The sequence below is a fragment of the Haemaphysalis longicornis genome, unplaced genomic scaffold (genome assembly GCF_048455015.1).
Source record: "Haemaphysalis longicornis isolate Haplotype H1 unplaced genomic scaffold, Haemaphysalis longicornis Haplotype H1 scaffold_5, whole genome shotgun sequence".
In the NCBI taxonomy this organism is placed as follows: domain Eukaryota; kingdom Metazoa; phylum Arthropoda; class Arachnida; order Ixodida; family Ixodidae; genus Haemaphysalis; species Haemaphysalis longicornis.
In genome coordinates, this window is record NW_027526385.1 from 142,955,503 (window position 1) to 143,060,799 (window position 105,297).

General features: G+C 47.2%; 1 long non-coding RNA gene across 1 annotated transcript; it reads right to left on the reverse strand.

Annotated features, from left to right (window-relative positions):
- Positions 1 to 27,125: 27,125 nt before the first annotated feature.
- LOC144139419 (uncharacterized) lies at positions 27,126 to 81,956 on the reverse strand. Its single transcript, XR_013316202.1, has 4 exons — positions 81,846 to 81,956; positions 71,188 to 71,240; positions 54,643 to 54,658; positions 27,126 to 27,289 (listed from the first exon to the last, which is right to left on the reverse strand). It is a non-coding gene; the product is annotated as an uncharacterized LOC144139419 (long non-coding RNA).
- Positions 81,957 to 105,297: the final 23,341 nt, after the last annotated feature.

The window sequence follows — 105,297 nt, forward strand, 5'->3', positions numbered from 1 at the left end:
CACATCTTCTGACGATGACAATCGATAAACTTGATAATTACCACCCCTTCTTGGTAATTGAATCTCTTGTACAAGCCAGGCCTATTGCTTCAGTCAGTGTTCTTGAGTTCTATGTTGTTAAAAAGAATTATAGGGGTATCCTATTAAGCTAAGAAGTGAAGAACCGGCGGGATCTTGGTCGAGGTACAGAGTCTACAGCATGCTTCAAAACTCCTGAAGCAGACCCGAATTGCCGATCTTGACATGAAGGTCACGCCCCAACACAGCCTCAACAGCTTGCAGGACGTGATCTCGGAGCCAGATCTAGAAAAGGAGACAGGGGCCGATCTTCTTGAAGGCTTCAAAAGTCCAAATGTGACGGCTGTCAAACGCATAACCACAAAAAGAGACGACAAGGTAATACCCACTAGACATATCATCTTGCCATTTGAACGGTTAATCCTTCAGACATCATGGATGCTGGTTTCATCCGGTGCTCCGTCCGAGAATACGTCCCGAAACCGCGCGGCTGTTGCAAGTGCCAGCGCTTCGGGTGTCGTATTAACTCGTGTCGCGGCCAAATAACCTGTGGCAAGTGCGCCCAACATGAGCATCCCACAGATAACTGTAGCTCACAACAACTTCTCTGCATTAACTGTCAGGACCCACACGCGGCCTACTCAAGTAAATGTGAAAAGTTCCAACATGAACAGAAAATAATAAACATCAAGGTCACAGAAAACATCACCTTCCCGGAGCCGCGAAAGTGGTTCGCCTGTTTCCCCCTGGGGAGGTAAGCCGACACAGATCGCTGGGGGACGGAGCGGCGTGTCGTTTCGGCAGGAACCTACTACCGCGAGTCGGACCTGGTTCCATCCTGCCCCCATCGGGTCGCCTCAGGCAGCTGAACCCGTCACCACAGTGCTGGATGAGCCAGCAGTGGCTATGGTAGTAACAGTCATCGTCGGTACCGATGCCTCTCCGGCCGCCTCATTCCTCGCCCTCCTTCCTTCCACTGGAGCCTGTGGCGGCGATGGACACCCGGGGGTGCTGCATCGCTTCCTACTTCTGCCACACCGTATGTGCCACCTGTGGTGCTCCCGATAACTTCGGCGGTAGCGGCTCAAAAAACAAAAGGCACCCGAATATGTGCCAAGTCAAGGGGGCCTGGTCAATCTGGCACCCTCAGGAAATCCGAGTATAAGATGGACGTCGGACCTTTCCTCTCTTTGTCGCAGCAGAAAGAATAGGTCCCTGCATCCAAACCTGTAGAGAAGCCGAAAGAGCCCCCTCCGAGAGTCCAAGCCCCGAAAGACGATACATAAACAACACACTCCAGTAGCTTCGAACACTTCATAAAGGGAAGAGAAAAAATATTTCAAGGGAACTGTAGAGGCCTTTTAAAAACTCTTGACGATGTATACGAAGTATACTGCATGCGAATCAACCAAGTGTAATGTGTGTTCAGGAAACACATTTGAATTCCAATCACACTAATTTCTTGAATAGTTACGTGGTATTCAGAAAGGACAGGGACGGCTGCACACAATCTTCTGGCGTTGCGGCCATAATCATCTAGAAATCCTTAGCATGAAACCCTGTCACTTTCGACACTCTCCTTGAGGCTGTGGCAATTCCCACAATAATATTTGATAGGTCGGTAATTGTATGCTCCGTATACATTCCTCCCGATCTTTCCCTTTCGAGCTCCGACTTCGAGGCGCTGGTTGAGCAGTTGCCCTAGGCATAAATCCTAACAGGCGTTCTCAACGCACACAATTCTTTTTGGGGCTCTCCTCGCAGGGATACCAAAGGTAGCCTGATAGAGACGTTTTTACCTTCCTTCGGAGCATATCTTTTCAACAAGAAACAACCTACACACCATAACTTAGGACGCAACCCAAACTCGCATCTTGACTGGCCATTGGTTCAGCAATTCTCTTTTGATGTCTTGAGTGGAGTGTGGGCACAGACCCATATGGTAGTGACCACTTCCCCACTTCTTTAACATGTATACGTAAAAAGGCTCAAGCCATCCATCTTCACAAAACAGGTTCAACGAAGGAGGAGCATTCTCCAATTCATTTTCAGACACATCCAAACTACACCACACATCCGTAAGACACCTACGCACGGAAGAAGCGACCCAACTCCTCACCACGCACATTCTCGACGCTGCCGAAATGTCCATTCCCCACGCATCTGCTGCCCCGCGCAATCATAGGAGGCAGTTGTGGAATAAGGAGTGTAGGTGGGCGCCAGAGGCCCAGAACAAGGCGTGGGGTATCCTTCGTCGATACCATACGTCGGGTAACCTCCTGTTGTAAAAACGGGCAAAAGCGAGGGGAAATCTGGTGCACCGTGAAGCAAAACGAGATAGTTGGCGATCATTCATATCATCAATAAACTCATACACAGACACGCAAGGTGTGGAGACGAATACGCAATTTCAGATACAACAAACACACACAGCCTGCCTCTCGACAGCACAACAGGGAATACACTAGAAGGCCAGCCTGACACTTGCACAACACTTCCACCACGTGTCGAGTTCAGCACATTACGCAGACTTTCGTGAAACACAAACTCCCGGCCGAAAAGAAGCATTTTCACGAGAACGACAAATCAACCACGTCATATATCTCCTAGTTTTTGCTTCATGAGTTGATGGGTGCTCTGAGTACCTGCAAACCCTCAGCTCCAGGCCCAAACATCATCACATATACAATAATACAACACCTACCACAGACACACTTGAAACAATTCTACATCTATATAATTCCAATGTCTTGGAAGGAGGCCATAGTTGTAGTAATATTGTCATGTTCGAACCTCTCAGTCACTCACACACATCCAACCCACACAGATTCCACCGAACGACTCCTTTATTCCGTCCGCCTCTCCCGGGCTCTCCCCACACTCTACTTCCCTCTCTTCTCTTCCCTCAGTTCAGGTGATGATGATGGCGCAGTCGCGTAGCGCCCTCTCTCGGTGTCCACTGGCACCACCCTCACAGGTCTCCCCCCCCCCCTGAAACGTGAAGCCACCACTAAACATTTTCAGCGTCGTGGTACGGCGTCAGCTGATCTGCGTGTGCGAGGCCACGGCGACGCCCCGTCTTGGGGTCCACTAGGACGAAGTCATTCTGTCCAACACCCCTAGCGGCACGGAAGGGCCCTGAACGTCGTGGTGCAAGCTTTGAGGAGAATTCCATGGCAGCGTCGCTGAGGAAGTGGCTTTCAAGCAGAACGAGATCACCCTCCTGTATTGTCCGCGGCCGCCTGTGCCGATCGTAGGCAGCCTTTTGGGTGCGCCACATTTTGTCCTGATGTTGCCTGGAGAATTCCAGCACTTCCTGCAGGCACTTGGAGACTTCAGCTGCGAATGCACGGTAGGCCGTCGCCTGAGGCTTCACGTCGTCTTTAAGTTCTTCCTGCGTCCATGGGGTTCTCAGCTCCCGGCCATAACAAAGGAAGGCGGGCGTGTAGCCGTGACCACGCTTTCAGCCGTCCGCATGGCGAGGCCAATTTCTGGGATGTTCTGGTCCCAGTCTTTATGGTTGGAGCAGTAGGCCCTAAGGCACTGTTTGATCGTGCCGTTATGCCGCTCCACCATTTGCCCGGCAGGACGGTATGACACTGTGTGCCGGTCTTGAATGCCCCAGTGTTCAAGGAGGCCCTTCCACACACTGCTTACAAAGGGCTTCCCATTGTCGCTTGAAATAGCGACGGGTGTGCCGTGCCTGCAAAACACCTGGACCATGCAGTCCACCCCACTCTTGCTGGTTGCTGACCGTAACGGGAAGAGTTCGATGTACTTGGTGAACTTGTCGATCACCACGAGTAGGTACTTGTGGCGTCAAGGTATCATTGGTAAGGGACCGACGATGTCAACACTGAGCTGCTCCATAGGAGCAGTGGCCCATTGGCTGCTCATTAGCCCTTCTGGTTTCTGCCGGTGCGCTTTGGTGCGTTGATAAACCTGGCAGTATCGCACATACTTGGCTATGTCAGAGCGTAGACCCAGCCACACGAAATGTTGGGAGATGCATTTGAAGGTCTTGAAGAAGCCAAAGTCGCCGCTAGTTGGGTGGTCGTGCGACAATCGTAGGATCGACTTGCGGAGATGGTCTGGAATCCAAGTTACCTTCCTATTCCCTCGATGCTGTACAAGCAACCCACTGTCCTCCAGCTCTGTCGTCACCGCCAGGTCCCTGATTAAACGTTCGTCGCTGTCACCGGGCGGCAGCTTCCCTCCCTTCATAACCGTTCGCAGCCTGCACAACATGGGGTCTTGGTCTTGTTCTTGCGCCAGCAGCTTTGGGTCGTTCAAGACAGTCGTGTTCAAGACAGTTCAAGACAGGCTGGCACATTTGCTAGACCCGGCCTGTGCTTGATTTTGCAGTTGAACCCCAGCAGACGTAAGACCCAACGCCTGACACGTGGCGATGTCTGGTCTGTGGTGAACATCCAAGATAATGAGGAGTGATCGCAGTGGACCTCAAATTCCGTAAACTCGAGGTATGGTCGGAACTTGTCCACCGCCCACACCACAGCGAGACACTCCCATTCCTGAACTGTGTAGCGCTGCTCTGCCTCAGTGAGGACCCTGCTAATGAAGCAGATTGGTCGGAGCTGGGCATTATCATCTGCTGCTTGCAGAAGCACTGCTGCGATGCCGACTCCGCTGGCATCTGTCTCCACCACAAATGGTCTGTTGAGGTCTGGCAGGCTCACAACACCATCCTGGGCCAGGGACTGCTTAAGTGCCCTTAAGGCTTCATCTTGCTGCGGATCCCAATGCCAGCGTCGCTTTTTCTTGAGTAGTTCCATGAGTGGCCGTGCAGTGATGGAGAACTCTGGTATGAACCCTCTGTAATAACCAGCCAGTCCCAAGAAGGCTTGCAGCTGTTTGACTGTGGTTGGTTGGGGATATTTTAGTATTGCAAGCACTTTTTCCTTGTCTGGCCTACATTGTCCTGGGGAGATTTCATGACCGAGAAACTTCAGGGATTGGCAGCACACGTGCACCTTCTCTGGGTTTATGGTCATCTGTGCTGAGCTTATCCGCCTCAAAACCTCCCGCACATGCTCGACGTGGTCTTCCAAAAACTCCGAATATACCAGAACATCATCAAGGACCGCCATGGCATACTGGTGGTTTATTCCTTCAAGCACTCGGTCCATTAGGGTATGGAATGTGGCAGGGCCGCCAGCAACTCCGAAAGGCATTCTCATCAAATCGAAGGTTCCTTGATGACAAATGAATGCTGTCTTGGGAATATCCTGCTCCCTAACGGGAATCTGAAAAAAACCCTGCGAAAGGCCGAAACTAGAAACCCACCTGGCTCGGCCAAGCTGTGCAAGCAACCAATCAGTCCTAGGCATGGGGTAGACTGGCACCTTAGTGCGTGCATTAAGCTGGCGATAATCCACGGCCTGGCGGTAGCCACCAGACTTCTTCTCGACCAGAACTGGGGCGCTGGCATGCTGGCTGCGGCTAGGACGGATTAAGTTCTCTGCCAGCAAGTCATGAATGCAGTCGTCCATGATAGCCTGCATTTTGGCGTTTACTGGTCTTAGCTTGCATCGAACCGGTGGGTTGTCACCTGTGTCAATGTGATGTTCTGCCAGGGTTGTACAGCCTGGAATGGTCGTAAAGATACCACGGAACTCATCCAAAAAAGTTTCATGCGCGGGTCTAGGTTCGGTGAGTGGCTGGGCATGTCTTGGCTGCAAGCTGCGGTCGTGATGAAGGCACTGGCACGCACATTGGCAGTAGCATCATCCTCAGCAAAAATGCAACGCAAACACTCCGCGCAATCCTCCACTGCTTCGGTCCGTTCCTTGTCTGCCTTAACAAAGGACCTGATTCTTTGTGGTTCTGTACCGACTGTCCAGCCCCCAAGTGCCACGTTCAGGGAAACACCTGCCCCTCCGCCAGGTCCTGCAGCTGAGGGTGCATCTGGCGGTGCACGCGCTGCACCTTCTCCGCTTCGGAAACCTCCTCCCCGATGCGGTCGTAAAACGTGGCGATCGCGTAGATAAACTCTTTGAGGTTTTCCTCGGGGTGCTGCGTGTGCTGTTCGAGCTCCGCCTTCAGGCGGCGCTTCGTGTCGATCGACGCGAACTCGGCACGAAACGCGGCCGTGAACTCTTCCCACGAGTAAAGCCGCGCACAAAACGCCACTACAACTTCGCGCCCCCATCGAGGGCGGCCGGCACAACCTGCGTCAGCCACTTGTCGGCGGCGACTCCAGCCACGAGGCAAAAGTTTTCAAGGCGCTCCAGGAATTCCTCCGGAGACTGTAAATCTCGGACACCCGAGTAGCGTGGAAGGGGCGCCGCAACGAGCCGAGGCGCAGCGTCGTCGGTGACACGATGAGGCACATTCACGCTCGCGGCACCCGCTCCCACGGCCGCCATGACGGTCGCGGCGGTCGGCAACGGAGCCGTCATTACGCGGTCGCGCACGTACGCCGCTATACCCTCGCGTTCCAGCGCGGAACCGTCAGTCTGCAACAGGAGCTCGTTGACGACGACTTCAAGCCCACGTGCGTTTTCGAACGCTGCTGCGGAAATCCCAGACGAGCCCCCACTTGTCATGTTCAAACCTCTCAGTCACTCACACACATCCAACCCACACAGATTCCACCGAACGACTCCTTTATTCCGTCCGCCTCTCCCGGGCTCTCCCCACACTCTATTCCCCTCTCTTCTCTTCCCTCAGTTCAGATGATGATGATGGCGCAGTCGCGTAGCGCCCTCTCTCGGTGTCCACTGGCACCACCCTAACAATATTAAAAAACAAGGGAAGGACGATTTCTCTCCCGCGAACTATCGACCCATCGCCCTCACAATCTGCCTGTGCCAGCTTTTCGAGAAGGTGATCCACACAAGCCTTCTGTCCTTGGTGTACAACGGCCTTCTCGGGAGCCCCATCCTACCAAGCTGCACTTTATCTGGCCGACGCAATACGACCCGCAGTGTCGATTCTGCAAAGCACCCTGCATTCTGTACCACATGGTGTGAAAGTGCCAGCTCAAGCCCCAACTTTCCGCGATTTCTAACCCCTCGTTTGAGCAGTGGGAGAGAGAACTGGCCAGCTCGAGCGCCAAAGAACAGCTTCTGCTGATTCACCGGTCTGAGACAGCTGGACGCTCTGACGGGGTCCTGGACTGCGGAAACCAAACACTTGGCTCTTTTTCTTTAATAAAGTTTACTCTCTCTCTGCCAGGTAGGCTTCAGGGTTTGGCGATCTACGAATGACCAGCTTGTCGGTCTTGAATTATATATCAAGGATGCCTTAGTGGATAGCCAGTTTTCCCTTAGGGTATTTTTGAACATCGAGAAATCCTATGACCCTGCTTGGTGGCACGCCATCCTTAGTGACCCGAAGTAAATCGGTGTTTCGGGCAATATGTTGAACATTCTTTGTAGTTATATGTGTTCGATAACTTTTAGTGTGAGAGTTGGTTCTGCACTATAAAATGTTCATGTGGAAGAAAATGGTGTGCCACAAGGTGTAGTGTTGAGCTGCGCTCTTTTCATAGTTAAGATGAACTCTCTTGGAAAGGCATTGCCACCTGCAATATCTTATTCCATGTGTGTATATGACGTCGAGATATCCTTTATATCATTTATTATGTCAATCGGCCAAAGAGTCCCACTTCGCGTCAAGAAACTTTCCGGCTGGACAAACAAGAATGGCTTTTATCTTAATCCTGCAAAGAGCTTTTTGTGTTGTGCTCTCCATGAAGCGTGGGTTCCAGCCAGACCCAGGAATCACTCTTAATGGCGTGTCAATTTCTGTGAAAAAGAAGCACGAGTTTTTATATATTTTATTCGACGAAAAGCTTACATCCATTCTGCATATCAAACAGCTTAAATTCAAATGCCTAAAAACAATGAGCATTCTTAAGGTCCTCTCACACCAACTTTATGGGGCCGGCAAAGAACTCCTGCTGCCCCTTTACACAGCCTTAGTAGGGTCTCGGCTTGACTACGGCAGTGTCGTGTATGGGACGGCGACAAAAACAGCAGTAAAAATGCTCGACCCACTGCTGCATCTTGGCCTTTGCCTCTCATGCGGCGCTTTCCGCACTAACCCCGTCAAGAGTCTGTATGTCCATTGTGCAAATGGTGCCTAGGGCATCAGCGGGAGTATGTTGAATCGCTTTAGGCATCTAAGGTCGTGTCTCTCACCAACCATCCTTTTAATCTTATCATGAACGATACATCACTCCTGCAAATCCTTTACACAGGCCATTTCCTCACCTTTCTGTCGCAGAGAGAAAGAGGAAGCTTCTGCACACAATGTCCCCCTTTCAGACACGCACAAGACACCCATCCGCATTATCACTCCGCCATCGCATCTTTGTCTATATCATTCGTCCTGTCATTCACGCAAGTAAAAAAATAGGGCACCCAGGAGTGCGATTCTCCAGCACTTCCTGTTCCTGCAGGACAAGTACAGGTGCGAAGAATTTGTCAGCGACGCAGTGAAAAGTCATTCTGCTGTCTCTTGTTCAGCGCACAGACCAAATTTTAGCGTTACTAAAACAATAATTTTCGTAACAGTATTTACACGGCAGATCGTATGGAATCTTACTCGTTTCAAACCACATCATCAAACAAAATCCCCAAGTCCATCGTGTACACAGATTCTCTAAGCGTTGTGCAGGCACTGTCATCAAGAAGGTCGTCTAAAAACTATGTGATCAATAGTATTTAAAAGGTTTTAATGACTGTATATGCTTCAAATTTAGATATACTATATACTGGGTATCAGGGCACTGTGGGATCCCTGGCAATGAGACAGCTGGTGCTGCTGGTGGTGCTGCTCTCATGACCAGAGTTGACATAACAACAGTACCGTACACCCACCTAAAGGCACATCCAATGACAGCTTCGTAACACGTGGCAACTACACTGGAGTCAACAAACAGACAACAAACTGCAAGTGATAAAACCACAACTGGGACGCTACCCAACTGACCCACATCAGATCCACTGAAGTCGCCCTGGCTAGGCTGCGGATAGGCCACACATATGTAACGCACTCCCACCTGGTCACTTTATCTTTGCGGCCCATGTGTAGCAGGTGTTGAAGAGACCTATTCGTAGCCCACGTACTAATCACATGCAAGGCATTTAATACAACACGACACTAACATTTCCCTGAATTATAAGGACGACACATTCTACGCCACCCATCATACGTTTTAGCCGACGAACCAATCTTTTCTAGTCAAACTGTTCTTAAGTTTTTAGCGGAGGTAAAATTTCTCCAGCTCTTGCTATGTAAAGTGTAATCATCCTGGCTCTATACACCAGACATCTCCATTGTATTTTGTTTTGCGTCGCTCCTACTTCTACTCACAGGTTTTAGTACTTAAGGTCTCATCAACCATTAAATAACTTCTCTGGCGCACTTTGCGCTTTTCGTCCTTGCACCATTAAAATCCAACCATCATAATCAACCAGTGCCTACGGCTGGTTATGAAATAAGGAGCTCAAAATTGGCGCCCTACTATGCAACTAGAAAACAAACTTAGGTCAGCTCAACGGGTTATGGAACGAATAATGTTAGGAGTAACACTCAAGGACAGAAAACGAGCTACCGGGATCCGGGATCAAACTAAAGTAAAAAATAACGTAGTTCAAATAAAGAGCGAGAAACGGGCCTGTGCTGGCCATGATGTGAGACGAACAGACACCCGGTGGAAAATTACGGTCACCGATTATACACCAAGAGGTGAGTGTAGAAAGGGAAAGGGATGAAGGGATTAATACGATGGAGTGATGAAATAAAAAATAGGGGTAAACAGTGGACTCGAACAGCGTAGGACATGAGCGTTGGGAGGTCAATGAAAGGGCTCTTGGTCGTGCAGTCATAACAATGGTGATGAGGATGATGATAAGATAACACATGGTATTATAACGCTTATTGCTCAAATAAGCAGCGTGCTTTCCGATATTCTTGTTTTGTGGAGCCAAACTTCACCGGGGGCAGTTTCGTCTTTGTGTGCGAAGCGAGTTCTGGATTCTTTCCTTGGCCTCCCAAATACAAAATAGGCGCTATACTTCTTGTTCGAGATTTGTTTCTTCAGTAAGGGTTCTAGTGGCCAAGTCCATATGTTGATGCATGGTGTTTTACCCATTCATCGGTGTTTTCAATGTTAGGGCAGACTTCTGATTGTGTGGTTTTTTTTGGAAGAGGTCCCACAGATTTGCTATGTGAGTGCGGCGCGCATATTTGGTCGTCGCTGGCATGACGAGTGTTTTCACAATATAATGACCGCTACCTTGTTTGGTTAGGATGCTTGGCCACTTCGGGCCGTTCACATTATGCACTATATTCTTCTTTGCCATGGTATTGCGCTGGACGCTGTTGCCCTTTCTGGTTGCGTGCGCCGGATCGGTTAAGATGCTAAGATTCAGCTACGCAAAAGTATCCATACCTGCTGAGCTATTTTGTAGTTCCGGAATATCGCCAAGCTTTTTGTAGTCTATTAGAATACCGAACAATAAATAAAGAGTCGCATGGGACATAAGGGCAGCCAACTGGAGGAAAAAAGTGACATTACGTGATAGCTTCGGGGCCCTATATACATTGAGATTACGCTCATTTTTGTTGTTCTAAGCGGTAGTTGGCGCGATTTTAGAAGAAACGTATGTAGTCCTCTGCGAGTGACGCCAGCTTCCCTTTGGGGAATGCCTTTCCATACGGGCGGGTAGTGATCGCTCTTGGCGAGGGTCCACATGGAGAGTTAAGCTGTGACTTTTGTCTTTTATAATGCAACCAAATCTAAGTTTCTGGAGGTCTTGCCGTATGTGGTTTATTTGCTGTTGCTGAAGCGCCCTTTGGATCGTTATACGTTATGCTGTAAGAATGGTTATCGTTGTGTTTGCCTTGTTCTTGCGGCATGTTGGTGAGAGGCTGGTTGGGTGGCAGCGAATTGCACTGATTAAGGGTATGAGCTGCACCGTGTCCTCGTGGAGGGGTGAATAAGTCCGACTTGGGGGTGATGAAGTACGCGCTGAAGGGGGAAGCTACGCCAAATTAGAGACCGGTGACGTTGCCATCAGTATTCTCCCTGAAACATGCGAATGCGTTGGCTAGGGCATTGACTGAGCTTTGAATTTTTTTGAAACCCCTGCTTGAAGCACTACTCGAATTGTTGCAGTTGATGGCTGTCTTGGGATCGCCATCTGCCACCTCGCCAGCTCATACGTTATTGGACTGGGACGGGGGGTGGGGTGCTGTTCTCTGTGTAGGAACAAAAAAACAACTTTCAAAGATAGCACAGCTTGTAACGCACTGAGCTAATTTCGTATAGAGCCGGGTTCAAATCTCATGGGATCAAACATGAAGGCTCAGCCGCCAATACACGCAAGAATGGCCTACCTACGTAAGTGCGGGCTTAGTTTAGAGCCGTCTAGTCGCCAGTTTTAAGGTCACGTAAATAAACAAGTGTGTATTCTGAAAACAAAAATCGTCTGCAGTTTTTTTTTTTCAAATTTTTGCAATGCCAAATACCTCATGTGCAAATAAGAATAGTGGTTAATGAGGCATGCATTTCAGGGCCCTTTACTCCTTAGCAAGCACTGTTATTATATGGGCCACTGCTCGTATTATCATTTTTTGCGGGATCGTTCTATCCCAGCAAAATATGTTCACTTTCCTATCCGGCTTCTTGTCCTGCGTGAGTGGAATATAGCTGCTTGCTAAGAGGACCGTTATTATGACAAGCTTCCAATCAATCTCATCAAGTGCAGCAAAAAAGAAACTTTATTTGAAAATTATTCTCCCACACACCCTCGTAACAAGCCATGACAGGGTTGCTATTTTATTGACAGAGCAATTGTTGTGTGTAATTTCCATTCACTGTATATCTCAGAGCCGTATCGTTTATTTTAAAAAGCTTCTTCTCGGGATTGTGTAATTTCCCAACCGCTATAGTTTCGAAGTCACCAAAAATCGGGTCCCACATGGGGCTGTCGTCTTTGTGGTAAGCGAACCATCCTCGGAAGATCACCTCAGCACTAAAATTACAAGTCTGAAAAACAGGACAATTTTACCACGTTGAGCAATAAATTCTCAATAACATCAAGAACAACACCGCCTGATGTGTTCCCGGCCGTACAAAACCTATATTGCGTCCGCCATTCTTGCCGCAGCATTATAAACCAATGACTACTAATCAAAATACAATATTCGAGAACACCAAGTTCAGACAATACCCCCGCTTTCCTTCCGTCCCAGATACCTTGTTCCCTAGTACCACTTTTCAGACACCCTCAATCATACCTCGGCACCAGGTCCTTTTTAATCATACTATATGTATCTATTTACCTCTTTTTGTTGCTTGCTTGTTAAGCTCAATTTTTTTTGTTGGCATTAAAAATTATGTAAGCAGGTGATGGTGCTCAGCTATCTGCTTTAAATTGTCTTTTTTAACATACCTATGCTTGTTAATTATTGCTCATGCTGTGTCATTTCTTTAATACGTACGCAGCAGCTTTGCAAACTATGCAGTGGGCCGGGTTCTATAACGTTTTTGGATATCTGGTTCTGCAGGTAGCCCAACCGAGCACTTTTGTAAAATATGTTTTCTAGTATCTAGCAAAATGCTAAGAAAAGGTGTAGTTGAAAATATCGACGCTCTTGCAAAGTTCTCTCACAAATTTGCTAATTGACAAAAATGCCTAAACCTAAAGTGCTTCGTGCATAACCTATCCTTTCCAGCTTTGTGTAAAAGTATACATGTCAACTTTCAAAATGCGCATACAAAATACATACCCATCGAGTTAGAGCCAACTGCCAAGTTTCGCGGAATGAAAACGTTTCTTTTTTTATTTCCTTTCTTGACAAATCGAGTTGTACGGTTTTGTTGTCCCGATTATTTCCAATCATTGGAATTTTAACATGAGTTTTCATATTGAAAGGGCTATACACGCCTTCCTTAACCTCCCACGTCAGCAAAAAAGTGCAAGTTCTCCTCCGCTGCTTTTCCAGTCTCATCTCAAGATTCTTTGGGTGCCTACAGCGTACATCTCCTACAGTTGCGTAAATTGGGTACCTATATCAACAGAAAAAAAACATTGGTATTTTTATTATGTTACCGTCATTTATTTCATAAATTGGCACAGTTCTCAATAGGGTGCTGTGTAATTTCAAAGGTAAAAATGAAATTAATGTCAAGAATATGCTGCGTAAAAAACGTATTTTTGTTGTCTTCAAAAGATACCAATGTCCGGAGCCGGTGCTTCTACTTGTTCCGAAACATGAAGTAGATCGCACGTGCCGCAAAAAAAAACATGCATTTTATACAAAACATATAAATATATCACAATTAACAAAGGGAGCACTAATAACGTATTCGGTAATCAAATTTTTGCATCCATTGCGAGTACCAGAGGAGCGATAAAATCACGTGGATCTCGTATACCCACGAGTGTCTTGAGCACACTAGAAGCCGGCCGCTGCTTATGTGCTTGCCAACACCACTTAATGCGGAAGAATTTATAAATTAGTTTACTAGTTTGCCTTAGGAAACTTTACAGATTTTTGAAAGTCTATTGGGTGTTCATACTTTCGACAAAAACATTTGCGTACGATTCTGCTGAGGCCAGGGGGGAAATTATGGGGTACTTTTCCTATGAAATGGCTCTTGGATTCATTTGACCTACAGTCTTTCTATACAAACAAATATGACCCCAGCTTGTAGGTATTTATATTCATTTATTTATTTATTTATTTATAAAATTCTGACATTCCGTCTGACATTCAGAGCCGGACATAATTTTACGCCCTCCTTCCCCTCCCTAGCAGCCTTACAGCCCTCTGAGCCAGGCCTTTTCGTAATGAAGTTGCATCTCTACATTTATTTATTTATTTATTTATTTATTTATTTATTTATTTATTTATTTATTTATTTATTTATTTATTTATTTATTTATTTATTTATTTATTTATTTATTTATTTCGCTTACTCTCAATCCCTGAAGCATCGTAGAGATGAGTGCTTTACAGAGTACGCAAAAAAAGGAAAAATGCGGGAACACATACGACATCTCATAAATTGGGCACCTATACTTTGTCGCGATATAAATAACATAATAAAGAACAATTACTAAGACAAAATATATGCACGCAAAAAAGGCATAAAGCAAAATATATGCACATCGATGAGGGAAAAAGAAACGGAAGGTGGCATATATTGCACATCACCGATACTATCTATCATTGGCACAGGTTGGCATATACTGAACAATAGTTGCAAAGATAAAGTTGCAAAGATAAACTCCATTGATGTAACACTGCATGCCCGTTGATAGTGGGACGATATTAAACGCACGGTGTTGTTTCGCACTTGCCCTAGATGCTGAATTAGGTTACCTTGGCTCGGATTCCAAAACAGATACAGCATATTCTAATTTCTAGCGTATTAAATTTCGGTAGGGAGTTAAGTTTATGGAAACTAGAGCTCGGGTGAACCTTCATCGTAGATAGCCCAGCATGCCATTACCATTTGATGTGACTGAGGCAATGCGCAATTTTTAGGTTACGTCTGATGATAGTATGACGCCGAAATATAGGTAGGAATACTTTCCTGTGGCGCATCACATAGTGCATAAAATGCTGAACACATGCCACACAGAAAAACGCGCCCAGCGGTGGTTAGCTCCATTTTTCGTGTTTCACAACGCGTTGCAAAGTTATTCAAGTCAGGCTGCAGCTCGTGATTGTCGTTCTAACTCCCAATTTAAAAAGAAAAGGCATAATCGTCTGCGATTTGGTGTGTTGAGGAAGACACAAGATTAGGTAGAATAATAACATATATTAAAAAGAGTAAGGGACCTCGAAATAAAACTTGAGGCACACCCGATGAGGCACACCACATTACGTTTTGAGTGAAAACCATTCAGTGTGACATATAGAAAACGGTTGTTGAGAAAATGTTCTAACCATAGCAGTAACTGGGGATCGAGGTTGAGAGTGCAAACTTAGTCATTAGCAAAACGTGGTGCACCTTATTACAGGTTTTGGAGAATTCCAGGAAAATACAGTCAACCAAAGAATTGCTATCAAGATAAGCATAGAGTGAGTCAATAAAGTGCAGGAACTGTATTTCGAATGAGAAGAAACGCCTAAATCCATGTTGGGCGGAATCGAAAAAGCAAATAAATGGAAGAAAATTACAAGTGTGCAAATACAGGACGAACTCCATTAGTTTACAGGGAATGCTCGTCAGTAAAATTGCCCTGTAGTTTAGAAATGAAAGTCTGTTTATTGATTTATGAAGCGGGACAACCTTCCCAATCATCCAGTCTCGTGGTAAAATTCCGCTATTTATGGACGGCTGAAATATCATTGCACAAAAAACGGATGAGGAGTTGTTAGTTTGCTTCAGCAACTTTTAGTTGATGCCGTCTCTTCCACGTCAAGATGTCAGTTTCAATGAATCAATCTTTTTACTATTCCACCAGTTTCAAAAACAACAGGAAAAATGGTGCAAAATTAAGCGGAACAACATTTCGTATGGCCCTAGGAATATCTGAACGAACATTATGACAGAAAACGTTGTTTAATACGGACACACAATCCGCTGAAAGGACAGGCTCGCCTGTGTCATTGACAAGTACAGTGTATTTGTGTTCTTTACTATTCACAATGCTCGAAAGCCTTTTCGGCAGGGTGTGGGAACGAAAGGGTTTTCGTTCCGGTTTATGTTTCGCTCCATAAATAAAAGTTTTGTTCTGTTTCAGCTCCGGAACGAAACCAATAATGTTTCGTAACGGTTCATAACGGTTCGTGTTTGCGCGAAAAAAATTTAGATTTGTGAAATTGTTGAAAAGATAGAGAAATATGAAATTTCATTAAAAAGGTGAAGCCATCCCTAATATGTTATTGAAAACTATAATTTCTGAGGAATTCAAATAGTTGCGATGTTATTGTTAATAGTTTAAAACGGTCTGTCTCAAGGAACACTGTAAAACTGTTTTTAACCTTAAAAGAGATTGTATGAGAATAGCTAGCAATGGATTAACATCAGTACCTTCAGAAGCCCCCCCCCCCCCCCCGATATATATCGAGACAAAGGGGCATAACAGCACAAAAATATGTGTGTATAATGGCGCACATCCGCATTGGAAGTGTATTTTTCAGAAAACTAGTAGATATAATACCGCCCTGCCCGAAACTGCCGCTTCCGCTGCTTATGAAATGTTTTCCGCTGCACTCCTGGATCACTTGCGTACAAGTGCAGCATGAGTTGTATCTGTTTGTGTTGAGTGCGGCTGTGTTCTGCTGTTCTGCTGGTAGTGGTGTATGTTCACACCAAAGGTTTATTTTTTCCTCGTTGTGTTTATGCGTTGTTTTAGAATATTAGTGTTTATTTCACATGTATCACACCCCCTAAATAATGTAGGGCTAATGCAGGTATTTTATTAAACAAATCAAATAAATAAATAAATAAGGCCGTGACGTCTGCATCACCGCCAGATGACCGCGGAAATCACGTGTGCACCTAAGCACTGCCCCTATCGGAAAAAACGGAGAGACTATGGGAGCAGGCAGCAAGCCTTTCTTAAAAGGAAAGACGATTTTATGGCAGAGAATCAACGCAATGTTCCACCTCGCTGAATTGAAATTTAAATTCTCCGTGAAATACCTGAAATTGCCCCTCAAACCAAAAAACGAAACAATTTTTTTCGGTTTCGCTCCTGAACAAAATAATTCATATTATTACGTTTTTGTTTTCGTACCAGCCAAACATACGTTTTTTTTTTCGTTTATCGTTTCCGCTTTTCGTTTCGTTCCGACACCCTGCTTTTCGGGTTAGTACAAAGATCCTTCAAAGTATAGTTCAAGAAGTGCCCTTTGGCGTCGTGTACTGAGCTGGTGTTTCCTGTCTCAGCAGAAAAATTTGACGCCGAGCGGTCACTAGTGTTGTGACATTTTGCTTTCCGAGATAGCCGCTTTTTTGTTCCACAAACAAGTAAGTGTCCTATTTTACCACGGGGAATTGGCATCAGAGTGAATACACCTCAAGGAAACGTGTGCTTTGGTAAGCTGGGTTATTTTTTCTTGCATGCTACTGTCATCAAATCATTCTGGGAACGCATCTAGATAGCAACCGAAATTTAAATTAATGACATCAAATTCAGTCCTAATATAATCACGAGTCAGTTTAAGCTTTTGGTTAATGCGTTTGAAGTAAAACTTAAGATTAAAAGCAATACTTAGTGAACACTAATATTTAGAAGATGACTAACGCTCCATACAAAATCAGGGTTAGCCGGCAGGAATATATCAAGTGTTGGCGATATTGCCACTAAGTCTAGTTGGCTGTTTAAAAAGTTGAGTAAAACTAAAGCACACAAAGAGGGAGGTCTAAGAAAGTCTGAGAGTGGGAAGAAAATGGTTTAAGGGTAGGGAAAAAATTTGACAAGTCCATGTCGGGACAGTTAAAATCTTCTAGCAAAATTATAGATAAGGAAGGGTATAGGCAGATGATAACATATAGTACGTCGTGCATTCCGTCCGCAAAAGTAAAGGGATTTGATGGGGGTTGATAGCAGGCGGCCACAATTATTCTTCTATTGTCGAACGTGGTGCGTAGGCAGACAATCTCGAGATCGGTAAAAAGAGCTATGGGGAAATAACGAATATACTGCGACACTGCAATCAGAGTTCCACCTCCACGCTGGCATCTTGGTCTCAGCGGTTAAGGTTGTATCGTTTATCCACTTCAAAAGTTTCTGCAGACGTATTTTTGCGTTAAGCCATGTCTCCGGTAATATTAATAAATCAGCAGCTCTAGAGATGATATTAGGGCATTCAGCTGATAACATTTCTTCATGACGCTTCTTTCATTACAGAAAATCACTGTATTTGGAAACTTAAGATTGAAAAATTCTCTCGCTAATTGTTATTCGTTTCGTCGATAGGTGTTTTCACGCAATGCCAGCTGACTTACACGTGCACGTGTGGTAGTGTCTGGAGACATCAAGGGCTGATATTTTTGTTCTCAGCCGAACCGCTTTGCCGAGGACTGCTACGTGAAATCTACTGTACGTACTTCGTCAGTTCGCCACCGTAAATGTAAGTGGTGTTATTCACGTGCAGGTTGTCGTATCGTTGTTTATAAGGGATGGACTATGAAACGGACTTCGCAAATTCTGTTAACTTTTTCCAAGCGTGCCTTTGGGCTAAGTAAAAATCTTCAACGATTGAGATGCACGTAGATGTTGGTTTCGCCCTTTGCACAGGTATCGCTTGTTTCGTCTCAAATCCTCTAAACTGGCCGATTACAGGACAACAACTGCCTTCCTGATGAGTACCTGCTAAACAATAAGCGCGCTCGATTTCACGGCTTGTTAAGTTAAGATCAAGGTAGTGTGCATGAGCAGCCATAACCTTTTCTTCTGTTTCGCTCCATTTTCAATTACTATCTGTTAGGCCGTGAAATACCAGATTCTTCCGGCGACTCGTATCTTCTATGTCGTGCAGACATACCCCCAGCGTATTATCAGCATTAGCAATGCCCCTGATCGATTCTTCTGTGGCTTGTAATGTAATTTCAATGTTACCAATAGATTCAGTTCTGGCCTCACGTGCGCCGAGTCTTTTCGTGATTCCTACCACTTTTCATTTACAAGACTGCTGGCACCCCTCACTGCATTTACAGCTTTCAGCAAGTGAGCTTGCCCACCTGTAAGAACGCCAGAATGGCGTTTTAAATCACGCAAATGCTGCAGGATTTCGTTTTTTTATTCTGCGTTGCTGGTTACGAAGTTGGCTGGTTGTTTAAAGGTTACTTCAACGGTGTCCTTACAGCATTGTGTAGACTCTTTTGAAGGGCCTAGACTAGGCTCGGCATCATCGGAAAACAAAAGCAACATGCCGTGCAGTCATCATGGAGTCATTAAACATCTAAATCAACGCAGTCATCGAACAATTTGAAAACAACGTGTTTTCATGGAAACAGCAAAAAGTTACTGCTACTCGAACTCTCAGCGTACAGTAAGTAACTCCTCGACACCTGAACAAATTGGACGAACGGAGCGTTAGTTATTGGATGCAAAGCGCCGCTTCCGTGCCCACTGAAATAGCGCCGGTCATTGATGCTCTTTACATTAGGCACGGCTCATGATGCTGCCTGTGATGTGACTGTGCGCCAGCTGAAAGAGAGTCCAATGGTGTCGTTTCAATCTTCGTAGGGGGAGCGCATCCGAGGCCAGAGTGACTCCTTTCGTGCAAGCACGGGACAGCATGGCTCCGCGCCGGGATGCTGGTAGATGCAGAGCACAACACCAACCTGAACAAATGACAGGAACGGAGTGCGTCATTAGGTGCGCAGTGCCGCTTCTGTGCCAATTTGCACAGTTATGTATACAGTAAGGGTGTCACCGCTATCAATATCCAAGCTATTAAAAACAGCATATGATACTAGCATACATTGGTCGAATATCATTCAACATAGTGTTTCAAGAGCCGCACCATGGCTCTTCACGAGACGTATTGTGTTTTAATATTTTCAAGGTTCTCGATTAACGATTTGGTAAAGACGGGAAATAAAAATAACTAAGGATTTTTACTCCGTGATAAAGTTGATCGATGTTGGTCACCTGTCTGGGATGATACTAGCAACAACGCATTCTGATGGAGGCGAAAAGCAAAAACGACCGTGTGTACGATATTACGGCGCACGTTAAAGATCCCCAGGAAGTGAAAATTAGTCCGGACCATACAGTATGGTGCGCCTCATCGCCAGCGTTGCATCGGTGCGGCAAACCTTACAATCAATAAATCAATCAATCAATCAACATGTTACAGAACATGTGAGGTACAAAAAGGTCTTGTAAGGTATGAAATATTTTAATCAAAGTCTGACCCCAAGGAGCAAGCCGGTTATCGCGCACCATGTAAAGAAAACAAGCTGTAGGGAAGGAAGATAGGACAAGTGATTTGAGGAAAGCCGACGCTCCACGTGCCGGGAAAGAAAAACAGCCGTGTCCAAAAGGGTAAACCGCCTCCCCACCTGCAAAACAGTCCACATCGAGATGGGAAAGTACATAACGGGACGAACAGGTAGATTCTGCGATGGCGAGAGTAAGGAAACAACTGCTCAATATGCGGTAGATGGAGCTAGCCAGGATGTTATGGGTGTGGTCTCGTAGTTCAATATAAAGTTTACAGCACATCAACACATGCTTTCAAGGTTGAAAGAATCCCCGTTGTCTTTTGATGCAGTTGTGCTTTTATGTTGCGTATTTATTTTATATTTTAACATTACTTGCAGTATCCCACCTTCAAAGGTGAATAACAGCAGCTTTGTGATCAATACTTTGACAAAAGAGCGCGGAGAGTGAGAACGAATACGGAATAGGGGCGCAGCATAGAGCTGCCATCTCATACACCACAAAATATTTTCCGCAAACGCTAAGTACTTGATGAGTTCGGACCATTTTCCCAGTGTTCTTGGGCAGTTGGATGACATTCAAATATCATCACAAATGGCCAAAGTATTCAATATACCCTCCTCAAAACAAGTACGAACCGCCAAAGGCCTGTTCATGATGTCACTGCGTTTGTGTGAACATACAACATACGAAGCTTAGAAGTGGGCTACTTGGTGGTGTTTCACTCCCTTGAAGTACAGAGGTCGCTGCGTGACACCAAAACCGGAGACCTGAAAGACCTGAGAAGCGGCCAGTTTTCTTGACCATAGATATAGTGTTTCGCAATGGAAAAAAGTGGGTGCCCTTTACCATATCCCGGTGATGTTCACACGAAAGGGATTGTTGAAGACTGAAAATAAAATTGTGCTAAAGGGGCGGGACGAACAGAAGAAGACACACCACGCAGCGCAGTGTGGTGTTTCTCCTTGTGTTCATCCTGTCATTTTAGCGCAATTTTATTTCCATCCTGTAAAACCAACTAGCCCGTCAGATTTTTTTGCTGAAGACTGCCAATAAAAATATGAAAAATATTTTGCACATGGTGCACGGCACAGGCGCAAGTTTGTCAACTGAGCAAAGCCATTTTCTACAAGGTCTCTCTCACTTGTGTTAGTTCACGTGGGTCAATGAGGCCTCAACACGCTTGTGCGCAACTTCCAATCAAAGGAAATTTGGCCCCGCATGTTAATGGTTGTGCTAAAGGTTGCTTACCACACTTTGAGAGGAAAACTATCTTGCTCCGCTGTAAAGACAAGATTACCCGTGAACTATTTGAAGCTTCAGCAATGTTGCAGGAGCGTAGTGAGATTGCGTTAGCGCCATTTCAAAACGACTTTCGACGCGTGAAATAGGTTCCAGGCATTAAGAAAGTTTTATTTTCTGAATATGTGTCCTTTAGGTGTTTCATATAAACCCCTGCTTATGGTAATAAGCAGAAGTTTCCACCTCACCTCATCGGTTCCTGTGTGTTTTGAACCTGTTTGTCGCATGGTTTCGTCCATGGCAACACTCCAAGATGTTGAGAAAAAAATGCATATAGGTTTCATCAAGTGAATTCATGAAGAATTTAATGTATACTTTTACAAGGAAACGTAGGAGAAAAATATTTTGTCCAAGTATCTGAGGCACGTTTCGTCTAGTGAAAATACTAGCATTTGGGACATCCCGCAAGCTAAATATTTTGCTAATAGACTTGTTTCTTGTTTTTAACCAATAGCGCCTTGGTGTTTTGGTTAGTAAAGTTTTTAAAAAGCAAGCAAGCGCAAGAGTATTTTATTTGTGCAAGACAGCATGGCACAAGATAAGTAACTGCCACAGCTGAAGAGCCGACATTACTGGCCCTCGAATGTTCTCGAAAACTCCCAGAGACCACCAAACTTATACATATCGACCCTAGATTCAGATTTGCTATGTCAAATGTTTACTCAAAAATAGAGGTACCCTATAAATTTTCTATGCGTTGCAAAGTGCCGGTATCGATTCGATCCGATGGGTATTTATTGTTCACACAAAAAAGCATACATTGTTCCTACGCAGGAGCAGATTTGGATATCAAAGACTGCCTGGGGACGTTCTATACTGCCAGCATGAACAAATAAATGTTTTTTTCCAAACAGTGGTTACAATAATTTGTTGAATCTGACAAACGGAGATATTGCTCAATTGAGATGGCACAATTACATAAAAAGCAAACAAAAAGAGATGAAAGCTAAGAACTTGAAATCAAATACACTGAAGGTGTGCGCGTAAGCTGTTCTTGAAAGAATAAATATTCGAAGCACTTTTTGTGATGTGAGGCCAACAATTCCGCTCGTAAGCAGCATAAAAATGTACTGTTTATTTACCGTAATTAGTTGAGCTTTAGAAAGTAACAGATTCCTATGTAAAGTAAAAGCAGTGCAGCTGTGAAGTGGGAGCTGGTTAGCAGTAATCATTACAATATGAAGCCTCCCGCTGAAGAATTTTAATGAAATGGTTCAAACAGAATACTTGACCAAATGAGAAACAGACAAAATATTATGCGCACGAAGCAGCGGTAAGGACCTACAATGGAAACGACTACCACTAATGATCCGCAAGGCTTGATTTTGGGTATGTTGCTTGGGGAACAAGTGCACTGGGTATGTATTGGCCTAGACAATATGCAATAACTAATGCAACTATAAATGAAAGCATAGTACTATGAAGTCAGAGGCTTCACCCTAAAATAAGGACAAACATTAATTATCATTCTCATCCGGTATGCTGCTTTTTTAGTTAACAAAGAGATCTTTTTTCGGCATTTATGATGTTTATCAAGCTCAACGGCTAAAAACTGTGCCGTCGTCCCAGCATAAAAGCTGAATCCGACTTTGGCGAATAGCGGAGTTTTCCAGGAATGTTCTGTGTTTTTATCAAAAAATAATAAATCTAGATTTGCATGTGTTAACGGTTAACACGTTGTCCAACATCATGTAGGTAAACTATTATTATCAGCATTGCTTCACAATTAGCAATTTTAATTTTGTAACAGTCGTAACAATTGGCTATCATAAGCATAAAATACACCGGTTATAAATTTAGGTCATTGTGGAAGGTCATTGATAGAGATTAAAAATAAAAAGGGCCGATGAGAGGTCCCTTTCTTTTGCCGACACTAGTTATTTTGAGTTCATAGTAACTACCAGAAATTTATACAGTTTGTTGTCTGTCCGATAGCCTTGTATTATTTTTAAGCAGTGCCAGTCTCTCTTAGTGCATTTATTTATTTAAACAATACCTGACGGTTAATAGAGTCCAAAGCCTTAGACAGGTCAATAAACAGCGCACAAACCAAATAACCTGCATCAATAGCTTCGTTACCTCTATCAGTTAGAAATTTTAAAGCATGGTCAGTGGAATACCTAACCCTGGACTCAAACTATTCGGCGATAGTACGTTAAATTTTGATATAGAACTTGTGAGCCGCAAAACAAGTAGCTTTTTGAATAACTTAGCGAAAAGAAAGATAATAAAGATAAAGATAGTATGAGGCGGTATTTTGATGTACGAAATCTATCCCTCTACTTGAACACAGGTGCTAGCCTGGCGTTTTTTTTTTTAAAGAGTGGAAACACACCACTCTAACCATACGATTCATAATGTGGACGAATGCTCCAAAAACGAGATCCGCAATGAATTTGACATATGATGGCTTAACGTTGTGTAATCGAGGACCCGTGTCATTCACGTTTTGAAAAACCCTATGCAATTCGACAGGCGTAGTTTGCAAAATAAAAAAAAACCTTCAGGCAATCGTTTAAAAGTCGCGTTAAGTGATTCACGCAGAACCTGCTGGATCGGTGTGAAGTAATCCAGAAAATCACTTCCGATTTCCGAAGGGTTGTGAAATGTACGGTCGTATGAAATTATTTTTGTTTTGAAAGTATCCGTCGATGTCGTAGTTAGGAAGACGTTTTAAGTTTCCATTGCTCTCTGACGTTATCCCCGCACTAGTGATTTCGCTTTCATAGTAGCTTTTTAACGTCATTAAGCAATTTACATAATATTTTAGAGTATTTTTTGTGGCGAGCTAGCAGACGGGAGGTAAATGGTTGTTATTGGTTTTCCATAAAGATTGTTACTTTCTTAGGAATTTCGAAAGGTTACGTATCAGCACCTCGATGATTTAGATTCGATTTTTTGCGTTTTACAGTGGTACATGATATTGTAAGAGCTTTATACAAGGTAGAGGTGAATAGATCAAACGATTTTTTCGCATCGTCCTGGAACAGAAATCCTGACCAGTAAGTTTGCACAAGTTCTCCAAGAAATTTGGGTTCGTTTAGACTTTGGTGACCAGCACATCGTCATTGAGAGCGGAAATACCCGTTTGAAAAAATACCGGGTAATGGTTTGTGATTTCTACTTCAATCACTCCAGAGGAGGGTACGGGAACAATGTTTCATCAGGCGTGGTCGATCAACGTGCTCGGTCCGGTGATATCACGCGGCGTTGGAAGTGTAATCATGCATTCAATACCATAGCCACTTAGCATATTAGTGTATTCAATGTAAAGAGTGGTACAGTCAAGTAGGTTAACGTATATGTCAACCAATCTAACGGCGTTTTTCATTTCCGATGATAAAAAGTGCAGGATACTGTTTAAGGCTTTACAGAAATCTGTAAGACATGGTGAGGGAGAACGATAAATACAACCGTTAGCTAATAGCTTAGTGTCTTTTGGAAGGAATGCATTAGGAACTTCTCACTCAGCACGTGCTTAAGATTCGTACTTCAGCACTTCTGGTGACAAGCCCAAGGCGGGAGATAAGATAAAGAGGAAGAGATACAAACTGCCACCCCACCATAACCACTATTATCACGATGACAGTATTTCGAGTTGTACCCAGCCAACGAGAATAAATTTCTATCATTCGGTGCCAACCACGATTCACTCAAGCGGGTAATCAAAATGCAGGGGTGGATGGATAACAACAGACCTGGCATTTCTTCAAAGTGTATTGTTAAATCACGCATGAGGAGGTGGATTGTGAAAGTACAAGGGAAAGATAAGCGATTTGCAAGTTCAGAACAGCGAAAGCATTTGGCCATGAGCAGCGAAAGTAGTTGGTAGTCAATCAGGAAAAGTGGCAGAAATCAAAAGCAGATAGCCAGGTTTGATTCAGCAGAGATACGGAAGGATACGCTGTCTTCAGTTTGGCGGGATTTTCATTCGTAGTTTTCGGCCCAAGAGAACAGCCCCCCCCCCCTTTTTTTGCCAGTATCGGGGCATGCACGAAGAGCCATTTATCTCAATGGTTATATGCTCGTTCGCAAAAGCGGCTTGCTTGTCTACCCCCGAATAAGGTAAGCTGCCAGTGTTCAGCCGAGCCTTCTGGTCCTTCATAAAGTCATTCTCTTGGGTTCGATAGCAGAACCGCGCAATTATGCTCTTTTGACCACGGGCGGTATTCTCGTAACTGTCGCTTTTGAAATCGTCCCTTTTGAGTCCCTTTCATCGTGACGTACTTTCGGTTAAGCAGTAAGCGTTGGCAGTAGGTTTGCCCCACTTGCTGTACGTCCCTTCCGTTGTTTGCTTCTAGCCAATCAGGGCTCGCCAAAAGGGACACTTTTGAAAGGGACGCAAAAGGGACAAAAATCGAGAATACCGCCCCAGACCTGGCTTGTACCCTGTGCATAATTTCTAGATCTTTAAAAGAGGCATGGCATTTTGCTTGTTCACCAATAAGGAAATGATAGGGACACGATCATATTGTTGATCGGCAGGTACACCTTTCACTTCGATATTGTTATTTCTTGGATACTTCTCTAGGGTATAAATCTTGGCTTACAAGACGGCGTTCTCAAGTTTCAGAGCGTTCATGGAGTGCACATACCATTTCGGTCAGTAAAAATGACATGAGCGACATCTGTGACATAGATGGGAAGCGCGCTGGGTTACGCCGCCGTGTTGTCGAGTACTATAACTATCCTAGTTCAAATAAAATAAAGTGTGAGTTGTGGGTGATTATGCGTCCGAAGAAGAAATGCGCCGAATAAAATAATTGTTATTCCTATTTGGCAGGAGTGACTTTTTCTTCAGAAAACTGATTTCATTACACTCCCGGACGCGTTCAATAACCTCTTCTCCGCATGTAGTACGTTGTTTCGCTGATACCATGAAATGTGTACCTATAATATTATAGCGCATATTTCAATACACCATCGTAAACGGTGTTCTTTTCATGGATAGCATAGCTGCTGAACTATATTTCTATATTTTATTGCAATCAAAGTTTATTAGATACAATTTAAACAAACAAAACTCCCACCAATTATACTAAAATGCGTTAATTTACGGTGAACTTTAGAGTTGCTGAAGCATGCATTCAACTGAAAAACCTTGCTACAACTACGCCTATGCCACGGTCTGTTATTAGAAAATTTAGAAACATCTTTATAAACATTGTTACGCTAGCTCTTTAAACACATCAAGAGGGAAAAGGACGACGCCCCAGTTCAAGTGTAATTACTCTGACTATACTCGGTTGGGCGAGTATAGGTTGACCCTGTAACAGACACGAAATAGACTTTTAATTTTGTTGCCCTAGAAATCGCGAAGAATGTTATTGTGTGTTGACAATCCCTTGTATATACTCAAAACATAGCGCACACAGACATCTCTTGTTGAAACAAAATGAAAAATGTGCTGCTTTTTCTAGAATTTGCACACTCTGTTTCCTTACACTACGTATAAAACTTCATCCGCCAAAGTACTCTTTTGTAGTGTAACAACAATTAAATTGTGCATTTCCTGTTTTTTTTTTGCTTTTCAAATAGCCGAACAAACATAATTCCGAATAAAGGTGATTCATTGCGGCTCGTACTCAGTGAAGTGTCACAAATAGGTTGGTATTCAAATAAATCAAAACAAAGAAAATCTTCAGAATGAAACAGCGAAAATACGCCGACGCCAAAATAGGCAATACTTCGCACCCTAATTGTAGAGGAACTACTATCTATTAGCTAGAATTTCTTACAAAAACATTTCAAGAATGACGGTACCTTGAAACACTTGAAAAAGCCCTCACTCCTAAAAGTTCACCAGGATGCACCGCGATAATACTTGTTACATGCTGTTGCAAGCTTTTCTTTCAAACCGAAGTTTGTGAATTTATAGTTTAGGAAGTGTAACAATGCATTTTTAGTAATGGTTATGAAAACTGTAGAATTTTTATACTCGTCGGCTGGTTTCAGATAAGACGTCCAGAATGGGTATTCACTTGTCAAACCCCACTCGTCAATAGGGTGATTTGAGCGGTTGACTTTTCGAAGGTAATTTAGAGCTTCATCTGTAAAATTTGTCCAGGAGCAGACACCTGTAATTACGGCAGAGCCAGAAAGAAGTTTTTTCAGACCAAAACAGCTGAACCAATGCGTGATATTTGAAACTATGTCAAAATATGTTTTTTTTTTTGGAGCGTGGCACAGTTAGGCGCAAACACTATCCACATGCGGTGTGACAGAGTAAATAAGTGTACTAATAAAGTGACCAATTTTACTTCAAAAAAGACTGCGCACATCACGACGCTTTGTAAAGTATGAACCGGCCTAAACGTTTTGGTACCCGTACCACAAGACGTATTCCAATTTTGTCTTTATTAGGTTTCTTTTCCCTGTTAAAACCGGAAGAAGCCTGGAGATATTCATACGGGATGCAGAAGTATACACTGTACGGAAACCACGCCGACGACGATGAAGCACTGGGTGGCACGAACTCAGCTCGAGCTCTCATGGTCGCATTGTAAATAGATTCCTTCTTTTCGTAAATATATCGCTTCACCAGTAACCAACCATAGCTCGTGTTATTATTTCTGCAGCCAAGTATGAATACTTTTGTTCCTATCAGCCCCCAGAATTGAAAACGAGGCATCTACAAGCTAAGCAGCTATGCTGTGAAACGTTTTTGGCGAAGTTCTGCTTAACCAGCACTGTGATAATCCTTACCGTATTTTGTTTTCAGCAGATTGAAGCTCATCCTTTCCAAAAATGGTTCTTAAGATTGATCGTCCGAGACCACATTTCTCCTTCCTTGTAGGGTGATTCTCTTTCTCATTTTTGTAGATCTGTCTTTTTCTGAATCTGTTTTCCAGCATTAGTGTTACCTGGATAATGCACCTTTTGTCACCCTCATGGTGCAGGTCCAGCCTAATTGCCCTTCTTTCTATAATTCTTGCAAAAAGCCGTTGTTTAAAGCTTGGTCTCTAACTGAATACGCCTGGTTTTATCGGTAAGCCTTGTTACAAATCATCGTCCTGGTCGTCTTGTTGAGCCAACCTTAGTATTTGGTGGGTGTGAGAGTCCCCTCGTTTTTCAGAACAGGAGCACTAATATTGACAAGATATGTCAGCGACAGGCGTTGCGAATTGTGGCCGGGGGAGATAAGTACTGCAGCGAATTTATAACGTTTTTTACGTGAGCAGAAAAAGAGGAGGATAACTATATGTTTTTTACAGGTGTTAAACTTGTTTGGGTAGACCGTAATCCCGAAGAGGCCGTTTCGCCGTTTTCCGCCACACCACGGCACGCGGAGCCGATGGTTGAAACGAAAGGCGTGTATGCTGCAGAGCTCCTCGAAATGGCGTTTCGTTAGATTTCGCGCTTTGTATCGGAATAAAAACAAAGCATACCTGATGTCATGGATGCAAAGCGACTCATAGAAACTGATAATGCATCTATTTTAGCTAGGATTGCAGCTATACGACTTCTTTATATGTGCCGCATGACGCCCTCGACACACGTACAGTATTCGCTGCTGCTAATAGAAAATGTCTGGCGCTTAAATAACGTACAGTTCGCTTTATAACGTACGCAAAGCGTTATAACGTATAACGTACTTTATGTAATCTGCATGGCCAATGCAGTTCATTAGAGCGTCATACCCGTGACGAATGGCTGAAATAATGGCTGTTGGGTAGAAGGACCCATCCTATTTTTAGGATTACAACGTTTAAGGAGTGTTACCCTGAGCGATAGCCTCAAGGATGCGGCAATCTTTTTTACACTTGCGCGTTAAAGGGAAGGTGAAGGGGTTTTAGAATCAAAAGAAAAGTTGACTAGCAGCAAGTACACATTGAATAGTTCATGTGTACGAAATATTTTCGCAATACATGCAATAGAAGCGGCGCAATGAGCAAACAAAAGTGGCCCGATGCCCCGCCCCCATCTCGCCGCGCGATGCCGGAAGACCGAAGAGCGCGGGCGAAAACCGGCTGAAAAACGTCATACCTGGACTTCCGGCCGGATCGACCGCCTCGGCCATGCTATTTTCGCCGCGTTTCCTTGTGAATGATACTTGTTGTTTTTGTGGTTGATAGCACTCATTTGTACAATTTTCGTGTTCAAAAAGTATGCACGAACGCCAAACGAGGCATACGTTATCATGCCGTATTCCTAAGCAGAATAATGCCACGCCGGGATGCTTGATAACATACGGAAGCGACATCCGAGATGGCTGTGCTTGATGACAGAGAATATACTACACTACGTTAAATACTTTGTAAACCGCTCCAACGCGTTTTTTTTTATGCGACGGGCGTGAATGTTCACATTAGATTCTAGATTTAGGAAGGATGGAGAATACTGCTGTACGTTGGCTGGGGATGTTTCGTTCCATTCCAGAAACCAAGTCACATTTGTTCAGGAAATAGTTGTTTCGTTAAACGCGTCGGTTTTCTTTCCCTCAGGCTCAGGCTCAGGCTCAGTTTTCAGGCTCAGGCTCAGTCGGTTTTCTTTCCCTCAGGCTCAGGACAGTGTGCAAAAAAACAATTTTTTGGCGAAACTGAAACAAGGGGCCAATTCTGATAGAAGTTCTCTCCCGGCTAAGAGGTAAACAGTATTCCTACAAAGTAAAAGAACCAAGACAACCAGATTACTTATTTTGCAAGTATACATGTCATCATAAGGTGATGTTTGTCGAATTAAAAAAAAACACCACTCCGAACCACCACCGTGCCATAATTTGTGTTGACTGCGGGGGCCTAATTTTTTGCCCAAGATTCCGTGTGGCTGCATATTATAACCTGGCAAGCACTTTTTGTCACTGAACCTCAAGTGTGCTCCAGTGACAGTCGGTGATATATATAATGATGATAGTAAAAAAACTAGGAGCGAAGAGTAAATATACGGCCTCTGTCCGACTAGCCCGGTAAATACTTAAATCTAGAAATGCTGAAACAGGCCAACGATTCATTATCACAAACGTTTGGTGATTGTTACCTAAATTTAATAACGTAACTACAACGTAACTGCCTTGTCCGACTGGTCTATTAATTATAACGAGGTGGCCGTAATATTGTAGCAGAATACGCAACGCACAAGCGAAAATCAAGCCCTACTACAGCCAATAATGCTGAGCAGGCACTAGTATACTGCAGTGTTTTCAGAATAAATGCATGTGAAGCAGTAAGATGCCACTCATCGAAGTGCAGCTAGCAATCGCAAAGGCGCCGGAGCGCCGCTGCCGAAATGGCGCGCGCGTGTGGGTCTGTGTACGGGGATGAGTAACGGGGCTGGGGTGGGCGACAACGAACAAAGGAAATGCGGAAGCAGAGTTTGCTTGTTGGTTTATGCGTGTACCGGCAAGATGTGTCTCGCATATACGTTTACAGCGCATGAACGCTATTTTTTCGCGCAGTGCACGTACGTGCTTTTCGCTGGTAGATTGTTTATAAAACGCCCATTAATCTTCGGCATAAATAGTTTTGTGTGTAATAAGAAGCAGTTAAGGCAGTACCTAATATTAACATAAGGTATAAAATCCCTCTATGCTGGTTGCCTAATTCAAAAATATTTTGATGGAACCCACTAGTCAACGTCACAGTCAGTCTTTGGGGCTCTCTGTCGTGTAAAGCAAATTTCAGCTCCAAGATAATTGAACCAACAGCACGGGAAATTATAAAACAAACTTCCAGTCATGTGCGAAAATTAAACTGCAAGCTAAATTTCCGCAATGGCAACCGTTCGATCGTTCGCAATGCTTCCGACAACCCGCGCGGCCGACGGGTGTCCTCCTTTGACGTCATGACGGGCGCAACCAATCAGGGGCGTCAAAAGACGAAAAGCGGGCGTCTTTCAAACGGGGCCGCGCTTTTTGCAAGATAAATGCCACTTGGACTCATGTACGATAAATTTCAATGTGATATTCGGAATCAGCGCGTAAGAAACTATGTAACTGTTAATCTAACTCAATTTTTTTGGAAAGCGCTTCAGCTTCTCTTTAAGCAAGTTACGGTTTCAATATCAGTCGCAACAAATAACAAAATTGAAGTCAGATGTACCCCGATTTCATTGTATTCTTAAACGTAATTCGGTGGCCACAGGCAAGCCCAATTTTGCCTATTTTGGAGTGAATAGCCAAGACATTTACATTTTCAATAACTGATTTTGAACCACATGTCAATGTGTTAAGCAATGATGACAGCTTTCATGTTTGCTTCGGACAATATCCTCTTATATGTACACACTAAAAGTAGGGAACCAAATCTGTAATTAACGATCGTCCAAGAGCTGCATAGTTTATTGAACGTCTATTTACAAACTACACTGCACTTATATTCACAAATGTACGCTTTCAAGACATCGATGCATTGAAAGCGTACATTTCTGATCTGCTTGTCTTGACAAACAGAATAATTCAGACATGAATACAGCGTTGTTCGTGACAGTTGCACCAACATTGGCAAGCAGTGACCCCACAATCACTATGGACAGAGTGGTGGTAGCATATGTTCATCATCCCTTGCTGTGCACGTGAACAGAGGACAACGTTTTAGATGAGGCAAAATCATTGCTTTGTACGCACAAGCAGCCCGCGCTTTATTAGTATTTAGGATAAAAAGAAGCTGCAGCTGATTTCAAAGAGGCCTGTTCTTCCTCCATGACAATATCGTAGACTTGTCCGTATTAAAAAAATGCTGGCGACAACAGTGTTCGCAAAATCATTTTAGTTTGACAGCACAACCTACATAAAACTCCTCATAAGATTTTCTGCGTTGAGGGGTGCAACCGAATGCCTATAAGCTGCTTTCTTTGGATAGTGAAAGTGCTCCCTTTATTTAGAGAAAACTGAAGAAAGAATTATGAGTCATACCATCGTAAACAGCGGCTAATTGTCTTAGCTGAGTTGCATGCCGTAAGAAAACGAATAAAAATAAAATCTTGTAGTAAATTCAAAAAAGCATGAGCGCAAGAACATGATCAGTAGGCTGCATAGCCGGTGTACCCTGAACGAGGTATCAAACAAAAATATAGAAATGGTCAATTTCTAAAAATAACTGGCAAAAATCAAACACGGCGTCAATGTAAAAATGCAATGACTGCTCTCGATTGTTCTCCATAACCCACGCTATGCGGAAAAAAATATAATGGCTGTTCCAACAAGCAAGCACCCGATAAATCTGTCGCCGAAACGTTTCCGCACCCAAACGTCCGCGCACCGGAATGTCCGCACCGAAACGTCCTGCTCCGAAATGTCCTGCACCGATCAAATCAAGCAAAACGCGATTAACTTTTCGCCGTACAGTGACATATCTTCGTTTCCGTGCTATTCCTCGAAGCTTCTGAGACAAGTGGACTTCATGACCTGATCGTTTCGTTGGTTACGCGAATTCCGGCAGCGAAGACACGCAGCAACACAGGCCCCGCAAAGTCGCGTAGAGGAGTGGGTGCAAGCTGCCGAACCATCGGCTAATACCGCCACCTCGCGGCGCGGTGCGGAGTTAGCCAAATTACAGGTTTTTGCTTTGGGACGCGCCGAATTGGACGGCCGAAGCAACGGCGCGCCGCCGGCAGCCGATCACGGAGGCCATCCTGAGGCTGTCAGTAGGTCACCATGTCTTCGTAAGACATCCACATATGTGGAGGCGGAGAGGTTCTTTTTCACAAGAGGAAATAGGCCGTGATATTGGGGTATTTTCTGGGTAATCTAGCGTGTTGGACTCATGCAAGGTGCAATCCCACAACGAGACGCCCGGTGTGTGAGGTCGGGCTTAGGCATGAGCCGCGTGTTCTCTTTCCAGGAATGGGTGCGCAGCTGTCGATATAATAATAATGTCAGGTTGATGAGATTGGCCACATAGTGTTATTGTAGCTGTTGGGGATAACCGACAGTTTTTAATTTTTACCATGGACAGCGGGAGATATGACGGCGACATGTTTTTCGCCCCTGGTTGCTGCAAGGGCATTGGCAACGGCGTCGATGTACTTGCGGATATGAAGGCAGTGCCGGCCTCCCGTAAAGTATTCATGGACATTTTCAGAAGCCATAACATGCTTAATATTTGCGCTGGCTTAAAGCAGCAAGTTGTAACATTTTCCGCTGTGGAAAATGGAGCTGCTGTTGCGAACAATTTTTTAAAGGGGTTCATTTTTTTTAGAACAAAAATGTTTCGCAAATTGGAATTTTTGGTGTCCGCAGGTAAATATACCACGAAATTTCTGTGCGCGCCCATGACAGCGCGGGCCTCCCGACCGCGGCCCTGCAGTTAACAAAACCAAGAACATTCCTAGCGCTTGTGCGTGCGTACCTCGGGAGTACCGCCCAGCGTCCTCCGCCCGTTTTTCAAGCTAAGCGTGCCGACTGACAGAGATTCGCCAATAATGCGACACCTGTCCGGAAGTTCGAAAAAAAAACAAGAAAATGCCGATCGCTCGTGTGGGGGTGCATTGGGGCGACGGCCCAGCATCCCCTACGAACGTTTGGCAAGACAACAATCTCCACTTAGAAAGATAGCCAAGGCTGGCCGAAAAAATTCAAATGTTCGCCGTGATCGTTGCATCATTTACTCTGAACGGGATAGACTTAAACGTTTGCCTTAATCGTGGCGACGCTTGCTGGGAACCAAAAAGACACGTCATAGGGTACGCCCCTCCAAGGTGATGTCCAATAATTAACACTTCCCAAAAATGAGAGAAGCTAACACGTAAAGCAACAAAGATGGAGAAAATCGGCTGCAATCGTGGACTGTCGTGGTTGTCGCGAATGTGGCGTACAGCTTTCTACCTTACAGACCTACGGGTTGGTGCAAGTTTCCTCCATTTGTTTATAAATTAAAGAAAATTGTGAACAAAACAAGGTTTGCAGGGATCCCACGCTGATTCGAAACTGCACCCAATATCAAAATTGTGTTCGGAACATTCCTGAAATTTGAATTTTATGATTGCATACACGCGGGCATAATTCTTCTTAATCCGGTAGATTCATCGTTCCCCCTTCGGAACGTTTTAAGTTTCGACAACGAAACTGCTTAAAGTGGCGCTTTTTGTGTCATGGCTGAATGGTTTGAAACCAAAACGTAACCAGAACCGACCCGACCGCCGTACTCTTTTCGCTGAGCTATCACATGGAACATCAAACTTTTATATCTGAGCCAACCGCACGCCGGAGTACTCAGAAAATTGGCCTTCATTTACTCCGAAAGTATCACCTATATAAGAACTATTGATTTGCGGGTCTTCTTGATCTCAGTATTGAGTTCGTCACTTATACAGCATGCGGCAAGTAAAAAGAGCACACAACTGGCGCAGGATGAAACGGCACGTTTTTTTTTCTTTTTATAAGGCCACTTTCACGGTCATGGCTTGCTCACGTAGTTCGGTTATGCAGGTTTATTTCGTATCTGTACACAATTGCAGCAAAACAGCTTCGACTGAGTAAGGCTACGTGCGGATGTTCTGGTTGCATTTATACACGTTCACAAAGCACTTTCGCTGAGATAGAATTGGCTGAATTTATGAATGCGTAACAATTTTTGCCCAGGACACCAATGGACCAACTATACAAAGCTGTGCATCTGCGTTGGATACATAATTAGCAAGGTTACCCCATTTCACTGTTTGGCTCCATTTGTCCGATCTTGAAAGTGCAAGACAATAGGGTTATTTGGCTCATTTTACAGCGAAGCACAATAGTTTTAACACTCCCGGTTTTCAATCCAGTCAAGCTTCGTTACTCGGCACCACTCCACCACTCCTGCTCGCTATAGCGGACCCCTTTTTATGCTGTTATTCCTCTTGCCACCACTTATACCTCTTTCCCAAGTTGTTCAATCAGCGGACAACATTTCTGGCACCGTTATCAGGTGATTGCGAAGAATGAAGAAAGCGCACATGTGCCTAAAACCAACTGAAAGCTGCCGTCGCTGTTGGTGCCTCAAATTCTAGCTCGCCAAGTAACTGCATATCACCCCCCCCCTCTTGAAGAGCAACTTGCCCGGTTTTAACGCTGGCGTGAGCCATTACTTTTTGTTTCGCGTGAAAAACTTTATGGGCCACCTATTCGACGGTGTATGTCACACCTAAGTATTCGTCCATAACCATTCGCCTGTTTATGCATGCACGGGTCGGGGTGGAAGCAAGGACGTGCGGCACAGCTGGGCTTCATTGCACAGCCGATGACAGGCCTGTTTGGCTGGCGGGAGTTTTAAACGTAGAACGCTCAGGGCTCAATGCGCCCTTTAAGCTGTGCTTCGTAATCAAGCGGTTTGGGTCTGGGTTGATGTTTTACATAGACTGTAAGAGGCTTGCGACGTTGGAAGGAAACGGACAGCTATGAGTTTGTCCACTGGAATAAAGATCGAGGCTTCCTAGGTTTCAAGCCGCTATGGGATGAACTCATGTCATTCCCTTGGTTGAACAAGAGCCAAATTGAAGAAGTATCTACCTGAACAGGAGCCCCAATGGGCACAAAACAATGGAAAGCCGCCTCTGGCGCCGTTCCCGCCTCAAGTTCTTCTCCTCAACTACATGCCAATCCCGCGGTGATTAACAGCAACTTGCTAGCTTGGAACGTCGCTTTGAGCTAATATTACCTGTACAGATGGGCTTTCAGGGCGATATTTTCGACAGTGTCTTACACCAGTTGCCGCTTTATAAGTGCCCCTGTTTCGATTGGAGGAACGGTGGGAGGCGTGCACGAACAGCTATAACTTTTGTATCCTTACGGTGTTGATGAAATGTACGTTGTGCTGCCGGGAGGTTTAAACGTGACCGCAAGCGTCCAGTGTCATCTGTAGTCCAGTGTCATCAGTAGTCGATCGGATTAGGTTGGTGTGTTACACAAACAGCAAGTTGCCTCTGACATGGGAGGGAAACAGACAGCTCCATGTCTGTCCGCAGAAATGAAACTTGTGCCTTTCCAAGTTTCATTGTGATAATTGCCTAATAAGCATACCTATTCGCATATTCCAACAAACGTCTTTTATTTTGATGCACTTCCTGGACTGCGTCGAGCTTCGCAGGTAATGCCTCTTCACAGAGTAGAAGGACAGACGTATTTGCATTTTAGATGCGACGCATCTCATTCACTCGCCTTGTCCCTGCATACGGCGTTGTCGTTGTCCGTCCACACCCCTCCCCCATTCTCCTCGCTGCGCGAGCTGCGCTCTCCGCCGCTCACCCCCTCTCCTCTTCGATAACGAACACTCTCTCGCGAGGGGCATTGGATTGGATTGCATTGGATTGGCTTGGCTTTGCTTGGATTGGATTTGATTGAATTTGGATTGGATTGGATTAAATTGGATTGTGTGGGATTGTGTTGCGTCATAATTGCGCCATGTTGCGTCATAGCCGCGGCAGGGGGTTCACGGCACATTTCACGCGATGGGAGAATCAACCTAACGAAAACAACGGAACCCCCTATGCGTCGCATTTACACAGGGGTTCCCGCGAGGGTAGGTGGGAGAAATTTTTTTTCTCGTTCCCGCGAATCCCCCGCCATCAGCCGTTCTAATCAAGTGTCCGCGGAAAAAGGTCATCACTGCCATCCAGAAGTTACGACTGAAACAGGCAGACGCGACGGCTCGCCTGAATCTGCAATACGCGAAGCAGGACCTCAAATGGGAAAAAAGGACCATGATAGTACGAACGAGAAAAAAGAAAACGTAGGGGAATTCAGCAGGCTCTGCGCCTGCGCAGTGCAGTAATTATACGCTCGGCATACCGTCGCCAGCGGGTCTCCAACCGTAAGTAATCCTGGCAGCAACGTTGTGTCACATAACAAAAGATTGGCAGAAGATAATCGGCAGTCTCTGAAACAGGCTCTAGGACTCCCCATATACTAATCAACAAAGCGCTTGTATGAGATGGGGGTCCACAACACCATCGACGAACTTGTGGAGGCCCACCTTTCTAGTCACTGAGTACGGCTTAGTCAGACCGAGCACGGAAGACAGGTACTCCAGAAGTTGGGATGGACAGTCGAACCCACACTAACTACGAGTAAACTACCAGAAAAAGAGAATTCAGTTTGATCATATGCAAATGTCGTTTCAAATCGCGTGCCATCAGCCGCAAAGGGTTCGCACAACATCCGACAGATGGCGACGAGTGTACTGGCCAGTAGGAAGACGCATTGAAACATCCCCCTCCCGAGGGGCACGATCAAATTCAGAGAATTTCCGGGGGCGCACGACGTTAAGTAGTTTGCGTTACGTTAATGCTGTTGCACTTGTGGCAACTGCTGACGAGAGAGCGCTCGTCAGCAGTAATTTGAATGAGTCAAGGATATAAGGCGCGTCCGTAGCCTCCAATTCTGTGTTGGCTTTGTGGCGCAGTGGTTAGAGCACAATGTACATTGCGTTCTGCCCGCAGGGTTGAGGGATCGAAACCTGGCGTCGGATAGTAGTTCTTTTTTTTATATAGTAGGGAGGGGTGCGGTGCGGACTACGGACGCCAACGCGGGTGACATCGTGAGTTACTGAAATGCTGTGCATTTAAAACAAAGAGAGGTTTTTATTGATTGTAGGGTTTAACGTGGCCGACGCAGCAAAGGTGATGAGGCGCGCCGTAGGGGAGGGCTCCGAACTAATTTTCACCACATGGGGATCTTTAACGTGTGCCGATATTACTTACACACGGGCGTTTCTGATTTTCGTCTCCATCAGAAAAGCGGCCGCCGGGGCCGGGAATCGAACACGCTACCTTGGGATTAGCAGTGCAACGACTACAGAGAAAGGTGTAGATTATGATCAGAACGAACTCAGATGTTTCATAGTGCGAACTCGAACCCCGCGAATAGCCCTTATTGCACTAATTTAAATTTACTTTTGAAATTTCCCTGGTTTCTATCACCACTGCAAGTGTGTTGGGCAAAGAAATGATGGCCCCACGTGACGATGAGAAAACCAGCCTCCCAAAATATTGAAGAATGTCTTAACAGAGAACACAACAGCAATAACCCACTGCATGGCTCTACTTTGAAGAGGCCGAGCTAGTTTCACAAGCGCCAAAAAACAAACAACCTACCGAAGATTGCCCCGCACAAGGCTTTAAACACAGCGAAACTGCACGATTCCTTCCTACGTGAGCACCTAAGGAGTCAACGCATTTGGACAAAGTTTCAGATTGTTGATTTACATGTTAGGTCATCGCTTGGCACTGTCCTAATTGTAGTCTTCGTCATATGCATCGATATCGCCGTGTTTCTTACGCCAAGCACTGCATCCGCGGTAGCGCTTGTCAACAGCGGGGGCGCAGCGGCTTTGCGCAGGTGCACGACCCATGCGCGGCGTTCCTGAAGTCACGTCGAAGTTACGCGGAGCAAGTGTTGCGCTAGCTGTGGCATTGTTTTTTAAGTGCGAATGCACTTTATAAGCGACCCCAAACCTTCCACCGCCGGCGGCGGCGGCGGCGTCCGCAGTCCTCCTCTCTCTACCAACGGCGTGGAGCGGAGAGGAGCGTCGGTAGCAACGGCGCGGTGACGTCACTTCACCACGTGACCGCGCTCGCTCCGCCTCCTCGCCGTGGCTGCGCGGATGCGCGCCGCTCCCCGCACCGCTCCTCGCGCCGTGACGTCATGGTATGACGTCACAGCGCGCCTCCTCTCCCCAGCAGCTGCCGCGCGCCTCTCTCTCCACCGTGACGTCACACTCTCTCCTCTCCCCCTCGCTCGGCTGCAGCTGCTGTGCGCCGCTGTCCCTCTCCCCTTGCGCTCGCCTCCTCTCTCAGCCACCTGGCTCGGCGCGCTCGACGCGGCATACCCCCCTATATGTGCAGCGATAAACTGCCAGACCTCCGTGGGTCGACTCGCGCGCGCTCACGGGCGAATGCCAACGGATTTTAACTTTACTCCCCCTCATAGCATCACCCCGTGCATTCGCACTTAACCATGTTCACCCTCGGGGAAATGCTTGGGAGTTTTGCTAAACAACGCGAGGCGCTCTTCGGGGATTTGGTCAGTTTTTTTTTCCTAACGCCACTGCTCGTTCCGGGGCGCTCGGCGGTAACCGCGAGGCACGAGCTCACCAGTGCTCGGTGTTTTCTTGGTATTTTAATGCCTTACACGCACACATTAAGGCCAACTACAAAAGCTCCGCTGTTGAACGTCGTACCCTAATAAGGCCGCACTGTAAACGGAAAACCAGGCGAACCGCAACAGTGAAACAGGAAACGATGAGAATGATGTGTTCTCTGAATGTGAACCAGATATCGTTCTTCCTACCGTACCGGAAACTTGCCGTCCCTAGAGAAAACCGAATAACGCCTTCACCAGGACAGCATACAGCGCAGCCCTCGACATCCTAATGTACATGGTCGCCTAACTTGCACTGAAACCGGTTCTTTATAACTTTTTGGAGACGTAGGGAACCAACAAACCTAGCGCAGGAGAAGCTTCTTGAAAACAAAAATGGCTCCAATGCACCCTGTGAAGCTGCTTCGATAGCAAAGCCTTAAAGGAGTACTGACACCAAATTTTGACGCCTAAAAAATACATTGGCTTCAGTAGTTTGTACAGATGCCTCACAGAAATGTTCGCAGCGGTCCGAGGCCGCAATCACATCTAAAATTGATTTTGATTGTCCAGGCCGCGAGCTTCGACAAATCGGCAGCACTAGCGAAATCGCTTTCGGCGTGACGAAACATTGGCCTGCGTGTCTGGCCGGTTCAGGGTGACGTCATATAGTCGTTTTCGGAACCGGAGACGATATCCTGCACTGCTGTTCTCGGTGGTATTCGTTTGGCCAGGAGACGTGGGCGTAGCTGTGTGAGCAATGCTTGTAAACTTTGCGTGTTTGACGTCTTTGCTCTTCAGTTCGTGGCCGGCGCGTGGTGTTCCCTTGTACTGGTGCCGAAAACTGCGCAATGTCGACGGGCACTGCGGCGACGCGGCGGTGGGCGTTGCCGAGCTCGCCCAAGTTGTGCTATGGCAAGCTCGCGGAATGCGAAGTACTGCTCGTGGAAGCCTGTTCGAGCAAATCGACGACGACGCCAAGATGCATTATTCTCCACGCGACGACATGCAGCGCTAAACGTGGACTGAGTTCGTGCACGGCGGCGGCCGCAAGAACTGTCGCCCAAGCCAGGGGGTCGCGCAGGTGGCGCCATCTTTCGGCCACTCGCCGCACCGCGGTGCCGGCAGTGCTGGATCGGAGAGCCGAAGCTCCGCTGCCGGTCAGCTAGGCTTACCATCGCGGCACATATCTGAACGCCACTTTTAAATTAAGCGCTGATAACAACCCCTAGCACAATTTTTCAACACACTAACATCTACTTTCTCGCATGTGGAACTTTTGCGCAATCAGATTGATTAGAAGAGTGGCGACAAGCCGTTGCTATCACGGTCTGCGCCGGTTCGAGCCGCAGTGATATTAAAAAAACGAACGACGGCGAAGACATCGCCGGCCTAATCGCCTGGCCACATAAAGTGGTTCTGTCTGTCGGGTGGCAGCGACTCATCCGAGTCTGACGATTCAGGCGACATGTCGACTGCGCGGGCGAGTGCTGACCATGTGCAATCTTAGCAGACGCTGCGGCGAACGTCCCTGACGTCACGGGTAAGACCATGACGTAAGGCTGGCACGCTTGCAGGCTGGCCTTCGAACAGCCATTTTCCCGCGCGGCGACCAAATTTGAAACTGGTTGCAATAAACGTGCTATAATTAATTCTGCGTTGGTGGTTGACGGCTTTCGGTTCAATTTTCGTAATTACTGGGCCAATAGGTATTGTTTACAGCATAAAAACTGAAAGCGAGAAATTTCGTGTCAGTACTACTTTAAAGGAGCCATGAGGACAAAACACAAGCTCGGTTCATTCGAAAGATTGCTTCGACAGAGTCATACTGACGCCTCCGTTCACGCACACTTCCCTCAAATAAGCTACATAACTACGAAAAAACGGAATGGCCATGCGACCCACTAGATCATTTCCCGAAACAGGAGCTATGATGTCACATGAGCAAAGTTGTTTGATTGGCTGAGGACGGAAAATGTAAACGCAAATTAGGCACGGCTTATAGGGTTTCCGAATGAACTACTTGCGCTTAAGTGCAATGCATAATCATTTTACAGCAGTAAGAATGGTACTGGAAACAATGAAAGTTACAAAAACGTATGTAAGCATAGAAGTACCAATGCGCACTGCTGTTGGTACTGGGTGCACTATGCTTCGTTTTAGCTGCATAGCACTCCGCCGCTTTGAAGTTGTTTTACAGGACACTGGCCATTGGCGTAAGAGCCCTAGTCTTACCTGACCTTGTTCTCCGAGGATACCCCAGATTTCATGAGACGACCACTTTTTACAATAACAAAAACACGGCAGGTGCAAATACGCTTAAAAACGAAGCAGCGGCGGACAACGGTTCGGGGATGACTATAGCAGCGCCATCTGGGAGGGCTCACGGACAGCAAGGCCGGAAACCCGAATGACGCAGTAGAATATGGTTTGAATACACGCGCTTCTGACGTCATTTGTGACTACGAAAAGCTACGATTTGGTGGGAGAATCAAAATTTTAACCTAAATTATTCAATTTCTCATTGAATACGACATCATTTTCTACCGGACAAGCGCTGGGGGCGCTGTAAAACGCGAAATCTTTCCAATAAAACAAACTTGTATTCTGTCTTCACGGCTCTTTTAAACGACACCCGCAACAATTGCCCATACGACGTCCCTAGAATGTACACACGTGGCTCTAGAAACAGTGAAACCAGAGATTGCGCCAGCTGTTACTTGCCATTCGTGGGGTTCGGGAGGGGGCAGGGTCCCGAACGCAGCACCGTCGGGCGCGACCTGGCTAGAGCGGCTTACGCCGCCACTGTAACCCATCAGCGCGTTGGCAGGAAGGCACTGAAGAGGAGTGTCGTTGCAAGGGTGAAACAGAGGTACCAAGCTATCCTTATGTGCTAGCTGGGGTCTACACCACCGCGCGACAGAACCGATGGCACCGAAACAATTTGGCCTGTCAGCTTAGTGATTCCCATTTACTCCGTGTGTACGAGATTTCGGCGCACGATAAAGATCCCCTGGTGGTCAAAATTAATCCGTAGCCCTCCACTACGGCGCGCCTCATCGCCTGCGTTTCGTCGGCGCGTTAGACCCTACAATCAATCAAAGTAGTTTGTTTAGTGATCTTGACAATTACGAGAAAGCTGAAAGAACTTTTACAATCGCCATTTATGAGAACCAGGTGCTTCTTTTGCCTTTTATAATACCCGTTAAAACACAACCGAATGAGTATTCACTAATTTATAAAACGGTGTCCCATTCGTGGCGAGCATTGCGCAAAAGGCAGCGTTTGTTTGCCTACCACATCTCTGTATGGTGTCTATACATTTCGTTTTTCTGCCCTGCAAACCAATTCTTACTGTATCTTTTCCGTACGACCACCTATTCCCGTCGCGTCGGGATTACCGAGGAGGTTCTGTCGAATAAGTTAATCAAGCGGCGCGAAGAAAGCCCGCAATGGACGCTAAGCTGCGACAAAACCGGCCCAAACAACCACCGCTAAATCTGACGACAAAGCGGTCCCACGGACGTGCCCGTTGGTGTGAGCATACACCTGCGGGTTACGGACGCTCGTCAAGCATTCGCCGTGCTGTCTACATTGTGCTCCGTGAGTGAAAAGCGCCCTCCTCTTCGCCAGATGCGTTTGGAGTTTCTTGTCGTGCACGCCACGAAGGATCCCCGGGGCTGGTAGAGGAAAAAAGCTTTGCTTTAAAAAGTCGGGAAGGCTGCCGTATGTCAGTCACTCCTCCCCCCCCCTACGTTCATGATGAACATGTTAGCTGTCAAGAAAGTCGCCATGAGAACTTCCCAACCGAACTAATTGTGTCGAAACCTAAACAAGGGCGTGTGAGATCAAATTCCGTCCGTTAAAGTCCCATGACTATGCAAACTTAGTATACACCCAACTCGAATGTACTGAAGTACTCCGGAAGCAATCCTCGCGGGGGACTACTTTGCCATCTGTGCGACTGCATGACATTTTCCCACATACAGGAGCGAAAGAACCTGAGATTGGAGTCATCCTCTTTGCTACCGGACTAACGTAATTATCGAATAGAAGCACAAATATTATTAGATACCATCATTACAGCATTTCAAATACTATTAGAGACAGATTACATAAATTACATTATACATTACGTGAAATACATTCTACAAACTATATCGAGTACATTCTCTATTCTCCAATGAGAGCTCCCAATTACATGGACACTCAAACGCGAGGGTTTCTAATGAACCAAGGTTGCTGACAGGAAGCACCCGAACAAACGTACGACGATCCTTGCGACCGCGTCTCCGACACTACCTTTCCTAAAAATATGAAGCGAAAATATTGCCTCTTTCAATACCTACGAATACCATCCTTCGCATACCCCACAGGGCTTCAAAGCTGAATAATAGCAATTTATGCTGGATACAAACCAGTCTACATATTCACCAATCTATTTGAGTGAAGATGCATTGCAGGAAACATCAGACGGGCAATAAAAACTGTGCTAAATGCGGTAAGTATGCATCACCTTCCATACAACCCTCCTCTTCAAGGTCATGCTCATGGGAGAACAACGCAGACTTTGCCCAATGAATTTCAGCGAAAAATGGGAGGCAGCGTGGACGAGCTCATCACCTCAAGATCAGCCTTTGTATAAACAAGCTGCTGCTCCCAGTGCTCTAGACTTCGGGTCCCCCTCTGCACACGCTCTCAGTATTTCTTACTGAACAAAAGTATTCTTTCAATCTCTCTCTAAGCAAAATCTAGAATGTTCAGTCCTGCCCCGACATAAAGGAATAAGCACTTTGAACCACTGAAAGTGTCGCTTTTTCTCTGGAATTGATCAACACCAAGAAACCAGAACCTTTCACGCGCGCATTTTAAGCCATGAGGACTGTACAGAAGTTCGGACTTCTGCGGAGAATAACACATCACACCGCGTTCTTCAGCGTAAGCTTCCATTATGTTGAGAGCTTCTTGTAAGCGGTCTTTCAAGTGCGCGTCGCTGCCTCCAGCCGTCTATATCATCATGTCATCAGCGTGTAAACTGTGATGCACACGGGGGGGAAGAAGATGAGTTAGTATTATAACTGCTACATTGAAAAAAATGGCCATGGGACCGATACCTGAGGGATGCCACGATTACGAAGAGATGGTAGCTGATTCCATGCTCCCACCCACAAGTTCCGCCGTGCGGTTAGTAAGAAAGGCCTTAATGTATTCGTAAGTTATAGGGCCCACATGGAGGTCTATCAGATTGTTCAAGATCGCATCGTTCAAAGATTTGCTGCGTAGCCCTTGTGCTGCCGCGCGCACTTCGCAGACGGTGACAGGGCTGTCCAGTTCCCGATTACAGGTACCGGTGTACTTGGGTAGGGGCTGAGCACGCACATACCGGCGCTGTTTTCCAGCGAACTTTTCTCATGGGAGTCGTCACAACTGTGCGGCAGGTCTTTAAGATTGTTCAGCAGTGTACTGTTGCGACCATCTCTGTCTAATAAACAGTGGAGGGCCTTTCATATCCGGCCCACTCCCATACTATGTTTCATGGGATCGCAAACCTTGTCCCAATGTTTTCTGGGTTAGCCGAGTTGCATGTACTTGCTTCTTTTCTGAGCCGAGGCAGTCGTCGCCTGAGAGACCGATTGTGTTTTTGGCGTTGTAGTCGTCTCGGTATGCTTGTCTGGGCTTCTGAGCTTCCCACCACTATCTACATCAGTCAGCCCAGCCTCCTCTGGTATGATTTTGGATGCCAGCTTGACGTGTTCCTGAGGTTCTGCTACCCGTTACTTGATATCCCTGAAGAAGGTACTGGTAGGGGGGACCGCGGACCGCAAAATTTGGAACGTATCGCAGTACGTGATGTGGAGCTTTCTACCACACTGGAGGCGTGGGTGGTCGGCCACTATTGAATTCTCAACGATGTCAGGGTCACTGCTTACGTTTTGGTAACTATTATTCCGGGTGGATTTTGTGGCATTTTGGTGAAAGTACGATCTCGGGTAGTATCTCGCGTGACGAAATTTCCAAGACGAGTAGCATATGTTGGAACAGTGAGGAGCGTAAGACCGATGTCTTGTCATTACACGCGTCCTTTTTTAATGTCCTTAACATGACCCCGGGCTGTATGAGGAGAGTTGAAGTCCGTAACAATAATCAGTATGTTACGCTGTGCAATACCAAGGGACTGTGGAAATTCGCAAAAAAAATGTTGACAGCTTGGGCTACTGTAAAGTTTAAGAATAAAGAACCTCTGTCCTCCTTGTTTCTTGTGAGATATGACTTTGGGGAGGACGCATTCAATATTCTCTTTAGTAAGGGTATGATGGATGACCGGTATGTTACGTTTTACGAGCGTGGTTACCCAATGATGAACTTTATAGAATGGACGGTAACTATATGCGACATATCCCCATAATTTCTCAGGATTAGCCGCCTCTTGCAAAGCAATTACATCTGTTTGGTTAGGTGCGGTGGCATTCAGATGCTGTTGTAAGACACCGCGTTTAGGTTTGTACCCTCCACAATCCTATCGCCAGATTTGTACTGAATTTAGGATGTTCTCCGCTGCATTCTTGGTGCCGGGGTATCCTGTGGTTTCTGATTGTGACTTGCGGATGGCCCGTGGTATGGCTTGGTTTTATTCCGGCCGCCGCCTGATGCGCAGCCCCTAATCACGTGGCTGTTTCTTGGGCGAGAATCTTCGTGTTAAGGTTAATATGTTGCTTCGTGGGCGTCTTGGGAAGTGTGTTCATCATGGCTTCGAGCTTATACAAGTGGTTATCCGAATCGTCAGCCAAGTGTACCAGAGATTCGGCTTGCTAAAGGGTAGCAACAGGTGCTGCGGCTTTGAGTTTGGCACGCGAGGCGGCCTCGCATGTGGATGCCATTGCTATTACCATAGGCTGAGAAAGAGCAGGTGTGGTGACTGGTGTGGAGGTGGCTGTCACGTCTATGAGGGAGGCGTCTGGTGTCCTGGCGCAAAGGCGAGCGTTTTCTTGTCTGAGTTGATTGTCTTGAGACAATGTCTCTAGCATTTGGCTTAGTTGCGGGAGTTCAGCTTTGATCGTAGTGAGCTGTTTATGTACTATGTGGCTAGACGGGGGCTGCTTCATGGAAGATTGGGGGACCTGATTTGCACAGCTTACGTTAGCATTCTACTTGCTTCCGTTCGCCTAAGGGGACCTTCTGGGCAATTTTTCCTGTGCTTGTAGAGTGTATCTTAGAGCAGGATCGTCGTCCATTGAACGAGGCCACATTAGACGAGGCATCTTCCTTTATCTTCCTGCACTTTAGACGTTGAATTCTCCCGAACGGGTAGGCAGGGGAATTGGACGTCCCTCACTAGAAATCCGGCGCCTGGTGGTGCCATAGTACAGTCGCGAGTACTTTCACTGGAATGCACGGACACGTGGCGACGGTTAGCCCACTAGCAATGGCGTTGTATGAAGGAGGTCATGTAGCGTTGGCGCCACGGTCGGTCCCCGGTTAAGTGGTCCGTGCAACACAGAGCACAGCTGGGTGAGCAGGCATGATCGGGGGCGCATTGCTTGTAATGCACATTTTACAGTACTCACTGGAGGGATGCGGGCCGACGTCCGCCAGGTTTCCGTCCTTGCCGAAGGCCTTGCACACTTCGTGCTCGTTTTTTCGTGAATGAAGCAGCCCTATTAAGCACCGCTGTAATATACATAGAAAGAATTCGTGGGCCGACAAAAACGATGAAGGCTGAGTTTCGTCTTCCGCATGCGTCGAGCTTGAAGGACTGTAAGGTTCTTGGAGTGGACCAGGCTGCGGGTGATGTTGTTTGCTGTATCGTAGAAGCGAATGTTTTAATCACCCATTTAATGGTGTTGTCCCTGGGGGAGTGTGCTGCGGCAGTGTGGCAAACGTCTCGACATTGCAAACTGCGAATGCGGTTGTACAGTTCTGCGTGAGTTCGACAAGGGGTACTGATTATGACGAGGTCACATTAGACAAGGACACAACGAGGTCACATTAGACATTACTGATCATGCTAAGGGAAGGAACGAAGAATATGGTCTATCCCGGTACTTTCTGTTATCCCTGCCGCCCTAAGTACAGTGTCTCGAAAGAGGCCCTCACTAATTTTCTATACGTCGAGCCCGTTGCGGGAGCGAAGAACAACCTTGATGTCTTCCTGCGGCAAGCGTGGCTGTCTCGGTTGTTGGCCGGTCCGGCACTGTCGGGGAACCTCGGGCAAGTGGTTCTCTAGCGCAGGCGCCTCTTCTTTGGTGCATACTGTGTGGCTAGGCCCAACTGCGTCAACGCGCGCTCTCTCCGCTGCCGGTGACTGGGTAGCCAACCGGCATCATTGTCGTAGTCCTCCGGTGAAATGTCTCCCCTTAGCACTGCAACACCCATCGCGGTGTCCAGTGGGTGGGCGAGTTTAAGTTGTAGATCAGATGTTCCGGGAGAAAAGGGGCTTCGGTGAAGGCTGACGAGCCGGGTGCAGCCATTCGCGTACGCTCTCGGCCTGCGCAAAGTCGCTGACGGTCTGTTAGGCTTAACCTCTACTTATCGGATAAGAGGGAGGTATGCCACCTCGGGAGACCCGTAGCGCTCGTGATGGTCGACCGTAGTCCTCGCCGGTGGTAGGCGATATGCTCAATCCGACGGTGATGGTCCCAATTATTCGGTGAATGAATTTACGGCTCTGCAAAGTTGTACAGACAGAGTGCTTAGAAGGGGTGTTCGCTCGTCTGCATCTCGTCCTCCTAGCGCCAGTGGTGCCCATTCAAACCACGCCTCCAAAACGCATGCCCGAACTTGCTTCGTCCTCGTTGTCACATGCAGCGAGAGGTTCTGCTCAACTGAACTGTAATATGACGCCCTCTTCTGGGTTGCACACCACGAAACAGTGCACGTGGATTTAAATCGACACAGTTCGCAAGAACACCCACCATATTGTAAATACCTCCACCACTCAATGTGTTTTAACCACTCGGTGATGTCGGGGATAGGCAATACTTCACTCGAAATCTTCACATACAAAAAGTGGTGAGCCCGATTTTCTGAGGAAATCCTGCATTTGAAGGGATCCTCGAGAATGCGGTGATCGCTATTTCGAAAAGGAGCGAAAGCCATTTAAAGGCGAGGTTATTGCAATTTTTGTTCGAAAATAAAGCTTCGCCTAAAAGGTACGTTTTAATAACTTTATTTTTGGTTAACGAATTATACGGGCATTTTAAGCGAGTCTAATTTCTGTTATTAAGCGTTGCACAAGAATGGCACAATCGGGGCAGGGGGGCACAACTACACAGAACTGTTTCCTGGTCTGGCCACACTGCACACAACCTCTGACAGCAGACGATAAGTCTCTTTTCTTTAGTGTATGTTGCTCAGCGCGTAACATCACGTCCCCTTTTTTGTTTATCTTATTGATTACCAAGAGTTCTTGCGTCCCCTTCCGAACGAGCGCCAAGACTGGAAAGGAGTTAAGGCGTGCGGCGTTTTTTTTTTTCACGTGGGACAAGCGCAAATCATCTGCTGCCATCACCGACACAATGAGCACTTATTTGTTTTCTACAGCTCGCACCACTATCAACAGCTCAATTGCGGCATAATCTTCTAATTACGAAATGTTGAGCGCGTAATATAATGCAATCACGGCAAACCTGGGCAAAATGTCCCCAGTTAGCCGTACTCAAGCGAAAGTTAGCAGGGCAGCTGGACGAAACAAGCACTTGGAGAGGGCTGGGGCCTTGCAGCGCAGTCGGATTGAAAAAAAAATGAAGAAAAGAAAACAGATCTTTAACGTGCGCCAAAATCTCGAATACACAGCCATTTTTGCTTTCGTCTTCATCGGAAAAGCCACCGCGGTGTCCGGAATCGAACAAGCGTCCCTGTGCTCACCAGCACAGCGCCTTAGCCACGGAGATAACGCGGTGGGTTCGATCCGACAGAAGTTCGCACAGACATCCTAGAACTCATCCGCCGTCCCAAGAAACATAAGGAGTATTTGAAATACGCGCGAGGTTACGAGCCCCCGCACTAGGCTCCGCCACAAGGCTCCGACAAAACGTATGAACTGAAAGAGCTCCAGCACAGTCGCTTAAGTAAAGCGGTACCGGGACAGAAAATCCCCCTCGCTCACGTTCTCGAGGAAATTCAGCCGGTCCCTCCTGCGCGGAAATCCTCTAATTCTTTATGTGGCTCCTAAAAACGGAATAGATGCTCCACAAACTGGGCAAGAGAGGTGCGTAAGCTGATCCACTCTAGTTGAGAGGAGCGTAGGCAGCCATTTTGAAGTAGTACTGGGGGGCTGTCTCAATGTAGCACAGGCGATACTTTCTTGGGTCTCGACTGTAGGCTTAATTTGAGGAGGGACTCAGCATACGGCGGTAATATTTTACTTCACATTTTTCTTTAAAAACTGTGATGTGCTTGATTTGATCTTATTTCTCTATTCTTTCCTGCGCTGCATAAGGCGAAAACACCTCATGTGAAGGCAGAGGGTGCGTTTCTTTGGTCCTGGGCCATAGATATGACATTTGGTCCGTGCACGGACCTGATTTTAAGGCCCGCCTTCGCCCGAGTTTGTTTATGAAGCCCTTTCCGACTCCGCAACTGCAAGACAAGAAGCTCGGGAGCACCGGCACACCGCAAGGGTCCGTGATTTCGCCGCTACTGTTCAACTTGGTAATGATAGGAGTGGCCGACAGGCTCGCGAAAGTGGGGGTCCGGCACACCATCTACGCCGACGGCATAACGATCTGGACGACCGGCGACAGCGAATTCCAGATCGAAGCCAAGCTGCAGGAGGCCATCAACGCCATCCAAGACCATCTCGACGGCTTCGGCCTCGTCTGCTTGTCAAGCAAGTCTGAGCTCCTGATAATACCACCACGAAGAGGCAACACCAAAAACAGTCAGCGGCGAGAGGACGAGAAGATGAAGATGGTAACGTGATCCGGGCAGACGATCCCCGAGGTCAGCAAGATCAGAGTCCTGGGCATGGTCATCGAGAAGCACAAAAAAAAAACGGCGAAACCGCCGAACGCCTCACCGCCAAGGCGGCCGACGCGATGCGTCTCGTCAGGAGAATCACGTCCCGCAAAGCCGGCATGAAAGAGGACAGCCTGATCAGGCTCGTCCTCTCCTTCGTCGTTAGCCACATCGCGTACGTAGCGGCCTACCACAACTGGCTGCAACACAAACGGAACAAGATCAACGCCATCATCCGAAAAGCATACAAGTCGGTGCTCGGCTTCTTCGAGTCCACAAACATTCCCCGATTATTGAAGCTAGGAGTACACAATACGCTTGAAGAGATTGCGGAGGCGCAACGAACGGCTCAGCTCGAGCGCCGGTCAACAACAAAGGCCTGGAGGAAGATACTCGAAGACTTGGGTCTTGGACGTCAGGACGAGGAGAATGCCAATACTCTCCATCCACGACGACATCCGGAGCAAGATCAGGGTAGACCCCTTACCGAAAAACATGAACCCGGAATACAACAAGGGAAAAAGAAATGCGAGAGCCAAGGCCCTCATCGACCTACACGCCAATGACGGACACGCGCGGTATGTGGACGCGGCCGAATATCAACGAAAGGCTTTCGCCACAGCTGTCATCGAAGCGTCCACGGGTGCCGTAAGGACGGCGCAAGTGGTTCCCGGCGCATGCGGGCGAGTGCGCGTCGGCGAGAAACGCGATCCACAACGAGATGGCACACGTGGTGGCACGAGCTCTAACCAACCGCGCCCCCGCGTGGTTCGGGGCCAAAGACCTTATGACGGACTACGGCAAGATCACGAAGTCCTACCGTCTGGCTCGCACAGCTCTCCCACCCCCGCACCCGGGGCTGAGCCGGGCTGAGGCCGTACTTCTAAGACAGCTACAGACCGGGTCGCTACCCACCCCGGCCTTGATGCATCGAATGTATCCAGAAGCGTACCCGACCGACAGGTGCAAGGTGCGCCGTAGGGAGACGGCCGACCACCACCATATCCAGTGGGACTGCTCAAAACAATCGGAGGAAGCGGAATCGAGAACCATCCCGCCGCGGCTGGAAGAAGCCGCGAAGAGCTACGACCGCGTACATCAACTCTGGGCCGTCCAACAGGTCCTGAGGGCGCTCGAAAGGCACGAGACTCGCGAGCCGTCAACGGCGAGCGGATGGCTCGGACAGAGCAACGGCTTACGCCTAAGACGACGGCGGGCCCGCGTCAGGGCGCACAAAAATGCCTATCTGCAGGCACAAGTAAAGTTTGCTCTGATAAAATCCAATCCTAATGTGAGTCCATCGCGTACATGTCCGGTGCCCGCCGTTCAATCGCAGGTCCGGCACCGGTGAATAAATATATTTTGATTCCTATGAATGACCCGCATGAGCGTGACCGGACCACAGCGCAAACAATCAAGGAAATTTGTTTGTTTTATCTATTTGCTATAAAAGAGTTTTAGCATAGTGGCTACTACAGTACACACGACGTTAGGGTCGTCGGGTACCGTGACCCGACAGCGCATGCGCTTGCGGGTTAGGCGAGGGGGGCCACCCCACAGTTGAATGAATGCGCAGACTCGGGTAAGTTAGCAGCCCGTGAGCCGTAATGAACGCGCGCATGCCCCGTCGCATGGCGGTGCCCTCCGACCCTCGCATAGCTAACGGTAGGTGCTATGCTAAAACTATCTATTAAAGACATCCTTGCCAATGATGTCCCATGCGGAAATTTTCTCCTATCGGTGAAAATTTCTGACTGTAACTTAGGCAAAAAAAAACAAAATCTCTAATTGATAGAGAAAATTTTTTAAATATGGGGTAAACAGGAAAGATATAGTGTGTAAAGTGAACCTCGCATCATTTATTAGTGCTTTCCTAAAAAAACAGTTATTAAAGGCATATATGAAGTCATGTTCTCGCAATCCACTGGCATCAAAGACGGCCTCAAATCTAGTTCATAAAACAGGAGGGAGCATACAGGAAAGAATACCCGATGTGAAAAAAAAACTACTACGCGTGTAGCGGCGGCGACAGAACACCTGAAGCCTATTCGCATTTATTCCTCCACAATGTACAAACAATTATTTCGGCTGCGCCTTAGTCCGCGTGCTGTCAACAGGAGATGGCGCCAGCAGTACCCGCGCTGAGCAAAAACATCCTCAATTACCAACAATGTCGTGTTCTTTTCATGCAGGCAATTTGAACTCAGGGCTTTAGCATGCAAAGTAAGCAAAATGCAAAATACATAGTTTAAGGCTGCTGAGCGGCAGATGTAGTGTTATTAGTTCACGCTGAAAATCTCATTCTCTGAAGTGCGCCTGTGGCCAGAAGGCTAGTTTCGAAAATCAAGAAGCGTGAAGGGGGTCATGATACCAAGATAGACTTTCGGTAATTCAATTCTATGCATGAAGTTAGAGGATATGGGTTGGCCCTCCTTCGAGGCAACGGAGGCGAAGAGCAACATAAAATTTCAGGATAGACTGCGTAACATGGACGAGGAAAAATGAACCGCAAGAGTGCTTAGGAAACTGCATAGAAGAGCATGGACACGCGGTGGAGACGGAGTACAGCTGACCAAGCGGTGCGGAAATTCGGTAGGTGAAGGTCGGTATGCACAACAGTTAAAAAGCAGTTAAAGCAGCAGAGACGACAAATTGGGTACAGAGAATGGAAGTGGAAAAAGCTGGAGACCTATAGAACAGAGAAATTGGAAATCAGGAATGAGGGTTTCTATGGCAATACGCGAGGCAGTGCATTGCTCTTTGAAGCATGGGCTCGGTGCCTGGTAACATGGGCATACGCGCATAAACTGTGGACGAAACGAAATGCTGTGGCTGTGATCGGGAAACCGTACAGCATATCATACTCTGCACAGAGATAAGACCACGGCACGACGATGAGGAAACGATGTAGATGAAGGTTTTGGGATTTGTTGTGAGGGGGAGCGTCAACTTCAGTGCAAGAGAGTCGAGGAAGAGGCGGCTGTAGTGGTGGTGGAACAAAAGTAGAGAAAATGGTGGCGCGTGGGAAGAGTAATATCTCGAATTAGAATTTAGAACAAAGGTGAGGAAGTAAACAGGTGTGCAAGAGCAGAAAGGGGGGGGGGCAGCGAGGGAAGTTTAAAACCAGGTGGGCAAACCCATTAGGTTAGTTAAAGGCAGGGCAAAAAAGTAGAATAACGCAGGTAAAACAGTTGGTTACAACCGACATCCCGATACAAAGCAAAGACTTCTAATCATATCATCAACTGAACAGGAAACCAAGCAACGATTTACCAGCTGAATATGGGGCTGCCGTGAAATTTGTTGGGAATTCTTTAAAACCTTCGGGGGAAATTCTAAAAATCAGGAATTTCTGACCACAGAAATTGGACTTTTCACCTCAGTACAAAACAGCACTGACCCTTGTGTTACCGCTGGTATGATAATGTATCATTTGCGGTGATAATTGTCGAACAGCCGTGAGAGAGGAATGGCTTGAAGAGCACTTTTTACGCCGTTTATTTTTACTGAGGCGAAAGAAACTGATTGTTTTTGTGGAAACAAAAAACTTAAGGCCTACTCCTTTTGGCTAAGATATAGGAGGAGGCTGCGTTTTGCCGTTGCACCGGTAACTTGAGCTTGCATAAAAAGCCGCGGCGCATTTATTCCATCACGTTCGCGTGTGCTACAAGCTAGGCCTTAGGCGCTCTAAGGCATGGTTCTGAGTTCCGCCGAGGCCCATGGCTTCAAGCCCGAGTCCGCCATGGACCCGTGCCCGCGGCTTTGAACCCGCCCCCAGGCAAATACCCACGCAGAAACGCTGCGACCACGCTTTTGGTTCAGTCTGGGCTCATTCAGTGCTCTACTGTGACAGGCGCCAAGCTACCGGCGCTATGTCTTTAGTTCAAATTATGCGAGCAGAACACATCCTCGCGTTCGTAGTCACTGGCTTTGTTATACATTGAATTCCGTGAGACATGGCCGTACCAAATTTAACAGTTCGAATTATCGGTAACTGTGTACTGTATGTTCAAATTAACGAACTTTCACTGTATCTACTTGAACAAATCGGTAATTTTTTATTATTCAGCTTGTTATTCTCTTATATTTGAAATATACGCCATTGTAGTGAACTATCAACACTGCATTTTCAAACGCTACATTTTATACATTTTCACATCTCAGCGGATGAATGCGCTATTCCGGTGTATGTATAATCAACGCGGCTCAGAATCTTTACATAAAAAGAAGGAAATACACACTCAAACCTTACCAGAATATTCAGTATTTCAACACTCATAAGAGCGTAGTGCACCACAAGCAGAGAATGCCAAGCCTTGCTTTCGAAGATTGAGCGCAACCAAAGAAGATTCGGCTTCAATACGCGCGTTTTTAATAGGCAAGATAAAATGTGTCGGTTCTTTGACACTTAAACTGGAGTCACCTTTTGTACACTGAAGGAAGTGCACTCACAAATTCGCATACTGAATATATCTATACAACACTTACCTTCCCTTAAGACAGCCTGCAAAAACAACAAACGACAAAAATGAACATCACGTACACAATGGTTGCCTTTCAATGAAATTCACTGCTTTCAGAACATCGTAAAACCCCCAACTGACAAAAAAATGTATTTTGCCGAATACCTTTTGAAATGTGTCTGAATCCTAACATCCACCCACTCGATTAAAGCAATTTCCCTCACACGCCGGGTCAACCACAAGGTCCAATTCAAAGAAGCAGTAATTGACGCTATTTAATGTTGCTATGATCAGTCTACCAAATCAGGTTTCACAGGCTCAGAACTTTTATTTTGCGATCTACGCTGAGGGTATTGCGTGTGGTCGACCGAATGTTCCCAGAAGGGACAAGCGCGCACAATGCAGACTGGCTTCCCCACTGCCCTCAGAAACATGCCATAAAATTTCCACGTTCTGAGCACTGCACTGGAGCCGAAAGTCAAGTTGAAAGCGCCTGCATGGTTCCAACTGAACATTTGTGCTCACCAAAAACAGCTAAGGTAGAACGCAAACATTTTCGTTTTTCATATAAACAGACCATCAGTTGCACCATATGGTGCGGGAATGTACGATTAGAAAAGCCCGTTCAAAATTGACATTAAGGCATTCGTTACGTGTCAGAATAAGTTCACCGTGGAATGATACACACTCGGAAATGTTCCTGTACTGCTAATAAATATTATCCTACAGGAGGCGCTTGGTTACAGGAAACGGCTCGAACTCATGCAGGATTGATACTACCACCAAACAATTGTGAGACGTTGGTCTACAAAGTAGGTTACGTACCATTGACCAGTTGTATCTCATAAGCTGTCAGAAATAGCCATCACTCGCACTTTCGCACACAATCAGACTATGTCGCTCATTCCACGCAATTCAATCGAAACCTAAAAAGCATGTAAACGAGAAAGAACCAGGTTTGTACGCGAGAATCATCCGGTTTTCATTGAAATGCTCTGTAATTATACTCCATTAGTTTTGTGATGGCCAAACACAACGCGTTGTAATAGGCACCTCAGACGCACAGTCCCAGCAGATGTCACAGAGGATATAAGACGGCGTCAATGCGTAATTAAACAGAACAAACATTCGGTGCATTCAACATGTGGCATGTGAAAAAGGAGGGCAACAATCTAAGAGTTTGCAGATGGAAAAAGTAGTAACGTTGGAGGGTGAGGCTGGAAACAATCCTCTTTTGATATTTTCAAAAAAGTAACCGGATACGTCGCACTTTTCACTCCTGCATCCCAGAAAAAAAATTCTAAATGCGCACCTGTACATGCTAAAATTAACTTTCGAAATTTTCTATTCCTATGTCTATCTGTTCGAGGTGGGCGTTGATGTGACAACTCCGCCATTTTTACTTCGTAAAGGATGCACTTTCCAAAATTACTTCGTTTCTTTAAAGGAACGTTAATACAAAATATCCAATCGGTTTTTCGACGTTCTGACCGTAGAATTTGTAACCAAATGTTATTATATATGTCAACCCGCTAAATGTATTTAATGAATCCGTAAAAGAGGAAAGTCACCCCGAGAGCTGCTTTCTCTTGTCTGAAGTTTGTTAAAGGAACATATTGTTAGCATGTGTGTAGGTCCCGCTGAACTCATTCAATAAGAATCTTGTCAGTGATTCCTGCTGCAAGTTTGTGAATACTCTGGGGCAGCACAGGGCCACAACTAACTGTAATAAGCGGACTCCTTGAATAGCATCCGTGCGAACTACTATGCATGCCCCGGGCTGTTATGATATTCCCGTTATAGCAAGCAGAGCCTCTATAATGGCTACAAGTTCCGCGCAGAACGTTTATGGAGGTTCTGGCACCCTAAATCTGGATGCCTTGCTGAGGGCTGGATTGCTAGTACAATGGATTGCAGTGATAATTACAGTATCTTGAATACTGGCGTCGGGATTTACATGGCAGAGCAAGGTGGAATGTGGCTATCCATCTCGGCAATGCGTTGATGAAGGGTCGACACCGAAATGTTGTAATCTGGGCGACGAAGGTTAATTGGAGTATTACCACTCAATTGCAGGAACTTCCACGAGCGAAGTACTCGCTGTGGTAGGGCTGGTGGAGTATGAGAGACTAAGTCAACCATTATGCTCACGTAGAACCACACAGTGCAGCCTTCAATTTCTGATATTCACGATGTTGATGAACAATTTCATCCAACGTGTTCAGTTGCGCTTTTTTCTGGAGAGAAACTATCGGGGTGATGCGTACGGCCACAGTAATTGCTCTAATTGCCTCCCCGTTAATTGCTTCCAGTCGATACCACGGTGTTGACTTCAAACGCTGGAACTGAGCAGAGTTCAACAAGCGCTGTTGTAAAACTTTTCTCAGTATTTGTCATGCCACGCATCAGCTCGCACCACCAGCTTTTGGGGAAACACGGAATTCTAGTGATAGCGTTTGAGCAGCTTGGTGTTTATCCTGTGCAAGCCAAGGTGGCGCCATTTCGGACTCGTTATAATCAACCCCAGTACTTTGCCTGTGGGGCTCTCTTACACTGGTTTTCCATCCAGTTGAAGGCGGATAGGACAAGCAGCAAGCTTTTGCCGGCCCCAGCGGTTGGCAACGGATGTGTATGTTGTTTCACTCGTTGAAAGCTGAAGGCCCAGTGAAAGACAAAGGCTGCGGGGACATTTAGGGCTGATATCAGGAAAATCGATTGAGTTTCCTTGTCATGGTGAGTGCTGCACACAGTAATGTTTCGGCATAAATAAGAAATTTCACATCCGGTATAATATTAAGGCGCCTTGCTAGTGCAATCAGCGCCATAAAAAACAAGGTCCGAACTAATACCGATCCTTGGGGCACACCACGTGCAGGAAGAAAGAACACAACTTCTCTGGGAAGGTGTATGGCAAATGTCTTGTCTGGATAGAATGACTGGGTAAATTGCCGTACCTGCACTGGAAGTTGGAGCATATCAATTGAGTCCAAGATGGTAACGTGACTGATGTCGTACGCTTTTTGGGGGCGCATTGCTAGGAAGGTCCGATCCCCAAGACTGCAGGTTGACGACATGATTGATGCTGCTAAACCGCTAAGCCCATCCCCCGTGCCAAGTGTTGGGCGAAAGCCGATTTATGTGGGGTGGTAATACCCACAGGTTAATACCCATGCTTTAATACCACGACCAACGAGTGGCTAGCATTTTCTCTACAACCTTCCAAACCGTAGCCGTAAGTGATATTGGGCGAAGGTTTCCTAGTACCATCGCTGGCTTCCCAGGTTTTGGTGTAGGAACGAAATGTGCTGCTTTCCCGCTGCCAGGGACAACTCTGAGAAGCTATACTTCATTCATTGAATCGAGGAGCTGCGCGAGCACATCATTGCTTAAATTCTTGAAGGCTTTGTAAGGAACAGCGTCTGGCTCAGTTCTAGTGTTTTTATCACAGTCTATTCCCGAAATAAATTCCGCCATCGCAAAAGCCATGCCAATACCTTCGATGTCAGAAGGCAATGGAGGCTTCTCCACATGGGCATCGAAGAATCTTGGGCAAGGCAAGAAATTTCGGACACGTGTCGCATCATAGCATGAAAAACAACGCTCTGGCTGCTTCCTTACGAAATTTTCGATACATTCCCTAGGGGCACATCAAGCAAGGGCAGCCGGATCCGGAGGGCGCTGTCAAGGTTCCATCGCCCGGAATATTCGCCAGAGAGAGGCATTGGAGATCTAACAGGAAAACCCTTCCCGCCATCTGCATCATACACGGCGTGATAGGTCCTTTTCGTTTCGGCGTGAGTTTACTGTTTGGAACTGCAAGCGCTCGTGGGCGTGTGGGCATGGAGGGTCACGAGTGGTTGCCAGGTCGGCGTGCCTGCCAGCAGGCTGCAAAGTAAGGAGGCCGCAATCACGCGCTGGCTAATTGACGTCACGCATGTGGTAGTAGTGACACCATTCAGTGCACTTCGTATCCTGTAGAAAAAGGTAAGTGGCTGCGTCCACAGACGGGGCACCCAGCTTAGACGGGAAACTGTCCCAACTCACTTTACAGCATTGGCGACGCAGCTGGCGGGCCCGCGATGAATGTATTCGTGTTATGATTGGGTGGTGATCACTCCCCCACCAATCCGATTCCTGGTGCCATAAAGGAGTGCCTGGCCCAAACACCCTGTGAAGTCCGGTGCATAAGACCCCACGCGAGAACTGCACCGCACGTGTCGCTGCACCGGGCTGGTTGAACACCACAAAGGACGCACCCGCAAACGTATCCCGCGCACCACTGCCGCGGGGACTTGATATGGGTTAACCTTACTCCGATTCAGGGGCATTAAAGTCCCTACTCACCAACATTCGGCCCATTTGGAATTGCTGACGAATAGGCCATGGAGATTAGAAAGTATTGCGTGAGGATACGCCACCTGCTCGCCTCACGCAGTAAGAAACGACCCCCACTGTTGCCCTTGTAATTGGAAATGCAACTCCCACGACTTCCCGACATGAGTTGCACCACCGTTCAACAGAGAGTTGAATAAGGGGGTACCACGCCGCCTCATACACGGCCGGTTTTCCGGCAGGCAAATCAGCATGCACACGATGATCATCCATAGATGGTGACATATGACCATTAAAATCCAAAATAGCAAGCAGAGCGGTTGTTTATTGAAGAAGCAGAGCCCAGACGTGCAGCTTGTTGTCGAGAATACGAGTCCTTTGGTCACAAATCTCCCATTACCAGCCATTGTAGTTCCACTGAAAGACGCCGGTAACAGGTAAAGTCCCCAGTGTGATTATGAGTCCAAGCGGTTAGGGGTAGTGATGTAAGGTGGTATATCTGGTTAACCACAAAACGTAACAGAGGCGAGGTCGAGTTGTCGGGAATCGCGGACGTATTTTCGGGTCAGGAATAGGCGGGGGGATTGCGCATCGCAGACGAGGTTGTTGCGTACTGGTCTGGCAGTGGTCAGGTAACTCTCGGTGCCGCCGGAGTTCGGTGTCTTCTGCTAAGAGGTGAGCAATTACCCCATCAGCAGTCGCCGTGTCGACGTCATCGGGTTCCGGCATAGGTGCATGCTGCGCGGAATTATTTTGGTGGCGCGGCGACCTCCTCGGCGCGCAGCATCACAGTACAATACTGGTTGTTGAGGTGCAGAACACAAATCAGGGAAATCTGGCCAGTCTTCGTCATTCCACTGTAGGGCTGCAAAACAGTTGGTTTCCGGTATGGCGAATGTGTTTGTGTTGACTGCGGGGAGCCTGTGGTTTTGACGCCGAAGTAATTTCCCGGTTGCCCATTGCTTCGTTGGGCCCGTAGGCGATGTGATGGGGTGATCATTACTTTTGCCGATGCCACACTCATAAGACACTTGCCTCTAAGTCATTCGTCATCCTGACTTGAGGAAGGGCAGTGGTTGTGCATATGGCCTGGTCGAAAGCATTTGTAGCAGTACACCACACTCGGCTTGTAGGCTTGCGGTCACAAGGTGCACCCGTAGTAGCACAAGAAGGCGGGAGTGTAGGCGGTCCTTGCAGCTTTACGACGCAGGAGCCCTTTTTTTCAATGTAGCGCGCTCCTATGATACTGTCTGTAGGGCAGTAAAGCTCACACTGAAGCACCGCCTGATCTTTGTTGCAGTGGACACCGTAAACAACGTTGTATTCTAAGCCAATCCCTTGACCTAGATACAGCTGCTGGGAAACCACGTCTTTAGGTGCGATTGCTATGCACTTGAGCACTTCCAGGCGGTCCACTACAGCCAAAGTCAGGAACCACACATCAATGGTGGTTCACTTTTGGCGAGCAGCGAAGCTGCGACAGCCTTTCGTCCCAACTCGGGAGTCTAAGTTTGCTTGTGTGATTCAGTTCGGGAAGGTTGCATGGCTTTTAGGTGTTGAAGCCAGAATCGTGACCTTGTACTGGACTGATCCAGGTGTAAAACTTACCGGGTGGTTCAAGGTCAGGCAATGATGCTTCACTTGGAAACCATGAGGGGGTGATTTCTTTTCCGAATCTCGTGTGGACTACTTATGGCAGCGTGATTGGTTGTTGACGTGAATGGTGACGCGGATGTACACAAGACAGGTCGTGCGTCTTGATCACTGACCTATTCTGGTTTGTAACCTGGAGGTGCGATGCGGTTTGTGTTTTATCCCGGTTTGCTTGTTGAGTCTTCATCGGCACGTGAGGCTCGTAAACCCAACCATTGATCGATTGTGTGCTTCGCATGTTATCGTGCCGACAGCATCGCAGCCGTATCCGGGTGCTCCCGGAGCATCAGTAGCTGGTGGGGTCGCCATCGTGAGTTCGCAGTGGAGGCGGAGATGGCCCCACCGAATCCGCGCCGGGCAAGCTAGGCCTACCCACTGCTTGATGATTGTGGTCTTCTGCGACGCCGAGAAAATCGACAGATGGCAGACACTGGTAGCGGGCATGTATCCATTACATATTCTGACAAAGTAAACACGATTCTCTTGGCGTAAGGGAAGTATTTTTGTGGTCTCCAAGCCAATTCTGCGGCCTTCATCCTCTTTTTTGATCCGCGTCTAATTTTTTGCGGCGTTAGGTAGGCCTCTACGAACTCTGATGATGATGATGATTGGATGTTTATGGCGCAAGGCCAGCTCTGGCAAAGAGCACCAAACAATGGTTATGTATGACGCATGAAGATGTAAACTCGAAGATTGCTCAACAAAAGCACAGATTAAAATAGCGAAATCAGTAAGGCAATGAGGATGGCAGGTGGAAGAGGCCAGGTTGTGATAGGGCAGGGCATGAAATTGTGTGCAAGAACTACGCGTGATAGAAAATGAGCTGTAAAAATTTGATTTCGCTAAGAAACGTAAAAGTGCGTTGTACAGGGATCATGGGATCATCTGCTAAAACAGTGCTGGGTGTAGTGAGATGTGTTGCTTGTATAGTTGTGGGAAATGTTTGCGTCTTGTTCTGAGGAGTGCTCTGCATGTAATGAGAATGGAAAGTATGAATAGGCCCTCCCCACACTTGATACAGAAGGGTCTTGGAGCCAGTGAGCACATGGGAGTGTGTAGCGTGTGTGTGGCCTCTCCGCAATCTAGCTAGGGCAACTTCGATGAATCTGTACTGCGAGTCCGTAGAGTATAGTCCTAGGTGTGGTTTTATTAGGTTAACTTGTCTGTCTGTGTATTCCAGTCGACGTGCCATGTTCTGCGAAGGTGCGGTCTTATGTATGGCTTGAGGTATTTTGTAATCACCACTGTTTTCGTGGGTACCCCATCGGCGGCCATTTGGTCCGCGGTCTCATTTCCTGCAATCCCACAGTGACCCGGTACCCAACAAATAATCACTTCGTGATTTTAAATGCGAATGCATTTATTAGCGAGGGGTTGTCTTGCTCCGTTGGCCGGCGTGCGCCTGAATTCCTCCAGCGCGAGCGCACGTGAGCGCGCGCACGTGCTCTCGCACCTCGTAGTTTTTCCTTCGTCGTCGTCGTCGTCGTCGTCGTAAATGCGAATGCATTTCTTTCGCGGTCGTCGTCGTCGTCGCACGTGCGATCGCGCCTCATAGTTCTGCCTTCGTCGTCGTCGTCGTAAATGCGAATGCATTTCTGGACGCGGCTATGGAAAGTGTGCGCGTGCGCTCCAAATCCTCTGACCCCATAGTCTTGGTTGGCGACTTCAACGTTGACGTGCGCAAGAAGAGTGGCGAGTGGCTGGTCGAGTACATGCAGACCACGCACTCTATGCATTGTCTCTCTGCCGGCTTCGACACGTGCCCCACTACCATTCACGGGAGTTCCATTGATCTGGTCTTTACGCGAAACTGTGACGCGCGTATGCTTCTCAAAGACCCTTTGACCGTGCACTTTAGCGATCACAAGGCAGTGATTGTGGCCGTCAGGTACAACGATAACACAAACAGGGGCTGATGAATAAATGATTACGTTCACACTCTCGTCATTAATTACGCCATTAATCGCAACACACTCATCGGTGCACCCAATGCATTCGCATTTCTGCACGATTCCCTTCGGGGAGGTGCGGGGGAATTTTTTTTCGCATACGCTGGCCAACCCATAGACAACACTTCCGTAATCCAAGACAGACCCTACCAAAGCGGTAAAGAGGCACAGCCGGAGTTGTTGGTCGGCACCATAGTATTGGTAGGAAAGGACCTTGAAAATGTTTAGTGTTTTGAGGCATTTATGTTGAAGTTGTTTGTTGTGTGGGACGAACGGCAGTTTTTCTTCAAATATGACACCTATAAACTTGTGCTCCTTTTTTACAGGAATAAATGCACGATGAAGGGTAATCTCATGGTCCACCTTAATGCCGCGTTTGCGGGAGAACACAGCACAAGTACTTTGTCTGGGTTTAGTTTAAACCCATTAAGGTACGCCCAGCCAGCAAGTTTCTTGACACCGAGCTGAAGTTGGCGTTCGCACATTGACAGGTTACTGGATTTAAAAGATATTTCTACATAGTCTACCTATATGGAACAGGAAATGGGTGGCGGCAGTGTCTTTCAGAGGGAGATTATCTGAACTACAAACAATCATTCATTGATTGATTGTAGGGTTTAACGTGCCGACGTAATGCGGGCGATGAGGTGCCCCGTAGTGGAGGGCACCAGAATAATTTCCACCACTTGGGGATCTTTAACTTGCGCCGAAATCTCGCACACACGGGCGTTTTTGCTTTTCGCCTTCATCAGAAAAGCGGCCGCCACGGTCGGAAACTCAGGCCGTAGCCTCTTGTTTAGCAGAGCAACACCTTAGCCACTGAGCCAGCGCGGCGGGTCTATAAACAATGTCAATGTGCAGATTACACCTCCGTCGTGCGGCACACCATTTTCCTGCGCATGTATTCTGGTCAGAGATGACCCAACCTTGACACGAATTGTCCCCATGGACATGTAACTATAAATGGTGTTTAACATGTTACCTGACACTACAAAGGACTTAAGGTCGCTAAGGATGCCATTACGCCGAGCTGTGTAGTAAGCCTTTTTGAGATCAAAAAATACCATGAGGCTCAACTGCTTATGTACACATGCATCTTTTATGAATGATTCCAACGCAACAAGTTGATCGTTGGTAGATCGCCTCACCCTGAAGCATCCCTGGCAGCTCTCCAGAACACCATTGTACTCCAGAAAGTACACAAGCCTCCGGTTTATCATCTTCTCGAGAAGCTTGCACAGAAAGCTGGTCAAGGCAATGGGTCGATAGCTAGCGCGAGAGAAAGGGTCCCTCCCCTCTTTCACGAAAGCTACAACTTATAGGCTCCCTTCTAGAGTTTTGAATGCGCACCGAGATCGATATCTTGTTATATACGTGCAGGAGTGTTAGAAAAGTAACTGAGTGTAGGTGCTGTGTCATTGTATATGTGATGTTGTCTGGGCCTGGAGTGGAGAGTTTAGAAGTGCTCAAAGGGGCCCTTAGTTAATAACGTGAAAACTCGGAGGTATGAGATGTTTACCTTCTTTTATCTAGTATAGGCCTCTTATCGGCCGATTCTTGGTGTTTCATGAAAGTGTTAGTGCAGTGTGCTGAAGTTGACACATGTTAGAAGTATTGTGCAAGTGCGTTAGCCTGGTTATCCAGTGTATACGCTGTTGTACTAACCAGGGGCACGCTCTATTGAGTTTCCGTATTCTTGTCCATACCTTGTGTGCGTCTGTGAATGAGTTTGTGAATGTGACGAAGCCCCGCTAACTCTCCCTTTTTGCATCACGGCGAACGCGCTTCCCAAGGGCCTTTTCCCGTTTAAAGGAGATGAGGTTCTGCGATGTGGGGTACTGACGAAGGACACCCCACGCCCTGTTCTGGGCCTTTCGCACTCTCCTACAGTTGTCATTCCACCAGGGACTTCTCGGGTTGTACGGTGCCTTAGTAGCCTGGGCAATGGTCGTTTCGGTTGCGTCGAAAACGTGCACCGAGAGTATTTGGGCGGCTTCCTCCACCTGTGCGCGTGCTATGGCTGCGTGTTTTAGTATAGATGTCTCTGTAAATGTACTCCAGTTTGCTCTTGCTTCATTGGACATGATTTGGGAGGATGGACTACATGAGCCTTTACTATATATGTTAGAGAAGTGGTGAAGTGGTCCCTACGGTATGGGTCCATGCCCACACCCCACTCGAGACATGGAAAGGGAACTGCGGAACCATTCGCCAAATCAAAATGTGAGTATGTATTGTGTCCTAAATCATGGTATGTAGGCTGCTTTTGTTGAAAGGGCATGCTCCAGAGGGTGTAAGAAACTTTTCCATCAGGCGACCTCGGGAATCTGTTCGGGAGGAGACCCAAAGAGAGTTGTGCGCATTAAGGTCGCCTGTCAGAATGTATGGTTCGTGTAGCTGGTTAACCAGTGCCTCAAAATCATACCTCAGAAGTGTACAATCAGGAGGAATGTAAATAGAGCATACCGTTATCCACCCATTAAATTTTATTGTACGGTTTGCTAAAGCCTCAAGGACAGTGTGTAAAGAGAGAGGTTGGCATAGCAAAGATTTCTGGGCAACAATGGCCTCACCACCAAGATAGTGTGTGCAGCCAACCCTGTCGTTTCTGAATACCGTGTACCTATTTCTTGTAGATACAGGACACTTGGCTGATTGGAATGCAGTATCTCGTACACATCGTCAAGATTTTTAAGAAGGTCTCAACAATTCCATTGAATTGTGTTTTTTCTCGTCCTTATTTAGTGTGAGAGCTACTGGATTGTTTATGTTTATGTGTCGTTTTGAGGGCTGTGACTGTGGGATTGGAATTTTTGTGCCTTTCTGTAGGCTTGGAAGTCCGAGGCCGCTCCTTCCGCTGCATTCCACGCTAAAACGGCTCGACATCCATCTCTTCGTCAGATGTCACAGGGGTGCCCGAGGGAGCGGGCCCCCTAGCCTTGGCCATCCTTCTGGGGCCCTTCGTTTGACCCGCCACCGCCGAGGTCGTCGGGGGCGCCAGAGGTGGCACGGGTGGTGTGGTGTTGGTGGGAACCGATGCGGGGCCCCCAGTGTCCATCCCCTCGGCACCCTCCAACACACAGGTGGACGGGAGGCAGAGGCGGGACCGGCATCGGTATCAAGAAAGACGGTTGGCACAACATCGCTGCTACCTCAGCATGCGGTGTGGTGATGGGTTTGGGCTACTTGAGGCAACCCGGGCGGGGGGGAAGGGGGACGGGACCAATTCCGACTCGCAGTACTCGGTCCCCGCCGAAACCAGACGTCGCTCCGCCCCCTGGCGAGCTGCGTCGGCGTACCTTCCCAGGTGGAAAGAGGCGAACCTCTTTCGCACCTCTCAGAAGGTGATGTTTTCAGTTACCTTTACACTTATGATCTCCTCCTCCTGCTTAAACTTCTCACATTTTCGAGAGTAGGCGGCATGCGGTCCCTGGCAGTTGCCGCAGATGAGGGTTCATGATGGAAAATTGTCAGATGGGTGATCATGCTGGGCGCACTTTCCGCAGGTCAGACGGCCATGGCAGGAGTTGGTTCCGTTCCCGAACCACTGGCACTTAAAGCAGCGGCGCGGGTTTGGAATGTAAAGACCAATGGAGCATCGAATGAAGCCTGCGTTGAAATGTTCAGGTAGCGAGGAGCGCTGGAAGGTCAGGATTATGTTTCGTGGGGATTATCTTATCATCCCGGCGCATCGTAATGCGGCGCACGGCTGTGACGCCCTGATACTTTAAACCTTCAAGAAGGTCGGCATCTGTCTCCTTAAGAAGATCTGGCTCAGAGATCACACCCTGCGAGTTATTCAGGCTGCGGTGGGGTGTGACCCCGACCTCCAGATCGACCATTTTGGTCTTACCAAGGAGTGTGGTTGCCTGCTGCTGGTTTGTTACTTCAACAAGGACTTCACCTGTACGTTGTTTTGGCATTGTATGTTTTCCCAATTATTCCGTCAAGGTTTTTTGTAATCAAAAATACTGATTGCGAAGCAAATGGGCCGGCTGTGTCAAGAGGTTTGATAACAAGAAAACGAGAATAGTGGTTCATAGTTGCCGAAAAGACCGTTGTTGAAAGGGTGGGAATGAAACTTCGGTGCACCCGTTTTCAGGGACCGATCACGTTTGGGGGTTTAGAAAATACCATATGGCATAGTATAAAATCAGGGAGACGGGGTACTTGCTTCCTCGGCCTTACCCTGTTAGCTGAAGATGTCCCGGGGCTCCCTGCCGGGTAAACAGACAGTGAGCCGATCCGTCGGAGCTTGACCTGGGCTCCGATGACCACCGTTTCAGGTTTCTACCCTTCACCTTAAAACTCATTACCACGGCCGGTTACAGCGTCACTATGGGGGCTCGGGGTCCGCGGTGTCACCAATACCGTCACCATAATTTTTCAAGGCACCCCGTGAGGGGCCTCTCATCAATGGTGTTATGCAGTCCCAAAGCCGTCTGCCGAACCGTAGAGGTACTCGTAGGAAGTTCCAGGGCTTGTTTCTATGCCTTTCTAAGCAGCACGTCTAGCTTGTCTCGCTTCGAAGCTCCAAGAACCGCCTAAAGAGCCCCGCAAACAACTCTGGAGGCGAAGAATGCCTGCACAAGACACACCACGTCATTTTCTTTCAGTCCATGGCTGCTCTTCGCTATCGTACACAGCATCCGAAAAATTTGAGCCCTGTTTGTTGAAGCCTTTTGAGGAGCAGGGGGTTTTGCTGGTTTTCTGGCATGTCGTTTATATCGTGATCGAGGATGTCAGTTCAATGTGTATGCCATCAAACCGAAATTTGATGTTACTTGAAGGGTCCCGGTGGCATTTTCGTACTGTGATGACTTCTGACTTCTGCGGGGCTCAAGCTAAAGCACATCGGCTAGTGTTGGTATAGCCGACGTGCACTGCTGCTTGTAAGCTGTCTTACATAACGCTGGGAGAAGCTTTGGCAATCGAGATCGTTACATCCTCCGCATACAAGGTAGTCGTAATGTGGGGTATTTTTTAATTGCCTGGGAAGGACTTACTTGCCTTTGTTGAAAAGTATGGGCAATAGCTCTACCCCTTGTGGTGAACCATGCCTGCCGCATTGTATGGGATAACACTGGATGTTGACAATTTTATGATGGGAGTTTTATGGGACATGGAACTCTTGATGTATGGGTACGACGTTTTCACGTGGCCCAGGTTTGCAAACTTTCATAGGATTGATTCGTGTGGTACATTGTCCAACGCACCCTTCAAGTATACACCAAGATCTCAATGGGTGTGGTGCGACTGGCTACCTCAAATATGTCCTTTCTCAGCTGCAGTAGTATGTCCAGAGCTGAGAGGTGAGGGCGGAACCCGAACATTCAAAAAGGGTTTTGGTTCGTCGTTTCAAGAAGGCTTTGTACACGGTAAAGAAAGACGCGTTCTATAAGCTTTCCCTGCATGAAGTGAGGGCGTCTCGAACTTACGCTCATCGCACACGCCCCAAACACCAACTGGAGAAATACGGGGGGCAATCTCAGAATGATCACATGATACTACAGACCAACGTCATAGGGCCTTAGCTCAGAATGCTCATCGGGGCAGCAAAAACCGCTGGCTGGCAAGCACTACGCTTTCATAGAACAGGTTAAACAGAAAAAAAGATAGAAGACATCAGTCAGTGGGCAAAGGTACTCGTGAACGAAATCACGCATCACACGAAGAAACTCAGCCTCTCCGAGTGCATTGCAGCGGTCGACCCACACCTCCTTCATTTATGGGAGGGAAGGGGCAGCCTTCTTCGCAGATGGAAAGTGCAAAGCCCACCAAGAGGCTCCGAACACGAATGCCCTTTCTCGATACAGAAGCTTTAGCGTACGCAGCCGTGCTCTGCAGGCAGAACTCGCTTCAGACGTGTGGTGCTCTTCCAGGAAGACTACGTACATCTAATACGTGGAACATTCTCTGCTATGTAATCGACCGTACTAAAAGTCGGAGTGCACAAGAAAGACGATGCAAGCCATCATTCACCAATCGCCTGGCATGCAGGAAGGCCTCATACGCAGCTAGAGGTAAGATATCTTCCGTCTACGCTAAGAGGGCAGCCGCGAGAGTAGAGGGATGTCCCAGTGCAGATCTCGATAGTCCAATAACATCAACCTAAGTTCGGGCTGCTTTGCTTAAGGGCCGCCGGAACACGTACCCTGGCATCAACTGCGTGTAGAACAAGGCCCTAACAAACCTGGACGAAAGCTCCGTGGAGGCTTTCACCACCTACGTGAACGAGTGTAAGGAGAAAGAAACGGTGCCACCGTCCTGCAAAAGAGAGTAATCTCCTCCAAGAAGCAGGCAAAACACCTTGCACGAGACGACTTCAGCGTCCAAAACTGCGTCACTGGCGTCTGTGGGAATGTCTATTTGTGTGTTCTCATCTAAATGTGCGAGCGCAAGCTTACGCTGTATGCGATTTTGCAGTTCGCAGAAACCATTGTGATGCTTTTACTCTCAGCAGAAATGAACGCTGTCTTAAGTAGTGTGCGGATGGCGTTCGGCGTGTTTAACTAATTTTTAGACGAAAAATCGGTAGTAAGCGCAGAGTCTTTATTTTTTCAGTAAGCGCAGAGTCTCGCAAGACGCACCGACTTCTCAAGGTGTTACTACCGAAGCCTCCGACTTTTAGGTCTTTAAGAGAACCCCTGCGGCCTCAATGCATCGCACAGATAATATGCGCAAGGACCTTCATGAGGGGATAAATGTGACGCTACATGAAGATGGGCTAAGCGAAATAGTTGAGCTTAGTTCTACGAACGATAACCGAGATTCGCTACTACGAATCAAGCCTGACCGTGTGACCGATATGTTTGGCTGCACCGGAGGCGCGTATGGCACAAGACGTAAACACAGCCTACTCACGAATTCACTGAGCAAATTTTCAGAGATCCCAAAGGAAACCACTCTCACGCCCCAAGATGTGCTTGCAGCTACGACAGAGGTAGGAAAAGGGCACCAGCTTTACCTTTATGAAGGAACGGCCGCAAAAAAAACGGTCTGGTTAATATAGCTGCCAATAAAAGCGCGGGTCATTCAGCAGGAACTGCAGAACTTCCCATTGGCCGAAAACCTATTTTAAAACACGGCGCATCGCCAGAAAAGGGATCAAAGAAGAATTCTGCACCGATCTTGATGAAATCGACAATTAACCAGGCCACTGTACTGGTTCAGAGATCAAGAAGAAACGCAAGAGCGGGTTCCCTGGCAGTTTTCGCAGCACACAACGTGAATATAGGTGTTTCGAACCTTGGTGGTAGGTGCAAACACCGGAACTGGATGAAACCATCTCCGAAAACTACGCGCACACAGAACTATGCAGAAAAATATGACCATGGGTCATTGCCTGGCTGGATGATCAGGAAGAAACATAAGGCGAAAGTAAGGAGAAAGGCGAGGTCGAGGAGATTGAGAAGGCCGAAAATAAGAAAAAAATAGATTAGACACGGACTGGACACGAACGGCAAACTGACTATAGGCACTCACTGGTCATATCAATTGTTTGGGGCGGGAAGATGTTGAAAGTTTTCCAGAAGACGAAGATGAAGTTAGCATCGAGCTCAGCAGAAGCGTAGACAAGGAAGACGAAGACGACCAGGCGCGGCTACAAAATGGACGCTTTATTGACGGTTCTCTGTAAATTGTGTAAATATATTTGCTTTCTACAGACGACCACCTCCTCCGTTCCCTCCCTTGACGTTTTCCCCAAAGAACAAGGAGCTATTTTCCTGTGTACTGCAATAAGCGTTTCAAAAATACAAAATATATTTATCTGTCGTCTGGTGTCTTGAGACTGCGTTTTTTTAAGCGTGTCTTGGTGCACTGTGGCGTTGAGCCGGGGTGTGTCTGTCTTTGAAAACGTGGCGTAGTTTTCACTAGCACTTCTCTATCCGCATTCAAAAGCCCATTATCATGCTACTATGCACGTTTTTTGCAGACAGAAACCTTGCAACGGCAAAATATTGCTTCTGCAATAGACCAACTTATCAACAAAAATACGTACTCTGAACCACGGCGGAAAACATCGAAATCACGTTATGCAGCAGGTGCCAGTTCTTGAGCACAAGGCCTCAGCTTCTGCAATATTCAGCTCTACTCAACTGCAATGATTGTGAGATCCAGCGTGCGACGCTGGGCGAGCCGGTATTTATCTATGAAATAAAACAGCCCAAAGAATAAGAGAGCAAACACAGACAGCACCTGTTCTTTTCTGTTTTTTTTTAATTGTGAAACTTTTTGTTTGTCGAACTAAAGTATTTCACCTTTATTTCGTTGTTTTGTTTATATATTTTCGTATCGCAGTCTTTTTACCGGAATGGTGCCATTAGGCCGTTTATGAAATGTTGAAGGAGGTAACCTTGGTTTGTACCTTAAAAATTCGAGGACAATAGGCCCCTTTTATATTTCGGTATTGTATTTGTTTCAGTCCTTCAGAGTGGTAAAAGACCTACAAATGCCCTGAATAATATATTCCGTGCCAGTTTAGAGTGGAACCAAGTCCCCACAAAGTAGAAGAGGGTCATTTTAAAAAAAATGCCTTGGCTATAACGTCCAGGACCACTTTTTTTTAGAAATAGATCTATTGTCTGCAGGTATGACATACAACTCAATAATAGAAAGAAACTGAAAACACTTACCATAATAAAAACCCATTGCAGAACTTGTTTGAAGGGCATGTTGTCTGGGACACCTAAAGTTAAAAAAGCAATTGTTTATCGCTTGCAGATAATTATAGATTGCATCATGGGTTAAAATAAACCACTGTCTCAACCGGACGTGAAACCGTAAAGCAGCTAAGCAGGCAAATCAGCCAACTGCACAGCATTCCGAGCTACCGGTGCGGAGGGATTCCATAATTCAGAAGGGTTTCTAAAATGCACAAGTCTAAGAACTTGCCGTCACTTTCCGTAAAGATGTCTTAGTTCTGAAGAGGTGACAACTCTTCAAATACTTCCTTAACCCGACCTCGTCAACCAAAGAATCACCTTCCCAACGTGACAAGAAACTCGGGGAAGCTAGTAACAAGTATCTGGACACCATCAAACCTTGTTACCGGTGCACAAGGTGGGTCCCACACCGTCGCTTCGCTGAGCCTAAGCGAGGCGCTGCCGCTGCCGGCTTCGGCATGCCGGAGCAAGCACGTGCGCCAGCAGCTGCAGCAGGGGAACATGGCGGCGCGGAAGTCACATCGGCAGTGGTGGCCAGCGCGCCGGGCGATGCTTTCACATTGCAGCAACTCATTGGCGCAGCTCTAACTAAGGGTGGTAACCACGGTCACCGGTGAATCTATCTCAGAAGAAGAATATGAAGACAACACGTTCTGGTTCCAATGTTACGGGCGCAAGCATGGCCGCACCTCACCACGTCATGCCATGGATGCATCGGACGCGCCGTCCTCAGATCACAGAAACGCACACTGCGCTACGTAACCAAGCCACGAGGCAAAGGCAGAGCACCAAAATCGCCCCATTCAATTCCCGCTATTCCCACGCCTACCCAAGGACCACATCAAAGTCGTGATTCGGCCGCGGGATGGTCTCAATGTTGTGCGCATCAGCGAAGCTACCTTGAGAGACAGCATCCTACGGGCTGCCGGCCTTGAGCAAGAACTGGCCTCAACAAACATTTTCCGAGTGAACCAGACTTAAAACATTGTGGTTATCAGCACAGCGCTTCTCGAAAGAGCTGTGAGATACACTCGCATTGAACAAATCAAGATCGGAGAAACAACTTACGCTACCCGAGCCTACGTGACTCCTTCAGAATATTTCGTAAGCGGGGTCATCCACAACATTCCCCCTTGCGACTCACCTGAAGACATAGCAAGAAATGTTGTGTATTCCCGAAACCCCACAGCCTCCCACGCCAGAAGGATGGGACAGAAAACTCGGCCATTAGAACATTCTCTGGGGGCAACGTGCCCTACTCCGCATATTACCGCGGAGCGGAGTACCGCTGCTACATCCATTAGAAAAAGCATGAGGTCTGCTCTTTCTTCGGTAAGTTGGGGCATCGGAAAAACGTGTGCCCTTGGCAGGAACACGCATTTTGCAGCGTGTGTGGCCTCGCTGACCCCATGGAAGAGGAGCACAAATGCGTGGTAAAATGCGCTCTATGTGGAAAGGACCACCCTACCCGAGACAAGCAGTGCAAACAGCGCTATCGCACCCCCTTCGTCCTATGCAGCAACAATGGCGCCGCCAACGATCCCGCAGCCAGAAACGAGACTCTTCCAGACGGCGGAGGGACCGTTCGGTTTCATTCTCACGGCTATCTCCGGTGGGTTCGCCGTCTGAGAAGAATAACGAGAAGTCCTGCAAGCCTTAACGACACTCCCGCTCTAAGTCCAAGAACCGGAACCCTGATTCAGCGGAGACAGTCCCACTATGACAGCCCTCCAGCACCGGAACACCAGACTGCACCGCGCAGGTGAGCTGGCTAGCAAAGGTCTACCAAACTGCTAGAGCAGGGGCACAAACACAAGGCATCCACATCCGTGCATAGCACGATAACGAACAGGAAGAGTTGCGGAGCACTAGGGCTATACTGGACCAGGTTCTAGCCGAGAATAGGCAACTCAAAGCCGAGCTTGCGCAGATCAAACGTAGCTGTACCCCGGCAACATCGTCAGCCGGAACACCAGCCTCACACTCTTTTGAGGAAAACCCTCCTCGTAGCAAAAGAGGGGCTGAAGAGGCGGCTGATCGACCATCGCAACAAAGCCATCAGATGGAACAACTGGAGCAGCGCTTCAAGCAGGGTTTGAGGAGCTTCAATGCGCAGTGAATTGTCTAGCTCCCAACGTCCCCCGCTTGTGCAGACCTTTATCATCAGTAAAATTACGTACGTCGCCCCATATCTCAAGCTCAGGAAAATCATAAATAGAAAAAATTAATCGACTATTTCGAAAAGCCACCAAGGCAGCAGTCGGCGTCCCTATCAGCGCCGCCACAGACCGGCTGCTAGAGATGGGCATTCATAACACCTTGAGCGAGCTCATTGAAGCCCAACGTACGGCCCAATACAATCGTTTAGCAGCTACCATCACCGGGAAAACCATCCTAGAATCCTTGCGCATTCCTTACGCCCATCAACATGGTACAAGACCACCTTAGATCGGGAAATCCGGGAGCACATCAGTGTTGCACCGATCAACCACAACATGCATCTATCAAACCACCAGGAGCGCCGAAAAGCATGGGCCATGGCACTGCACAAGCATTACCACTCTAACCCAGAGGTCTCCTACGTCGACACGGCAAACTAACCCCCCCCCCCCGAAGCGCGGTAACGGCATTGGTGGTTGACTACCAAGGTAATGCGGTAACCTCGTGCTCAGTCAACACGTCCCGCACAGATACGGGAGAAGTGGCCATCGCCCTCGCCATCACGGGTACACGGGCCAGTGCAATCATATCGGATTCCAAAACCGCCATGCGCAATTACGCAACAGGGAGAATTTCTACGGAAGCGGCGCATCTACTACGGACCCGCTCTGAGGTGACATCAAGACAAGTCCGTCTGATTTGTACACCAGCGCGCTCGTCCCTCCCGAGGAACGACATGGCACACGAGGCAGCCCGAGGATTCTGCAACCAGGTTGACTCCGAGTCCGAAGAGGTGCCGTCTGACACGTGGGGAAAGGATAAACTCTGGTCATGTGACGAAATTACACAGCACTATAGGCTGAGTCGCCTTAAACTTCCGGAAACTCACACATTTCTCACAAGAGGACAATCAGTAGCGTGGCGTAGGCTGCAGACATTCACTTTACCCCACAACGCCCTCTGCAATCGACAGTACCCAGAAAGGTGCCAGGGCACATGCAAATGGTGTGAACTGCCAGCTGCTTCACTGACCCACATGGTTTGGGCCTGCCATCTCAAACCCCAGTCTGCCAACCCCGGATTCCACATAGTAATGCCGAGCAGTGGGAGGCCGCGCTGCTCAGCTGCATTCCCGAAGTACAAGCTGCGGTCATCCAGCTGGCAGAAGACTCCGCCATGGTCCATGGGTTCCTTGCCGCCATCTGACGAAGTGCCCATCCGGAACATCCCTCTCGGGTGGTTACGTTCAGCAAAGATGACAAATAAAGTTTTATCTCTCTCTCTCTCTTTCTCCAAACAACGTCGGGGGCAACGCTACTACATTTGCTGCCCTTATGTTACAGGGGATATTAGCCGTATGTATATCGCACCGGTAAATAAAGCGCGCAAATCAAACGTCGGCGAAGACGAAGCTACGCTGAGTCAATCGCGACCTTCGCTTTGTGTTATTTTCTCCTATTAGACTTGGGTCGAACAAATACTGGCAATTTCGTCTTCAGAGGTTTAAATATGATCCCGGCGACGGGCGCGGCCGTTTGTTTGCCGCCGCCAACAACATTTCTTCGCCAACTGTAGGGCAATCCACCAGGCCCTGCCACGGAGCCTGGAATCATTGCTGCCTCCATTGTTGCTGCCTCGTCAGGCCCGCTAGCCGCTTCCAGCCCCTACATAACCGATCCTGGATCCTCCGGGACGCCGCATCCTCCTGGACAAGTGAGTCCTCATGTGGTTCCTTCCGAGCAGCCTCTGCTGGACGGCATGGATAATTTTGGACATCCCTGACTCGACTTCTGAGACGAACAACGGGTGGACCACCAGTGTAGCCGAAAGAACATGCATCGACGGGTCTAGAAGAAAGGGATGGTCATCCACTCGATGGAGGAAAGGAATACTAATATTCGGAACAAAGAATGGCCTCTGGAAGCGCAGGACAACAGCAGGTGAAGGACAATGGGAGTGGCCTTCACGCTGCAGTCGTCCTGAATATGATGTTGGTCATAATGGCTATGATTAGGTACAGAATTTATCTTCCCTAGGAATTTTAAGAAACCAAAGGAACAACTCTCCCAGCACCAGGAAAGCGGATGAAAAAACAAATTTGGGATGGTCATTATCCCATCCCGATTTTGTCATTATCCCATCCCAATTATCCCATCCCGAGAAACAGGCACTCCCGCACAGGCCCTCCCAAACAGAAAAGAGAAGACAGGCACACCCTTCCCTTTGAAAGAAAACCACCGCAAGCCATAATAAACATGGCACCAATCCATCTACCCCACATAAAAACTCACCATTACTAAAAATATGGATACACTCCTACACAAGAGAGGGCCGAATGGCTGGCTCAATTTCATTCGGGTAAAGTTTCAATATCAGGAAACCACAGTATACAACGACTCCGGTATGTACGAAAGCACGTGGTCCCAATGGTCGTAGTTGACTACTCTAGCAGTCTTTGTGGCTGCATTACCATCCACTTACAGGAACCAAACGTGGAAGTTGGAGCCATCCTCTTGGAAATCCGCATAGAGGAAGTATCAAATATGCGCATGACATCATTACGGACTCATGAAGGACAATATACAGTTTTCTGGAAACAATATCTCAGCGCTTGCGTAAGATATTCGCATCCATATTGCAGAAAGTTAATATCTTCACCTGTACCGCCGGAGCCAATGGTCTAGTAGAAAACGATGCACTATGCAAGAGGCCCACGAACTATCATACCGTGCTCCTTGTTACTGCCACTACCACACTGCCCTCTTCGAAAAACTTTAAGAACGAATCCTCATCCTACACCTAAGAACACAATCATTCTCCGTGCTACAAGGAAGTCTCAATGCCGAGGAATCACAAACTCTGTGAACAAAACGCCATCACTGTTATCTGTAAATTCATTAGGGGTAAGGTGTTTGGTGGAAACAAAAGACTTACTTAGAACTCTGCTAAAATAGGGGAAACATCCACCGTCTTGTGTGAAACTTAGCCACGTACAAGGGTTTGGCCAGGGGAGACCAACTCAAACATAACATATTCCAATTCTTCGAGGAATGAGAGGCCGATTTTACCAGCTTGTTACCTCAAAATCAGCGCTAGGTAATTGAGAAATTGAGAGAGCAAGGAGAGGAGCTGCTGCATCTGATGTCGACTAAGGTTCCACCTTTGACCTCCCTGCCATATCTTTACCCCATTTTCCTAAACCACAAATATTTCTTCCTGAACAAAGATTCCCCCTCTTTCTCTCACTCTCTGTCTCTGGAAAAAGAAAAGTTGTTCAGCCCCGCTTAGACATAAGAAAATAACCGTTTTGATACTTACTCCCCCTCTCTAAAACTAACAAACACATCGCTTTTGTAACCTTTCGTGCTCAAATTTTAAGCCCCAAAAGCTCAAAAAGGCTTTGCCTCTCCTAGGACCTGGCGCGTAAAAACATTGGTGGCTAGTCTTTCAATATTCGATATGCTTTCCTCAACGTGAAGCATAGATCGGAAATGCAGCAGCTGCGTACGAACACGCCCCGTGGGATTCGAAGTGTCGCTTTCGCGCCTTACATCTTAATATACAAACGTAGATGTCTACAACTTTTAGATCACCGTGTTGCACAGCTTGCCGGCGATGTTCTTATGGACACTGATTGTTCGCAACATGAAACTCAGTCTGATGTTAGAATTTGCTGTCGAGACGTGGATTGGTTTCTCCTTTACATGGACAATTTACCCGCCCATTCTGGAAGCAGATCTTCTGCCCATGGCTCTAACATTCAAAAAAATTCTCCGCTCCGTTTCATAGGTAATTTGTTTAAGAACTCCCTATCTCTTTGTATTTTGTGTAATGTACCTGAGAACCTGCAAATCTCAAACTTTTCTTCCATTCTTTCCCCGATAACAATCTCTGTGCGCATTGTGGCGGTTTCTAGTCATCCGGGTAATGTGCTAAATGAGACTGAAGATATGCTAGCTGGTCTCCGTTTTCATTCCCCACCTGTGCATGTCCCCACCAATCTCACCTTCAGCCCGCTTACGATAATGGTTACTGCCCAGTGTCCCCCCTATGCTACCCTAAACAGGCCAGAGTATAAGCACTGAAAATGTTGGTACAATTCATCCCTCCGCTGTTCCTGCCAATGTGAAGCCTCCTCTACAGCTCTGATATGCCAAGTGACGAAATTCAGCTTGTTTGAGAACATCTGGACTGGCACAAAACGACCTGTTCGGTACTTGTAATCACCCCAAATGACAAGAACAATCCTGCTTATATTTCCGCTTATTCGTTTCGCAAAAAAAAATAGTCTCACCATCCTCTTTAAACACCTCGGCCTCAAGCTGTAACTGCAGTGCTTCCTTCTTTCGGCGCCAGCAGCCTCGGAAACACACAACAAAGAAACTATCTGCTTGCTTCACGGCTTTCTTGGCCACCGGAAGACTCCTTTCTTGCAACAATTATTTCATTCCGTCTAAACAACCTTACGAAGTTAATCTGGTTATTTTTGTTTTACTTTGATGATAAAGCAAAGCGTTAGTGCCCTCAATGATGGCGTTGCACGGCAATGCGCCCTGCAGGAAAGCCAACATCCTCGCAAGGTGATGCTGAATGATATGTGGGCTAAGTGAAAGAAAATAACGCTTCCGTGGCCGGATTTGAACCTGGGTTCCTGGCGTTACATCGCTGGTATCTGCCTCATTGCTCCATTTTTACATGGTCTAAACGATTTGAAAAACTCACACGAAATCCAAAGAGTCCGCCACGAGAAGAATGGTGTTTCTCTGCGTGCCGTAAGGCTGTTAGCCACAAGACGTTACCCATACCCATAAAACCAACATTCCATCTGGGAGTTTAACACCTCAAACCGGCCCCCAGTCAACTAATTGCTCACTGAACCCCAAGCAGCAGGTACCGATTCGCGCTGTACTCCCCAAACTGAATCATAATGCCTACGGAGTGCACACCCGAGAGTTGCTCTGGGTATTGTCGGAAAGTGGTGCATACCTCCACACTAACACATACTCACAGTGTTGGACTGACCACCCACAGAACACGTCCCGATGAAACTTCGCGTTCAACCATCGTCGTGGTTACAAGAAGGGATGCATAATTTTTTTTACCATTATATTACTGAACCAAACAGCCACGTTTTACAAACCCTTGCAAATTGTCTCTGTCGGTAAGAGCCACTACACAAAAGTGAAGAAGAAGAAGAAGAAGAAGACATTGAGCCACGAATCTGGAATGTGCCGAGAAAGGTGGTTAATTTTGCGCAAATTGTAATGCCGTCCAATCCTGGAAACCGGAATTGCAGTCTACTCTGGTACGGCTACCTATAAATTGAGGCACCTTTTTATGCTTCAAAACCGCACCCTGTGCTTTCTTCGTTGATTCCTGGATTTGCTGGTCACACTGTTCTATAATATTGAGCACACCTTCCCCACTAGAGAACCGGTTCAAACTGCTGTAATTAAAACCATACCTTACTACGATGGGCTCGCCATTTTGTAGAGAGCAGGCCATATGTTTACAGCAATGCCCTATTTCTTGACAACACCATAGCATAGATTTAAACGCCCGCGGCTACCGCTTCTCAATTCAATTTCTTCGTCCATCTCGCTGACTTGTTTTCTATTGAACCATAATCTGTGGGTGGGATAAGTTATTGACGACAAGGTATGTCGACAACATATTCCCAAAGAATGCGAAGATGCTTCCTGGACGCGTCCCAAAGGGCATTTTAGAAGATCACGTTGCTCATTATGCCGGTCATGTTCTTATTCCCGCTGATGGCTCGCAATACGAATCTAAATTACTGGGTGCCATTTGTTACTACAATGTGAATCAGTGTTTTGCTTTTGCATTGACCTATTGGGCTCCCATACTTAAAGGATAACTACTGGTCATGGCTCTGGCCATAAAACGAATTCCTTGCGCTGTGTCGCAAGAACTTTGTTAAATCTGAAAATTATAACCCAAAATATTTCCGCAATTGTGTATTTTTTAAATCACATCATATCTCTACGCATTGAGTGGGCACCTGGACAGATATGTATCCTGCTCAGAGAGAGAGAGAGAGAATAGTCTTTAATGATACTGGTGAGATTAGCCTGGCCAAGCCGCCTAGCTTGCTACACCAGATGTATTAAAAAATTTAATCAATGAACAGATGATGATCATGACTGTGATGAACATGACGTTCTCACAGTGATAGGGCGGACATATTCCTCGTTTTAACTTAGGTGGCGCTGTACTGAATATATGTCCAAATCTGAAAATCATAACTGTAGCACGTCATCATAGATATTAAAAACTCAGGAGGCGGTCTAACCGTATGCTTAATATATCAGTGTATGCTCAGCCAAATTTCAACTGGTATTCATTGCTTTGTGTTTAGAGCCAGTGTCTCTCGCCCCACACAGCCTTAAGTACCGCCAGAAAAAATTAAACACATATTTGAGCAGGTTAAAATTGTTATTAACAGACGTGCTTCTTTCGTAATCAACCCGAGATGTTAGAACACTGTTTGAATATCGCCCTAACATAGGGTACAAAATTTCTTTACCCTCCCATTCAAACCCTCTCGAATATAAATATCAACTTCAGTTCTTATTTGATTACGTGCTAGCAGTCTTCGCAAAGCAAGAAAAGAAATTATCCTCCTACTACAAAAATACATAATTGAGACCGAAAGAATTATGTGCTAGCTGATTCGTGCAATCATTTATCTTACCCAACCCTACGGAGCATAGGTTTTCTTTCCTGTTTTTATGATTATTTTAAAGTTTTGGAAACACTTCTATATATTCAGTCCAACCTAGAGCCACAGCAAATCTTCCTCATTGGTGCGTGTCTTTGACAATGCCAACTGAAGAAGTAGAAGAAGAAGAAGAACTGGGTGCTATAAGTCTACTGTGTGTTTGACAAACCTGTCCGCCTAGACGCAACAACTCCAATGCCATCTATGATCCGCTTCGAAACACTCCTATTGTCATAAATGGCTGCAAATAGGGCATTCATGGTTGCGCTGAGTGAACAAGGGATACTCTCATGGTCTGGCATGAGACTGCCCTGGGTTTGCTGCCCAGTTTGTTTATTTATTTTTTATTTATTTATTTATTTATTGATACTGCTAGCCTCAACTCTGGAGGCTGTCACGAGATTGGGGGATACATGAATAATAAGCGTGCTCTTTTTAAACAATTCACGAAAATTTTGGTTTTGGTTAGTTTTGGTTTCCCAAAGACCAGTACTTTTTTCAAGTTACATCTTCTCGTAAGTCAATTTTCTGATTTCTAACAAAAAAGGTGCAGTTTGGTATCTTTATCTCTGTTTGCCTACCAGCTTATTTACTTCTTCTTAGACTCTTCTATTAAGATGTGAAGAGGCGCATGCGGGCTGCTTTTGCTGGCTACGTTTGTTGATTATCCTTCCCTGTCCGTACGAAAATGATATGATAACGGTTGTGCAGAAACAAATTGACCTTTCTTTATATAAATTACTTCCACTGAATTAACATCAGTTTCCGCACCTTATGCGGAAGTGTTTGCACATTCGCACAAATTTATTTATCAGACTTTCGAATACAAACCCGCATGATAACAGCTTCTAAGATAGCCCGCTACCTCAGCAAGTAAAGCAACGACGATGGTTGCTCGTCATATTACGTCGGCACTTTACAAATTCACGTCGAGACGATAACCTTAATTATTTAGGTTGATATATACCACACATATGCTTGCGGCAAAACAGGTATAAAGGTGTTATTGCGTTATGTTTGCAGGAGCTCGGCTGGCTTATTGCACAGACAGAGCTGGTGACGCATGCCAGCCCAGCCCAATTCCAAGCATTGTCGCTTCCTGTTCCTTAGGCAAAGTAACTCCTTCTTTCTTTCGGTGGAGCATCAATCACCTCGCAAATACGACAGCCTTGCCTTATGGGATGCACCCGAACAACTGGTTACAAAATTGAAGGAACCAGACATACCACAACAACATTTTCATATGACTCCGAGATGCTAACATGTTCGACAATTTTCAGTTAAATTATTCTCAAACAGAACAAATATATAATAATCACTGTTAACTACTTACGTCTCGCCAACACAGCATGTGTATTCAAGAGGTTTTGAAAAAACATTATCGCGTTTTGCCTAGCTAGCTTCGAAGATGGATAGGCTTAAGCTTGCATTTTTTGTTGATATCTCCACGGCGCAGGGAGCACATGAACGCTAAAAGGGTTGGCCCGAAAAACGCTTATGCAATATTATCCTTGTTTTATGAGTAACACGAGAAGTGAAGGTCAAACAGTTATCTGTTAAACTCTAGTTTAACCGAAGAAAGCAGCATTAAAAATGTTGAGATAACCGCCTTTGAAACACATATTTCATGCGCCTATATTTATTTGCAAATCTACAAAAAAGTTATCTTCCCTTACATATGCTGCAAGACGACCGACCATAAAAAGATTGATATAAACAAACGTACCTATTCTTGATGCTTTCCTCTAGTCTGTCCCTTTCTCGGTAGGACGTGGTGATCTGCTTTATACCGTTCGCTCTATTCGGTTTTGGTACTCATTTGGACAGGGTATTCGGCAGAAGCAACGAAAAAGAAAATTTATTCATAAATAGTATGTCATTTCTGATTTTTTTAAACCTTCCGCTTTAGAAGTGACGCGTCCTTTCTCTTTGGGTGTTTTTCTTGCCTACAGAGGAACAGCAAACATGTTTATCTAAAAATAGTCAAAATGAGGTCTTTCTAAGCATAGTGCAGGGAAGGGCGAGGTGACTGACCCGCGAAAAACCACGTAGGTTATACAGCCGAGTCAATTCTTTAACGTGACTGAGTTGAAAAGGGTTCAACGTCTTTGCAAAGGCCACGATTTTTGCAGCTCTGGAGAACTTTAATTGCAATTTTGACAGTTGACGCACATTCATATTCTGCCCCGGTGACTCTAAAAAATATAGCGTATTAAAAAGTATAATTTATTTCAAGCACCCCACAAATAAAGTCAAACACACGTAGATTGTGGCGCAAACAATCTGATTAGGCCCAAGCGCGTACCTGAGCCACTTTATGCATTCAAGTGAACTGAAAAAAGGGCCTACAGTGCATGAAAGTATATCCACGCGTTTACTTTTATTCAATAAACAGAAAACCGCTCCATGTTTCTAAGGCGTCCCACTTGCTTTGCAAGCCTGCTTGGGGGGCATTGATAATGAGAGGCTGAATGAGCAATGACAGGTCTTCAGTGAACTGTGTTCATGAACCCAAGCAAACGCTCCCTACTTCATTGCATGTAGCGACAGTTCTCAAAGTCATGTGTCAAAAAAATATAGATGTTGACTTGACGACAACCGCATATTGCGAACTCAGCGAACTGAAATAAAATATTGGGTACAGACGCCACTCATCACCGTGTAGAATGGTCTTGCCAAAATTACAGCTCTCTCATGATTGAATGTTTTTTTTTACAATCTCGCACTTTTGCCTAGCGGTAGCGGAGTTTAGATCAGCATAAAAGCTACGTAGTGGGAATAAACTATATTTATGCAATAATAAGAGCATATTTCATGCCCCACATGATGAATTGGCCAAACGACTGGGTTTATTTCAGGCGCTCAGCAGGCCAAAGCATTTATTGTCTTCCAAAGTTGAACGAGCGGCGCTCATTATTGACGGGTGATCCAGCTTTTAGCGGCTGGTGGAGAGTCGGTTCATTATCTTGATAACCGTCGCAAGGAAAACTATGGCAGAGTAAGAAATATATGACCTCCATATCTTGTCCCTTCCTTGGGGCCCATTGCGGCTGGTTCATCGTTCTGGGTTATTGAATAGGCCCATTATATGAAATTAAGATTAACTGATAGCATAGCGACTGCTACGTTTTCCAAAGTTGCTACGATTTTTCCAGCTTAAGAGGGTCACCCATCAATAGCAAGGCACCAACACGTCGGAGACGCTCGAGTCTTGTTCAAGTGGGAAAAAAAGGTGTCCTGCCTCTATGCCTTGTTTGGCATTTAGAACTAGTTACTGGTGTCCTATATATATATTAATATTTATATATATATATATATATATATAAATATATATATATATATATATATATATATATATATATATATATATATATATATATATATAAATAAAAATAGGAGTTGGAAGTCAAGAAAACCTCGGAAAGCAAAGGGGAGGATGTGGTAGGTCATTGGAGCAGATAAAGAATTTGGAAAGAAAGCAAGAAAGTGGAGAAAAAATGCCCGCCAGGTGGGATCCGAACCCAAGACCTCCAGAATACCGGTCTGGTACGATAACCACTACGCTACCTGCTGGGCGATTTTCCCCTTCACTTTCTGGGGTATTTATGTTCAGGTATTTTTGTTTCCTGTGCTTGGGGGTAGTAGCCAGCGCCACTCGGACTACTCGGGGTGAAGGAGACCTTCTTTTTAACCCCCGTACCGTGACTCGAGTGTCTACGACATGTCGAGAGTGGTCGACCAGCGTTGAACCCTCTTAAGCTTCCTATAGTACCAAGACTGCCAGAACAGAGGCCCTCGCTATGCATGAAGCGAATCAGAATAGGAAATGAGGGGCTGGTTGAAAATAACACAGAAATAAGAGTTGGCAGTCAAGAAAACCTTGGAAATGAAAGGGGAGGATGTAGTAGGTCATTGTAACAGATAAAGATTTGTACATATCTAGATGTACGTATCGAGATGTTTGTCCTGGTCATCGCTCGGTGTCGAATATTTGTCTGATGCTCCCGAAACATTTTTGTCTGGGTTCGTTTCCCGACCTTCTTCTTTTTTGTTTTTCTTTTTTTCTTCCCCAAAGAGTAGTCCACATGCTTAGCTCAAAAAGAGCATTTAAACCTGGGTGCAATGCCCGCGCGTTAGAAACTTGCCAAGAATTTAACCTCAGGAGAATTCGAGGTTTCTTCTTTTCAATTAATATCACGTTTACTTTAGAGTCCCTTCATGTCCTCTCCTGGTTCCAATAAATATGCACCTTATACAAACAAGTTTATAACATTTTGCTCTCCCTGACCTACACTGTAGGCGATACACATGTTACACAGAAGCTTTTCTACACCGCTTTTAGTTACTTTACTTCATTTTAGATAGCAGCTCACAGAAACGGACTTTTAGTTTTTCAATCGTTTATCCCAACTAGGGAAAATGAAGTGCTTACGTTGTATTTTCGTATTGCCCGCTTTGGCGGGTAGGTAAGGCGTTTTGGGATAACGTTTCTGATAATCACATTCTCTGTCAGAAATGTGAGAACTTCATCTTATAACGCTGGACTTGTGTGTGTGCGTGCGTGCGTGTGTATATGTTTCAGTGCGAGTGTGTGTCTCTCTGTGCACATGGGTACGTGCATGCGTGCGTGCGTGCGAGTGTGTGTTTGTGTGTCTGTGGGTGCGTGCGTGCGTGCGTGTGTGTGCAGGTGTGTGGTTATGTGTGCGTGTGCGTGTGTGTGTGTGTGCGCGTATGTGTTTTGTGTGTGCGTGCTAGTGCGTATAGGTGCGTATGTGTTTAAGAAAACGAAAGGGTTCGTACTGATGGCCAATGGCCTGCTGTGGCGTCGCGCTTTTTTGCAGCGTGTTCTTGAGTGTAGTCACCACATTTTGTGCTGTCCGCAGGCGGTTATCGCCTTCTTTGAATGTGTACCGCAACCAGCTAGGTCACTTTGAGACAACCTCCTTACAATTGCATTTTGCCTACTGCCCACCCTCTCCCTCCTTAACTCCACTCAACCTCTTTACCGCTCTGCAAAAGCAGGATCATAATATACTGCTGCACGAAAGAGTTGCATTCTTTGCCTATCTCTGTGTAATGGAAGCATAAGAAACACGAATAGCTTATTTTTATTGAGGCCCACAAATTACTCTCAGGTTACGAATAAGAAACTCTGTCATGCGACTGTTTCTGAATATCGTGCCTTTACTTAATTTTGGCAGTGTGCCTGGGAGTCCACGCCGAGCGCCATGCTCCAGTTTTCTAAATGTTTCTCCGTTTTCCACCGTGTTTGGTGCTACCTTCCTTTGGCACTCGAGTCTCCAACCTGTCTAAGTCACAACAACCCATTCTCGATATCGTCTTGGCCGGCTGCAGATTTTCGTCCATTCTCTCTCCTTTCCGGAATCCCCTCATTTTACAGGAAAGCTTTCAACCTCACCCAGCCAACGGTATTTTCATGCTGTGCGGGACAAGAAGCTCGCAACGCGGCTGCGTAGAGAACAGCGGTTTTCCTTTACCGAGCACAGTATAGATGGCGCGGCGAATTTTACCAGCGTTCCCCGCGCGCTCACGCCGGCGGGCACATCGGCGCGTCCCGGCTTTGTCGTCTGCTTTAGTGATAGTTGTTTTGGGCCTGTTTTGGCGCAGCTTCCGTTAAGTGCGAGCTTCCTTCGCATGGCTTGATTACCTTGATAAGCAGCACCTCCTGGGTAACCCGCACCCGACGGAATTAAGCTGTCGTACAGCAAATATACGTTGAGATTTGGTTTTCAGGGCGGGAAAACAAAATGTAGACACCGCATACCGACATCTGGCCGCTAGAGAAACGCTGCCTTTCCGCTCTGCGTGCCACGAATGACACTCCGCTTTCTAAATTCGTTAATACCAATTCGATCGTGTATTAACGGCTAATACATAAAGGCGAAAGCAGCAACTGCTTCTGATAAATAGCTATTATAAGAGTTCCCTCAGCTTTCTCGCAATTCTAAGACTTACTAAACTAACTAGTTTAATTCGGTATAAATGAGAATCACAAAGCTTACATGCCGAATTGTTTCGGTATCCGCGCTTGTGTGTCGCGGTGACGTAGCCTCGAGCTAGCACATCAGGATGGATAGGTTCCGCTGTCTCACCCTTCGAAGGACGCTCCTCACCGTTTCCTTTCTTCGACGCCTGTCCGGAATACAACGGCGGCGTCCGCTGCTCCAGCCCTGCCGTGGCCGACGCTTCTGCGTTCGAGACGCCACCCCTGCGAATTCTAGGTAACGGCACGGCGAATCTCTGGTTTCACTCCCGGTAGAGCCACGTGGGTGAACTCAAGTGACGCCCCACGGGCAATTGTTGTGGGTCTCGTTTCAAGCTTTGCTTTCCAACCACTTTCACAGCGTGAATTTGAGCCAATTTTGTGTTGTCCCATATTTCCGTAACCGTGTCCCCTTGCCGAAGCTGCGCGATTCCACAACTTCTATTACGGCATTGGCGCATTTCGAAGTATATAGCCAGCAAACGCTGTTTGCCTTCTATGAAAAACTAAGTATCTATATCGCGACAGTGTTAGCAGCTATTAGATAGCACGCATACCTTTGGGCAGTGCAACATCAAGATCTTAAATTGTAATTAATTCCTTAGGCGCATCATCAACCTGATGGCTGTGCACCTATCATCCTAGCGATGTTTTGACTTGTCCTTCGGAGGTAGCTGAACACCCTCCGCCATTCAAAACATAAATATTTTTCGTAAAGAATGCGGGCTCCTTGAACTGTTATGGCCGGTTCAACAAGTGTTTATTTTTTCTGATGTCGCTGGTCCCAACAAGCCGGACAAGAATAGTCCTTCTTGGCTGTAGGGCCGATCTTATCAATTCCTGCCAACTTTTCAAAGACGACCTCTCCAAAGACGGTTCTCTAGTTTTTAAAGCAATGCTTTTTACCTCCACCCTCCAAGGGGTCTTTCGCAACCGTTGCTATCAACAGAATACTCCCGCGAACAAATAAAAGAATTACTGGCACCGCAAGGAATCAATCCTGGAAATAATAAAGTAACAAAGCCACAGCCCGTTGTCTTACCCATTTTGCTACGAGCCCACGCGGAGGCGGGGAAGACAAGTGATACTCTCAACAAGCACATTTACGGGGTTAACCCCTGCATTCTCGCTGAATGCCACGCGATGGCGTCACTGCACCTCTCTCGCCGCTGTGCGCTCCGCCCATGGCACGTCTAGCGTTTCTTGCGTGTGCTATGAGTTACAAAAATTAAAGCTCAAACCGACCCATGCAGTCTTAATTCTAGTAGTCCAATGCGCTAAAGCCGGTGGCTTCCAGTGTTCACGTAAAAAATCTCAGCTCCTTGTCGTCCTCTCTCACGCCAAGCGACTTCTCAAGTAACACATCCAAATACTTTTTGATGGCCAGGCCATCCCTCCAAGCCCCAGCATCAAGATCCTGATCCTACATCTTCAGGCCAACACTAAGAATGACGTATCCATGGAGCGCCTCAAACATAGCATCAATAAAATCATACCCGTGATCAGGCGAGTTGCCACCAAGAAGCGAGACCTCAAGGAATCCGATAACTATCGGTTAGTTCTAGTATTTGTCGTCTCGAGAATCACTTACGTCAACTCTTCTGCTCGGCAAGGTGGACATAAAGATGCTTTACATAATGATTTGAAAGGCGTTGAGCAAGCTATTGGTGATCCAATGAGTGCGTCCACAGAGAGGCTGCTTATCAAGCGGCTTTACAACACGGTGGAAGAGCAGATAAAGGGCCATCTTTCTATCCAGAAGCTCCGAATGAGCAGAACAGCGGCGGGCGCCGTATCTTTCACCAGATTGGCTGGGCAGCACAGAATGTCGCTCCGCTTGATCTACTCAAAAACTTCTGGCGACAAAAACTAAAGGTGCTCCATTTGGTTAGAAATATGAACCCCTCACACGAGTAGGGTCGCCGACAAGCACGAGCTCAAGCGCTCAGCACCACTCTTGGTGGGGATCATGCGGTTATTAACACAGATGCCTCCCAACATCGAAAGCAGCAGTACGCCATCATCCTCGCTACCTCCAGAACCAACCTCCTCGCTTGTGCCTAACTCAAGACCGAAGACAGGATGGTAGCAGAACAGGCATACATACATACATACATACATACATTTTATTTCCTCTTCATGGCAAACAGATACAAGTGCCAGCCCGCGTAAGCAACCTCTGCTTTTATGCGGGGCAGGGCAGTCGGTTCGAGAAAAAAAAAGATAATAAAGGCACAATACATTCTGCTATCAAATCGAAATAACGTCCAAAACTTGTACTGTTATAATAAACAATATATATATATATACATACATATATATATATACACACATATACATACACATATGTATCTACACATACACACATATATATATTCAGAGGGAGACAGGTACCATGCAATAACAACACACGTCTATTGCAAAAACATCAACCGTAGGGTAGAATTCCACATCTTGCACTATATGCGTAGCTGAGCCCACAGAAGCCTCAAAGTGATAATAGAGCACATGAAATAGACCTTCTAATATATATATATATATATATATATATATATATATATATATATATATATATATATATATATATATATATATATATATATATATATATATATATATATATATATATATATATATATATATATACATATATGCATACACATATATACATACATACATATACATATACATACACATACATATATGTACGCCTACTACACACATATATATGCATATACTCATATACATACGCAAATGTACACACACATATGCATATATATACGCGCACACACACAAACACAGATTTGATATTTTCTTCTGCAGTCGCGTTTATTTAGGCAATATTCTCGGAAATCCAGGCATGGATTAACGTTCGAGCGTCTTTCATAGAGACTACTTGAGCGTCATTCGGCAATTTATTAAAGTAAAATGGCAAATAAAATGCTCTAGTCCTTTTGCCATAGTTGGTGTACACTTTTGGAATTTTATACAGTTCAGTTTTGCGAAGGTTTCGGATTTTCACATTCTTTATTTTAAAGTCATTCGAGAAAAAGTTTTTTGTAAGTGTTACAGACAAAAATAGCTGCTGCACGCTGAAAACTGAGTGTGCTGCCATAAGCTTCGTTGTATCATCCGAGAATTCCCTTGTGCCATATGCTATATTTTTGGTAATCCTGCGGAGTATTTTGTTCAATATACTTAGTTTATACGGAGAAGCTAACCCATATATTGAGACACCGTACCGCAATATCGATTCCCCTAATGTTTTGTATATATATTTACGCAATTTCCCGTCACAAACCGATCTAATTTTATATATTGATGCACAAACCTGTCTTAGTCGAGTTGCGAGGTGTTCGATATGGCTGGTCCATGAAAACGTTTCATCGAATATTAGGCCCAGGTACTTTACTTTTGTCGAAACATTCACACTAGCACATTTGCAATTTGTACATAGATTATTATGTAAATACAAAGGGACATGGAGTTCAACTTTTCTATGCGGACTGTGAAAACAAATAAGCTGGGTTTTGTCTTTGTTAATATAGATGTGATTATCTTCAAACCAGGCTATTAGTTTATTAATATCTTCTTGCAACAATGCCACTCCCTCGGATACGTTTTTCCCCGCTAATACAAGGGCTGTATCGTCAGCGTACTGATACATCTTAGAATGCAGCTTAACGTCTGAGATATCGTTAACGTACACGTTAAAAAGTAATGGTCCCAGAATAGAGCCCTGAGGCACGCCATATCGGAGATGTAAGCGGTTACTATCAGTACTGTTGATTCTAACAAGTTGATAACGGTCTTCAAAGTAATCTTTAAACAAATTTGTATAAATGCCGTGAAATCCGATCAATGATAATTTGTTAATGATAATACTGTGGTCAATGGTATCGAATGCTTTTTTAAGGTCTATAAATAATCCAAGGGCTATATTATTACTATCAATTGCTTCGTTTACACCATCTGCAAAATCCTCTAATAATGTAGCCATCGCCTTGGCTCTCACTCAAACAGGGGCTCGGAAGGTAGTCACCGATTCCCAACAAGCCTACCGGAATTACCAGTCGGGTTTGGTGTCCCGACCTGCAGTGCGTGTGCTGAAAAACCACTCCACATATGGTTCCATTCAGCTCATCTGGAGACTCACTCACGCTTCCATGGAGGGCAACGAATGCGCCCAACAAGCCTGCACTTTTACCCCTCGTGCTATGGAGCTGCACGAGGACAGTTACTCGCTTGTCTCGTTCATGGACATAACCCAGCATTATCGCCTTCTGAGACAGACCTTACCTTCGCCTTACCCTGGCCTTTAAATAGAACACCAAACTACCCTGCGGCTCGTACAATCCGGGTCCTTCCCACACCCGATGCGTCTTCACTTAATGCACCCGAATAGCTATGACGCTGAAACTAAATTTTTCTCACAAGTAGGAACACTCCACTACATAATCTGGGTGTGTGACTTTAGCCCTGAGCACACTACTCCCTTTCCGTCAACTACCGAACAAGAGAAATGGGAGATACTGCTGTCCAGGCCCTATCTGCCTACCCAGCTTCAGCTGGTGGACAGAGCACAGGCTGTAAGGACTGAATATGGGCTACAGGGAAGAAGAAACCACTCACCTGGGCCCCTCTCTGGGACGTCCAAAAAATCTATATACTATGGTGACGTTTGTTGACACCTGCAAACAGTTACGTTGTCAAGTCAGGCAGAGTCCGAGCGGACGTAGGAAACCGGGGCTGAGGTTCGGGCTGTGCGAGGGCACACTTCGTCTCCTTCCGAAAGCGCTGCTTGGCACATAGCCCTATCGTAAGATTGTCCACCAACTGGTATGTTATGACAGGACATAGCCACTGGAAAAGTGCCCATCTGCTAATGTTCAGGTTCTTCCCTACAATCACCCCCGGCGAGAAGAGAGAGCCATCCTGGCGACTCATGGTGACGATGGAACCAGCGGATCATAGTAGGGCTTGAGTCGCTAAACATTCAGTCTCACGGCCACGGCGCCGAAGATCCGATGAGGGCATAACTGGTTCGACGATATAATTCACTGGCGAAGTGCTTTTTATAAGACGGTAAAAACCGTGGTATTTCTATGTAAGCTTCGGAGAGAGACCTGGAGTGGGACATGGCACCGAAAGCCAAACAAGGAAGCCGAGAGAGAAATCGCGGGGTGCACTGGACCAACACCACCTAGAATATAAAGCCGAAATTCTCTTTTGCGCGACGCGGCCAACATCATCGGGCTGGGGCGGGCGGGGGCTGATTGAAAAAGTCGGCTTCTTGGCAAAGCACAGGGTCTTCTTCCCTGCAAAGCCCAAATACTTTTCTGCTGGCGTCGCCTGCAAGCTTTTCCGGGGGCCCTGCCACCCCTTCCACTGTCCCCCATCCCGGCACAGGTAGGTACTCGCAGGAGCAGAAAGACGGCCATTGTCGCGAGACACGCTAATTGCCTCCCGATGGGGCCCACAAAAGCCCAACGAGAAGGGGACGAAAAGAAAAGGCGCGCCCACTCAGCATAACTTCCTTGCTTGTCCTTTGTAGTGGCTGGGCAGCAGGGTTCACTAACCACAACTTTCCAGAATTTTCATAGCCACCCCTCACAACACGTTTCCTTCAGGGTAAAGTGGTTCAAGTAGTGCCACACAGCATGCCTGTGTTTGTGTCAGTTCGCGCAGTGACAACAAATATCGATGTATATTTTGCGGTAGAATGAGAATAGATTGTTCCGTAAATTGTGGACAAAGATAACGTAAAATTGTGTTTATAAGTTACAGCCTTTATTTGCAAGCAAGTTCGACAGAGGTTGAATTATACCTACCCCGCACTATTTTCTACAGCGCCTGTAAACTGAAACTGCTGTGTTCTCAGTCAGCTTTTTTTTTTCACTGCACCCACGTGCATGGTACTGCGCGCATGATCCTGACCACGCTTCTTTTCGTGCCTGTCATTTGTCATTCTGCCGGGATGGTGCCCACTAAATTTGTGATGCCGAGCAAGTGTGCAGTTCCGTGGTGTCGCGGAAATTACACAGCAGAGTGTAAAGTGCCGGTGTTTCGGTTTCCTCAAGAGGGCGAGTTGCGACGAAAATGGATACGTGCGATATGCCGAGAAGAATTTCAACCTACACTGAACGCCAGGGTGAGCTCCTGCTGAAGCATGTGCTGTGGTGCAGTACAAATATTCTGCTCAAGAACTTCTGTTGCCGACAGAATCACAAGGTCGCGGACGCTAGCGCACAAACAAAAGAAAGAAAGCTTCAAACGCTGAGCAAGTGAGTCACTGTGTTCACGGCAGCACTGGTGTTCTTTTAGTGCAATAAATCCATTTAAAGTCATCACAAATGCATTTGTAGTGTTCGATCTGCATGCTTTTAAAAGACAGCTGGCATCATTAGGATGTTTCGCTGCAAAAAAGGTTGCTTGCCGATAAGTCACAAAGACAGTCCTAATAACACGTTTCACTAATCTAGATGTATTAATTCCCCAATAAATACTTTACGCGCGGTAGCAAAAATAAATCCCTCAGAATTGACGTGAACTGGTTCATAAAAAAATTCGAGTAATGTTGTGGTGATACTTTTATCTGAATGTGGAGCAACATGCCCTTAAATTTAGGATAAGCGCAATATTTCAACATGGTCGCATCGTTTCCTGCGAAATATGATAAATAGGCCTGACCCCTTCGAGTTTCAGCTTAGTGTGTGAAGGACTGCTTCTAATGGATTTCAAAAAGAAAAATTAAAAGTCGTTATTGAGGTGACAATTTTTCTTACCAACTCCCTCTTTTTACAGGCATCGGCTGCAGGCACCTCCGTGCACAATAGAACATTTTTCATTATCCTTATAATGATCAGCCAGTTAGTCATATAATAATCCCATTTTTTGGTCTTGCTTTGCATTACGCTCTCACAGCACTTTTTGGCACATAGCAGTGAATTTGAATATGGTGTGCATGTTACAACAAAATATTCTTAATGATGCTGTTCGTACGTGACAAAAACAACATATTTAAAAAAAGAACAGGTAAAATTCAAATTTAGCTTTACGTTTGAAGTTTGTTTATTTGAGCAACAGAAATACATGGAACAGGGACAAAAATCTTGTCATACCACAGCTTGACGAGGTCCCAGTACCCATGGCATACAGCAATGGCAGAAATTTTGTGTACACATGGAGAACAACTTAACTAACATACAGAATTTTTTTCCCTGAGTAACACAAAGCCGATTGAGTCTTTTAGCACGTTGAGTCTTTTAGCATGTATTGCATTGTACTGCCAAAAAGCTATCCAAAACGAGCTCGTGTGCTTCGTGTGTTAATGTTTTGTACTTATAACTTCACTTCAAAACTATCTAACTTGCCCTCGTTTGCGATTGTAGCTGAAAAACGTTGGAGTAAGTTGCAAGTGCAGCACATTTAAATCTAATCAATGAGGAGTCTCCTATTGTCTGACGGATTTATAGTTAGTGCGGTTAATGGTTAGGCAAGAAAGTATTCGCGAGCAACGGTGCAAACGATTTTTCTGGCCACCGATATATTTACTCAAACTACACAGCTTGGCGTTACATGGTCGGCAAACTATGGGGTCATGTCCAAGCACGGGAACAGAAACAGAATACTACGACCCCACAATTTTTGCAGTGACACGGCACTAAACCTGTTCAGAGCCTCCGCTTCCGTGCTCTGCGGGCGGCGCGAGGCCGCCCCTGCCGTGTGACGCCACGGCGGCACTCCGCAGGCCTTGAAAGTCTAGGTGGTGTTGACTGGACGCGTCATGGCGACATTTCTGTAGCGGCTGGTGTTCAGATACCAGTGGTATACCAGTCCGGCTTGCGGCCGGACTGGTATACCACTCGTATGTCATGCTCTTGCAGCCGTAGGGCCCATCGACCGAGGTGGCCAGACGGATCCTTTAGCGACGAGAGCCAACAAAGGGCGCGGTGGTCCGTCACCACGTCGAATGGGCGTAGAGGTACGGGAGAAATTTCGTAATGGCCCAAACGATCGCTGAGCATTCCTTTTCGGCGACGGAGTAGTTGACTTCGGCTTTTGTAAGGGTACGGCTGGCGTAAGCGACGACGTACTCCTCGAATTCGGTCTTGCGTTGTGGTAGTACTGCGCCCAGGCCCACACCGCTGGCATCGGTATGGATTTCCGTGGGAGCGATGGGGTCAAAATGTCGCAATACCGGTGGGGAAACAAGAAAGCGGCGCAACATATTGAAGGCGTTCTCGCAGGCGGGTGACCAATCGCCGATCTCGTTGTTACCACCAAGGAGCTTCGTCAAAGGCGCAATGATGGTGGCAAAATTGGGAACAAACCGCCGGAAGTAAGGGCGAAGTCCTATAAAGCTGCGAGGTTCTTTCATTGTCGTCGGTTTGGGAAATTCCGCCACGGCGCGAATTTCCCAATAACCTTATCGGAAGATTGTCCATATTAACCTTATGGCCTTATGGTTATGCACATAACCTTATCGGAAGATTGTCCACCAACTGTTATGTTATGACAGCACATAGCCCCTGGGAAAGTGTCCATCTGCTAATGTTCAGGTTCTTCGCTACAATAGATGTATTTCCTCCTCCACCTGCGCGTCCTGCTCATCCTCCTCTTCTTCCTCCTTCTCCACCGTCTCTGCCGCCGATATCGTCGCTTCCGTACGTGACGGCAGAGACGGAGAAATGAGATCGTCTAACACCGGCTTTGAGCTTCTTTTATTTTATAAAAAAAAGAGTTTCCACTCATGTGCTACACCTATACAGCCCAACCAACCACAGTTCATGCATCACGCATTAATTTAACCTTAGCGAGAATATCTTTTTGAAGTAATAGATGGTGTGGGTAAGTGCATTTCACTTCTCTCTGGTTTCACTATTTGTACAGTGACGTGAGTGAATTTAGGTGACGTCGCATGTGTGATCGTTGTGGGTGCCGGCTACAACTTTGCTTTTCAAACACATTCACAGGGTGGATTGGCAGGATTTTTTTACACCGCATACTCCGCAGTGTAGTGTCTAGTGTGCCCCCGCCGCTTCCTACCTGGGAATAGGAAGCCATTCGCTTTTCTTGGCAAACACTTAAAACGGAAGGTATATCAACATACGCGGCGTAGCAACAGAGAACAATACGCGAGATATCAACATGTTATATGCTTTCTTACCATAGTCAGCGAATGGCTTCATAACTGCAGGCTCTGAAGGTAACTCTGCAGGTGGCTCTTGGCCTCTGGAGGTGGCTACTATGGTCGGCAGAAAACTACGACAGTTGGTTTACGATGAATTGGGTCACCATTTCAGTAATGTACAAATTCCAGTAGTACAGCAATCAGGCCAAACCACTGAAACCAATTTAAACTCCATGGAAGCCCTACGGTACACTGGGGTGGATGGTGGACAACCAACCTCATGTTTCTCCGTACCCCGTCGTTTACAACGGTACCAACTTCGGGCGGGCATTGTCATGTAAAACGTAACCCCAGGCGAAGGTGTGCTAGGCCACTTGTTTTAATATATGCATGCACTTTTTGCCCTGGTCGCCTATATTACTTCCATTAAAATATGGTTATAAAAAATTCGTGATCAGGAGCCTTTTACCGACCAAAAAACTGGTACAAAAATTTCTTTACGTGCAGAATCTCGGGGGTTTTTTTTCACAAGAGAAAATGCTTTAACGAAGTGTTTGTGAAACTCCGGCTTCAGGAGAGTCTAAGGTGCTACCAAAAACCCCATTAGCTGCTACACACTTCTCACGAACCCTTTCTTGTAGGTTGGATAGTGCCGATCATACCTATCGTCAGAACCTCACGACTGATTCACAAATTTCGCCTTGGCTGTGACATCAATACACCCATTACATCAAAGGGGTGTCACCTGTAAAACGTGGCTATTGAAGTATATCTCGAAAGAAGTGAGGCAACACCAAACAGACGCCCGGTAATGGAAGCGCGACGCTTTCGCCAAACGCAAACAAGCAACCAGCACTATGCCCTTAATTCGAAAGGCCAGTCATGTAGTACATTTACGGCATGCGTGACGGGGTTGGAGGACCGGAGGACTAAAGCTAGGCATTGAAAGAAGGAAGAGACTAAATAACTATGATATCGCAATGCGGAAACTCAACATATCAGGCGGCAGCAAACATGTTAGACATTCACCTGTCACAAAAACATGACGATGACGGTAGTGGAACAAGCTGGTATGGTGCCAACGTCCGAAGAAACAGAAGCTATGTGTGGCGCGCAGCCTGTGCGTTCACTCCCATGGCTGCCTTGTAAATATTTTAAATACATCACACAGTTTTAGTTCAGCGTACGCAGAGAGTTGCGCGGGCACGTAGCGGCAGCGCAGCACACGCAGCAAAGTACTCGCGAAGAACCAGTTTTAGTTGACCACACACAGAAGTTGAGGCGTGGATAAACCAGTAGCCCCGAAATGCGCGCGATGTGTTTCATTCAGCGCCACTGAGCGCCAGATTGGCGAACAAAACATGTGGTTGTCCGCCAGCGCCAGAGGAAAACCTAGCCAGAAGAATCCGTAAACCAGTTTGTGAGGAGACGCCATTCCTTTGTTCCTTTCGTTCACGGCTGAGAGAGACCGGAAAGAGGATGGGAGGGGCCTCGCGCACGGCCCGCAAAGCCCGCAAAACCCATAACACAAGAATCTCAAACTTGGGGGCGCACGCCGCTTACGTACTGCACATGTGCTCTCACGCCTCCGCAAGTTGTTGCGTTTGAAGGAGCAGGGCGTCACTGCCGGGAGGCGCATCACCGGCCGCAGAAGTGAGAAGGAGATTCCAACCAACCACATCATTTTGATTTTTGACCATCAGCACTCCCCCAACATATAAATGCAGGTTTTATCCGGTGCTCTATCCCTCCCTACATCCCGAACCCACGGCGCTATTTTAAGGGACAGCGGTTCGGGCACGGAACAAACTCTTGCCGTGGCCGAGCAACTTGTGTAAAATGCGAGGCACACGATCATCCGAGCGACAATTGCCCATCTGCCACCCTCACTTGTGTGAACTGTGAAAAATATCAAATAGAAAAAAATGTGAAAAATATCAAATAGAAAAAAAGATAATAAACATCATGGTAACTGAGAACATCTCCTTCCTAGAGGCCCAAAAGAGGTTCGCCTCTTTCCTCCTGGGGAGGCGCGCCGACGCAGCTCGCCGGGGAGCGGAGCGGTGTCTCGTTTACACAGGGACCCATTTCAGCGTGTCTGACCTGGTCCCTTCCCCGCCCCCCGCTGGGTTGCTTCAGGCAGCCCAACCTGGCACCACGCCGCTTGCTGATGCAGCAGCGGTTGTGGGGCCAACCAACTCTGTCGGGACCGATGCGGCTCCCGCCACTGCCTCCTCATTCTCCAGTGCGTCGGAGGGTGCCAAAGAGATGGACACCGGAGGCCCCGCCTCGGCTCCCACCGCCCCCGCACCGCCCCTGCCCGTTCTGGCGTCCCCGACACCCGCGGCGGTGGCGGCTCAAACGAAGGGCTCCCGAAGGGGGGCCAAGTCCTGGGTTTGACGGGCAACCATCTGACATCTGACGAGGAGATCGACGTCGGGCGGTCCCTGTGTGCAACGCAGAGCAAGGAGCGGTCTCCGACGTCCAAGCCGACAGAAAGGCCCAAAAACCCCTTGCGAGAGTACTAGCCCCGAAAGACAACACATGAACACACACACACACACACGAGTTATTCTTAAATGTAAATAATGGGAACAGACAACATAATCAAACGTAACTGCAGAGGTCTCCTTAAAAATCTCGACGATGTTTACGAGATGCTCCATGCCAATCAGCCAGGTATCATGGGTCTCCAAGAAACTCACAGCGATTCCAAACAGACAATTTTCTTAAGGAGGTACATGGTATTCCGAAAGGACAGGGTTGGCTGCACGCACTCTTCGGGCGGTGTGGCCATTGTCACACAGAAATCATTAGCAGGTTACCTTCTTCCTTTAAACACTGTCCTTGAGGCTGTAGTGATCCGTACGATAATAATTAATGGGTTGATAACGGTATGCTCTATTTACATATCTCCTGATTTTGCACTTCTGGGTTCCGATTTCGAGGGGCTGGTTGACCAGCAACCCGAGCCATACATCCTCACTGGCACCCTGTCAGGTTCGGGACAATAATAATAAGAGAACGAACAACTTTTGACGAGACTACGTTCTATTGCTCCAAACCACCCAAAATGAACACAACAGAAACAGATACAGTGATGAGAGAATAACAAAAGATGAGCGTGGCTAACTATTGGAAAACTCTACAGTCCAAACAAAAGTAGAGACACTACGTGGTTTGTCACCGAAAATGGTCCACCGCACCTCACTTCCCAGTAGCACAGTCAGGGCGTGACTTCTCGTGGCTGGAGGTAGGGCAACGCGCTCCGAGCTCCCGTCGCTGAAGAGCCGACGCAGCTCTCTTGGAACGTCGCTGCCGATGTCCGACGAGACAACTTGCTTTCGGGAGAGGGCGTCAGGCGTTTCGTTGTGCAGGACCTCTTGGACGTGGCCCGGGTCGGGGCGCCCGGCCTCCAGCGTTCCGGTCTCGCTGCACTCTCTTCACCATCTTCTCGATGTTCTTCTTCGGCCGCTTCTGGCGCCAGCTGCTGTCGCTGGCCGCTTCCCATTGGCTGGTCGCCGGCGCAAGCTCGAGCCATGGTCGCGAGCCTTCGGCGCCGTAGCTGGTGTCGATGACCTTCGCGCCGCGTGCCTTGCGTCTTCGTTGTTGTCGTCTTCTTTGGGCGTTTCTTTTATGTCGTTGCGATTTCTTCGCATGACACCCTTAATACTCACAACTCTCTTTAGGGCTCGTCCCGAACCGATGCCCGACGTTACCTGATAGGGACGTTTCTAACATCCTCTGGGGCATGCCTTTTCAACAAAAACAGCCTATTTACCATAACTTAGGACAAAATACACATTCAAATCTTGACTTGGCTATTGGTTCTGCCGTTCTCTTTCCTTGTCTTGAGTGGGGTGTAGGCATGGACCCATATGGTAGTGACCACTTCCCCACTTCACTAATGTATATAGGTACAAACCCAAGCAGTCCATCTTGCCATAAGAGGTTTAATGAATCAAAAGCAAAGTGGAGTACATTCACACCAACACCTAAACTACACTACACATTCATACAACACCTACACGTGGAGGAAGCCTCCCAACTCATCACGGCGCACATTCTCGACGCTTCCCAAAGGTCTATTCCCCAGGCCTCCAGAGCGTCCCGCAACCCAACGAGGCCCTGGTGGAATGAGGACTGCAGGCGGGCGCGAGAGGCCCAGAACAAAGCGTGGGGTGTCCTTCGCCGGTAACCCACGTCGGATAATCTCATTACTTTTAACCGGGCAAAAGCGTGTGCGTCGTGAGGCGAAAACGGAGAGTTGGCGCGCCTTTCTCACTTCCATCAACTTATACACTGACACTCACAAGTTATGGACAAGAATACGCAAACTTTAAGGACAACATACACGTAGCCTGCCCCTGGTAAGTGCAGCATGGGGAACACTCGAAGACCAGGTTAACACACTCGCACAACACTTTTCCATGAAACCCAAAACATCCTGTGAGAAGAAGTCCTTGCGAGATAGTAATAAGTCAACTTCATCTTATAACACCCCCTTCTCAGTTCATGAGCAGAAGATCGCACTCAGTACTTGTAAATCTTCAGCACCAGGCGCAGACAACATTAGATACTGTTGTGCCAGAGCACCTGGCCAAAATACGTTGAACGGGGCGACGGAGGCCGATTCACGCCTCGTCCAAACCAGACCGATCCGCCCGTGGTGGACAGGCTGAAACCCGCTGAAACATGTAGCGCCACACTGTCGCCTCTCTGTTCGCGTCGCGGCGGCTCTGCCAAATCCTGCATCGGGTGAACGACCCACAACGGGCTTGTCACTACTCACCTGGAGGCGAGGTCACGGAGACGGCGTGGGCATCGCCCTCCTTGTCCCCGTCGTGGCGGCGCGGCTGACTTACCGCTTCGCTACCATTCGCCGGATTCAAACTTCAGCCAGCGGGAGCCCTGATTGGAGCGATTCAAACTCATCGGGGCTCCAACCATCTTCCGGGGGTATAAAAACCCGCCCGGATCACGTATCATCGGCATTTTCCGGCGGCACTGAATGGAGAGGTGCTGACGCCTTTTTTTCGAGCCATGTAATGCTGTTATTACCCTTGTACATACTGTATATAAATGCTGCTTCAACTTTTCGTCGGCTCGAGAACTTCTTCGCTCTGCTCTGCGCTGCGTCGATAGCGGACGGAGCAAGGCAGCAACGCTACACCGGTGGCAGCTGTGAGCGGTCCCAATCTCAACAGTGGTGGCAGCGGTGGGATGGCTGATTCCAACATCGGTGACCAGCTGGATGCGAGTCATGACCTGGGAGCAGTGCTGGGAAGGTCATTCCCAGCAGTTGCAACAGCGGTAGGGTCCACCTGCAACGGCTACTGCCTAGTGTGGTAAGCGCTCAACGTTTTCTCTCAGTTCACCAGACTTCTCTAGCACAGGCTATGGTAGTTTAAAGAAGGGCTGTGTGAAGCACTGTGAAAGCTTTGATTTCTTCAAGCCTAAAGAAAGTGTTTTGAAACCAGAGCTAGTTCTGAGAGTGTAAACAAAGGAGCGTAGAGAATTGCGTTCCTTACTAGTAGCTCGATAGTATACGAACGGCAATGGAATTCTAACGCGGGTAAGCAGCAAGAGGCTAGTGCAAACGATTGAGGACCTTAAAGTGAAGAAACTCCTTGAAATTTGCGAGGAGCTAGGCCTTGACTTAGGCCGTAAAAAACGGAAGCATGCGATCCTTGAGATCATGAGTAAGGAGAACTTAACGTCTGTTGAAGTCAATGAGGCCAGGGCGGAAATCAAAGGGCGACGTGAGCGCTAGGAGGCCGACGAAAAAGAACTCCGTGACCGCGAAGAGGCGGAATGGCAGAAGTGGAGGCAGGAGGCCGAAAGGCGGAAGCGGAGAGAGGAAGCCGAAAGGCAGGAACGGGAAGCCGAAAGGCAGTTCGAGCTAAAGTGGCTTGAGTTGATGAGGCTAGAGTCAAAGCTCCGGTAGTGCTCGCCGACGACTAGCGTGACTTGTCCAACGGTTCAGGCGAGCGGTCCGAGAATCGGGGACCAACGGCCGCCGTTCGTTGTTGAGATGTCAGGGCCGGAAGACGGAGCGTCCCAGGGCAAACGCGAAGCGACCGCACTCGTATTCTTGGACAGAGAAACGAGCCAGGAAAGCGAGAACGGCGCAGAGTCAGACAAGCCTCTTCGAAATAAAGATTTCGAAATGCACACACAGTCCGCGAGCAGTGGCCAGTGCATGACACTTATGAGTTCGCAAGCGGGGAAGCTTTCGCGGAAACTTGACTTGTTCCCAGCGAGTGAGACGCCAAAGGGTGCCAAGCAGCGTAGCCCGAACTACAAGACGACGATGAACTCTCGTGGTGGCGTAGTCGCGCCGCGAGCGGCTGAAGCGGGTTGCGTGAAACCCTTCGGTGGAGCAATGCAGCCGGGCGAGGCGGACAGTACCTTGTCACCGCTCTCCGATCAGCTGTTGCGGGAAAACGAGTTCAAGGTCGAAGCGCTGCCGAGAGATAAATCTAGCGAGCTCGTAGCAAACACGTTAACTGGGAGAGTACCGCCTTCTCGGTGAGGAAAGGGGTACTTAAGCGAGATAACGCACTTGCTGATACGTCCGATAGAGGGCCGTACGAGTACGCAGATCGCGTTCATCTGTCGGTCTCGGGTTCAACGATCTAGGCAGAATGCACCGACTCACGGGAGGCCTCGGAGACGGCTTCCAACAAGATCGCACACAGTGCGCGAGATAGCGAAGTTTCGCTTGAAATTGTGGACAGCGAGGCTAGCCAGACGAAGCCGCTAGAGCCCCGGAAACAGAAGGTGTTCCTTTGGGTGCGAGCTCTAACTAGGGCGATGTTGTGGCAAAGCCTGCGAGCGGGACTCGAGAGATGAGCGAGCAACGAAGCCTGAGCGGCGAGCGTACTGAAAGCTCTGCCGAAGCTGGTTGCGTCATCCCCATCGGCGGGGAAAATCAGCTGGTCGCGCGTTGCGTGGCGACCTCAATCTTGTCCCCAGTTCTCGATGACTTGCTTGAAATCAAGGTGGAGCACTTTCACCCGCATTGCAACCCAGTGGACCAAAGGTACCCAGGGCGAAAGCGAAAGTTGAGAGCCCTCTGTTTTGGGCCAGTACGTGATTAGGAGGCATGCGTGTCGGCCGCTATGTTGGCTTTGAAGTCAGCTCCGCGCGAGATTGTGGGCGTCAGCCGTGCGAGTCTGGTATATGACCGGGGAGAGGGAACGCGTTCCGAATGACGCAACTATCCGGTGAGGAAGAGCTAGTTGTAACGCTGCGTTCGTTTCCCCGTTCGGAACAGTCTGTCCCGTCATGTTGAGCTTCGGTCTCAAAAGCCCGCCGTATTGCTTCTCGGAAATAATGGATCGGTGTTTCGTGGCCTGTCAGAGTACGCGCTGGGTAGGAGCATGTAGAGCACTTACGACTCGTGCTTGGCAGTCTCAAAGAAGCAGGCCTACCAATGAAACAGTCGAAGTGTCGCATAGGATACGCCGAAGTGACGCATCAGCGCATATGGCGGTTGTAGCGCGGCCGAGGCAGACCGTCGGAAGTGAAAGTGGCTGCAGTCGTAAACTATCGCCGATCACCGACTAAGTCAGAGTTAAGGACTTTCTCGGGTTTGGCAGGATATTACCAGCATTATGTGAAAGAACACTCCACCCTTTCTAGTCCTTTAAGTGACGCTCTTAGAAGGATGTCGCCAGTATAGGTGGAATGGGACAGAAAGGAGGACGCGTTTCAAACGTTGAAACGAGCCTTGAGAGAACAGCCAGTTCTAAGGGTCCCCGACTTTTCGAAAGGTGTCGTTATTCAATTCGATGCGAGTAATCATGGCATGGAAGCTGTACTATGCCAAGAGGATGTGAACGGCTGGGAACGACGAGTTTTGTACTTCAGCCACAAGCTAACGGGCAAGGAAGAGGCTTCGAGTACATCCGAAAAGGAATGTGGCTGCGTCATGTGGGCAGTGCAGAAGTTTGCGTGCTATGCAGCCAGTAACACTAATGCAGACGCAATAGCCATGTGGTATAAGTAGTGCTACCTTCGTTCTCCCTGTGTCTTTTCTTTCGTCTCTTCGTAAACAACTTTTGGCGTAGCAGGAATATGGGAGCAAAATTATTTCCCTCATTTGCTGCCTCAGTGGATTATTTCCGCACCGCGTGATTTCAAGTAGCGAACCTTAGTTATCATAATTTCTTGTCGTGTGTTATCTTTGACACATAGTGTGAGTTCTTCTTTTAAGAGTCTTGCGTCCCGCATGGGTCTGTTGTTGTAGAGGGTCGAAATTTGGGATAGACACTTGGCTAGGAGAGTGTTTCACGTTTTTTGGAGTCTGGTGTTCTGACAAAGGACAGAGGGTGCTTGCTTGCGCTGGGTGTTGCCTGTTGTCGGCCGGTTCTTTGCAAGCTGTAGAACGATGAGCGACCGGTGCTTAGAAACGAGATCGGAAGATCCGGGCGAAGCTGGTCGAGACACCTGGGCAGCACGGCGATGTACAGTGCTCACGCATTAAAACGCGATACTGCGAGCGCGTGGCCTGCGATACATGCAGCACCGCCCGTGGGTGCCCGTGGAGGCTAGGTGTTGCATTGTGGTACACCACGCGGATGAGAGCGTTTTAACCGTAGGCTTGCTGCTTCCGGTTGCTAATAAGCGGGGCTGTGGTTCCCCGCAGCGACAGCGGTGTGCTGCGAGCCTGGAGCGCGTTTGTGCGCCGGTGGTAGCCGCCCGGCGGTCCGCGCAGCCAATTTCGCGACATCGTTTGCTCGCGCGCTCTTCTTAGCGTGCCCTTCCGACGCGACACAGATAATGTGCGTGTAAGGCACGGTCACGCTTATCTGAATAAAGCGAGCGTCTGCACGAAGGAACAGGCACCTTTATTCCATGATATAAAAAACAGGAGAGCCGGTCAAGTACTAATGCACCGCACCACGCGGGAACGCGCCTGCAAAGGCGTCTTTCCTCTTTTTTAGTTTACATCCTGGAATAAATTTTGCTGTTCCTTCCTACAGAAGTTTCTTTTGTTCTGATGGGCATGATTGCACATTACATAAACACAACTGTGAGGCATTGGAAGGGCACGCGTAACAAGAGCGCGCGCACACGATGTTGCGAAATCGGCTGCGCGCACAGCCGGGTTACTACCGTCGGCGCACAAACACGTTCCAGCGCTCCAGGCTCGCAGCGCACCCCTGTCGCTGCGGGGAACCACAGTCCCGCCCATTGGCAACCGGAAGCAGTAAGCCTAAGGTCAACACGCTCTCATCCTCGCGGTATACCATTATGCAACACTTAGCTTCCACGAGCGTGCATGGGCGGCGCTGCATGTACCGGCGGCCTTGCGCTCGTAGTGTCGCGTTTCAATTCGTGAGCACTGTACCTGTGATCCGGACCGGGCAGGTGGTACCTGTTCGCGAAAGGAGCGTGGTGGAGCCGCCCTTTTCCTGGAGCACTGGAGATGTACCTGGATGAGCCTGGCGAACGAGCGCGCCCAGCACCCGAACCTCGTGGAGGCAGCTCGTCTTCATGGCGCATTGTCTGGCGGTGGGGTTGCTGTTGTGCCAGAGCGCCTGGCCCAAATGCGTTGCACGGAGCGACGCGCCGACAGCGGGGCCGATTCACGCCTCGTCCAAACCAGACCGTACCGCCCGCGACGGACAGGCTGAAACCCGTTGAAACATACAGCGCCACACAGTCGCCTCTCTGTTTGCGTCGCGGCGGCTCGGCCAAATCCTGCATCGGGTGAACGACCCGCAACGGGCTTGTCGCTACTCATCTGGAGGCGAGGTCACGGAGGCGGCATGGGCGTCGCCCTCCTTTTCCCTTTTGTAGTGGTCCGGCTGACTCACCGCTTCGCTACCTTTCGTCGGATTTCAAACTTCAGCCAGCGAGAGCCCTCATTGGAGCGATTGAAACTTCTCGGGGCTCCAACCATCTTCCGGTGGTATAAAAACCCGCCCGGATCACGTATCTTCGGCTTTCTCCGGCGGCATTCTTCGGCAGCACCGAGTGGAGAGGTGCTGCCACACCCCTTCTCCCCACTCCCCTTCTCCTCATCTTCCG